Here is a 144,179-nt window from a genome sequence, read left to right as displayed (position 1 = left end):
CCTGCTCCCATTTTCCCCGGGTTTGCCAGCCCCGGCCCCCTTTCCCTGCTCCCCCAGGGCTAGCAGAGCTCTCTCTACCTTGTCGGTGATGCTGCGGGGCAGCTGCAGGTCCGGGCTGGGGGTGAGCTCACCGCCTGCCACATCCTCGCTGCTGGGGCCGGCCAGAGGGTGCGGCATGTCCTGCAGGGACTTGGGCCCAGAGGAAGGCAGGGATTTGGGGGTACCGATGCCTCCAGTCGACATGGCTGAGTGCAGCCGGCCCTGGAAATGCTGCCGCTGTTGCCTCCTCGGCTCCTGCACCCGCCGCCACCACCACCTCCCCCGCCCCCGTCGGGGGAGGGGGGGGAGCCGTCAGGGGTGGGAGAGAGCTGCAGGGAAGGGGGCTCTCCCGCTTCGGGTAAGAGGCCGCAGCTGGTATGGGAGGAGGAGCCCGCGGCTCCCCGCCCTCCCTCCCTTTCTCTCTCGGGGGTCTGGACTGTACAGAGCCGCAGTCCGGCTGCTGCTGCTGCAACTTCAGCTGTCCGTGGGGCTGCTGCTCCTGCGGCTGCAACTTCAGCTGTCGGTAGGGCCGCTGCGGCGGCTCCTGGCTGGGGCTGGTGGGGGTTGAGACTTCGGGTTCACGCGCCGTTCCTCGCTCTAGCACCAGCTCCTCCCCCTCATCCTTCTTTTCCTCCCTCTCCCTTGGCTTTAATAATGCCAAGTCCCCACCACCTGCCTCTCGTCTCCCTCCTAGCGCTTCCTGGGGCCACCCCTTAGACCGGAGGGAGGAGCATAAACTCGGCCTTCGCCTCCTCCTCCCGCTCCATTTCCCACTTGGAGCGGCGAGGAGGGGAAGACGCTTAAAGGGGGCTGGGAGGTGGGGGGTGGGGGTGGAGGAGGCGGGGCTGGACCTGCTGCTGCGGCTTCCCCGGGGCGGGATCCGGGGCTAAGGCTCCGCCTTCTTTCGCTTAGCAGTTCCCAAGCAGGAAGTGCCCCGGGCTCCAAAGGCTGCTGCTCCTCCCCCTCCGAAATTGGCTGGCTCCTTAGGGAATGGTGGAAATATGAAGCGTGAGGGACAGCCCCAAAACATTTTAATGGGAATTACTTTCTATAATTCTCAGTATGAGGGATCCAGTGTTTAACGGCGATTCAGTGGGTAGAATGGGGAGTATGTTTTCCTGAACACACCCTCGTACACAGATTCTCTGATAAGAATTTCAATTCTCATCAGGGAATGTAGACTGGGAGTGTTCTGCCCCTAATCTAACGGAAAGAGAACCAGACTAAGCATCAGGAAAAGTGGATTCATGTCCTGGCACGGCATCCATTAACTGTGAACTCAACCTCTCTGCTTCTATTTCCTCCTCTGTCAATGGGGTTACGAATACCTGCCTTACCTAGCTGATTAGACACCACCATCTACTTGGTGGCAGTAACTTCAATTGCATTTAAGGTCCTTAGCCCTAAATAAACCTCTGAAGGGTTAACATTCCAAACCCAAACCCGAAAGGAGATAAACAAATTAACAAACGATTCACCATATTGTTGAAAGGATCATATAAGACATGTCAAAACCTTTGAAAAAAAATTGACACATACTTAGACATGCATACTATACATGCATACACACGAAGGATCTGTGAGATCATCAAAATAGGGAATCAGATCATACAACCTTACCCATGACTGAATATATAAACTCTAGGAAATTGCATAAGGCATATGGAGGTCAAGTGACTTGCCTAGAATCTCAGAACTAACCTGTAAAAGTCAGTATTTGAAACCAGGTGTCCCTGTCTCCAAAGCCAGCATTCTATGCATTACATCACACTGCCTCTATTTATACAAACATATCTATAAGATATAAATGAAGAAATGACTGAAAGAATGAGTTTTTAGAAATTCCTAAGCACTGTGTTGAAATGACAATACAAAACTGAGACAGTCCCTGACCTCATGAAACTTTCTTTCTGGCAATGGAAGACAACACATAAAAGGGAATGGTGGCCGGGAAGGAATGGTTTGCTTTTGTAGTGATGGTGAAGAGGATATGATTTTTTAATGCAGTGGCAGCAACAAAGAGATGCTACTGTGCTTACAAGGTAGCTGGCTTCTTGCCAGGACTAGCCTTTGGGTTCATCTGCTTTTTTTCTAGAAGTAAACTAAAGTCAGAAGAGATTGGAGGTCCCACCAAGGCAATGACAGACTATGAAAAATCTGTCTTTTCTAGAGTCCAATGAGGTCTTGAGTCACTCCCTGGTGCTGTGAGTACCAGGTCCAGAGTCCCCCCTCCCCCCTCCTTGCTAGTTTTGCCTCTTCATCTTGTGAGTAGAGTTAGTAAATAATCTCAAACCACTGATTTCCTAGAATTCCTGTTTTGAAGCAGTTTCTGTACTTTTCAGGAGAGATTATAGGGATTAGGAGAATTCAGGGCTGCTTGGTAGATGTATTGTGCATTGTGTTCTAGTTATTGTGTCCTATTTATATGCTTATTGGTTCTATGCTGAGCTCAAACAACTACGCAGAATCTGAGCATGTTTGTCTGCATCTCTGAAGAGGCAATTCAATTATGCTAAAGTCACATGACTGTGAGTGTTCAAGAAGAAGTTGAGGTTTGTCTAGCAAATAGGGGCTCAGAGCTCATTTTTGGTCAGGTAAATATACAAAATCCACATACTACTATTTGGCACTGTCCTGTAGAGAGAAATGAAGATGAAAGATAAAAGCTCACTGACTCTCTGAGAACCATTGGGACCACAATGCTTTCTCAGCACTGCAACTGAGTGAGGCTCAACTGCCAGCCAGGTTGGGCATGGGACTCCCCAGACCTAAGAACCCGGCTGAACAACACTGAATGAGTGGCAATCAATACCAACTGTGGTTAAAACAGGCTTGTGAAACTAAATAATGAATTGGAAGCATCAATATACAGTAGGAAGAGCAGTGGGTTAAGAATCAGAGGACCTGGCTTAGAGTCCAGGTTTTGCTACTTGTATGACCTTGGGCAAGTCACTTAAGGTCAGCTTCCTCATTTATAAAATGAAAAGGTTGAACTAAATGACCTGAAATGTCATTCCAGCTCTAAACCTTTGATCTATGAGTCCAGAACTCTGGTACTTTGGACAAGTGCTTCTCAACATTATTGGCAGTAGAATTAAAGTTAAGTAATTCCAAGTTGTGTGAAATCTTTGAAGTCTGAAATTAAATGATATTTCCTTGTTTTTCCTTTCCACACTTTTACTCTACTTTTCCTGTGCCTAAATGACCAAAAAAAAAATCACAATGATCATAATTTAGGAAAAAGAATATTGAAATGGGAGTCAGAAAACTTGAGGTCAAATCCTAATTTCAGCACTTACCAGCTGTCTTATAAATGGTCTACAGACAACTCATTTAATCTTGCTAAATTCTGTCTGTAAAATGAACACGTACTATCTGCTGTTCTATTAGGAAAAACAATTACAAAACACTACATTAACATAAAACTATTGTAATTGTTATATAAAGCAAGAGATGGTATTATTATTGTTATAATATCAAATAAGACAGAAATTATATTGAACAAGGTAATTTGGTACTTGATAACTATAAACTAATCCAGAATTCTTCAAGGGTGCCTGTTTTTATCTACTAAAGTATGTGACAGCTCTTCCTAAATGCAGACAACTAGACTAGAAAGTTGAATGTTAAAGTATTTGGTTTTCATTGAAAAAAACTGCTGGTTGGTTTTCCTAAATTGTTTTTCCCCCTCTTTCTTAGTCTTTGTAATAAGGGATGATTCTCTCATAGCGTAACAGGGAAGGGATATATTAGGGAATATAGGTGATGTCACTTTAAAGCATATTTAAAAAGAAAAAAGTGGAAACAAAATATTGTAGAGATAGGCAAACCAAAGTATTACCTCATATTCCTAGATTGAATTCAACCATCTGACCCCAAAGTCTTAATGCACTTGTTCTTTATCCTCCAAACTCTCAATTGCTAGCCCCTCAATACCTTTCTAATTTCTCCAGTCTATCATCACCTTTGTTCTGGTTTTACTTAACTGTACATGAGACCCTTGCAAACACCCTAGAAAACTTTGTCCCTTTGATCTTCAATCATTGTTTGGGGTTTAATATCCTCATTTTTAGAGTTTGGACCTCTCTTATCTGTCTCTCATTATTTATGAGTATATGCTCTCTAAATGGGTGATTGTATGGTAAGTCTGCTAGCATACCAAGTGAGTGAAAAGATAGCCAAATTACAAACAACTCTATCTGAAGCATGTTTATTAAAGAATAGAGGTGCAACAGATTGGTGGGAAAAGCAAGTCTTAAAAAATATGACCTCCTAGTGGCCCCTCCTAGACACTTCCAAATGAGAGGCATATTCTTATCAGACTGTACAAATTAAGTTGCATTCAGTGACAGCACAGACAACTGCATCTTCAGAACAGCTTCTAAGAAGGTACAAGATAGCCCAATCCCTGCATCGCTATACATTTTTTGAGATATCTTCTTTTCTGCTTTTTAATCTAACTTTGAACTTTCTAGCATTTAAAGTAGTTGGGACACAAATTGTATCAGTTTCTTCTATTCCCAAATCTACACTTTAAGATGATTAAGCATTACGATTGGTAGAAGGGGTAAAGAAGGTAAAAATAACAAAGAAGGGAAAGTCTAGCTCAGCCTGTGGTATACAGATATAGTAAACAGATTAATCTAGTCAGGCTTCTGTTTTTCATATATTGGAATTATCGTGCATTTGTGAGGTTGGCCAAGTAGACATATAACAGGGAACCGGAAAGGACACCATTATAGCCATTTCTACTGGATTTCCTTGTGGGATAATACTATCTCTTCACCATTTTCACTTCTAGGAACCTGAGTATTCTGTAGAAAGTCAAAACTTCAATGACTGGTTTCACACATTCTAACCACCCCTAGTTGGAACCTTGATGCTACTTAGCTACTTTTATTCATACCTGAACTGGTCTACCTCCTTGCTTTCACTTATGCTCTTGAGAGAAGCAGAGAGAAAGAGAGATAGAGACAGAGAGAATGAGTTAATTATAACTCCCATAACCTAGAAATCCACTTCATTTCAGCTGCTCATAGGAATGGCCAGACTATTGATTTTGCCATCACTCGCAGGTAGTCTGCTTGCAAGGTCAAGAACTCAGAAATTCCTTTTCATAATCATAATATTCTATCAGTTTATCCCTTTCTATTTCTTCCTAGATCTATCCTCAGTGTCACCTCCAATCCCTCTACCCTTCAGTATATTCCTTGGTCATCACTTGAGTTTTGGCTACTTTCTCCTCTCTTCCCAATCTGTATGGTATTTCTGAATGCCTTGCTCCCTCGTTAATGAATGACTACTAATCCTGAATTGCTCTCACTATCAAAATCCTTCAATGCTATTCACATGCTGCTGAATGAAAATGGAGGAAATTATGAAATTATATTGACTGGGTCCACTACAAATTTAAATTCTCTGATTTCATCTGGGTCCTCACCACAGGAGTGAAGTGATACAATGGAAAGAGCACTGCATCTGGAGTCAGGAAGACCTGCATTCTAATCTAGCACCAAACATTTACTAGCTTGTGATCCTAGACAAGTCACTTAAGTGCTGCCTGCCTCAGTTTCCTCAACTATAAAATGAGGATTATAACAGCACCTACTTCATAGGATTGTTGTGAGGATCAAATGTGTACTTATCATATAGTAGACACTTGTCTATCCTTGTTTCTTTCCTCTTCCTATGCTACTCCAAAACTTTCTTTTCTTTTCAGGTCTTCCACAGCAATTCCTCCACTGACATTCTCAGCTGAAATCTCACTTTATACTTGTAAATCGTGTGTGTTCCCGTATAAGATATGTAAATCCACATGGGTTGTCTAAATGCAATTTGTGGGAGTCATTAATAGATATAATCTAAGGTCTGGACTGTCCTTAAGAAGAAGAAAAACAGCATAATAGCTGGGGTTTAAGAATAGCAGTTGAGAGAGAGAGAGAGAGAGAGAGATTGAGAAAGGAGAAACAAGCCCTTTAGAGCCCTGCCAGTCTGGGTGCCCCTCCTTTATTCTCCTAGGGCGAACCAGATTAGAATTATATCTATATCCCCCTAAATATTAGCAGTCTAGTCAGTCAATCAGTCGAGTTTAGGGACATGAAAAGTTCAAAACAAAAAAAAAGCTATTTCCCTTATCACTCTTAAGATTACCTCCAAACTTATACATGCAGGCTTATCTCCTTTCTCCTAAATGCTATTTACACAAAAGACCATCACAAACAGTGAATATCAAGTAAACCCATTTATCAGGCAAATAAAAAGCAGAAATCAGAGAAGTAATACAAATTAGAGTTTAGTGGAAAATACACAGAATGAATGAGGTGGGAAAAAGATGAGATCTCAGCTCCATCAAGAGAGAAGGCTCAATCTAACCCAAGGAGGAATTCCCCAAAGACTAAAGGGAAGCAAGTTGGAGATCAGAAACAAGTTGAAGAGCTGGCTTCTCCATGTTCCGTTCTCTAACATGCACCTTCCAAAGTCTGTCTGTCTGTCTCTCCACATATATGGAGCTGACCCCAAAGAGAGGCTGGCACCATGGACGATGTTTCTCTTCTCCCATATTTCTTGCAACAATTTCACCTCTCACACAGGCATCCAGGGTTGCATTAGCTTTCTCTCTACCGAGTGGATTAGCTTTCTCATAAGCAGCCTCAGAAGGCAAAATGCCCCAATCTTGTCTTAAAATTTAGGTTACTCTATTTTGAGAAAATTAAGACCATTCACAGTGAACTTTTTTTCCTCATCTATTCATCTCATACCATGTTTCCCCGATAATAAGACTGTCTTATTATTTTTTTTTGGAAAGAAAAAACACCAGAGGGCTTATTTTCAGGGGAGGGCTTATGTTGTCCTGCCTTAGCTCTCCTCCGTGGCACTGCTCTCAATGGCGCCAGCAAGCAAATCACTGGGGAAGAACAGATGACGCGCTCACTGCAGCAGCTCTGATTGGATGCAGCTCGGAGCGCGGCATGCGTTTCACAGGGGGGGGGGGAGGAATGGTGCATACAGAGGGTACCGTAATGTAGCATGTAGCGCAGGGGATCACCTTCACTACAGTAGCAATCTCAATAGGGCTTATTTTCGGGGGAGGGCTTATTTTAGAGGAATCTTACACAGTAAGGGAGGGCTTATTTTCGGGATAGATCTTATTATCGGGGAAACACGGTATTCTTTAACAGCATTCCCACTATCTTTACCTGTCTTCACTATCTTCATCTCCAGTTTCTAATAAATAACTAAACCTTCTCCTTACCAAGGCCAGACTCCTAAATGATCCCATCCAGAAGATACTGACCAATACTCCATTTCCAGTCTCTTTGCCTTTGTCCTTGTTGTCCCATGCCTAGAATCCTCTCCCCAATCACTTCTGCCTCTTAGAATTCCTGGTTTCTTTCAAGATTCAGCTCAAACTCCATCTTCTTTAGGAGGCCTTTCTTCATCCCTGCTGCTGACTACTTCTTTTCTTTCTAAAGTTACTTGTATCTATATGTATATTGTATGTGTGTATGGATGTGTGGTTATGTGTGTATATACATATGTATGTATACACACTCACCCATACACAAATGTATATGTGTGTATATATGTATATATACATACACACACACCATCTACCAAATTCAAATGTAATCTCCGAGGGCAGCAACTGACTTTTGTCTTTGTATCCCCAACATTTAGCATGGTTACTCAACATATTCAAAACCTTACATCATTACCTTTCCCCCCAAAACCTCCCGGTCTTCTAACTTACCTATAACTGTTGAGGTTAACATCATCCTTCCTTTCCCCCAGGCTCACAACTTAGGTGCCATCCTTAACTCCTATCTCTCACCCCTCCCCATCCCAACCCAATCTGTTGCCAAAGTTCGTTGATTTCATCTTTGCAACATTTTTCCAATATGCCTCCTTCTCTCCTCTGACATTGCCACCCCTCTAAACCTCATACTTTGATGACTATAATAGCCTGATGATGGGTCTGCCTGCCTCAGCTCTCTTCCCATTCCAATACAGTCTCCGTTCAATCACTAAAATGATTTTCCTAAAGCTCTATATGCGCCATACCCCCTACTCAATAAACTCCAGTGGCTCCCTATTGCATCTAGAATCAAATGCAAAATGCTCTTTGGCATTTAAAGACCTTTGTCACCTACCCATCTCCTACCTTTCCAGTCTTTTTATATCTTACTCCCTATCATGTACTCTTGGACCCAGTGACACTGGCTTCATGACTGTTCTACAAAGGTGACACTCTATCTCTCAGCTCTGGGTATTCTCTCTGGCTATCCTCATGCCTGGAATGCTCTCCCTCCCCACCCCTGCCTCCTGGCTTTCTTAGATTCTGTTAAGTCCCAACTAAAATCTCATCTTCAGGATGCCTTTCCCAGCCTCCTTCTAATGCCTTCCTTCTTTTAATAATGTCCTATTTGTCATGTATGTAGCTCATTTGTACATATTTGCTTGTTGCACCCTCCATCCCCCTTTATGTCGAGCTCCTTGAGGGCAGAACTATCTTTTGCCTATCTTTTTGCCTATCCCTGGAGCTTGGTACAGTGTCTGGTAGATGGTAGATGCTTAGTAAATGTTAATAATTGACTTCCTGACACATAGGAGTCATTGAATAAATGCTCGTTGCCTGACTGATTTAAGGTCATAAAACAAAATTCAGAAGTCAGTGCTCAGTGAAAAATGTAAGAAGCTGAAATTTCCTTCTTGGCAGAGTCCAGAGATGTCAATCTTCTGGTACTGACACAAAGCCCAATTGGGTGAAATTTCTCTTTGTTAATGCTTTTATCCAAGAGTTGGTTACAGCCCCTAAAGGGAGCATTGTTTATCTCTTTGGCTTGTGTCACCAGTACTGTGCTCATTTAGCCTTTGATTGTTGTTGTGTTTCACATTTCATTTTTAACAACAATGCCATTAAATCCACATTGAACTTTTATGAGAAGCCCAGTGAGCTGTATGCTTATTGTCCTTGTGATAATAAAGGCCTTTGTGAGGGAATACGGGGACATCATTTTGTTGTTGTTGTTGTTGTTTTTATAAACCTGATTGCATACCACTGACTCCTAGTTGTTCACAGAGGCTTGATTCCATGATAAAAAATGATAATGGAGAGAATAATGATCTTTAAAATGAAAGCTAGATCTGAGATACTATGAAATGTTCTTGAATATTATTCCTGTTTTATTGATGAGTAAAATATGAAGCCCATTTTATTTAAAATCTTGACATATCACAAGTATTTAGTCAAAGTGGCTCACTGTGTCGAATTCAAAAATGAAGAAAATTAGCTTGCAAATATATTGAGATGAAAGTCTGGGTATTTATTCACCCAAGAGCTGTGAAGTTGCCTCATATACTTAATGTTTTATCCCTGTATTTAATGTTGTTGGAAATTGTTTGTAATAATGTAATTAGTACAAAGCATATCATTATAATCCTAACAGTTTTTTTTAAACATCATTATGGTGAGGCACAAGCAAGTCAAAACAAGGCAAGTGACGCAGAGGTATTTTTGTTTATATCAGTTTTCATTTTGGTGTTCAGTAAAATGTGTGGTGTGGGCAGAAGACAATGACACTATGAATCTAAGTAAGGCCTATCGTGTTGAATTCTGGGCCCTTAGTTCCAAGGGGGTAAAAATGCCTTGGATGTATCTACCCACCTTGGTAGACAACAGCAAAGTGCCAACCACTGTCTTCCAGGTAGTCTGAGTTACAAGGAATCAGATCCCCTAACATCAAATGAAACATTGCCCCAGGCCTCACATGTTAAGCAGGTTTTTAAATGAATAGACCCTGTAATCCTCATAGGCAATGGCTTAAAAGTACTTGACATGGGAGTTCCTAGCCCCAGTAAAACAAAGTAGATTCACATTGAGACTCTCTATGGCAACATTCACACCCTCCCCCCCACCATGTGCTTAAGTCAACTCATACTTGTGTTATCAGGATTTATCTTCTTATAGTTTTTAATACAATAATAGCTTTTTTTTTTACACAATATCCCTCATATTAACTACCTCAAAACAACACTTCTGAACTAAATCAAAGACAAAGACAAAAGAAGTTTTCAGCTAAGATTTTTAATGATATGAAGAAATGCATGAAGAGTGTTCCAAACTAGGGATAATTTTGAGAAGACAGGATTACTACAGTAGCCAAATTGTGCTAAATAAATGAATACTCCCAAATTAAGTTCTAATTCTTATGCAATATATAATTATTGTGTAGAAACTATCTCCTAACATGCCAATGACAATTTTTTGCACGTAGTAGACAGTCAATAAATATGTGTAGCATAAATAGGAATGAGTGGTTTCTAAGATGCAACCTCAATCTTACTGTGCATGAGTTCTATAGAGATATTTTACTTAATAGCATAGAAAAAAAAGTTCAGAAGTACTTCAAAAGTGAAAATTATTCACTTGCAGGTCCAAGTGCAAAGCCTAGTTGAATAAAACTCCTCTGTTACTACCTTTTGTGAAAAGAGGGACAGGCAGATACAGACACAAACAGAGAAAATGTTAAGAGATAATAGTCATTCTATCACTTGGAATGTTTGGAAAAAATACATTTTAAAATCATGAAGCCTGTCTGTTAAATCAATGCCTAGAACTTCAATAGAGAATTGGTTGGTTTGTTTCCTGCATCATACAGTTATATATTTCTAATGACAAGTCTTCATGAATTTTTCCCTGGATCCTATAGTCAGAAGCAATCAGTATTTGCCCTTGTAAACTCTGCCCATTTCTCCAAACTATCAAAGCAATCACTGAGTTACCTTTTCCCTTTAAGTTACATTTCTAAATACTATGTTTATGTTCTTGCTCTGCAAAAGATGATTATGTATGTTGCTTAAAAGTTGCCTATAGGACAAATTTCTGTACAGTAAGTAATTTTTCTTTGACTTCAATATCTGTTTTATGCTTAACACTCTAAGGAGAAAAGAGAGCTGAATAAATTGGGCTGAAGTATGTATTTGTAATAAATATCTTCAAGGTTATATACATATGTATGTATGTATATATGATCCTTCCCAAAGGGTACCCCTCTCAGAGACCAAAAGAGGATCAGAAGTCAGAGAGCTAGCCAGAGCTAGGGAGTTTCCAGTTGTACTGTTTAGGGAGAGTTGATGGAATTACTCACTCTCTTGGGGAGGTGAGGGACTTTGACCTTGAAAACTAACAAAGAATGGCATCTCTGCAGGAGAAGCTGGGAGCCAGGGCAGAGGTCTAGCTGGTATCTTTATGCTGAACTTTTTTTGGTGGTAGGGAATAGGTGAAAGATGGGGTAGTGCTGGCTCCCTGACTGAAGCAAGAAGAATCCTAGAAGTAGGAAATAATGCTCCACAGAGACAAGGCAATCTGGAGGCTGTGTCAATCAGACATAAAACATTAAGCCACAAGTCTGTTGGTGAGGCTGGTTTGGATTCTTCTCTGCTCTCTTCTAGGAGAAGATATTCCTAGAACACTCAATCTGGTTCAGTTCAGTAAAAGGGAAAACCAACTGAAACCAAAAAAACTTTTTTCCCCCTTTCCCCAGGAAAGCAGTGTTTCTGGGTTGAAAGTACAGCATCCCTTCTGGGACTCTTTTGCCAACTCCAACTTATTTTGGCAGGTGTTCTGTAACTGTCATTCACAAACCTCCATCCAATGTGTTCCCCATTGATTTGAGATGGGGTCTGTCTCCCTATCTCAATCAGGCTGGATATACACCAGCCTCTTATGGGTTTATGCCAGTACTAATCAGCTCAGAAGAGTTTTTCTGATCCTTCCCTTAGCCTAGTGGCCCTCCACTCCGCAGGGCTCACCACATCAGTGCCAGATTTAACCTGCAAAAACAAATTGACTTTAACTCTACCACAGCTCGGAACTTCTGAATTCAAAGGATCCATCAGTTAGTCAGTCAACATTTATTAAACTTCTACTACATGCTGGGCAATGATCTAAATACTAGAACTACAAATACAACAAAAACAGTACCTGCCCTCAAGAAATTTACAATCTAATGAGGGAAGACCACACACACACAAGGAAGCTGAAAAAGGCACAGAGAGGGGCCCAGCTTGGGGTCATGATGAGGAAGTACAAAGGAGAACAGATATATATGACAAAAAAGGAAAATGATGGATGTTGGAGGGGATTTGGGAAAACTGGGACACTAATAAACTGTTGGTGGAGTTGTGAACTGATCCAACCATTCTGGACTGCAATTTGGAACTATGCCAAAAAGATTATAAAACTAAAAATACCACTACTACTAGGTCTATATCCCAAAGACATAAAAAAGGAGGGGAAGGGGAGGACCTATTTATACAGAAATATTTATAGCTGCTCTTTTTGTCGTGGCTAAGAATTGGAAATTGAAGGGATACCCATCAATTGAGGCATAACTAAACAAGCAATGGTATATGATTGTGATGGAATATTATTGTGCTATAAGAAATGACAAGTAGGATGATTTCAGAAAAACCTGGACTTACATGAACTTATACAAAGTGAAGTGAACAGAACCAGGAGAACATTGTACACAGTAACAGCAATATTGTGCAATGAAGAACTATGAATGACTTGGCTGTTCTCAGCAGTACAATGATCTAAGACAATCCCAGAGGACTAGTGATGAAGCATACTATCCCCCTCCAAAGAAAAAACTGATATTGTTTGAATATAGACTGAAGTATGCTATTTTTCACTTTCTTTCATTCATTCTTTTATTCTAGCCTTCTTGTACAAAATGTCTAATATGGAAATGTTTTATGTGATTGCTCATGTATAATCTATCTCTGTTTGTATACTATCTCAGGAAGAGGGGAGGGAAGAGAGAGAGGGAGAGATAGAATTTGGAACTCAAAACTTAAAAAAAAACCCAAATGTTAAAAAATTGTTTTAACATGTAATTGGGAAAAATAAAATATATTGAATAAAAAAAAACAAAAAATTCTATATAAATTCAGATTTAAATAATTGAAGAAATATTAATTGTTCATGGGTAGGCAAAGTCAATATAGTAAAAATGACAATTTTGCCTGACTGATAATTTATGCATTCAATGACATCCCAATTAAATTATAATTTTTATAATAATAAATTACAAACTATTTTACTGAAAATAGATTATTTAATTAATAATTAATAGAGAAAATAAATAACATTAAATGATTAATAGATAAACAATAATGATAAAAATAATATAATTCATTTGGAAAAACAAAAGGTCAAGAATTTCAAAGAAAGGGGTTCAACAGTACCAGACTTCAAACTATATTATAAGGCAGTAAACACCAAATTTCAGGGCAATTTTCCTTATTTTTTTTTTTCCTCTCAAGGGTGGAAGGCAGGGCAGTTAGGGTTAAGTGACTTGCCCAAGGTCACACAGCTAACACGTGTGTCAAGTATCTGAGGCCGGATTTGAACTCAGGTCCTCCTAACTCCAGAGTCAGTGTTCTATTCACTGTACCACCTAGCTACCTCAATAATTTCTTGTAATATTGTCTCAAGACTCTTTTTTTGGTCATAACTTTGAGGTAGTCCAATAATTCTTATATTGTCTTTCCTCAATCTATTCTCCAGATCAGCTGCTTTTCTAATAAGATATTTCACCATTCTCTTTTATTTTTTCATTATTTTGATTTTGTTTTATTATTTCTTGATGACTTATGATGTCATTACCCTCCCTTTTGCCCGATTCTAGTTTTCAAGGAGTTTTTTTCTTCCTTAAGTTTTTGGATCTCTTTTTCCAATCAGTTGGCTTTCTTATCATAATTTTCTTGATTTTCTTAGATTGCTTTTATTTTTTTCCCTCAACATCTCTTATCTGACTTTTGAAGTCCTTTTGAAGTTCTTCCAAGAGCTCTTCTTAGGCTTCTTGTGATCATTTGACTTTGAATTAGGAGTGTTTTTTTTAACTTCACTGTCTTCTGAATATGAACCCAGATCTTCTCTATACCCATAGTAGTTGTCTATGGTTGGATTCTTTCTCCTTTGCTTACTCATTTTTATTTATACATTGTTTTATTTTCTTATTATTGTAATCAGTTCTTGTCCTGGTGCTTAGGGAATGGTGCTCTAGGCCTCAGGTTCTTCTTACTGTTATTTTCTGAGCTCTGTCCAGGGGCCCAAGCTTGGTCACTCCATTCCACCCCTAAGCCACAGCTAGGACCTCCAGTACTCAAAAATGCTGTTGCTACCTGCCCTCTTTCCCATAGCAGCAAACTTCAGCTCACCCTCTGCCCTGGAACTGAACCCAGGGACTTTGTTCTCCTATGAGTGCCCACAGCCAGTGAAATCACCATGCCTCTGCTACCAGATAAATACCATTTATCTGGCAGGTGCTCACTCGATCTCGCTCACAGCTACAGCCCTGACCACATTTGGTCAACACAGCTGGGCCTGGTGACCTGGTGAACAATGGAAGGTCCTTCAGTCTTCACCCATTCTGCTATCAGACCTTTACACTGTTGGTGAAGTTAAATTTTCTTAGGTGGAGGCTTCCTCCTCTTCCAGCTGCTCTCTTGGCTTTCTATTTGTTGAGTCTGCCTGGAGGTATTTGTATTTCATTTGACTGACAGTACACCCCTAGAAGTCTGATCTTTCCTGAGGTCCTGTCAAATTGTCTTAGGAGGACAACCTGCTGGAGGCGGCTAAGTGGCACAGTGAGTAGAGCACTGGCCCTGTAGTCAGGAGGACCTGGGTTCGAATCTGGCTTCAGACACTTCACACACACACACACACACAAACTAGCTGTGTGACCTTGGGCAAGTCACTTAAACCCAAACTGCCCTCCCTTTCCCCCTCCAAAAAGCATAAACAAAACAAACAAAACAAAAAAAGGAGGACAAGCCACTTTTAATTATTTCTCCTGCTCAAAGTTCACTTTGAGGTGATGTTCTGTGTTTTTTTGTGGGAAATTTGGATAGCCTGGATTTTCTGACCTACTCTGTCATCTTTCCAGAATCCTACTTCATAACTTTAAAAAAAAACTAACATTTCATTTTTTCCCCTAATTACATATTAAAAAGATTTTTAACGTTCTTTTTTAAAAAAAAATTTGAGTTCCAAATTCTCTCTTTCTTTGTTTTCCCTTTACTCCATTGAGAAGGCAAGAAATTTGATATAGGTTACACATATGCAGTCATGCAGAATATACTTACACATTAGTCATGAACACATCAAACAAAGCCAAGAAAAATAAAGCTTAAAAAAGTATACTTCGATTTACATTCAGATTCCATCAGTTCTTTCTCTGGAGATACATAGAATTTTTCATCATTTTTCTTCACAATTGTCTTAGATTATTGTATTGCTGAAAATAACTGTCATTCACAGATGATCACCATATAATATTGCTGTTACTATGTACAATGTTCTCCTAGTTCTGCTCATTTCACTTTGCATTGGTTCATTTAAGTCTTTCCAGGTTTTTTCCAAGAGTATCCTGCTCATTATTTCTTATAATATTGTGTATTCCATGTGTATTGTGTATTCCACGTGTATTCCATCACAATCATATACAACAACTCATTCAGCCATTCTTCAATTGATTGGCATTCCCTCAATTTCTAATTCTTTCCTCTCACTAAAAGAATTACTATAAATATTTTTGTACATACAGGTCCTTTTCCTTTTTGTTTTTTTTCTTTAAGATACAGACTTAGCAGTGGTATTTCTAGGTCAAAAGATATGCAAGGTTTTATAGCCCTTTGGGCATAGTTCCAAATTGCTCTCTAGAATGGCTCTATCAGTTTACAACTCCACCAATAGTGCATTAGCATCTCAGTTTTCTCACATCCCCTCCAACATTTGTAATTTTCATTTTCTGTCATATTAGCCAATCTGATAGATATGAGGTGGTACCTCAAAGTTGTTTTAATTAGTATTTCTCAAATGAATAGTGACAGAGCATTTTTTCATGTGACTATAGTTTTGATTACTTTATCTAAAAACTTCCTGTTCATGTGCTTTGACAATTTATCAATTAGGAAATGGCTCTTATTTGTATAAATTTGACTCAATTCTCTATACATTTGAGAAATGAGGCCTTTATCAGAGTAGTTCATACCTTTGATTAACTGATTCTATAACTCAATCAAAGAGGCTTTCTTACCTGATAAAGTTATCAGGTCTTGTTAGTTACATCAAATGAGTTTTGAGGAGGGGATATAGGACACCCTTTTTTTCCCCCACTAAATTAAAGCAATGTCCCTCAAGGAGAGTATATTGTTAGGAAGGTTCTAACCATGCAGAGACAAAGGGAGGGAGTTCTCTAGGCTTGTGTTGTCTGGTCCCCAGGCTAAGGGCTGACACTCGGGTATGGCTTGCTCTTTGTCAGTGCCACCTGGTGGTTGGTCTCACACACCCAGGCACGCAGAGACAGAGAAACACAGAGACAGAAAGGGGGAGGGGGGGAGAGAGAGAACAAAGTCAAACAATAAATCAACTGACAAACATTTCTTATGTGCTTACTATGTGCCAGACATTCTGCTAAGTACTAGGGATCCCAGTTAAAAGTAATGGAGCCATAGACAAATTCAGAAGGGCATATAGAACAAAAATTTCTCAGTGCTTTATCTATTTATTTGTTCTTTTAAAAAATGAACAGCAATAATTAACAATTTCATATCATCTTACATATATTGCTTTATATCACCTTACATATATTTGATTTGATGATCATAACAATCCTAAGAAATAGATGTTATCATTGAGAAAAATGAGGTTGAAAGGGGTTAAATGATTAGCACTGGGTCACTTAATAAGTGCCTAGCTAATAAGAGTCTGAGTATTCAAACCTGGACCTTTCTGAACCCAATCTAACACTCTGTCCATTATGCCATGCCACTCTCTATTTGATTAAGAAGTAAACTGCTTGCTCAATTTCTTATTCTGATATTGAGTTAAGTAAATCTATTTCTTCCTTTGTTAATCTCAGTATTTATACATTTTTGTGAATGTCCATCTATTTCCTCTAAGTTACCAGTTTTGTTAGTATAACATTGGGAAAAGTAATTCTGATAGTTTCCTTTGTTTCCTTTTCCTTTGTATAGCCTTTTGGGGCTATAAAAATTTTCATTTAGGGGCGGCCAGGTAGCACAGAGAGTAAGAGCACCGGCTCTAGTGTTGAGAAGACCTGGAGATCGAATCCTGGGCTCAGACACTTAGCACCCACCCAGAAACACCTGGCCGTGCAACCTTGAGCAAGTTACTTAACCCCAATTGCTTAGGGGCGGCCAGGTTGCTTATAAAAAAAAATTTCATTTTGGGATACAATAGTTTTCAACATTTACTTTTATAAGATTGTGAGTTCCAAATTTCTTCCCCCTTCCCAAGACATCATGTAATCCAGTATAGGCCATACATTTACAATCATATTAAAAATATTTCCACATTAGTCATGTTGTGAGAGAAGAATCAGAACAAAAGGGGAAAACCATGAGAAAGAAAAAAAAATAGAGAAAATAGTATGCTTCTATTTCCATTCAGACTCCATAATTCTTTCTTTGGATGCAGATAGTATTTCCCATCACCAGTCTTTTGGAATTAAGTCTAACAAAGTCAGTCAATGCACAGTGTTGCTATCACTGTGTACAATATTCTCTTGGTTCTGGTAACTTCACTCAGCATCATTTTATGCAAATCTTTCTAGGTTTTTCTGAAGTCCACCTGCTCACCATTTCTTATGGAACAATAGTATTCCATTACATTCATATACCACAACTTGTTCAACCATTCCTCAATTGATGGGAATCTCCTCAATTTCTAACTCTTGGTCACTACAAAAAGAGTTGCTATAAATATTTTTGCACATGTGGTTCCTTTGCCCTGTTTTATGATCTCTTTGGGATACAGACCTAGTAGTGGTATTGCTGGATCAAAGGGTATGCTCATTTTTATAGCCCTTTGGGCATAGTTCCAAATTATTCTCCAAAATGGTTGGATAAGTTCACAACTCCACCAATAATGCATTAGTGTTCCAATTTTCCCATATCTTCTCCAACATTTATCATTTTCCTTTTTTTTTCATGTTAGCCAATCTGATAGGTGTGATTTGGAAGCTCAGAGTTGTTTTAATTTGCATTTCTCTAATCAATAGTGATTTAGAGCATTTTTTCATATGACTACGGATAGCTTTAATTTCTTCCTCTGAAAAATGACTGTTCATATCCTTTGACCATTTATCAATTGGGGAATGACTTGTATTCTTACAAATCTGACTCAGTTCTCTACATATTTTAGAAATGAGGCCTTTATCAGAGACACTAGTTATAAAAATTCTTTCCCAGTTTTCTGCTTCCCTCCTTAAATAGTGAGTTCTTATCCCATAAGTTAGAGTTTTGGGGTTTATTAAACCCCAAATTATAGATTACTATAGTCATTGATTATTGTGTCTTGTGTACCTAACCTTTCCCCTGATCTACCACTTAGCCAGTACCAAACAGTTTTGATGATTGCTGCTTTATAATACAATTTAAGATCTGGTATAGCCAGGCCACCTTCCCTTGCATTTCTTTTCATTAATTCCCTTGATATTCTGAACCTTCTGTTCTTCCAAATAAATTTTGTTATTATTGTTTCTAGCTCTATATAATGATTTTTTGTAGTCTGATTGGTATTTTGCTGAATAAGAAAACTAATCTAGGTAGAATTGTCATTTTTATTATAGTAGCTCACCCTACCCATGAACAACTGATGTTTTTCTAATTATTTAGATCTGACTTTATTTGTGTGAAAAGTGTTTTGTAATTGTGTTCATATAGTTCCTGGGTTTGTTTTGGCAGGTAGACTCTCAAATATTTCATATTGTCTACAGTAACTTTAAATGGAATTTCTATCTCTTGCTATTGGGCTTTGTTAATAATATATATAAATGCTGATGGTTTATATGGGTTTATTTTATATCTTGCAACTTTGCTAAATTTGTTTATTATTTTGAGTAGTTTTTAATTGATTCTCTAGGATTCTCCAAGTATACTATTATATCATCTGAAAAGAGTGATAGTTTTGTTTCTTCATTGCCTATTCTAATTCTTTTTATTTCTTTTCCTTCTCTTATAGCTAAAGGTAACATTTCTAATAAAATATTGAATAGCAGTGGTGATAATGAACATCCTTGTTTCTCCCCTAATCTTATTGGAAATGCTTCTAGATTATCTCCATTATATACAATGCTTGCTGATGGCTTTAGATAGATGCTACTTATCCTTTTAAGGAAAACTCCATTTATTCCTATACTCTCTAGTGATTTTAAGAGGAATAGGTGTTGTGTTTTGTCAAAATCTTTTTCTGCATCTATTGAGATAATCATATGATTTCTGTTAATTTTGTTACTGATATGGCCAATTATGCTGATCGTTTTCCTAGTATTGAACCAGCCCTGCATTCCTGGTATAAATCCCATCTGGTCATAGTGCATTGTCCTCATGATAAGTTGCTGTAATCTCTTTGAAAATATTTTATTTAAAATTTTTGCATCTATATTCATTAGGGAAACTGGTCTATAATTTTCTTTCTCTGTTTTGGCTCTTTTTGGTTTAGGTATCAGCACCATATTTGTATCATAAAAAGAATTTAGTAGAACTCCTTCTTTGCCTATTTTTCCAAATTGTTTATATAGTATTAGAACTAAGAGATCTTTAAATGTTTGGTAGAATTTCACTTGTAAATTCATCTGACCCTAAAGATTTTTTTCTTAGGGAGTTCATTGATGCCTTGTTCAATTTCTTTTTCTGAAATGGGGCTATTTAAGTATTTTATTTCCTCTTTTGTTAATCTAGGAAATTTATATTTTTATATATATTTGACCATTTCACCCATATTGTCAGTTTTATTGGCATATATTTGGGCAAAATAGCCCCTAATTATTGTTTTAATTTCCTCTTCATTTTTGGTGATTTCACTCTTTTCATTTTTGATACTAGTAATTTGGTTTTCTTCTTTTTCTTTTTAATCAAATTAACCAAAGGCTTATCCATTTTATTGTTGTGGATTTTTTTCCCATAAAACTAGCTCTTAGTTTTATTTATTACCTTAATAGTTTTCTTAGTTTCAATTTTATTAATTTCTCCTTTGATTTTTCAGAATTTCTAATTTGGTATTTAATTGGGGATTTTTAATTTGTTCTTTTTCTAACTTTTTTAGTTGCATGCCCAATTCATTGATCTCCTCTTTCTCTATTTTATTCTTGTAAGCAGTTAGAGATATAAAATTTCTCCTAAGAACTGCTTTGACTGCATCCCATAGGTTTTGGTATTTTGTCTCATTATTGTCATTCTCTTGATTGTTTCTTTTTAAAAATAATTAATTAATTAATTTTTAGTTTTCAACATTCATTTCCATAAGATTTTGAATTCCAAAATTTCTCCCTATCTCTCCCTCCCCCACCCCAAGATGGCATGCATTCTGATTGTCCCTTCCCCCAGTATGCCCTCCCTTCATGCCCCCCCCCATTCTCTTCCCCCTTATTTTCTTGTAGGGCAAGATAGAGTTCTCTACTTCATTGCCTGTATATCCCAGTTGCATGTAAAAACAATTTTTTACATTTGTTTTTAAAACTTTGAGTTACAAATTCTCTTCCTTCTTCCCTCCCCACCTACCCATTTTGAGAAGGCAAGCGATTCAGTATAGGTTATACATGTGTAGTTATGCAAAAATACTTCCATAATAGTTTTGTTGTGAAAGACTAATTATATTTCCCTTCATCCAATCCTCCCCCCCCACTTATTCTATTTTCTCATCACACCTTGCACAGTCCACACCAGACTGTGCTCTGCTTCCTGCCCAGTGCAATACACCTTTCCTGTAGGTCTTTCAGGCTGTTGGGCTAGAGATGTGTTTCACTCTTGGGTTCTGTGGCTCTATAATTTGTTTTGAGTAATTTTTTACAGGTATTTGGAGGGGTTTGGGGGCAAGCTCAAGTAAGTCCTTGCTTTTACTCTGCCATCTTGGCTCTGCCCCCCTCCCCCGATTGTTTCTATGATTTTTTGTTTGACCCACTCATTCTTTAGGATTAGATTATTTAGTTTCTAATTAATTTTTGGTCTATCTTTCCAGGGTCCTTTATTATATGTAATTTTTATTGCATCATGATCTGAAAAGGATGTATTTAATATTTCTGTCTTTCTGCATAGGATTGTGAGGTTTTTATGCCCTAGTACATGGTCAGTTTTTGTGTAGGTGCTATATACCACTGAGAAAAGGCATATTCTTTCTATCCCCATTCAATTTTCTCCTGAGGTCTATCATATCTAACTTTTCTAAAATTCTATTCACCTCCTTAATTTCTTTCATGTTTATTTTGTGGTTAGATTTATCTAGTTCTGGAGGGGGAAGTTTAGGTCCCCCACTAGTATAGTTTTGCTCTCTATTTATTCCTGCAACTCATTTAACTTCTCCTCTAAGAATTTGGTTGCTATACCACTTGGTGCATATATGTTTAGTATTGATATTACTTTATTGTCTATGGTACCTTTTAGCAGGATGTAGTTTCCTTCCTTATCTCCTTTAATTAGATCTATTTTTGCTTTTGCTTTGTCTGACATCAGGACTGCTACCCCTGCTTTTTTTTTCACTTCAGCTAAAGCATAATCTATTCCATTCCAGCCTTTTACCTTCACTCTGTGTTTATCTCTCTGTTTCAAATGTGTTTCTTATAAACAACGTATTGTAAGATTATGGTTTTTAATCCACACTGTCTGCTTCTGTTTTATGGGAGAGTTCATTACATTCACCGTTATGATAACTAACTGTGTCTTTCTCTCCATCCTATTTCCCCCCGTTTTTGCTTTTCTTTCTCCTGTCTCCCATTCCCTCCTCACCAGTATTTTGCTTCTGACAGCCACCTCTCTCAATATGATGTCCTTTCTATCAGTCCCCCTCCCTTTTCTTTCCCCTTTTCCCTCCTACTTCCTATGGGGTAAGATAGATTTCTATACCCAATTGAGTGTGTATGTTGTTCCCTCTTTGAACCAAATCCAATGAGAGTAAGGTTCAAATAATGCTTGCCTCCTTCCCTTCTTTCCCTCAACTCTTTGCACCTCTTCCTGTGATGTGATTTATCCTTTTCTGTCTCCTCTTTTCTATTCCTCCCAGTACAATCCTTTTTTCACCCCTTAATTTTTTTTTATCATCACATCAAAGTCAACTTATACCCATACCTTCTGTCTATGTACACCCCTTCAATGCCATAATAAAGATACAAGTCTCAAGAGTTAGAAGTATCATCTTCCTATGTAGGGATGTAAACAATTTAACCTTATTGAATAACATTTTTTCCCCTTTCCTCCTTACCTTTTTATGCTTTTCTTGAGTCTTGTATTTGAAGATTGAATTTTCTGCTTAGTTCTGTTTTTTTTTTTAATTAGGAATGATTGAAAGTCCCCCATTTAATTGAATATCCATCTTTTCCCCTGAAGGATTATAGTCAGTTTTGCTGGGTAGATGACTCATGGTTGAAATTCTAATTCCTTTGCCCTCTGTAATATCATATTCCAAGTCCTCCAATCTTTTAATATAGAAGCTGCTAAATCTTGTATTATCCTGACTATGTCTCCACCGCACTTAAATTGTTTCTTTCTGGCTGCTTGCAGTATTTTCTCCTTGACCTGGGAACTCAGGAATTTGACTATAATATTCCTGGCAGTTTTCATTTTGGGATCTCTTTCAGGAGGTGATTGGTAGATTCTTTCAATTTCTATTTTGCCTTCTGGTTCTAGAATATTGGGGCAGTTTTTTCTTGATGAATGTTTGAAAGATGATGTCTAGGCCCCACCTTGTTTATCATGGCATTGAGGTAGTCCAATAATTTTTAAATTATCTCTACTGGATCTATTTTCCAGGTCAGTGGTTTTTTCAATGAGGTATCTTACATTTTCTTCTATTTTTTCATTCTTTTGATTTTCTTTGAGTCATTTTTGATGTCTTATACAGTTAATAGCTTCCATTTGCCCAATTCTAATTTTTAAGAAATTATTTTCTCCATTTAGCTTTTGTACCTCCTTTTCCATTTAAACAATTTTATTTTTTTAAGGAATTGTTTTCTTCAGTCAATTTTGTCCCTCCTTTTCCAACCTGTTGCCTCTCTTTTGCATTCCTCTCATTTCTTTGCCCAGTCTTTTTTCTACCTCTCTTATTTGACTTTTAAAATCCTTCTTGAGGTCCTTTATGTAGATTTTTTGGGCTTGAGATCAATTCACATTCCCCTTTGGGATTTCAGATGTAAGTATATTGAGAATGTTATCTTCTCCTGAGTTTGTGTTTTGATTTTCCCTGACACCATAAAAGCTCTCTATGGTCAATGTTCATTTCTGCTTCTTGTTCATTTTGTTTGCCTATTTCCTGGCTTTTAAAGTTGAGTGCTCCTGCTGGAGAACAGGGGGCACTGTTCCAAACTTTTTGTGCTGGGGGCCAGGAACCTGATCACTAGTTTTGTACCCTGGGATCCCAGGTGCTGGCTGCTGGAGGCTGTAGATGTCTGGCAGCTTAACTGGTGCTCAGCTGGCCTCCTATTGGTGGTATCTGGCATGTGCTGAGCCTTGGTGGGGTTTTTCTGTGTTTCCTAAGGCTACGTTGAAGCACATGGAGGTCTGCTGCTGGAGGACACCTGCATGGGGCTACTTGGTGGTGGTTCTCAGAGTTAGAGCCTGCTGGTTCCCCTGGCTGTGCTAAGGCATGTGTGTGTGTGTGTGTGGGGGGGGGGTGTAACTCCACATGTGGTATTTGCCTGCTCCACTGCTCTGGGGCTCAGGATCTCCTACTGGTTTGCTGAGGTGGAGCCTGCTGACAGCTTCCTGGAATGCCTCCTGTCCTGGACTGAACTTCCCTTTTACCTGAGTGATACGGACCTTTTTTGCTGTTCCTCTAAGTCTCTCGGACCAAAAGACTGCTCCACTCTGTCTTTCCAGGGTCTGTTCTGGGGTACTATTTTATGGGTGTTCAGGGATGAAAATAGGAGAGACACAGCAATCTACTGGTTACTCTGCCATATTGGCTCCCAGAAGCCTCCTTCTTCCTCCTTTCTTCCACAATAGAATTACTTGTCCCTTCCATTTTTGTCTTTTCCTAAGACTATTAAAACAGAGTAAAACTACTGTTGTTTTTTTTTTTACCTCTGTCATTTTTACCTTTTTCTATGACCTTTAAAGATATTAGAATTCTGAGAGGACATTTATTTCTTATCCTCTATAAACAGGTAAATAATTCATCTCCACACATCCCTTTCAATAAAACAAATATGCTTGCCTTTCTATGTTTCTCTTGGCATTTGTATTTCCATTTTAAGATGTCTATTCAGTTCTAGTCTTTTCATCAAGAATACTTGGAAATGCTCCATTCCATTAAAGTTCTATTTCCCCTATAGGATAGTACTAAGTTTTGCAGAACACATTATCCTTGGTTGTGAACTTTTATTTCTTGCCTTTTAGAATGGCATATTCCAAGCTTTCTTCTTTATAATGACAGCTACAAAATAATGAGTAATCCTTATTGTGGTTCCTTGGTACTTGAACTTCTTTTTTGGATAATTGGAGCATTTTTTTTCTTTTCTAAAAGTAGCAGAAGCTTTGGACTTGGACTCTCACTTTCTTGGGAATTTTCATTTTGGAGTTTCTTTCCAGAGGCAACTGGTGGATTCTTTCTATTTTCATTTTGTCTTAGTCCTAAGAGTTCTATACAGTTTTTTATTTCCTTACATATAAGTCCTTTTCCTTTTTTTTTTAAATCTCTTTTGGGATACAGACCTAGTAGTGGTATTGCTAGGTCAAATGGAGGTCTGGTTTTATAGCCCTTTAGGCACAGTTCCAAGTTGCTCTACAAAATAGTTGAATCAGTTCACAACTCCATGAACAGTACGTTAATGTCTCATTTTCCTCAATCCCCTCCTACATTTGTCATTTACCTTTTCTTTCCTATGAGTCAATCTAATATGTGTGAGGTAGTACCTCAATATTGTTTTAATTTGCATTTCTCCAATCAATAGTGAATTAGAGTATTTTTCATATGGCTATAGATAGTTTTGATGACTTCTTCTGAAAACCTGTCATATCTTTGATCTTTTTTCAATTGGATTTTATTTTTTATAAATTTGACTTCATTCTCTATATGTATATTCACTCAATTACATATAGAAATATATCTTACCTAATGGGGAAATAGGAGGGTAAGGGGATAAGAGAAAGAGAAGGGATGATAAAAGGGAGGACAGATTAAGGGAGACAGTGATTAGATGCAAACTAGACTTTTTTAGAGTGACAGGAAAGAGAGAGAGAGAGAGAGAAAGGAAGAAACAGAAGACAATGGTATAGAGGGAAATAGACAGTAACTGTGAATGGGAATGGAATGAGTAGCAGGTAGCAGAAAGGGTTAGAAACCAGAATCCAACAATATGTTGTTTATAAGAGACACACTTGAAACAGAAAGATACAGAGTTAAAATAAAGAACTGGAGCAGATTTTAATATGCTTCAACTGAAGGGTAGCAATCATGATCTCAGACAAAGCAAAAGCAAAAATAAATCTAATTCAAAGAGATAATCAGGGAAACTACATTATGCCAAAAGGTACCATAGAAGAAATGTACAAAGTAATGAGGAGGCTGCTTTAAGAAAAACATGGCAAGAACTGTATGAACTGATGCAAAATGAAATGACAAGAACTGGGAGATCATTGTGTATAGTAGCAGCAATGGTGTAATGATGATTAACTGAAAGACTTAGCTACTCTGATCAATAAAATGACACAAGACAATTCCAAAGGACTCATGAAAAGAGAGAGAACTGATGAACTCCAAGTGCAAACTGAAGTATAATTTTCTCACTTTATTTTTCTTGCTTTTTAAAAATATGGCTAATATAGAAATATCTTTTGCATGATTTCACATGTATAATTTATATCATCATGCCTTTTCAGTGGGTGTGGAAGGGAGAGAGAGAATCTGGAACTCAAAATTTAAAAAGAAAAGAATGTTAAAAATAAATTAATTAAAAGGTAAAATGTGGAGCATGTACAATTTCAAATATTGGTTAAGTCAAGTATTTATGACCGTAACTGCATAGTTTATTGTGCATTATCACAATATTATGATCTTCTTGTATTTAGAAAGTAAATCCTTAATTGTGATGGTTCTGGGTTCCTAGAATGAAGTGTCACAACAGAGAAGTAACTTTCCATCTGTAACTCAAACAGTTGCATTTTTCGTGCTATGAACATCTGTGATTTTAAACTATCTGCATGTAATCAGACTAACTGCATAAGACAGTCCAATTTCAGTTGTCTTCTGTTGACTTGTTTTTTTTTATTCCCCCTAGTACCCAGCATTATAATGGAGGTTTAATAAATGCTTGTTGATTGATTGATTGCTTTATTTTGTGCTCCCCATTGAATCCAGCTTCTTTTATGTCCCCTGTTTTTCTTTATGTCCAATTTTATTTACAAAATAACTCTTATATTTCCATTTTAATGGGAAATTCAGTTTGTTGCCCTCCTACTTTGCCTGGTCTTCCCTTTCTACTTTCCTTGGCCAATGCCTGAACTCAAACATCTCTGATCCCACCAATGAACAGTTGGAACAATTCTTCTCTCCTCATTTATTGCAAGGGCATATATAAAACTTAGTCTAAATTCATTCAGTACCATTACCAGATGGTAGCTGTGTGGATTGTCCTTCGATCTTGAAGAGGACCTTAACATCAGGAAGATGATGCCATGGCTTGCAACTGAATTGGATTTGAGTGAGGGAGGGCTGTGAAGAGTCACCAGCCTCACTTTCTCTTCAAGAGTTATCTGGGTCCAGTGGCCAGATATACTGGATTAGTAGATCTGGATTGCGGTCTAGGGTGGAGGTCCTGGGGTGTGTGACCAGCTTGCCAGAGTGTGTGGAGGCTTCAGAGAGGGCACTCAACTAATACCTCTGGCAGCTGAGAAAACCCCAGTGTTTGGAACAAAGCTACCATGTCTGGTGGCAGAGTCCTATTGTGGCACAAAGCCCAGGGGTCAAGTGACTGAGTGGAAATATGACCAGGCAAAGGAAGCAAAACAAACAGAAGAATCCAACATTAGACTCCTATTTTGGGGACAAAAAGGATCAAAGCATGGAACAGGAGGAAGATAGTGAAGTCAGAACTCCTGCACCAAAACCTTCAAAGGAAAATATGAGCTGGTTACAGGCCATAGAGGACTTTAAGAAGCAGATAAGAGAAGTGGAGGAAAAATTGGGAAGAAAAATGAGAACACTGCAAGAAAATTACAAAATGAGAGTCAACAGCCTGACTGAGGAAAATCAAACCTTAAAAATAGACTAACTCAAATGGCAAAAGAGGCTCAAAAAGGCAATTAGGAGAAGAATGCCTTAAAAAGCCGAATTTGCCAGCTGGAAAAAGAATCTCAAAAGCTCACTGAGGAGAATAACTTCTTCAGAATTAGATTGGAGCAAATGGAAATTAGTGACTTTAGGAGAAATCAAGATACTATTAAACAGATCCAAACAAATGAAAAAAGAGAAGGCAATGTGAAATATCTCATTGGAAAAACCACTGACCTGAAAAATAGATCCAGGAGAGATATTTAAAATTATTGAACTACCTGAAAGCTATGATCAAAAAAAGAACCTAGAAATTATCCTCCAAGAAATTCTCAAGGAAAAGTGCCCTGATGTTTTAGAACCAGAGGGCAAAATAGAGCTTGAAAGAACCCACCGATCACCTCCTGAAAAAAATCCCAAAAAGAAAACTCCTAGGAATATTACAGCCAGGTTCTGGAATTCCCAGATCAAGGAGAGAATATTACAAGCAGCCAGGGAGAAACAATTTGAATATTGTGGAAACATAATCAGGAAAACCCAGGATCTGGCAGCTTCTACACTGAGGGATTGAAGGGCTTGGAATATGATATTCTAGAGGGCAAAGGAACTGGGATTAAAACAAAGAATCACCTATCCAACAAAACTGAGTATCCGGTTTCAGGGGAAAATATGGTCATTCAGTGGAATAGAGGACTTTCAAACATTCTTGCTGAAAAAAAACCAGACGAATAGAAAATTTGACATTCAGATACAAGAAGCAAGAGAAGCATGAGAAGCTAAACAGGGAAAAGAAATCATAAGGAACTTATCAAAGTTGAACTATTAACATTCCTACATGGAAAAACAATAATTGTAACTTATGAAACTTTTCTCAGTATGAATATAGTTGAGGAGAATATATACATATATATATATGTCTATACAGGAGGGTATACAGGTGTATGAATACATATGTGAATGTGTGTATATATGTTTACAGGTATACATAGATAGAGGGCACAGGACCAATTTAACAGGAAGGGATGGTACTTAGGTGAAATTTAGAGGTTAGAGAGGAATATAATGAGAGGAGATGGGGAGAGACAGAATGAGGTAAACTATCTCATATAGAAGAGGCAAGGGAAAATGGTTACAATGGAGGGGAAGAATAGGAAGGCAAAAGGGAATGGGTCAACCTTATTCTCATTGAATTTGGCTCAGGGAGGGATTGAAATACTAAATAGCGTATCTCACCCTACAGGAGAGTAGGGGGGAAGAGAGTGAGAGAGGGGATGATGGAAAGGAGGGCAGGCTGGGGGGAGGGAAGTTGGAAGCACCCAATTTTGAAAAGGGACTGGATCAAAGCAGAGAATAGAACAAGTGGGAGGTGGGATGGGGGGGGGGAATAAAGTCAGTCTTTTACAATATATCTACTATGTCAATGTTTTGCATTAGCTACACATGTACAACCTATGCTAAACTGCTTATCTTCCCAGTAAGGGTGGGTGACAAGGGAGGAAGGAAATGAATCTGGAATTCAAAGTTTTAAAATCAAATGTTTAAAAAAAATATTATTATTATTAATACTATTTTACATATAATTGGGAAATAAGATATACAGGCACTGGGGCATAGAGATCCACCATGCCCTACTGGAAAAGTTGAAGGGGGCATGGGAGAAGATATGGGAGAAAGCAATTTGGAGGAGGGGATATCCTGTGGGACTGCTATTTTGGGGTGATGGGTAGGGGAAAAATGGGGAGAAAATTTGTAACTCAAAATCTAGCGGAAATGAATGATGTAAATCAGAAGTTAATAAAGCATTTGAAAAATGAAAAAAAAAAAGAATGTAAGTCCCTCTGTCATCCTATTGGGAATGACTAAATAAATTTGACATAGGGATGTAATGAAATACTATTGTGCTATAAGAAATGACAAAATAGAGTTTCAGAGAAAACTGGAAGGACCTCTATGAGCTGATGCAGACTGAAGGTAGCAGAACTAGAAAAAATTTATACAACAATAATGTACCAAAAAACTTTTTTGGAAAGATTTTAGAACTCTAATAAATGCAAAGATAAAACTGAGCCCAGAAAACTAAAAATGAAACCTATTATTCACCTCAGGCAAGAGAAGTGATCAACTTAAAAATGCAAAGAGAAATACTGTATTGTTAATTTATCTTTTACTTAATGGGAAGATCTTTCCCATCCATTAATAGGCCCATGTGACCTGCTTAAGTCACATAGAAGCCTAAGTCACATGAGTTTGAGTCACATGAGCCTAGGTCATGAGGGTTGTGATGCCCTCTGACCCTGAAAAAGTATATATATATATATATATATATATATATATATATATATATATTCTGCGGTTAGCATTTTGCTTTGGGGCTCATGGGAAGAGTGTTCATGTGATATAGACAGATGAAACTTTGGATAGCTGTTAAGGAGCCCCCCCTACCTTTGAAAACCCAAATGTTGGAGCTTTTCTCTCTGGTAACTATGTACATATGTAATGGTCAGATAGTTGAATCTGTCCTTTGATCTGTGATGTATTATTTGGTCAGACAGTTAGAAGACCTGTCTGTTGGTCTTTATGCTATTATTTTTGTTTACATTTTCTCTGAAGTTCAGGGTACTGAGTTTTTCCACTGAACTAAGTAAATTATATATATATATATATATATATATATATATATTTAATTAAAGTAAGATTGTTGACCCCTTTTGAGTTGTTGTGGGGTTTTTTTTTTTTGCTTTTTTTGGAGGGGAGAAAGCAGGGCAATTGGGGTTAAGTGACTTGCCCAAGGTCACATGGATTGTTAAGTGTTGTGTCTGAGGCCAGATTTGAACTCAGGGCCTCCTGACTCCAGGGCTGGTGCTCTATTCACTACGCCACCTAGCAGACCTTTGAGTTGTTTTTCTTTATTTTTTATTTTTCAAATGCTTTATTAACTTCTGATTTACCTCTTTCGTTTCCGCCAGATTTTGAGTTACAAATTTTCTCCCCATTTACACTACCCTCCACCCCAAAATAGCAGTCCCACAGGATATCCCCTCCTCCAATCTGCTCTCTCCCATATTTTCTCCCATACCCCTTTTAACTTTTCCAGTGGATCTCTAAGCCCCAGTGCCTGTGTATCTTATTTCCCAATTACATGTAAAATAGTATTAATAATAGTGTATATATATGTATATATGTGTATATATATATATATATACACTAGGAAGATAAGCAGTTCAGTATAGGTTGTACATGTGTGGCTAATGCAAAACAGTAACATAGTAGATATATTTTAAAAGACTGACTATATTTCCCTCCCTCCTATCCCACCTCTCACTTGTTCTGTTCTCTACTTTGATCTCGTCCCTTTTCAAAAGTGGGTGCTTCCAACTTCCCTCCCCCTCAGCCTGTCCTCCCTTCCATAATACCCCCGCTCATTCCCTTCCCCCTACTCTCCTGGAGGGTGAGATACCCTATTTAGTGTGTATTTCATTCCCTCCCTGAGCCAAATTCAATGGGAATAAGGTCGACCCATTCCCTTTTGCCTTCCTATTCTTCCCCTCTATTGTAACCATTTTCCCTTGCCTCTTCTATATGAGATAGTTTACCCCATTCTGTCTGTCCCCCTCTTCTCTCATTATATTCCTCTCTAACCTCTAAATTTCACCTTTTAAATACCATCCCTTCCTGTTAAATTGGTCCTGTGCCCTCTATCTATGTATACCTGTAAACATACACACATTCACATATGTATTCCTGTGCCCATATACCCTCATATATAGACATATATATATACGTGTGTATATATATATGTGTATATATATATTTATATTCCCTTCAACTACTGAGAAAAGTTTCATAATATACAATTATTGTTTTTCCAGGAATGTTAATAGTTCAACTTTGATAAGTTCCTTATGATTTCTTTTCCCTGTTTAGCTTCTCATGCTTCTCTTGCTTCTTGTATCTGAATGTCAAATTTTCTATTCATCTCTGGTTTTTTCAACAAGAATGCTTGAAAGTCCTCTATTCCACTGAATGACCATATTTTTCCCTGAAACAGGATACTCGGTTTTGCTGGGTAGATGATTCTTTGTTTTAATCCCAGCTCCTTTGACCTCTGGAATATCATATTCCAAGCCCTTTGATCCCTCAGTGTAGAAGCTGCCAGATCCTGGGTTATCCTGATTGTGTTTCCACAATATTCAAATTGTTTCTCCCTGGCTGCTTGTAATATTCTCTCCTTGATCTTGGAATTCCAGAACCTGGCTATAATATTCCTAGGAGTTTTCTTTTGGGGATCTTTTTCAGGAGGTCTTCAGTGGATTCTTTCAAGCTCTATTTTGCCTCCTGGTTCTAAAACATCAGGGCAGTTTTCTTTGAAAACTTCCTGGGGGATGATTTCTAGGTTCTTCCTTTGATCATGGCTTTCAGGTAGTCCAATACTTTTTAAATTATGTCTCGTGGATCTATTTTCCAGGTCAGTGGTCTTTCCCATGAGATATTTCACATTGCCTTCTATTTTTTCATTTGTTTGTATCTGTTTAACAGCATCTTGATTTCTCATAAAGTCATTAGCTTCCATTTGCTCCAGTCTAATTCTGAAGCAACAATTCTCCTCAGTGAGCTTTTGATATTCTTTTTCCATGTGGCAAATTCAGCTTTTAAAGGCATTCTTCTCCTAATTGCCTTTTTGAGCCTCTTTTGCCATTTGAGTTAGTCTGTTTTTTAAGTTGTGATTTTCCTCAGTCAGGCTGTTGACTCTCATTTCATAATTTTCTTGCAGCATTCTTGTTTCTCTTTCCAATTTTTCCTCCACTTCTCTTATCTGCTTCTTAAGGCCCTCTATGGCCTGTAACCAGCTCGTATTTTCCTTTGAAGCTTTTGGTGCAGGAGTTCTGACTTCACTCTCTTCCTCCTGTTCCATGCTTTGCTCCTTTTTGTCCCCAAAATAGGAGTCTAATGTTGGAATCTTGTCTGCTTTGTTTCCTTTGCTTGGTCATGTCACCCCTCAGTCACTTGACCCCTGGGCTTTTTGCCACAGTAGGAGTCTGCCACCAGACAGGGGAGCTTTCGTCCCCAAAGCTGGGGTTTTCTGAGCTGCTGGAAATATTAGATGGGTGCCCTCCCTGAGGCATCCACATGCTCTGGCAAGCTGGCAATGAACCCCAGGTCCTCCACCCTAGACTGCAATCCAGATCCAAGCAGGTTAAAGCAAGAGCGATTACCCCTCAGACTGGTGCTTGGACCCCTATACTCTGCAGGCCAGGAGCTGAAGCTGCCATGTGGTGCTGGCTGGCTGTGGCAACTCAGCGGCTTCTCACCCCCAGGGCAAAAGCCAGGCACTCCCATTTATTGGGTACCAAAGTCCAGACTGCACTGACCTCTCACTTTGTCCTTCGCATCTGTGTGTTGATAATTCTGGAAATGGCCACAGCTGCTGCTGATCTGATGTCCCTCCATCCGGAGGCTAGTCAGGGCCATCCTATGGCCAAAGCCTCAGCGTGGGGCTGGGCTTGGCTCCCAGAGCACTGCGCTGGCCAATTCCTGCCCACCTGCCAGGCTCTCCTCAGCAGGAGGTTAGCTTCTCTGTGTCATTTTGTGGGTTCTGCAGCTCCAAAGTTTGTTTAGAGTCCCTGTTTTACATGGATTGGGGAAGGTGCAAGCAGAGCCACAGGGAGGTCCTGCTTCTACTCCGCCATCTTGACTCTGTGCCACCCCCTCCCCATCCCGCATTGTTTTTCCTTTAGAAAAGCAGATAAAAGAATCTGTGCTAGCAGCCCTCATGTATGCTGATGTTATTGGTCTTACACCCTGTAACAGTAATGTAATTTGAAGAGCCCCTTGTATTGGCAAGCACTTATCACCTTTTTTCAAGTGTGATTGTATCAAGTATTACAATCCAGAATTTGTGAATTCCATAGTGGGAGTAACTTCCTGTTGTAACAGGAAAGGGTAAAACAGGGAGGAGCTAATACCTTATATAAGGAAAAGCCCAAGCTGAGAGAGGCCAGAATTTCTCTCAGCAAGCATCTGAAGGTTGGGCTGCTACTGCTGGATGGAAGACTAAAATGAGAACTGAGACAGAACTTCTTGGAGTAAGCCACTGGAGGATGAGGAGAAGCCCAGGCTGGAGAAAGTGATTTTGATTTTGAAAACAGAACTTGTGGTGGTGAAGCTTCTTCTGAGAGCAAGCCAATCTCCTACTGAGAGTTTCCAAGAACCAGTCAGAGATAACAAAGACTTCTGAGCGCCAGCTGGAGCTGCCAGAAGATCCATGACTGTGGTGTCGGTACTTTTTCTGTTTTGGGTCTAAGTTGATTTCACAGGCAGAAAGTGAATTGAGATGATAGTGCTGACCATGTGTGTGAATATTGTTATAATTATGCTAAGCTTGATTTTGTAATGCCAAGCAAAGGCAACTTCCCAAGGTTCTAAATACTAGCATAGGTGCTCTCCATTTTATTCAGTGAAAAATTAAGAACAGAGAAAATCAAAATATAGCATCATTCAAAATACAGCACTCACCAAGTATAATTCAATAATCTCCAAGTACTACTCCACTCCTGGACATTATAATTCATTTAGTCAAACACAAAGCCCCTCTTCTCAAATGGAGATTAGTTTCCAATCATTTGTTCAATCACAGAGCACAAAAAATTCAAAAGTTCCCCACCCTTGGATCACAATTGAATCAACCCCAGAGTTACAACAAGCTTAAGCACAGCATTTAATACCCAAAGAGAGGTCTTTTCTTCATCTTGACCCAAGGCAAGTTCTCAGCAATCTTTGTTCCTGGGGATACAAAGCTTAGCAAGGCCACAAGATACATTGCCAGTGTCTTCATTCATTCATTCTCTGTCTGCAGAACAGTCCTAAGACCCCTCAAAACATTAGCAAAACCCTCTTCCAGGATTTTTGTAAACATACAACAAGAAAATCCTTCTTCAGGGCTTCTGAACCAACAGCAAGGTTACTGAACCTCTGCAACAACAGCACCATCCATCACCAGTGGACAGAATTCACTCTCTGTCTGCAGAACAGTCTCAGGAGCTCTGAACCAACAGCAAGATTCCAGAACCTCTGCAACAACAGGACTTTCTTTCACCAGTGAACAAATCTGGCAAAACAACATCAAAACAGACAAAGTACCAGTATAACAGCCATGCCTCCTCAGTCCTTGGCAGGTCTGGGTAGCAGCTCTCAAAAGTCCTGGGCAATTCAAACTGGCCCTCAGCAATCCTCTCAGTCTCTCTCTGCCTCCAAGATGCAGCTTCCAAAAAAAAAAAGTTCTTCTGCCTCTCTCTTTGCTTGTGTCTCTCTAAATTTATGTCACCAGCTCCTCCCAGTTCAGCCCTCTCTTTTCACATCAACAAGTCCATCCCACAAGTGGGATTCATAAGCTCTGGGTTTTAACACAGTCAATCTAAAAACCAAGCCAATACAGGGGGATCTTTAAATTCCATAACTATTACAGATGTGTGTAGATATTGTTGTGGCTCTGTTAAGTTTTCTCTTCCCAGGAACAGAAACTGTGAAGGACTTGAGGCGGACTGGACACAGTGAGTTTCAGTGTGGAACAGGAACTGCACGGAGAACTGTAGAAGGAACTGGGAGCTGTCTGCCTTTGAACTCAGGTGGCAGTTGGTTAGATATGGGCAGGAGCTGGGACCATGGAAGCTGAGAGCCTGCTTCAAGTCAAGATGAAAAGACCTCTCCTTGGGTATTTAATGCTGACTGATGAAATTGTAACTTACTTGTGACCTAGGGATGGATGGCCTTTGATTTTTGTACTTTGTGATTGAATTAAGGACTTTGTGATTGACTAAATGAATGAACTTTGCTTAAAACTATGTGACCACTTTGGTGAAATTATGTGGCCATTTTAGCGATAAGTTATGAAGTTCTAACATTCTGAATGCTGTACTTTGTTTTCTGTGAATGTTTTGCTCTGATTTGTTACTGAATAAATAGAGTTTACTATACTGTGTAATCAGAACCTTGAAAGCTGTTCACAGCAGCAGTCCTTTGGAAAGCTGCTTGTGCTTGGCTTTATACCCCTCCCCCTCCCCCCACAGCAACTTCAAGTGACATTGTTGTTACAAATACATATTTGGACATGGCCAGTGTGGGAATTTGTTTTGATGAACTATATATGTTTATGAGAATGGTTTTGTTTTTCTTTTCTTTTTTGTTTTTTGGTTCAATCCAGGAAAGTAGTGGGAGATACACTATAAATTCATGTAAAAACAAATACATTTATTTTTTAAACTGTAAGTTCTTTGTATTATGTTTTTGTATTCCCAATGCTCAGTGTCTAGCAGTGTCTAGCAAATAGCAGGAGCTTAATAAATGGTTACTGATTGATTTGGTTTTTTTTTTTTTTTGCTTTTTTTGGAGGGCAATTTGGGTTAAGCAACTTGCCCAAGGTCACACGGCTAGTAAGTGTGTCAAGCGTCTGAATCCAGATTTGAACTCAGGTCCTCCTGACTCCAGGGCTGGTGCTCTATTCGCTGAGCCACCTAGTCGCCCCATGGTTACTGATGGATTGCCACTGGACTAGGCCCTGGGAATGGATATAAAGACAGAAATTAAATAGTTTTTCCCTCAAGGAATTTGCACTATCAGAAGATATGCTCATATAAAATTAAAAAAAATTAATTTATGTATATTTAGTTTTCAACATTTCATTTACATAAGTTTAAAATTTTCTCCTGCTCCTTCCCTTCTCCCCTCCCCAAGACAGCATGCAACAATCTGATATAGGCTCTACACATACATTCTTATTAAACATATTTTCACATTAGTCATGTTGTATAGAAGAATAGAATGAATGGGAGGAATCATGAGAAAGAAAAAACAAAACAAAAAAAGAGAGCAAAGAGTATGCTTCAATCTGCATTCAGACTCCATATTTCTTTCTCTGTATGTGGATGGCATTTTTCATCATGAGTCCTTTGAAATTGTTTTAGGTCCTTGCATTGTTGAGAAGAGCTAAGTCTACCATAGTCAGTCCTCATGCAATGTGGCTGTCACTGTGTTCAATGTTCTCCTGGTTCTGCTCACTTCACTCAGAATAAGTTCATATAAAAGCCTTTCCAGGTTTTTCTGAAGTTAGCCTGCTGCTCATCATTTCTTATAGCACAATGGTATTCCATTACATTCATATACCACAACTTGTTCAGCCATTCCCCAATTGATGGGCATCCCCTCAATTTCCAGTTCTTGGTCACCACAAAAAGAGCTGCTATAAATATTTTTGTACATGTGGGTCCTCTTCCCATTTTTATGATCTCTTTGGGATAAAGCCCTAGAAGTGGTATTTCTGGGTAAAAGGGTATGCACATTTTTATAGCCCTTTGGACATAGTTCCAAATTGCTCTCCAGAATGGTTGGATCAGTTCACAACTCCACCAACTATGCATTAGTGTTCCAATTTTCCCACATCTTCTCCAGAATTCATAATTTTCCTGTTTTGTCATGTTAGCCAATTTGACAGCCGTGATGTGGTACCTAAGAGCTCTTTTGATTTGCTTATAGTATCAGCTTTTACATCTAAATTTTGTATCCATTTGGACTTTATTTTTGTATAAGGTGTAAGATGTTGGTCTATGCCCAGTTTCTGCCATATTCTTTTTGGTTTTCCCAGCAGTTTTTGTCAAATTGTGAGTTCTTATTCCAGAAGCTGGTGTCTTTGGGTTTATTAAACAGTAGATTACTGTAGACATTGATTACTGTGTCCTTGTGGTTTATTTCACTGATTCACCACTCTATTATTCACCACTCAAACCAAGTAGTTTTGATGATTGCTTCTTTATAATACACTTTTAGATCTGCTAGGCCACCTTCCCTAGCATTTCTTTTCATTAATATATAAGTATTAAAAAATAAAGATAAGGGTTTTTTTGGGGGGAGGGAAGTTACTAGCAACTGAAATGGGAAGGGGTAGTCAGGAAAAGCCTCTAAGCAGATGATGTTTGAGGTTTGATTCCCCCCCCCCTTTTTAATCCCCCCTCCCCCCCCCCCCCCCATTAATATGTGCTTAACACTAGCTATGTGACCCTGGGAAAGTCACTTATCTGCCTCAGTTTCCTCATTTGTAAAATGGAAATAATAATAGCATCTATCTCCCTGAGTTGTGAGAATAAAATGAAATAATCTATGTAAGGTGCTCTGCAAACCTTAAAGCACTATATATATCCTAGCTATTATTTTTATTATTATTTTAACTTCCCCCCTCCAAAAACAAAACAAAAAACCAAACCAAAATTTTTGTAACAAATATGCACAGTCAAGCAAAACGAATTACTACATTGGTCATGTAAAAAAAAAGGGTTCTTTTTAAAAATATTTTTACTGATGTTTTGTTTTTCTATTATAAACATTTACCAATTATTCTCACTTTGTGAAAGGATTCTTGTAATGAAGTAAAATATTTAGGTAAAACCAGTAATACAGACATGTATTTCATATTTGTAGTACCCCTTACCCATATGTAAATATTGAAATCTCTTTTCTCTTACTCCTACCCTCACTCACTTGAAAACATAAATTCAAACAAATATGCAGAGTCAAGTAAAATGAATTCTCTCAATGCCTGTATACAAAAATGTCTTATACACTCTAAAACCATTACCTCTCTGTAATGTTTCATCAATGCACGTTTCATCCTTGGTATTCAGCATGAATGGTCACTGTGTTGAGTTCCTACAGTTTTCAAAGCTAGAAATCAAGAGGAGGAAGTCCCTCAGTTGAGGAACAGCTGAGTAAGATGTAATATGATTTTCATGGAATACTGTTGTGCTGTAAGAAATAAGGAAAAAGGGATTTCAAAAGGACATGAACTGATTCAGTGAATTGAGCAGAACCAGGACAATTTATACTATACCATCAATATCATAAAAATGAACAATTTTGACCACTTTTACAAAGTGATGGAAGAAAGAAATAAGCAGAACTAGGAGAACAATTTATACAACAGCAATGAACATTGTAAAAACCAAAAACATGTCTCATTCTGTACATTGCTCTTGGGACGAAATCTGGAGCTAACAAGAGACTGATTTTAAGAGGGGTAGGTGAGGATGGTCTGCACCCCAGGCTAATTCAGGTATGATTTGCTGGGACACTTAATCCACAGGTCAAGCAGCTCCTGGCAGACTATCTCAAATGAGAAAAAGGCAAACACAAATCCCCCAAGAGCAAGCAAGATCTGTCACAATTGCTGTGCTGATAGCTACTATTTGTATGGTGCTTTAAGGTTTGCAAAACAGTTTACACAAATAATCTCTTCTTATCCTCACAAGCTTTCTCCATCTTGCAGATGGGAAACAGACGAAGAGGTTAAGCCACTTGCTCAAGGTCACACTGCTGTGTTTGAGGCAGGATTTTTATTTAGGTCTGGGCTTGGAGTTAAGACTTGAGTTTAAATTGACCTCATTCACCTTATTAGCTGTGTGAGCCCGGCAAGTCGCTTCAACTCTGTTTGCCTCAGTTTCCTTGTCTGTAAAATGGAGATAATAATAGCATCCAACTCCAAGGGTTAAATAATACTTGTAAAGCACTTAGCAGGGTGCCTAGCACAGTGTTATATTAATATAGTAAATATGGCACTATGTTTATTATATATTATTACTGAATATTAATTTATGTGCATTTTTAAATTAACATAGTAAACACTATGTATAATGCTATATAAGCGTCAGCTGTTATTATCATTCCAGATTTCTGGCCCCGCGCGCTATCTACTGCGTTCCCCAGCTGCTACTTCTGGCACTTCTCTACAAAAGAGGCCCACAGAGCCGGCTGCAGCCTCCGTCCTAGCTTCCTCCTCTGAGGTATCCCAGACCGGACCATCCCAGTCTTAGTTCTAGAATTCTCGGACGCGAAAGAGTTCACTAAGTCTACCAAAGTCTACAAAAACAAAATGTAGGGAAGGCCTGCCTGCTGTTAACTGAGGCCACAAGAGCGCAAGCTGCATTTAAAATTCCGCGTGCGTGCGTACGTGCGTGCGTGATGACGTGATACGTGCCCTTACTCGTTTCCGTGCGGCCCGGCGTCCCCCTCTCGTTCGGGAAGGAAGGGGCGAGGGAGGGGACAGTTCTCGTTTAGAGTGGGAACGGTTTCCGTCCGGAGCCGGAAGAGCAGAGGTAGTGGCGGGGCTGAGGGACAGTAGGTGAGGAACGGCGTTGAGGGTCTGGTCTGCCCGGCGGATGCAGAGCCCGAGACCCTCCGACATCTGCCTCCCAAAGGGCAGGTGCTCCGAGGCCCCGCAGCGCGCCGCTTTGTAAGTAGGAAATTATCACCGTTTGCGCCAACTTTGGGTTGGTGTCATTTGTCACAAACTTTTGGGGGGAAAAAAGCAGCTCCTGGTAGGGGTTGGTGGGGGAGGGGAAAATAGGTAAGGCAGTAAAGGGGACCCGAAGAAGTAATGAAAAACCGGAAACAGCTTCATTCATTGTCATTCATTTTCGTTTCTCTAGTTATAGTGCGGAACACGTTATTTGTGTAACGTTCCTACCCGTGCCCCTGGTGAGGAGCGAGAAGAGGCTGGCAGCCTGGACGGGCTCTGTCCCTGTCCGAAGGGTACGAGAGGAGAAGAAAGTACGGCCCCCTATAGTGTCAGCTCTTTGAGGGCAGACACTCTGACTTCTTGTCTTTGTGACCCGGCCGTCCAGCACTGTGCCTGGCACGTCTTTAGTGCCTGATAAGTGCTTGTCGAATTGAATTGAATTTTCTCCCACCTTGCACAAATGCTGATAGAATATAGAAAAGAGAGTAGTCTTAAGGGTGACTAGGTGGACCCCGGGAGGAAGCACCACGGACAGTTAATCCTCTCCAATTTATGAATGAATTTTGATTGATGACTGATTTATAGTTTATGGTTTAGGGTACAAAATAGTTTTCACACTTACCAAGGTGAAGGGTATAAGTAAATGACAGGTGATGAGACTTTAAGCTTCTTAAATGAGTAATTGTGGATTGGGAGTGCAAAATTGTACAACACTGTGTTGCTAGCTGATGTTCAAGGGGAGAAAACGCCACAGGATAAGAGACTTATAGCTGCTTAAATGGGTAATTGTTGATGTAGAGTACAGCACAGTAAACTTACTAGCTGATGTTCAAGGTAAAGAACGTAATTAAATGCCAAATGATGAGACTTATAATTAAAATTATTCATGACCTCTTAGTTCTCAAATCCTATATAGCCTTTTCTTCAGTCCCCATTCTTGACCCCTCTACAGCGGTTTGACTCTATTGATCACTCTTTTCTCTCTTTAAGGGTTTTTGGGACACTACTCTCTTCTGGTTTTCTGTCCTGCTTATCTGATCCCTCCTTCTCTGTCTCCTTTGCTGGATCCTCCTTCAGATCCTGCCTTCTAATTGCAGGTGTCCCTCAAGGTTCTGTCCTGGGTCCTCTTTTTTTCCTCTCCTACTTCATTTGGTGATCTCATCAGCTTCTATAGATTTAATTACCATCTTTATGCTGATGGTTCTCAAATCTACCTTTCTTCAGTCTCTCTGCTGACCTCCAGTCTTGTATCCACAAGTGCCTTTCTGACATTTAGAACTGGAAGTCCAGTAGACATCTTAAACTTAACATGTTTGAAACCAGACCCATTATTTTTTTCACTAAATTTTCCTCCACTCTTAAAATTTTTTATTACTATAGAGGACAATACCAGACTCACAACCTAGAAGTCATCCTGGATTCCTCACTATATCACATTCCTCCTATCCAAGCTGTTGCCAAGACATGTTGATTTCACCTTGGCAATATCTCCCAAATTCAACTTTCTCTTCTCTGCCTCTGCTGCCATCTTGGTGCAGGCCTTTACCACCTCATGCTGTGATTACCACAATAGCCTGCTGGTGGCTCTGCCTGCCTTAAGTCTCTCCACACTCCAACCACTTGGTCACTAAAATGATTTTCCTAAAATAACATGTCTGAAAACGTCACCCTCCTACTCTGTAAACTTCAATGGCTTCCTTATTGCCCCCAGGTGCAAACCCAAAATGCTCTATTTGCCTTTAAAAACCCTTCTAACCTAGCCCTCTCCTTCTTCTTGCACCTTACTCAGTCCTCTTGGATCCAGTGACACTGGACTCCTCACTGTTCCACAAGCAAATTTCTCACCTCCAGGCATTCCCTCTGGCTCCTGAATACCTGAAATGCTCTCCCTCCTTCACTCTTTTTTTTTTTCCATTTTATTTATTTATTTTTTTGTTTTTTTTTTAAATTAATTTGTTTGTTTCCTTTTAGTTTACAGGATTCAATTCCACAATTCCTTGAGTTTCACATTTTGTCCCCCTCCCCTCCCCTCCATGGCGGCTTATAGTCAAGTATAGGATCTGTAAATACTTTCACATTATACATTAGTCAAGTTATAAGGATGGATTGTACCAGCTGGAATGAAAAATGGTAAAGAGGACATAAAACCAAATAAGAGAAGGAAAAAGATCAGGTATTTTGCTTCCACCTGGATATAAACTCAGTTCTTTCTAGTTCTTTCTCTGGATGCACATATTTCTCTTCATCATGAGTCTTTTGGGATTGACTTATATCACTGCATTGCTGAGAAGAGTCCAGTCTATCAAAGTTGGTCATCACACATGTGTCTGTAATTGTGTACAAATTTCTCCTGTTCTATTCTTCTCACTCAGCATCAGTTCTTTTAAGCCTTTCCAGGTAAATATGAAGACCATCTGCTCCTCGTTTCTTATAGCACAATAGTATTCCATAACATGCATATACCACAACTTGTTCAGCCATTTCCCCAATTGATGGGCACCCCCTTAATTTCCAATTCTTTGCTACCACAAAAAGAGCTGCTATAAACATTTTTGTACATATGGGTCTTTCTCCCATTTCTATGATCTCTTTGGGATATAACCCTAGGAGTGGTATTGCTGGATCAAACCTCCTTCACTCTTAACTGCTGATTTCCCTTGCTTCCTTTATATCCCAACTAAAATCCCATGTCCTACTGGAAGCCTTCCCCAATCCCCCTTAATTTAATTAGAGTAATTGTCAATTTAGAATATATAGTAGTACAATACTTACTAGCTGATCTTCAAGGTGAAAGGATATAAGTAAATGCCAAATGATAAAACACTTATAGCTGCTTAGATGAGCAATTATTTTACTTTGTAAAGTCAGTGAAAAATTTGGGTGAATGAATGTAAGCTTTGTCAGACAGGATGTCAAGGAGATGTGTCTAAAAAAACCGGAACCCAAAACACTAGCTCACATAACTGCTATTGTTGGAAGAGGTTAAAATATCAGTGGTCATTTAAATGTAGACAAAGAAAGGGAAGCAGACATGATGCCTTTGGTTGCTGAAGTGTGACTTATTATATATTTGTTTGCAGGTCATTCTAAACCAAACTGCCTTAATTGCTATTGAAGATAATTAAACAGCAAATAGGAGCATGGCAACAAATCCTCCTGGACAAGGTAATTCATATTTGAATCTGTATCTATGTGTATATATATATATGAGTAAGGGGAAAGGAACTTAGAATTACCTCTGTAGTCCAAGATGAAAAAAGGCATGGTGAAGCAAAACTTTACATTTAAAACTGATTTTATATTATACCAGGCCCCTTATATATTGTGGCATTTTATTCAGCATTGTCAATTCCCACTTTCACCTATGGGCTAAAAATGTTAACTTTATAAATATTAAGTCCATAGCAGAGATAGGATTTGAACCCAGGTCCTCTGTTTGCAAACCCAGCACTCTTTCCATTGTTAAAAGAAGATATTTGTTATTAGGCAGCATCCAGATCCTTAGTATTATTACATAATCTTTAAACTCCCACACGTGCATGGTCCTGGTTTATTGTTTTTGGTTTTGCTTTTTTTTTTTTTATCTTTCTTTGAATCCCTAGTACTTGGCACAGTGCCTAGAACATAGTAGGCACTTGATAAATGCTTATTGGGTAACTATTGACCGATTGAATCAAGTAGACATGTTACCTGCTTTCAAGAAAATATATTCTAAAATGGAAATAATCTAAGTGAAAAGAATTCCTAGAAATAAATTACTACTTGCAATTTTGATGGCTAATCTTTCCTCCTCCCTTTCTCCTCCTTCCCCATTTATTATTTTAAAAGGAAAGTAGATATCTGGATTTGAAGGGTAAGGGGGAAATAAATATAGGTTTATGATTGTAATAATTTCTCAGTGCATTTTTTATTTTTAGAATTTAGGCTTTAATCTGAAAAACAAAACAAAATTTTCTGCCATTTTAAATTTTAGTTTGCAATTTCATGAATTAGTTGAACCACTCACTTAAATTATTGATTGCCACTTCATATATTGTTCATGTCCCTATTGTAACCCTTTAGCTTTTAATTTAATAAGTATTCTTTATAATTTGTTTCCTTTGTCATCATGCAATTTGGGGATATTTCAACTTCCTGAACCGATACTTTAATGTTAGGGTACAAATTCTCGATTTTTGTGTTTTGATAGACAAAGGAACCCCAGTGAAATAATACAGGGAGATTGGGAAAGGAGGGTGAGAGGATAGGGATTAATTTATCCTTGAATTTGTTCACCTTTTATTCCCAAACCTTCTCCTCTTTGCTTCTCCTAGACTAGATATCCGGTCCAAGAGCCAGCTACAAGATAATGGGCATAGAGGAGAGAAAAGGAGCAGGTATAAGGTAAAACTTTCTCTCCTGCTCCTTTTCCTTCTGGAACCTTTGGGCCTGGTAATAGTGATATTTGGGACCAAAAATATGGACATCATTATTCTGTTAATATGAAAGTCAGGATTTATTTGGTGTAGGCTGAAGCTTTGTTTCCTTTTTGATATCTTGTAAATTTTGACATGTAGTTATAGAATCATCTATTTGCATTTCAGTTTTAAATAGAGTGAAGGTTTGGGGAAGGTAGGAAGCTGATTTCTTACAGTGGGTTCTATTCTGTTTTTTTAAAATCATTTGGTGTTTTTTGTTTTATAAATGTGTGTATCTACTTTGCAATGAATTCTTATGAATACAACAGATTTACTTGAAAAAAAAAATGACTAGATTATAAAATCAATAATTCAGATTTTAGGCCTGCCATATCGCAGTGTTGACTCATATTGAGTTTTTGTTTCAGTTCATTAAAACCCCTAAATATTTTTCAGATAATTACTGTTCAGTCACGTCTTCCCCATCTAATAACTTATGAAGATGATTTTTTTTTTTAACACAGGGCAGGACTTTTCTTTTATCCCTATTCAGCTCTACCTTACTGGATTTGGCCCATCATTTTAGCCTTTTGAGATCTTTTGGGATCCTGATTCTCTTGCCCAGTGTATCTGCTGTATGTTTCAGTATCATGCCATCTGCAAATTTGATAAACATGCCACATATGCCTTCATCCATGGCATCCATGGATATAGTTATTGAACAGAGCAAGACAATGGCTAGGGCTACCTTTCTCCAGATTTACATCAATACATTAATCACTATTATTTGTTTTGGGTTATAAAGAACTGTGGTGAAAATTAGGAATTATGAGGAGGGTGTAGAGAAGGGGGTGGAAAGGTTGTTGATTGAAGGGGATGGTTGGAAAACTCATGACAAGATGTGGCAGTTTTCATTCTGCGATCTTGGTGTCTTGTAGATTATGAATGACGATTTAGCTCATGACCACCCCCAGGAAGAAGTCATTCAGTACCAACCAAACTGTTCTCAGAAGGTAATTAAGAAAAATCATGTTGTAATATTGTTTGGAGAAATTATAGGCAGAGCCTGGATAAAGTAGGTGAAATTTGGTCAACTTACTTTTTGTAGAATGTCATGGGTTATCAACAGAGTGGTTAGAAATGTAGTTTGTTGTTAGCTCTGTAATGAACCTAATGTTTAGGTGAAACATTCTGAAGCATTAGTTGGGTAATATTTTAATTTACATTTTAAAAATTACTTTGGTTATCAGTACATTTACTAAATGCTACACTGGGAAGTAGCAGTTGTAGTCCTGACACACTGTTAGAATGTTATGTTTTAGTTTGGCATAGGACAGGGGAAATTATTGCCTACTTTCTTTTCAACGAGGATGACAGTTGCATTAGGAAGAGCTACTAAACCTACAGAAATTTTAGGATGATTTAGTTTTTGCCAATACTTATCTCTGATATCAATTTTTATCACGTGATTGCAAAAGTTTCTTTTGCTTCTCTCTCAACTTCCTCTTGAAATCAACATTGGATTATCTGTGGTGTGGAACATTCAGTGGGAAATATTTAATCCCAGTTTATTTATGCAAGGTTCCCTACTATTCTGCAATATATACAGCACCAACACAGCCTGGTTTCTGGCAGCTCCTCCTTACCCTGAGTTCCTGTGATATCAGGGTATGAAAATTAATTTTAAAATAAGCCAAAATGAAGCTTAGTTACGAAAGTAAAATCTACTGATACAAAAAACAAAACAAAACAAAACATGCACTGCATTTCAAATTCAAATAAAAAGAATTTTTGTATGTTTATACTTTTTCCTCCCTTATTAGAAATAATTGAGAATTTACTACTTATAATTTCAATTTATTCTCAGTATAGTTTTTTTAAATATTCATCCACAAGTCAAAAATATGATCTTGCTAAATCTGTAGTCTAATTTGTAATGATAATACGTCTTATTACTATAACAGAGTTTAATATAGCACTTGGTTTCCAAGAAAAGTGGTAGAGAGGTTGAAGGGGAGTCAGGCTCCTCACATTCATTGTATTCTCATTCCACTCCAGAACTGTCATTCTACAAATCTCTTAAGAGTTGAATTATTTTCTGAGCTATTCCCACTAATTTTATAATTTGATTTTTCTTAGATGTAATAATTGCTATTTGTTTCTATTGCCATTTCAGGTATCTTATTTGATTGTTAATATTTTTTGCTTATTTTCTTTCCATAAGAAATTCACCAATTTTGCCATAAGTGGCTTTATTTCTATCAAATTCTTTCATTTCTGATCATGATTTTCTTTCCAGTGTTATGGTGTCATTTAGGTCTCTAAGAATATTTTATGGTATTTTCTCCACCTAATTGTTTCTCTCACTTTTTCAGATGCTTCATGGCATTTAAAAAAATTTTTTTACCAATAATCTTTTTAGTTCTGCACATTTTATATTTAGGCCAATTTTGGTTTCATGGTTTTTTTTAACTTTTTTTTGGTGGAGACTAGGTCATGATGCAGAAACCTTAGGATTATCTATATCCTTAATAATTTAGAAAAAAAATCTGAGCAATATAATCTAGAAATTTAAGAAAAATGCCCAGTTATCAAAAACAAGAGGTAATATGCAAATAGAATTCGCAGGTGCCTGAGAAGGGAAAATTTTAAATTCTAAACCTTCTGCATACATTCTTGTTAAACATGGATGAGGAAAGAATGCTACAAGAAGAAAGACAGAGATGGAATTTCAAAGAACATTAATCTGGATCACAACAGATTTTACTAGGGACGACTAAGGTCACCTAAAGAAACCAGAATATGACACATATGTATATATTTATACACTTAAAAATATGAATTATGAACCCAGAATTAGTCTATCTAGCAAAGGCAAGTATGCTGTTTCAAGGGAAAGAGCTACATATGCGTAAATCATGTAAATTTTGAAGGATGACAGAAAGATGGTATCTTTCAAGAGCCCCTTGAAAATAAGGTGGATTTTAAGTTTGAAAGATACATACTTAAAACTTAAGTACAGATAATCTAGTTGGGAATTATTGTTTGTGTTTGTCCTTTGTTTTCGGAGAGGACTGGGGAAATGGTGACATAAAGTTGGAAATTATATTCAAGAATCTTCAGACTAATTTTTTGACTTAATGTTTTAGATAATTTCACACATAAAAGTTAGAAAAGTAAGGAAGGGGGAGTGGGTAGGTGGCACAGTGAATAGAGCATGGGCCCTGGAATCAGGAGGACCTGAGTTCAAATCCAGCCTCAGACATTTACCACTTGCTAGCTGTGTGACCTTGGGCAAGTCAATCCCAATTGCCCTCCAAAAAGCAAAAAAACAAAAAAGTAAGGAAGGGAGAAAAGACACAAATGGCAAACCAGACTACAAAATTACAAAACAAAGGTCCTAAATTTTGAAAATAAATTTACATAGTTACTAGTATAAGGCCCAGATATTTTGTTTAGAGTTAATTTTATTCAATTTGAGTTAATAATGTTAGCAGTATGAATAAGAGAGATTGTATTTTCTTTAATTTGAATAATTCTTTAATAAAGAATGATAGAGTAAAAAATAATTTTTAACAGTTTTCATGCTAAAATTGTAAATGAACTAAAATCTCAAAGAAAAAAGAGTTATGTAAAAAAATTTTTAAAAATACCATGACAACTACAATAAACATACTTGTTCTAGAAATTCATAGCTCCATGTTGAAAGGTTGATCTAACATTTAATACTATTGCTATTTTGTGAAAAATAGGAGTGGTATTAATGATAATGGACAAAGTTAAATTGAAACCAGAAAACATTAAGGAGATGAACGTGGACATCATATAATTCTAAAAGGTTTCATTCAGAATGAGAGCTTATCAATCTTAAATATATTTGTCCCTAATTGGTAGTGAAAGATAAGGCTCACAATACTACAAAAAGGAATAGATTGGGGCGGCTAGGCCCTGAGTTCAAATCTGGCCTCAGACACTTAACACAAAAACTAGCCATGTGACCTTGGGCAAGTCACTTAAACCCAATTGCCCTACCTTCCCCCCTCCAAAAAGAAAAAAAAAGGAATAGATAATATCTCCCAATATTATATTACTAATTTTTAACACACTTATCTAATATTTGATAAATCTAACAAGAAAATTAAAAATTAGAGTTGATAAAGGTTAAGCAACTTAGATCTAATAGGTATATAGAGAGAATATAGTGGGAAGAGCAATGATTATACATTCCTTCTCAAATATATATTTTATTATATATACTAAGTCACAGAAGAATAGGTAAATTTAATAAAACACATATTACATTTAAAAGTAATAATACAGGAAAGCAAAAATGAGTAATAATGTGAATAAAATGTGTAGGTCCTTGTGAGAACTAAAATAATACCTTGGTGAAAAAGGAAATGATAAAAAATTATGTCAGTAATAATGATAATATTGCGTATTAAAATCTTTGAGATTCAAACAAAGCTATACTAAGGGGCCAGTCTGTAACATTGAAGTCCCATATTACTAAGAAAAAACCTTTGTTAGTTGTCTGCACTTAAATTTGGAAGAGGAGCAAAATAGTACTTCAGTAAAAAAATAAAAAATAAATAGCCAAAATAAGAACAGAGATTCCTGAAGTTAAAAATTTATAAACATTTTAATGGTAAAGAAAACCAAAATTTTTTAAAAAGAAAAACAAAATTCACAAAACTTATCAAGAATAATCAGAAAAAGAATAGATAATGCAAATTACCAAACTTAGAAATGAGAAAGGGGAGAAAAAAATAAATCAAGAAAATGATCAGAAACATGCAAATTTAGTTATGCTTACAAATTTCAGAGTTTAAAAGGAGTGGAAGACTATAAAAATACAAAATACCAGAATTAACACAACAAGAAGTAGATTCCTAAATGGAACAATTCAGAAGGAGAAATTTAACAAGCTATTAAAAGTGCCAGCCTGCAAAAAGGTACCAGAACCAGGCAGATTCACAAGTGAATTCTACCAGATTTTAAGAGATCACATAATTCTTATGTAGTAGAATGTTTCAAAACAGAGGATGATAAGTTTCCTAATTGCTTCTATAAGACAGAATAGTTTTGCTAACTAAAACTGAGAAAGAGAAAGCTGAAAGAGAGAATTATGGGGCACTCTCAATAAAACTTGAATATTGTTGAGGATAGCAGTAGAGTTAGTAGCTTGTAGACTCGTTCAGGAGGGTCAGAGTCTCATGCTCATTTCATAACCAGTCTTGTGACAGTCACATACCAGAACTACATAATTTAAATTTTAGAAGATTGAGAGTTAGATGATCTCAGTAGACCTTAGTCTAACCCCTACACAAGAAGAATCCTTACCATAACATGCCCAACAACTGGTTGTCCAGTCTCTGCTTGAAGATCTTAGTCTAAGGAAGGGGAACCCATCACCTTTCAAAGCAGCCCATTCTACTTTTGGGCAGCTCAAGTTGTTGGGAAGTTTTTCCTGATGTCAATCTTAAATTGACCCCTGCAGCTTCCCCTCATTCATTGCTCCTGGTTCTGTCCCCTGGGGCAGAACAGAACAAGTCTAATCCATTCTCCTTGTAGCTGTCATGTCCCCTGAATTATCTCTTCTCCATACTACACATGTTCAGTTCTTTCAACTGCTCATATGAGGGGAAGGCCTAAAGGGAAGGAACAAGTACTTATTAAATACCTACTATGTGCCAGGCATTGTGCTAAGTACTTTACCAATGTCATCTCATTTAACCATCACAAACAACCTTGTGAAGAAGCTGCTATTATTATGTCCATTTTACATTTAAGGAAACTGAGACAGACAGGTTAAGTGACTTGCCCAGGGTCACACTGGTAAGTGTCTGAAGCAGATTTGAATTCAGGTCTTCCTGACTCCACGGCTCCATCTACTATGTCCTAGGTGACATGGACTCAAGTGCCTTTCACCAACCTGGTAACCCCTTTCTGTATGCTCTCCAGTTTATATTAGTGTCCTTAAGACATGGTGCCCCAAACTGAACACAATACTCTAGATGAGGGCTGATGAGAACTTAGTATTTCCACTTCCTAGAAGCTGTGCCTCTTTTAATCTTGCCCAAAACTAAATTAGCATTTTTGTCTGATACATCCTACTGTTAACTGGTATTGAGCTTACAATCCACTAAGACTGTCAGGTCTTTATCAGAACAACTACTATTTAACCACACCTCTTACAGAGTTGATTTTTTTTGTACCAGGTGTAAGAATTTTAATTTATTGCTTGAATTTCATCTGATTGTATTCAGCCCAGTGCTCTAGCCCTTTTAGATCCTGATTCTGTTATTCACTGTGTGAACTTTCCCTCCCAACTTTTGTAACCATTTGTAAATTTGATAAGCATTTTATCTAAGCTTTTCTCCAAGTCATTGATAAAATTCTAAATAGCACAGATCCCTGAGGTACTTCTTGGAAAGCTCCTTTCATATTGATTTTGGACTTCTCACAACTACTTTTTGAGTCCAACTATCCAAGCAGTTTTGAATCCATATAATTGTCTTATTACCTAATCCATATTCTGTCATCTCTTCCACAAGAATAATATGAGGTACTTTATCAAAAAGCTTTGCTAAGATCTAGGCAAACTCTATGTACAGCATTTCCTTCATCTGCTAGTTTAGATTTAACTTTCCTGTAAAGAGGAAATGGAAATTGGTTTGACCTGACCTTTTCTTGATGAAGCTATGTTACATTTTTTTTTAACCACTTCTTTTTCTAAATATTTATCAACCATCTTTTTACTGATCTATCCTAGAATTTTCTCAGGAATAGAGCAGTCAAATTTACCAGGCTATAATATGCAGATTTGATTTTATTTCCTTTTTTGAAAATCATGTACATATTTGTCCTTCATTTTTAAGGTACCGCTTCTGTTTTCTGTAATCTTGGAAACACTTGGATAGTCACTAAGCAGTCATGCCTGCTAGTTCTTTTAGGACCGGAGGATGTAGTTCATGTGGTCTAAATGACCTGAATTCATTAAGGGCAGTTAAGTGCTCTTACTAACTCCTAACTTTTCTTGGTTATCAGCTTTGACATTCATTTCAGTACTGATATTTCTAGCGTAAAGTCATTCTCCTTTGCAGAAAATAAAAGAACAAAGTAAGAATTGAACAGCTCTTTCTATTATTCTCTGTTGCCAGGAAACATCATCCTATCCACTCTAAGCAAAGGTCCTCTGCCAATAAAAATGCCTTGACTTCCCAATCTCATTTAAAGATTTTGTGTAATACAAACCAAAATACCAAGATCCTACTTTTTTTTTCATTTTTCAAATGCTTTATTAACTTCTGATTTATATCATTCATTTCCACCAGATTTTGAGTTACAAATTTTCTCCCCATTTTTCCCCTACCCACCACCCCAAAATAGCAGTCCCACAGGATATTCCCTCCTCCGATCTGCTCTCTCCCATATTTTATCCCATATCCCTTTTGACTTTTCTAGTAGGACATGATCGATCTCTATGCCCCAGTGCCTTTGTATCTTATTTCCCAATTACATGTAAAATAATATTAATAATAGTATATATATATTTAAACATTTGATTTTAAAACTGAATTCCAGATTCATTCCCTTCCTCCCTTGTCACCCACCCTTACTGGGAAGATAAGCAGTTCAGTATAGGTTGTACATGTGTAGCTAATGCAAAACATTGACATAGTAGATATATTGTAAAAGACTGACTTTATTTCCCCCCCCTCCTATCCCACCTCCCAGTTGTTCTATTCTCTACTTTGATCCCATCCCTTTTCAAAAGTGGGTGCTTCCAACTTCCTTCCGCCCCCCCCCAGCCTGCCTTCCCTCTCATCCAGTTCTCCCCTACTCTCCTGTAGGGTGATACCCTATTTAGTGTGTATTTTATTCCCTCCCCAAGCCAGATTCAATGGGAATAAGGTTGACCCATTCCCTTTTGCCTTCCTATTCTTCCCCTCCATTGTAACCATTTTCCCTTGCCTCTTCTATATGAGATAATTTACCCCATTCTGTCTCTTCCCATCTCTGCTCATTATATCCCTCTCTCACCTCTTAATTTCGCCTTTTAAGTATCATTCCTTCCTGTTAAATTGGTCCTGTGTCCTCTATCTATGTATAACTGTAAACATATATACACACATTCACATATGTATTCCTATGCCCATATACCCTCATATATATATATTTCTATTCCCTTCAACTATTTTCATACTGAGAAAAGTTTCATAAGTTACAATTATTGTTTTTCCATGTAGGAATGTTAATAGTTCAACTTTGATAAGTGGCTTATGATTTCTTTTCCCTGTTTACCTTCTCATGCTTCTCTTGCTTCTTGTATCTGAATGTCACATTTTCTATTCAACTCTGGTTTTTTCATCAAGGATGCTTGAAAGTCCTCTATTCCACTGAATGACCATATTTTCCCCTGAAACATGATACTCAGTTTTGTTGGGTAGGTGATTCTTGGTTTTAATTCCAGCTCCTTTGACCTCTGGAATATCATATTCCAAGCCCTTTGATCCCTCAGTGTAGAAGCTTCCAGATCCTGGGTTATCCTGATTGTGTTTCCACAATATTCAAATTGTTTCTTCCTGGCTGCTTGTAATATTCTCCCCTTGATCTGGGAATCCTGGAACCTGGCTATAATATTCCTAGGAGTTTTCTTTTTGGGATCTTTTTCAGGAGGTATTCAGTGGATTCTTTCAAGCTCTATTTTGCCTTCTGGTTCTAAAATATCAGGGCAGTTTTCTTTGAGAACTTCCAGGAGGATGATTTCTAGGTTCTTACTTTGATCATGGCTTTCAGGTAGTCCAACAATTTTTAAATTATGTCCCCTGGATCTTTTTCCAAGTCAGTGGTTTTTTTTCATGAGATATTTCACATTGCCTTCTATTCTTTCATTTGTTTGTATCTGTTTAACAGCATCTTGATTTCTCATAAAGTCATTAGCTTCCATTTGCTCCAATCTAATTCTGAAGCAATGATTCTCCTCATTGCCTTTTTGAGCCTCTTTTGCCATTTGAGTTTGTCTGTTTTTTAAGGTGTTATTTTCCTCAGTCAGGCTGTTGACTCATTTCATAATTTTCTTGCAGCGTTCTTGTTTCTCTTCCCAATTTTTCCTCCACTTCTCTTATCTGCTTCTTAAGGTCCTCTATGGCCTGTAACCAGCTCATATTTTCCTTTGAAGCTTTTGGTGCAGGAGTTCTGACTTCACTGTCTGTAATGTAATGTCAAGGAAAGGCAGCTTCCCAAGGTTCAGAATACCAGCATAGGTGCTCTCCATTTTATTCAGTGACCAACCAGGAACAGAGAAGGTCAAAACATGACATCATTCAAAATACAGCATTTACTAAGTGTGATTAAATAATCTCCAAGTACTACCCCACCCCAGGACCTTCCATTCATTCAATCAATTACAAAGTCCCTGTTCTAAATACTACTCCACCCCTAGGCTGTACCTTCATTTAGTCCACCACTAAGCCCCTCTTCTCAAATGGAGATTAGTTTCCAATCTAAGTAAAGTACATTCATTTGTTCAACCACAGAACACAAAAAGGTCAAAAGTTCCCCACCCCTGGATCACAATTGAATCTACCCCAGAGTTACAATCAAGTTTAAGCACAGCACTTAATACCCAAATGGAGGTCTTTTCATCTTGACTTGAGGCAAGTTCTCAGCAATCTTAGTTCCTGGGGAGACAAGGCTTAGCAAGGCCACAAGATACATTGCCAGTCTCTTCATTAATTCATCCTCTGTCTGCAGAACAGTCCTAGAACCCCTGAAAACATTAGCAAAACCCTCTCCCAGGATTTCTGTAAACATACAACAAGAAAATCCTTCTTCAGGGCTCCTGAACCAACAGAAAGGTTCCCAGACCCCTGCAGCAACAGCACTGTCCTTAACCAGTGGACAGTATTCACTCTCTGTCTGCAGGACAGTCTCTGAACCAACAGAAAGGTTCCCAGACCCCTGCAACAAAAGGACTGTCTTTCACCAGTGGACAAATCTGGCAAAACAACATCAAAACAGACAGACAAAGTACCAGCAAAACAGCCATGTCTCCTCAGTCCTTGGCAGCTCCCGGGGCAGGTCTCAAAAGTCCAGGGCAATTCAAAGTAGCCCTCAGCAATCCTCTCAGTTTCTCTCTGCCTCCACGAGGGTGCTGCTTCCAAAAAGTTCTTCTGCCTTTCTCTTGTCTCTCCAAATCTATGTCACCAGCTCTGTAGCAGCAAGCACCCCAAGCGTCCTCAAGGTGGCTGCCCATACAGGTTCTTGGATCTGAATTGTTAAAGGAAAGCAACTCAAAATGGGTTAACAAGCTTACTTTAATCAGCCATAGATGTATTGTTTACCTTGTTCAGGGGAAAAGAGGTCAGCACCCGGAACTTCAAAGTACACAGACAGAAACAGATCAAGTAGACAGATTTCAAACTGTCCAACCATTACATCCATACCCAGTCAACATCTGGGTTTCCACATCTGGGTTTTTCGAAGCCGGGGGGGCTGGACAACGGCTTCCCAGAATACAGATCAAATCACAGAACACTTCGCAAAGTGAGCCCCCAAAACAAAGCTACACATCAGGGCTTATATAGCCTTCTCCTGGCTCAGAGAATGTAACAACCTTATTGACTCACTGGCCAATCAAGAAGTATCTACTGAAAAACAAGCCTCCCACCCCAGGCTTCAGGTGCACTTTAGCCTAGGGGCAGGGAAGATCTTCCAAATTTGTATTCCCATTATAAGCTCCTCCCAGTTCAGGACTTTCTTTTCACATCAACAAGTCCATCCCACAGGTGGGATTAACAAACTCTGGGTTTTAACACAATCAATAACAAAACCAAGCCAATACAGGGGGAACTTTATATTCCATTACTATCACAGTGATCAGTAAATGTTTGTTGATTGATTTTCCTTCCATGCTTCCTAGAGGCCATGGTTGCCCTCCCCCACCATGCTGAGATGTAGGGCTCCCTGGCAGACATTTGCATTGCAAAGTGACTCTAGGGTTCTTTGTGAAATCTACCCCAATAGTTTGACAATTGGAAATTGATTTAGGAAAACCATAATCTTAGGAGTGGTTATAGAGGGGTGGGGTAGTTGGTGGAAGGCCCTGTCCTAGACACTTCTGGATTCTTATCCCCAATGACCTATATTACCTGTCTAGTATGCTGCAATGGGGTAGGCCTACTTTGGTTATGTTGTTGGACTGGATGACTTCTAATGTTTCATCTCCATCTTAAAATTCTATGATGATGGTGGAAGATGATGAAGATGATTCTTGGACTCCTCCCAGGATGGAGCACAATTTATCTTCTTTTCCTCTTCCCTTGGCAGAACTAAATCAGAATTCTCTCATCTTAACAACTATCTGTCTCTGAACATTGTCCTACTTCTTATCTCCCTCTTCATCATATTTCACCTCAAGGGCAAGCTCAACCTAGACTCACCTGTAGACAGCTTTTATCATCATAAGCTCACACTACTATTGATTGTCTCTTGCTTTCACAACAATATTCTACTACCATCCCTGTTATCCCTCTCATCCTTATTAACCTAATACATATGTAGCCAGGGTCCAGTTTCCTAACCATGCCTGTTCTACCAGTTACAGACATCAAGAGTATATCCTGTTCTCTTATCACCTGGTGGTTAATGAACAATTATGGACATGAAAGCCTTCTTTGGGCACACAGCAGGACCTCCTTCAGACTTTACCAATACACATGGCTAGTTTTTGTGTTAAATGTCTGAGGTCAGATTTGAACTCAGGTCCTCCTGACTCCAGGGCTGGTGCTCTATTCACTGCGCCACCTAGCCACCCCGTTTTCATATTGTTTTCCTGGTTCTACTTACTTCTTTTTTTTTTTTTTTTGGCTTGAGAATAATAATTATTGCAGTGAAAATGACCAAATGACCATGTTGTGCAGTACACCAGTGTTTCTTGACAAGTCAGAAAATAAGAATTATTGCAACAAAAATGCCCAAGGTACCATTTTTCCTGATCTTAGAATAGTTTCCTGAAATGTAGATTTCAATTCTTTCTGAACAAAAGTCATATTTAATTAAATCCTTTAAAAATTGTCTTTTTGAATTCATTCTTTCCTTTGTCCACTCCCACTGACATTACACTGGTTTAATCCTTTATTGCCTCTTGTTTGTTCTGTTCAAATAACCTCTTAATTTGACTCCCTCCCTTCAGTGTCTTCTACATCCATTTCATCCTGCATGCTTCTGCTTTTTAAACTTTAGCTTATATTTTTCTTCCTGTGGAGTAAAGCCTAAATTCTGTACCCTGGCAATTAAACTCCTCAACAGTTTGCCTTTAACCCATCTTTTCTACCTTTATCACTCTTTCACTCAGTCAGCTATATCTCTTCTGCATGCTTTCTTCTCTTGTCTGTTATTGCAGCCACCTGAATGCAAGCCCTCATCACCTTACACCTTGTCTCAAGTCTCTCTCCAGTCTGTCCTCTACTCAGTCATCCTCTCCTCTGATCCTCTTCAAGTGAAACTCTAACCATGTCATTTCCCTATTCAAGAAATTCAAGGATCAAAGATAAAATCCTCTAGCTTTAAAAACCCTTGTGACTTGGTCACTTCTTACCTTTCTAGCCTTCTTAGATCGTATGCCCCTTCCCCCATGAACTATTTGATTCAGTGACACTGGCCTCCATGTCATTCCTCAAACTTGACACTCCATATCCTTTCAGTGGTTACCCCTCAAGAACACTCCATCATATCTGCTTCCTCCCTTCTCTAGCTTTCTTCAAGTCTCAGCTCAAATCCCAGCTTCTCCAAGAAGCTTTTTCCTGTCCTCCTTAACTTTAGTGCCTTCCCTTTGACACTACCCCAATATATCCTTTTGTATCTTGTTTGTGCAGAGTGTTGGCATATTGTTTCGCTTTTTAGACGGTGAAATCTTGAGAGCAGGGACTTTTTTGCCTTTTTTTTGTATTCCCAGCTCTTAGCACAGGGTCTGGCATATAGCAGATACTTAACAAATTTTAGTTGACTTTCTGTGGGTATTGTGAGGTTGGGAGGTAATGGATGTAAAACATTTGGCACATCTTCAAGTACTATGGAAATGCTTATTGTGATTATGATTTTTTCTGAGGCAATCAGGATTAAGTGACTTGCCTAGGGTCACACAGCTAGTGTCTGAGGCTGGATTGGAAATCAAGTTCTTCTGACTCCAGGGCCAGTGTTCTTCTATACATTGCACCACCCAGCTGCCCCTTGATTATTTTTATATCATTAGCCTTAGGGTGGGGCTAAGTTTGGATTTAGTCATAGGGCCACACTTGAGGACCTAGAGGGCCACTTGTGGCCTTGGGACTACAGTATCCCCACCTCTGGAAGAAGTTGATCAATAAACTACACAGAAATATGGGAGCCTGTTGATCAGAAACTTGGAGGCTTAGAGTGCTCCCCAAATTTTAGCCTATGACCTGTATAACTTAAATTATTAACATAGAAATTTCTTGGCTAGGTCTTGCCAGTTCTGAGCTAATTACTTGGCTTCTTAGATCACCACATTTCGTTATAACCAGACCTAAAGAGTAGTAATTAATAGAATGATGTTTATCTGGAGGGAGTTATCTAATAGGTTGTCTCAAGGAGCTGGTCTTGACATTGTTCTAGTCAGTCCATTATTACTGACATGAGTGAAGTCATAGTTGCTATCCTGATCAAGGATTTTTAAAAAATAAACATTTTATTGCTCTTCTTTTCATTTATATCATTTATATTTTCCAGTATAGCCTTCTGTTTCCAAGAGAGCTGTCCTTTGTAATAAAAAAAGAGGAAAAAAGTTCCTTGCTGATCAAATTTACAAAGACATTAAATAAGAATAGATAATCCTTTTATTTGGTAACAGAATCAAGATCCAAAAAAAGAGTTTGACAGGCTAGAGTGATGATCCAAATTTAATAAAATAAAATCGAATAAAATAAATGTAAGGTCCTGTGGGTGGAATCAGAAAATGAGCTGTACAAATACAGAATTGGGTGAGGGGGACCATATGTGTCTAGACCACAGGTGAAAAAGACTTGATATTTAGATAGACTGCCATGCAAGCTAGATAAGAATCAGAGTTTTGATGGACTGCACGGCAAGCTACATAAGAGGTATCCTTAGATGAACTATACAGCAAAATATATACTCCAAAAATTCTCACCTTTTTATAAAGGCAGATAGACAAATACTTGTGAACTATGTTTTTTGAGAGAATGACTAGTTGCCAGGGTGGGGGTGGAGTAAGGGAGTCTGGAAAGACTGTAGTACATAGCACTTTAGCATTAATAGGAATCAGGGATCTCAAGAGATGGAGATGAAAACGAAGAAAGTATTCTGGGCATGGAGGACAGCCTGTTCAAAGGTACAGAGGTGAGATACAGAATGTTTTGAATGGAGGGCCCTTAAGTAGGCCATTTGGGTTAGAACATTGATTGCCTGAGGGGGCATAATGTGAAATGTGTCTGGAAAGAGATTGGGGCCAGATTGTGAAGGGTCTTAAATTCCAAACAGAGCAGTTTGTATTTTAATTTAGCAGTAACAGGAACTCACTGAAGCTTTTTGAGTGGGAGAATGATATTAACAATATCATTTATATATCATTTTAAAGTTTGCAAAGTGATAAAATAATATTATCTTACAATCTTCCCAACAACCCCAGAAGGAAGATGATATTAATATTCTCATTTTTACAGATGAGGAAACTGAGTCAAACAAAGGTTAAGTGACTTGCCTAGGGCACTCAACTATTAAGAGTTAGATGTAAGGGGTGGCTAGGTGGTACAGTGAATAGACCTGGAGTCAGGAGGACCAGAGTTTAAGTCAGGCCTCAGACACTTAACACAAAACTTGCCTTGTTACTTTGGGCAAGTCACTTAACCCCAATTGTCCTACCTTCCCTCCTCCAAAAAGCCAAAAAAAAAAAAAGAGGTAGAATTTGAACTCAGGTCTTCTTGACTCCACATCCAATCTTCTATCTCCTGTACTACCTAGTTATGATATCTGTATAGCAACAATGAAGTGGGCTTAGAATTGAATATGAGGAAGAAATTAGGGTGGATCTCATTTGGGAAACTGTACAGCCCTCTTAGATTTCAGGCAGCTCACATTGCTGCACTGTTACGCAAATGGAAATGGAAAATTGTACAGTAGGTATAAATACATTAAAGCATATTACCAACAGTATGTTGCACATGAGAAATGACATAAAAAAAATCACCAAAAATAAGCATGTAGATAGATAGACAGACTCTGGTGATTTTTTATGCCACTTGTAGCCTGTACTTTTGAGATAAAAATTCCATGATTTGCAGCCATATATGTAGACTCAACCAGGTACCAAAGAGATGGACTTTTGCGGCAATGTGAGCTGCTTGGATCAGTATGAGGGCTGCAAAGTTTCCCAAATGAGGTCTAGCATAATCTCTTCCTCATATTCAAATCGGAACCCAGTTCATTGTTCCTATACAGATACCTGTCCAAAGTATTTATACTGATAGGTGAATTTAGTAGCTGTCTGTACTATTACATATTTAATCTAGGTGGTTTCTGTCCTTTTTTTGATCTTCTTGCTATGACTGTTTTGTTTCAGTGAAATTCTTCTAAGAAATGGTGATTGTCAATGTCTTTATGGTTTTCACTTTCCCTTTTTTTTCAGTTGACAGCTTGTAATTGCATTCAGGGCCTCACTGTAGGGAGCTGACATCCTCCCAGTCTCTCAGACTTGCAACCTAGGAGTTATCCAGGACTCTTTACTATTTCTCACCCCCCACATCTAGCCTGTTGGCAAGGTCTGTCGATTTCACCTATGTAGCATCTCCCCAATATACCCCCTTTTCTTCTCTGACTCTGCTACTGTCTTGGTTCAGGCCCTCATTACCTCACTTCTTGCTTACTGTAATAGCCTGCTGATGGCTCTGCCTGTCTCAAGTTTATCCCTACTCCAATCCATTCTCCATTCAGTCACTAAAGTGATTTTCCTAAAATGTAAGTCTGATCATGCCCACCCCCTTTTTACTTCCCCCCACCAATAAACTTCAGGGCCTTCCTGTTGCCTACAGGTGCAAATATAAAATGTTCTGTTGGCTTGTAAAGTCAAACCTAGCCCCCTCCTATCTTTCCAGTCTTCTTTTTCTGTATTCCCTAACATGTCCTCTTGGATCCAGTAACACTGTCCTCCTGGCTGTTCCACCAATAAGACTCTCTATGTCTTCTCTCTGGGCATTTTTTCTGGCTGTCCTCCCTTCCTGGAATGCTCTCCTTCCTCAGTTCCATCTGCTGACCTCCCTAACTTTCTATAAGTCACTAACTAAAATCCCACACTTCTTGTTTTTTGTTTTTGTTTTTTGGAGGGGAGAGGGCAGGGCAATTGGGGTTAAGTGACTTGCCCAAGGTCACATGGCTAGTAAGTGTGTCAAGTGTCTGAGTCTGGATTTGAACTCAGGTCCTCCTGACTCCAGGGCTGGTGTTCTATTCACTGTGCTACCTAGCTGTCCCCTAAAATCCCACACTTCTACAGGAAAACTTCCCTTACTTTTAAAATATCCCTTTTAAAATGAATTCCTATTCTGTATATAGCTTGCTTTGTATATATTTTCTTTTCATGTTGTCCCCCCCCATTAGACTGTAAGCTCCTTGAGGGTAGGGACTATCTTTTGCCTCCTTTTGTGTCTCTCAGTGCTTAGCATAGTGCCTGGCACCTAGGAGGTGCTTAATAAATGTTTATTGATTGATTATATCCTTTCTTCTAATTCATTATTAGTTTCGGACCTTTTCCCAACCAGTTGATGATTTGACTTTGTATAGACAACTTATCACTTAATATAGTGTTCTGTAATCATCATGTAGAGCACCTTCCCTCTTTCTTCTTGAAGAAAGTATTCATGATTTATGCACCTGAGGCCTCTTTCATTTCTTTATTCCAGACTGTTTTCTGACATAATTATTGCCTTCTTTTCCTAGGCTTAATGTTGTATTGAATTCACAGTAAGGTATATTTTGACTTAGATCAGATACATTTGTCAAGCTCTTCATCATCTACAACAAGTGTTACTGTACACTCTTACATATCTTTATAATGGTCTCCTTCATCTTGCTTCTTGTGAGTAGTGCTAGGCATAATGACCAAGTATCCCTCTCTTCTTTAGATAGGAAAAAAACAATTCTGTCAACTCCTTTACTGTTCTCTCTGAGGAGAACCTATGAGCCATCTTTCTCTTTCACTGCAACTTTTTTTGATTTTTAGAATGTGAACATAAATGTTGCTCGTAGCCTTCAGGCATTTGTCATGGGATCTTTGTCTAACAACTACTAAAAGAACTAATATTAAATTAATGTCTAAAAATGTGACTCGGCATATTCTCTACCCTTTTCTGCCTGACTGTGACTAGTATTGTGGAATCTGAAGGAAGATAAACAAGTCTTATGTTTTACCTTTTCCTTTGTTTTGTGGGTTGCAGTGACCAACACTCTATTTGATGATTGGCAGGGCAGATCCAAAGGTAACAAACATAATTAGTTTCTGTATTAGTACTCAGAACTTTTCCACTGTGAGTAGAACCTTGAATTCTATTTGTATAGTCTTGAAAAGCCCAGAGTCAAGAAGCAATATGGTGGTGTGGATAGAGAACCACTTTGGAGTCAGGAAAACCTGAATGACCCTGAATCACTTCCCTTCTCAGTGCCCCAGGGAATTAAGACTAGAGTTACAGAGTAGAGTAGATGCTCATTTATACTGGGAGAGGAAGTTTCCTCACTGAGAATTTCTTTATACTGATGAAATTAAAGTTCAGGTTTAAAAAAAAAAGCACCCAAAACCTGAGTCACCTACATGTCATGCCAAGATATCCAAGTAGGACTTTATGGAGAATGTCACATCTAATTTCCATTAAAATGCAGATTTTTCATTTATTATTCAGTTTTTTACTATTAAAACATTAGTGTCTTACAGATGGTAGTCTGTTTTTTTTTTACAAGATTATGAATAAGAGAATTTGAAGGATAAATACCTATTTAGACAGTGCCAGAATAGTTTTTTTTTTTTAGCAATTGGCGTTAAGTAACTTGCTCAAGGTTACACGGCCAGTTATTTTGTGTGGGTGTTAAGTATCTGAGGCCGGAACCGATCCCGGAGTCCCTGACTCCGGGGTTGATGCTCTTACTCGCTGCGCCACCTAGCCGCCCCTATTGTTGGTTTAAAAAAAAAATCGCAGTCATTTATTGTATCACTAAGAAATCTTTCTTTTAAGTAACTAATATTAGGATAGATTTAATATCAGCTCAAGTTTTAAAGTTTTATTGTAGTTCATTGAACTAGTGATGTCAGTATTTGATACAAAGAAATTGTGAGAGTTTAAAGATAACTATGAATGTAAGCTTTAATGTAGATTTATATAATGAGCAAATAGACATATTTTAAAAAAATAAGCATTTTGTGTGCATTGTTTTATCTTAATGGCTTCAAGTAACATCTTATGAAAGCTAACTTTAAACAGGTCACTTGCATGTCAAAGAATACTTGTTTTGTGTGAGAAATCTATTAAGCTACATCCATCTTCAGCACCCCTTTATTGCTGAGAGTGAAAGAAGGCATGATTCATTTTGACAGTGTAACAGTTTTTAATTAATATAATCACTTCAAAGATGAGGTCTTTAGAATATCTAGTTAGTATACATGTGAGCAGCAGTATGACATAGTAAAAAATGAAGATTTTATATCTAGAAGGCAGATTGGTAAAATTATCTTTTTAAAATTTTATTTAATTTTGCTTTTTCTTGGAGGGGGTAGGCAGGGCAATTGGGGTTAAGTGACTTGCCCAAGGTCACATGGCTAGTAAGTGTTAAGTGTCTGAGGTCAGATTTGAACTCAGGTTCTCCAGACTCCAGGGCTGGTGCTCTATACACTGAACCACCTAGCCACCATGGTAAAATTATCCATGAGGATTTTTGTTCTGACTCTGCCATTGATAGTGATGACATTTAACCTTAGTCTCTTTCTTCAGCTATAAAATGAAATGATAATCCTTGTTGTTATTACTACCTGCCTTAACTTTTTATGAAGATCAAAAGAAATATATTATGTGAAGCATTTTATAACTTTAGTGTGCTATATTAATATAAACTATTATTTTTAAATTAAATATTAAAACAGTAGTCATAGCCGAGCAGGAAGGTGATGGTTTCTCTTAGATTTAAAATGGAATTTTGTAAAAATAATCTTATGTCTTTAGAAAGTAATGTTTTTATGTCATGATTAAATTTCCTATCCACTATGTATCTTTAAATATCTGAAGTTTGAAACAACACTTAGTAGCCCAAGCTACTACATAGCTTGATGACTTCTGTTTTCTGTTCCTTCAAAAATTATGATTTCTTAGATTCATATTTAGACATTAACACCTGAAGAAGAGTGCAATGACTAAATTTTAATCTATCTTGAGGGTAAGAGTTTAGCATAAAGTAAGCTCCATTTATCTTGAGTACTTAGTAAATAATTGTTAAATGAATGTGATAATTTGAAGCATATTGTAAGACATCTAGTTGATGACATGAAAGTGCTGTTTTGAAATTTATACAATAAAATATTTTATACGGTTAAATATTTTAGTAGCTTACTAACTGGTCAACCTTCCTTGAGTCTCTCTTTTCCTCAATTCATTTTTTCACATGCCTGCCAAATCTATAGGCCTGATTTATGCCGCTCTCTTGTTTAGTAACTTTCAGTGGATTTCTAAAATCCTATTTTAGAGCACTCCCCCCTCATTTTATATCTTAATAAACTGAGGCCCTGAGAAATTAAGTGATTTGTCTAAGGCCACACAGATAAGTAAATAACAGTTGGAGTTTGAAGCCAGGTCTTCTGATAATCAAATCCAATAACCTTGGATTTTAGCAGTAGTTGCCAGACTTTTTTGATTATACATTTTTGAGTTGTCACCCCTTCCCTAATATTTATACATTTACTTATTGCTGGTGCTAATTGGCATTGGTAGAAGTTCCTCACTAAGAGCTTGCTGTAATGAAGAAATTACAGATCCACTTAAAAAATTATCTACATGTCACACTGTTCTAATAATTATGTACATTATAAAACAAACACAAGAAGTAGACATTGGTAAAAAAGGATGAAAGATGGTGAGATAACCTTTGACCCTAGGGCCAATAGGGAGCCAGTGGTGTTTGAATAGGAGAATGATAGGTTCAGAACTGAGCTTTAGGAAAAAGCACTTTGGCAGCTGTATGAAAGATGTTTTGATGACGGGAGAGGTGAGTCAGAAAGACCAAAAAGAAGTCTGAAGTTGGGAAGATAGAAAACAGCAGAATTTGGCTACTTGGGTATGGATTTGTGGGATAATAAAGAGAGAAGAGTTGAAGTTATGAACCTTGGGACTGGAAGGATGGTTTTACATTTGACAATAAAAGAGAAATTTAGAAAAGTTTTTGGTGAAAAATAATATAATAAGATCAGTAATGAAGCTCACAATCTATGTCTGCTTATCCTATGCAACACATTGTTCCACCCTAAATAGCTACTTACTATCTAACAAAAATTGCTGTGAAAATTAGTTAGCAATCTGTCAGAAATTAGATTTAGACCAACACCTTTACTTTATACTAATATAAGCTCAAAATGAATACATGACCTAGATATAAAAGGCCACGTCATAAACATATTAGAACATCACCTTACAGATCCATTTCACTGTCAGACTTTTTCTTTTTTCCTTTTTTTTTCAGACTCTTGTATTTGACCCTTTTTCTGTACATATATAGCCACCAGTGTCAGGACCTCATCATCTCTCACCTAATCTTAATTCATTAGCTTTCTATTTGATCAACTGCAATTCATCCTCCACACATTTATAGTGGTCCTCCTAAAGTTCAGGTCTGACCATGTCACTTTCCTACTCAGTAAACTCTACAGGCTCCCTTTTGACTCTTGGATCAAATATTATTTCATTTCAATCTCCTTTTAAAAGTTTATATTTTTTTGAACTTTATGCTGTACATAATTATTGGAACAGTAGTGTATTGTATATTTTTAAATACACATATATTGGGGGTGTTTGTGCCAAAAATTTTTCAATGATAAGGGTGCATGACCAATTACGTTTGGAGACCATTGGTCTATGAAAACTTCTTAGCCACGCATTTAAGGCCTCCCACAACTTGCATTACACATTTTGACAAGCTAGACTCTTCATTTATCCATCTCACAATTTCCTGTCCTACTTCTATGCATTGATGCAGGTTGTTCCCTCCTGGCCTGATATGTTAAAATTGCCCACCAGGGCATATTTCTTCTTTGAAAACTTCCTCAGTTGTCAAGCAAAAAATTATTTTTCTCCATTCAAATTTTCTTATAATGTTTTGGGTCTCTATTTTTTCCTTGTTTTGTTCTCTTGTATCATATTTGAATACAATGTACATAGTACTTATTTATGTACATTTCTAATTTCACTATTCCACCCACTAGGTTTTTAAGCTCCCTGAGGAAAGGAAGTATTGTCTTTAACTCTAGAACTTTTCATAATTTTTCATATATTCACATTCACATGTATTTAAATGCTTCCAAATTAAACTTTATTTTCTCCCATAGGATAAATTCATATTTTACATGATTTTAATTTATATCCTTCCTGTAAGAAGTTAGGATGTTAGCAAATAAATTGTAGAATTTTAGACCTAGAAGGGATATTGGAGTCCTTTAATCCAGTTCCTCTCTTTAAAAAACAAACAAAAAAACAAAAGTAGTAGCTGGTGCCTTTAAAAAATAAGATACCTAAAAAAGAAGAAGTTTATTGTTAAGTTATGAATATATGTACATATATAAAAATTTATGAATATATTTAAACATGTCTGTACAAGACACACAGGATAAAGCTGTGCCTTATTTATTAATAATAGAATTGCCTAGATATATTGACTTTTATCTGATTTTAATGAAATGGCATAGCTAAGTGAGGAATCTAATACTCAGGGCACTGGTGTGTTAACATTCCCTAGGTAAGTAAATGGAGACTATAGTCTCCATACTGTAAATATTTCTTAAAAGTGAACCTAAAATTTACTATATTTTCTTAATAATGTTAGAATGTTGAGAATTTGCATCTCTTCATTGGTAGTGAATGAGCCATGTATTTTGGAAAAGACCAATGGGAAATTTGCTTAGCTTGGCTATGCATATTTATTGGTAGAATTTCTCTTCCTTGCTTCCTCTCTCCCTTCCTTATCCCTTCTTGTACTCCTAATTTACTCCCTTTTTTTGGTTGTTTAATTGAGTTGGAGGGAAATGGGAACAAGAGAAAATAATTGTTAATAAAGAAAATAATAAATTGCTCTTCTTTATATACATTAAAAGAGTGAAGAGCTGTTGCAAAGCTCTTCAGTTTGAGCCACCTTTGCATCATCTATGACAGGACTTCTTAAACTTTTTCCACTTTTGACAGCTTCAGTGCTTCTTAAACTGTGGGTCACGACCCCATATCACAACCTACACAATTTGGAGACCCCTTTGAATTTGTTACAGAATTTTAAAAGTCTTATGTTTCTAAAATAATTTCAATCAAAATTTAAACACCAACAAGCCAACTAAATTTTCTGGTTAGTTACTATTTTGAAGACTATTGATGCAGAATTAACTTAGAAGTTCATGTTGCATTGTGCTTTAAAAATGAAATAAAAAGCAAGCTTAATATCAAAATGATTGCTTGTGACTTTTTCAGGCATTAATATTGACTTGGTTAGAAGCACAGATGGTAGTTAATTTATTTTTGTTTTACCACTCTTATTAGTATATTAAGGTTTACTATGGTTTTTAGTTTTAGTTTGAGACATCTCATTTTTATCTTTTGGACTTATAAGCACCAGTGAAAAGTAGTCATAAATTAGATGGTGTAGTTGTAATGTTTCAAAAATTGGCAAGTTCTGGGAATGTTGGAAGTTCTTGGACAGAAATGCTATACTCATTTCTATTTTCTTAAATATTGCCTAATGTTATCTTTAAAACTTTATTGTGTATCATTGCTCACCTAGGCTACACACCTATAATTCGAAAAAATATAGCAGCAGCAAGATCTAAATCTATGTGTAGTTGAAACTTTTTATCAGGTTTTGATCCTCAATTATTTATGATGATTCATGTTGATTGTCTTTAAATCCTTAATATATAAAGGGGCTTAGAAGTAAATGAGCAACCTAACATTCATGTAAAACCCTGAAATATTTGTGTAAAATTGACTTCTAACTACAAATAATAGAAGCACCACTGAAATATATTTTCATTCTAATTTCAGAGACTCATAGAACATTCTTAGAAACCACTAAGGAAGGGATTATGAGGGCAGCTAGCAACTCCAATTTATAAAATTACAATACAAAGAGGAGGTAATTTGATTATACTCCTAATGACTTCATTGCAGGTCCTGCTCAACAGACATGAATATGATTAGAGCAGAGAAGAAGGAAGGAAATGAAAGGAACTATTCCATAGTTTAAATTAGTTATGAAAAAAAAATAGTTTTATTTTATTTTATTTTAATTTATTTATTAGTTTTATTTTTATTTTATTTGTGATTTCATGTATGAAAATTCAACTCTTAAGTGATGCCCAACATTTCCTAATCTGTTGTCATACATAAGCATTACTTTACTTCCAAACTACCTCCATAATCTTCTGTCCATACTGGCAGTGGACCCCAGAGGTTCAGATGAGGCCATTAATTTACCAATCAGGCCATCATGCTTGTTCTGATACATGTTATCTATTTATAAATGAATTAGAAATATTTCTTTAGAAAATTCACAGCAAATATTTGTTAAGTACCTACCTATACATGTGAGGTATCAGTGACACATAGAAAAAAATGAAATATCCTCTTTCCCTTATGTTTTACATTGAATTGAATTTTTTTTTAAGTTAAAATAATCAAGTGAGAATAGTATTGTTCATGACATTTTCTGTGTGCAAAAGAGTTACTTCTGTTAGATCCTAAATTACTTGAGAATAGGGACTGGATAATTTTTTTCATTGTATTCCTGGTTCTTTGTACAGTATATTGCACATAAAAGGAACTTAATAAATTATTTTTTAAAAACTTAATTTGGGGACAGCTAGGTAGTACAGTGAATAGAGCACCAACCCTGGAGTCAGGAGGACTTGAGTTCAAATGTGACCTCAGACACTTAACACAAAACTGGCCATGTGACCTTGGACAAGTCACTTAACCCCAATTGCCCTACCTTCCCCCCTCCAAAAAGCAAAAAGTAAAATCTAAAAAAAAAAATAATAATTTGTTACTTATTTTAAACTTGTTTAAAAAAAAAGTTGAGTTCAGAATTCTTTCCCTCTTGCTACTCCTCCCCAACCCATTGAGAAGGCAAGCAATGTGATATCAGTTATACGTGTGGAATCATGCAGAACATTTCCGTGTTAGCCACGCTGCAAAAAGAAACAACAATAACAACAAAAAGAAAACGAAACCCCAAACCACCCGAAAAACAAGAACAAAAAAACCAAGAAAAAATAAAGCTAAAAAAGTATGCTTCTATCCGCACTCAGACTTCATGGTTCTTGTTCTGGAGGTGGATAGCATCTTTCATTGTAAGGTCTATGGAATTATTTTGGATCATTGTACGACTCATAGTGCCTAAGTCTTTCACATTTGATCATCGTTACAATATTGCTGTTACTATGTACATTATTCTCCTGATTCTGCTCACTTCACTTTGCATCAGTTCATGTAAGTTTTCTCAGGTTTTTCTGATTGCATCTTACTCATCATTTCTTGCAGCATAATTGTATTCCATCACAATCATATACCACAACTTGTCTAGCCATTCACCAGTTGGTGAATCCCTTCCATTTCCAATTCTTTGCCACTACAAAAAAAAAACTGTTGTAAATATTTTGGTATATATAGGTCCTTTTACTTTTTCTTTAATCTCTTTAGGATATAGATAGTGGTATTGCTGGGTCAGAGGGTATGCATAGTTTTACATCCTTTCGAGCTTAGTTCCAAATTGCTTTCCAGAATGGTTGGATCAGTTTACAGCTCTACTAGCAGTGCATTAGTATCCCAGTTTTTCCACATCCCTTCTAGCATTTGTCATTTTCCTTTTCCATCATGTTAGCCAAACTGTTTGGTGGTACCTCCAAGTTTCTTTAATTTGCGTTTCAGTGGTGATTTAGAGCATTTTTTTCATATGACTCTAGATAGCTTTGATTTTTTTTTCTATTGAAAACTTCCTGTTCATTTTAATGACCATTTATCAATTGAAGATGGCTCTTATTTTTATAAAATTTACTCAGTTTCTTATATATTTGAATTTGCTGTAGAAATTTTCCCCAAATTTCATGCTTTTTCCCCCTAATCTTTTTTTTTCTTTTTTTTGGAGGGGTGGAAGGTAGGGCAATTGGGGTTAAGTGACTTGCCCAAGGTCACACAGCTAGTTTTTGTGTTGTGTCTGAGGCCGGATTAGAACTTAGGCTCTTCTGACTCCAGGGCCAGTGCTCTGTTCACTGTGCCACCTAGCTGCCCACTCTTCCCCCTAATCTTGGCTGTATTGGTTTTGTCTATAGAAAAATTTTGTAATGTACTGAAATCAAAACTATCCATTTCACTTCTTTTGATCTTCTCTATCTCTTGTCTGGTATAAATTTTTCCCTTATCCATAAATATGACAGATAAAATTATCTATGCTCCCCTAATTTGCTTCTGTTATATCCAAATCAAGTATCCATTTTGATCTTATATTAGTATATGGGGTGAAATATTGGTCTGTACTTAGTTTCTGCCAAGCTATTTTCCATTTTCCCCACCAATTTTTATCAGAGAGTGAGTTCTTATCACAAAAGCTTAGATCTTTGGGTTTATCAAACACTAGATTACTGTGATCATTTAATACTATGTATTGTGTACCTAATCTATTCCAGTGATTCACCACAATGAATTATCTGGAACTGAATTGTTATTTTTAGGCAGCATTAATGAAATGGAACAGTAAGTAGAAGGAAACAAAAGGAGCAAACAACTCATACACACACATATAAGGAACATAGCTTTATTGGTAGTTGGAAAGTGTACCACTTGCATGTACTTGCACTATCACACAACAGAAAGAGACAGAGACAGAGAAGAGAGAGGCTCAAAGAGTATTGTGATGTTGAGACCAAAGAGTAAGGGGATCTTAGATGCCTTCTGTCACTAGTGGCTAGAGCACTGTGCTTAAATTCAGTAAGGTCTCCATTCAGACTCTAACCGATACTAGCCATGTGACCCTGAATACATCACTTAACCTTTCATAGCCTCAATTTCCTCATCTATAAAATAGAGATGACAATAGCACCTATCACACCTATCAAGCTTCCTTGAGTACCTTTTCTAACATTAGTGGTATTTTCAGTTATACCCCTGCCCCCTTATTGGTCATTAAGTTGGAATACTCTTTGATCCTCATTACCTTTTCTCTTCCATCTTTATTCAATCTTTATTAAATAATCTTTATTCAATACCATCTTTATTCAATAATCTCTACCTTTGAGACTCATACATTCCATATTTCCAATAATCCATAATCCCAAACAAGATTCTGGTGGTAGTTGTCAGCCAGTCCCCAGGGTATTCCTCCTTCCTTACTCATTGAGTTCAGTACCTGGTTCATAGTCTTTCTCTTCTCCACAATTCCTTCCTTCATATGGGGGGACTGCAGATTTCCTATTTATAATTCCACGAGCACCCCAGCCTCCCAGTTCTTCAGCTTACTCATTTCCCATAATCTACTCTCTCACCCTACCTCATTTATACACAAAGATGGTCATACCCTTGATCTTGCCATCATTCACAAATGCTCCACTTCCATGTTCATGAACTCTGAAATTAATTTGTCTGTTGCCATTCCACCTTTCCTAATGCCTTGCAACTCCCAAACCTGTTCTTCATCCTCACTGTGATCTCCAATCTCTCCACCTTCATTCTTTCCCAGGCCATCCTCCCCATACAAGATATACTGACCTTCCTTCCCCTTCTGGACCTCTTGGTAAACTGGTTCAACTCTACACCATCCTCTTTCAAATCTCTTTCCCCTTTGCCCTTTCAAAGATCTTGCCCTGCCAGGCCTCAGCCTTGGATTATTTCAGAGCTGCTACATCATTCTGGAGAAAATCACAAAACTGTGCTGACTAGGTCTACTACAAAGTTATGTTATATAAAATCAATTGGACCATCACTGTGTAAGGCAGCCCTTTTACCCTTCCTTAATCAACTCACTTCCCCATTTACTACATTGGCTTTTCAAAATCTTTTCATCTTTGCTCAAATTTCCCATGATTCTCCTTTCTCTCACCCTGTCAGCTGAGAACCCTGCCTCATATTTCACTGAAAAAGTTGAGGCCATTTGCTTATTAGTTCCCTCCTCTCTTCTTTCTCATCTCATATCACTAAGATGCATTATATTTTTTTTTCTCTTTATTCCTGGTTCACCTAAAGGAGGTGACCTTTCTCTTTGCCAAGGCAAACCTCTTTACATGTGCAAGTGATCCCATTCCATCCCATCTTCTCCAGCAAATTGCCCCTGCTATTATCCTCACTTTTCCATTTTATCTTTAGTCTTTTCATGTCTGCTGGCTGTTTCTCTACTTCCTACAAACATACCTATGTTTTCCTTCCTCAAAAAACTTGCTTCATCAGTCCATCCTTGCTGTCTAATTTTCTATCTCTCTTTTCCCTTTTTTGGTTATACTCCTTGAGAATGCTGTTCTACAACTGATCCCTCCTCTTCCTTTCCACTCACCTCCTTCTTAACTCTTTGTAGTCTTGCTTCCAACTTCATCATTTAATTGAAATTAACCTCTCCAAAATTACCAAAACCAGTGGCCTATTCTCAATCCTTAGCCTTCTTGACCCCTCTTCAGTCTTTGACATTGTCAGTTACTCTCTTGTCCTTAATACTTTCTTCTTTCTGGGTTGTCATGACACTGCTGACCTAGTTCTTTCTTCTATCTTTCTGACCTTCCTTATTAGTCTTCTTTAGTAGATGTCACACTTGCTAACCATGGATGTCCCAATGTCCCATGGGCCTCTGTCCTAGGCTGTCTTCTCCTCTCCCCTTGTACTACTTTATTTGGTGGTCTCATCAGATCCCATGGATTTAATCATCATTTTTGTACAGATGGTCTTAAGATTTATTTGTCTAGTCCTAACCCCTCTCCTGAACTCCAGTCTAGCATCTCCATCTGCCAGTTGAATAATTCTCATTGGATGTTCAATAAACATCTTAAATTCAGCATATCCAAAATTAAGCTCATTATCTTTCCTTCCAAACCCTCTCTGCCTTTCTAACTTTCTTATTGTTGTCAAGAATACCACTATCCTCCTAGTCACCACTCCTCATGTACCCACATCCAATTAGTTTGCCAAATTCTATTGTTTCTACCTTTGTAACGTCTCTCACGCTCCTTTTCTCCTCTGTCACTGCCGCTACCCTGGTGCAGGTCCTCATCACCTCACACCTACTGCAGTAGCATAATGGTTGGTCTCTCTGCCTCCAGTCTCTTCTCCAGTCCACCCTCTACTCAGCTGTCAAAATGATCTTCCTAAAATGAAAGTCTAATCTTGTCACTCTCTTCCTTCAACTCTAGTGGTTTCCTATTGCTTCTAGGATTAAATAAATAAAATTTTCTGTTTGGCTTTTACAATGCTCCATGCACTGACACCTTCCTACTTCTCTAGTCTTTTTTTTTTTTAAACTTTAAAGATTAGGTTTATTTGGAGAAAACAAAACAAACCAAAACCCCTGAAAAAAACCCACCACCAAATCCCACAGCCCAAAGGATGGGGATTTTACATCATAAGACATCTCCCAGGTAGTAAGTCTAAAGATTACAAATCATTTTCATAGAAGATATCTTTGTACAAATTTTGCATATCTTCAGGTGCTGGATGCAGATCAATCCTTGTACTTGGTCTAACAGAGGGAGCAAAAAGAGAAGTGGAGAGAACAACTGCTTGGATACAACTATTCGGAAGGAGAGTAGAAATGAAGAGGGCAAACTATTTTATCAACACCTATGGCAGATGGCTTGTAATTGCTTAAATCTGGATATGCCTTCTAAATGTCCACTTCCTAGCCAATGGCCAATCCATGCCAATTACTTGTATTTAGTAATTTATTCAGTTTTCCTACCTTTTATTTCCACCTTATAAAATGATTCAATATACCCACTTCTGTAGCCGCACAAATAAATACCAGCTCACATTACATTCCCCCCCGCAACCCCAAATACTCTGTGATAAAGTGACACTGGCTTCCTTGCTGTTCCTTGCTTTAGATGCTCCATATCCCAACTCCAGGGATTTTCGCTGGCTGTGCCCTTTACCTGGAACTCTCTCCTTCCTCATCTCTGCCTCCTAGCTTCCTTGGCTTACTTCTAGTCCCAACTAAAATCCTACCTCCTACAAGAAGCCTTACCTTATTCCCCTAAATGCTAATGCCTTTCCTCTGTTGATTATTTCCAGCTTATCTTGTGTGTAGCTTGTGTGTACATAATTGTTTGCGTGTTGTCTTCCCCTTCCTTGAGGGCAGAGACTCTTGAGCTTTTCTTTGTATTCCTAGCACTTAGTACAGCGCCTGGCACATCGTAGGTACTTAATAAATGCTAACTGAGTGACTGAAGGTTGTTTCAGGTATCAAAGGAGATTTTACATGTGTATGTATGTGTATGTGTATATACGTATCTCACTTCATAAAGCACAGTGTGCCCTAAAATATGAGCGATTGTTATTTGACCCTATCCTGGGAAAGATTACCTTAAATTTATTATGGTGGGGATTGGTGGTCATCTTTTAAATAAAGCCCATGGAAGGGACCTTAGAGTTCATCAAATTCTCCCTCCCTCCCCACTCCCCATTTTACAAATGAGAAAACAGATTAAGAAACTGAGGCTGAGAGATGTTAAATGACTTGCCTAGGGTTGTGTAACTATTTTTTTTTTTAAGCAATCGGGGTTAAGTAACTTGCTCAAGGTTACACAGCCAGGTGTTTCTGGGTGGATGCTAAGTGTCTGAGCCCGGATTTGATCCCCAGGTCATCCTGACACTGGAGTCGGTGCTCTTACTCACTGTGCTACCTGGCCGCCCCGGGTTGTTATAACTATTAAGTGTCTGAAGCAGGATTTGAACTTAGGTCTTCTTGATTCCAAGCCTAACTCTATCCATTATTATTTTTAAAAGATAGACTCGTTGAAATTATGCCTTGACCTAGAGATCCCACTGCTGAACAGATATGCCCTCAAAGAAGTCAAAGATAGATAAGAAAGTGTCAATATACACCAAATTATTTGAAACATCCCTTTTCTGCAATAGCAGTGAAGTGGAAGCAGAGTAGATACTCAGTGATTTAGAATGGCTACGCAATTTGTGGTTTTTAGTGAGATATTTACTGTAAGAAACAATGAATATGAAGATTACAGGAAGACATATGTTGATGCAGTAATTGACAACAAAAACCAAAACTGAATATTAGATGATAATGAACAAACTTGACCCTGAAGAAGAAACATGACAATGCACCTTCATCTCTTCTTTATATTGGGATTCCACTGTATATGTGAAACACTGAACATATTGTCAGCATTGATTTAGGTGTCAGATTTGGTGAAATGCTTTTTTCTCTTTGTTATTTTTATTTTTGTTGTAAGGAATGACTGGCTCTTTGGATGAAGGAAAGGAGAATGGGGAGAAAATATATTGTGAAAAATAGTTACTTGGAGTTTGAGGTATGGGTGTCCCTCTACCACCCCCACATCCGCACCATTAATCTGTAGATTTGATCAATCATTGCTGTGTTACTTTTATTCAGAAGTTATGGATAATTTTCTTGTATTATTTGTTGCAATATGACTTTCAGTTTTTGTTTCTTTTTTTTAATTTGTTATGCTCTTCTGAGACACCTGTGATCCTTATCTGTCTGCATCCTATCTTCAAGGTCAGTTCTGGCTTGTATAGAATTCATGTATACTTTTAATATTGTTCCCTTTTGTTTCTTTTTGCCTAATTTTTTTCCACTTATGTATTTTTTCTTTTGTTCTAAATCTGTCATCTCCTCTTTTAGAGCCTTTCCTTCTTTGGAGAGAATGTCCATTGTGTCTTCTAAGCTCTGTATTTGTTTTTCTTTTTTGAGTGTTCTTTTTTAAAAAAAAGTTTATTATTTATTTAGTTCAGCATCTTTAAAAAAAATGAGTTCTGAATTCTCTCCTTCCCTAGAGTCTCTTCCTCACCCACTAAGAAGGCAAGCAATATGGTATCAATTACATGTGAAATCATGTAATTCCATAGTAGCCTTGTTAAAAAAAAATAAAAGAAAAAAGTGAAAAAATTATACTTTAAACTGAACTCAGAGTTCATCAGTTCTCTCCCTGGAGGTGGATAGCATTTTCATCTTAAATCCTTCAGAGTTGTCTTGGATCATTGTGTTGATCAGAGTAGCTAAGTCTTTCACAGTTTATCATTGTTACAATATTGCTGTTATTCTCCTGGTTTTCCTCACTTTACTTTGCATCAATTTATATAAGTTTTCTTGGTTTTTCTGATTGCATCCTATAGCATAATAGTATTCCATCACAATCATATACCATGGCTTGTTCAGCCATTCCCCAGTTGATGGGCATTCCCTAAATTTCCAGTTCTTTGTTACCACAAAAAGAGCTGCTGTAAATATTTTTAAGCATATAAAAGTCCTTTCCCTTTTTCTTTAATCTCTTTAGGAAACAGACCTAGTAGTGGTATTGCTGGATCAAAGGGTATATACACAGTTTTATGTCCTTCTGAGCATAGTTCTCAATTGCCCTCCAGAATGGTTAGACCACTTCACAACTCTGTAGCAGTGCATTAGTATCCCAATTTTTCCACATCTCTTTTAGCATTTGTCATTTCCTTTTTTATCATGTTATCCAATCTGATTGATTGATGGTACCTCCAGGTTGTTTTAATTTGTAATCAGTGGTGATTTAGAGCATTTTTTCATATGATTCTAGGTAGCTTTGATTTCTTCTTATGAAAACTGCCTGTTCATATCCTTTGGTCATTTATCAGTTGGCTCTTACTTTTATAAATTTTACTCAGTTCCTTATGTCTTTGAAAAAGGAGGCCTTTATCAGAGAAATTCGATGTAAAAAGATTTCTCTCCAATTTCCTACATTATTTCTAATCTTGGCTGCATTGGTTTTGTTTGTACAGAATTTTTTAAATTTAATGTAATCAAAATTATCCATTTTACTTCTTTTGATCTCATTTGGTCATAAATTCTTCCCTTAGCCATAGATTTGATAGACAAAATTGTCTGTGCTACTCTAAGTTGCTTCTTTTATGTCCAAATCATGTACCCATTTTGACCTTATATTTTTATATGGTGTGAAAAATGTTGATCTGTACTTAGTTTCTGCCAAGCTACTTTCCAGTTTTCCCAGAAATTTTTGTCAAATGGTGAGTTCTTGCCTCCAGATCATTATGGTTATTTACTACTTTGTGTTGTGTAACTAATATATTCCACTGATCTACCACTTTAATTCTTCGTCAGTACCAGATTATTTTCATGATTACTGCTGGAACTGCTAGGCTACTTTCCTTCACATTTTTTTCATTTATTTCCTTGATATTGTTGTTTTTCTTTGTTCAGTTCTGTGTTTCAAGCTCTAGTTTCTGACCTACTGGCATGCTATTATCTTCTTTTAATAGTTTTACTTCTCTTTTAAAGCCATTCTGGAGTTTCTTACTGCCATTTCTTGATCTCTGGGGAGTCTGCAGAATTCTGAAATCAATCAAGGAATTTTGGTTCATTTTTTCTTTATAGAAAAATAAAATTTACTTGTTCTAAAGGTCCGGCCATTGTGATTTCATGGTGTTTTGTGGGGGGTCATCTTGAAAGAATTCAGATTTAGACTATCCCCAATCCAAGCAAAGGTATTTATTGAGTGATACCTCTCAGAATCGGGCCTAGTTCCAAAAAAGAACTGGCAACTTCAGTAAGACATGACAGACAATTTTATAGTATAATGATGATTACACAACAGAAATTATGAGCATTAAAAAGGCAGGAGGGGTTTGTCAGGGGATTAGATAATAGGGGAGGGGTCCCAGCCTCAGTGGAACTATGCATGCAGTTACCCACAATGAATACAGAAAAACCCATTGGGGGGGGCAGTATGTATGGTAATGATATAATATGCCTCTCTATGTCTTAAGTTCACATAAAGGTGTAGGTGCCTACTTAGGGAAAGTTCCTTCTATTATTTTGGGGTCCACATCCTGCTCGGCATCCTGGTGATGCTGCTTTCTGATTGCCTGGCTATTGTGGTCCTGTCTGAGATTAGATGGATGTGGCTGTGGTTGAGTGCATGGACACACTTGCTTTTTCTGTGAGAAATATGAGGAATAGGTCTGGGGGCAGTGGCTAGCTAGAGGCAGTGGCTAGGGTTCTGTAACATGGACATGCCTGCTGTTCTAGTGCGGCATGAGTTCATGGACACACATGTTGTTCTTGTGAGGCAGTGAGACAAATATGTGGGAATCAGGATATTGGGTCAGCAGGGGGTAGGATGGGAGAAAGCTGTGGCTAGGTAGGGAAAAGTGGCTATATTGAGTCTGGGGGTAGTGGCTAGCTCGGGATAATGGACCTGCTGTTCACTGAGGCCTGTGACTGAGTCTGGGGGCAGTGGTGTGGTTAAAGCCAGATTGTGTAGTTAAATCAGGATATGTCTACTGTTCAGTGAGGCCCACAAGGAAGGTAGACTATTGAGACTGGGGGTAGCTTTATGAGGATTCCACCATCATAGCCTCTCTTGAGTTTTTTACTCATTGTTCCTTCTGCCATTATGAGGTTCTCTATTGGTTTATTTACCTGTGACCTAGGTTTTTATTTAGGCATCCTCCTTGGATTTTTTGTTTTTTCAGGCTCTTTCTTGTATTCCCAAGTCACTTGACTTAGTTTTAGTAGTGACTCTGCTTTGCATTGCTGCACATATGCCTCAGGTGCATTATATGGGAGCCTGGACATATCCCTGTCCAGAATATACTTTGGCAGGGGAAATACTTTCCGCAGCTGTGTTTATAGTCCCCTCTCCCTTGGATGGAAGCGACTTTCCCTTTAGATAGGGGCTTTGGGTTTCTCATATTTTCCACTTCCCCTTTCTGCTTTCCTTCCTTCCAGTGGGTGGGTGGAATCAGTGTCTGCAGCTCATTGTGGGGTGATCTTAGTCCCCACTCTGCAGGAGAGGGCTAACCATAGCTATAATTTGAAGTAAAAAATCTACAAAGTTGCTTATGCTTATGCTCACTGTGCCTGTGTGCCGAGTAAGTTGGGGACTGGAGTTGGGGATATTGAGTTCTTTGTTACTTCTCTGACCTTCTGTCTTGTGAATTTAACTTTAGTTACTTTATATCTGCTATGTAATCCTCCACTCCTCCACTCCATCTCCCCTTTTTTTATATTTTGGGTTAGAAACATTTGTGGAAAACAGTATCCACCATCTTATTGGTCATGTGACTAAACATCTCCCTTTCTGTGGTTAGTTTGCATGATTGTAGATTTGAATTCAGTATTCTAATAAAAGTGTTTCTGTGTAACAGAAAGAGGGTTCCTTTACTGGATGTCAGCACCTTTTCAATGCTGATTTTCAAATAGTAGTAATACCTTTATTTGATTATTGATAGATAATAGCATTTGAGAAAAAAGGTAATCAAATAGGCAAGCTGAGTTACTTCACTTTTCTGGGCCTCAGATGCCTCATCTATAAAGCCTTATGGATGGCTCTAACTCTATAATCCTATGTCTTTGATGTAAATCAGTATCCGTTTCAACATAGACTGATTGCCCCAAATACACTGAGCAACTAACAGCATTCAGTTTACTTCCTGGAGGTGAGTCAGAATCCACTTAGTTTTAGAGATTTGTGAAATTGGCATTTCTTTTATTGTTATAGAGATAAAATAAGGAATCAAGGAAGAACAAAATTTAGACTTAGTCAAAGATTTTGAAAAGAGGAGTGTATTTTACCAATTACCAGAGAGTCATGAATCATAGAATTTAAAATTTAAAATTTTTTCATTTTAAAAATAATGAACTCAGTGGGACAGCTAAATGGCACAGTGAAGGGAGCACCAGCTCTGTAGTCAGGAGGACCTGAGTTCAAATTCGGCCTCAGACACTTAACACAAAAACTAGCTGTGTGACCTTGGGCAAGTTACTTGTCCCCAATTGCCCTCCAAAAAGCAAAAAAAAAAAAAATTAACGAACTCAAATACCAAATAAAATAAGCATTTTCATATTTGTTGTGGAATAGGAAGGGATTGTACATGAAACTACAAGGTTGTCACATAGAGCTTGCTTTTCTTTTTAAGCGTAGAATAACTTCAGCATAAACTTTCAAAGCTGTCCTGCTTGTCTGTGATTCCTTCTGACCTCTCTTTTGTTCTCCAGTCTGGGAGAGGGGTGTTATCACCACTCTTCCATCCTTCCCATCTTCTGCCTCCCAGTTGGAAAAGAAAAAAAGAAAAGAAAACCCTTGTAACAAATACGTACAATAGAACAAAGCAAATTTCCACATTGACAATGTCTAAAACTATATGTCTCATTCTGCTTCTTTGAATCCATAAGCTCTCTGTCAGGAAGTAGGTAGAATGTTTCATTAGGAGTCTTCTGGAACATGGCTGGTTGATGAAAGTTGATGAAAGTCTTTCAGAGTTGTCACTATAATGTTATTTTGTTCTCTATACATATTGTTCTCCATTTTCTGCTTACTTCACTTTCACTTCATACATTTCTTATGGCACAATAATATTGTTAATGCATTTCAGTCATGTCCAACTCGACCTCATTTGGGGTTTTCTTGGCAACGACATTGGAGTGGTTTGCTATTTCCTTCTCCAACTCATTTTATAGATAGGGAAACTGGGGCAAACATGGTTAAGTGACTTGCCCAGGGTCACACAGCAAGTAAGTGTCTAAGGCCAAATTTGAACTCAGGAAGATGTCTTCCTGACTCCAAGACTGGCATTGTATCCATTGTGCCACCCAACTGCCATCACAATAATATTACATTATATTAATAAACTATAATTTGTTTAGCCATTACCTATTTGATGGATTCCTCTTAGTTTCCTGTTCTTTGTCACTACAAAAAAAGGTGTCATAAATACTTTTATACATATGGGTCCTTTTTTTCTTTCTTTCTTTTATCCCTTTGGGGTGGGGAGCAGATCTAGTAGTGTTACATAAAATCAAAGATACAAAAGGCATGACTCTACCTTGGTGATTAAAACTTTTAGAAAAAGAATTTAAGTTGAAGAGGAAAGTTTATGTAGGAGAATAAAGGAGAGCAGAGCACTATAGAATGTCTGTTTTGTAACCGAAATTGATAAAATTCTCTTAATTTTTCTTAATAGCACCTTAAAGAAAGAAAACATAATACCTGTCTAGGGAAAGCAAGTTTAATATAAGCAGAGACACGCACAGTAATGAATTCATCACAGTGTCATAAAGAATAGAAGTTTTAATTTCAAAGTTATAGGTGGCCTTGGGTCATAAAATAAGATTGAAATTTTTCTTGTTTCTTATTTCCCTTAGGTTTTCAGAATAAGAACCGAGTAGCAATCCTGGCAGAACTAGACAAGGAGAAAAGGAAATTACTTATGCAAAACCAATCTTCAACAAATCATCCTGGAGCCAGGTACTATATATATTAATTGGATGCCAGTGTATCTCAAAGTCTGAAGCTGTGATCTACAGTAGGTTATTGGGATTCTTCACAAAATTGAAACAATTCTTGTTTTAAGAAAAAAGATGCTGTGGTTAGCACACACATTTTTTTTTTAACTTTTTTTTTTTTTTGCAAGGGGGAAGGTAGGGCATTTGGGGTTAAGTGACTTGCCCACAGTCACACAGCTAGTAATTTTTTAAATAAAAGTGTCTGAGGCCAGATTTGAGCTCAGGTCCTCCTGACTCCAGGGCCTGTACTCTATTTACTGCGCCACCTAGCTGCCTCTAGCACACATATTTTTAAAGAAGAAATCACACAGATATTTTTTATAGTGCCAAAACCACTGGTCGGTTTTATGAAAAAGTCATCATCGGTTATTTGCCTTTCTCTAATCAGAATATCAGTTGATTTAATCATTTGGATGACAATTTGGCATCTTTTAAACACATTCCAGGAGTACAGTATTATCTGGGTTTTTAACCTAGACAGTTACATGATGGGAATTTTTTCCTCCAGAAGAATTTGAAGAAAAACTTATCACATTATTTGCCATTTTATCAGTTTTCTTTTCAGAAGTGAAAAGGGCTTGCGGGAATTCAGTTGTAGTCACTATAATAGAGATGTTTTTTTTAGGTTGCTGAGAGATGGGTTTTGCTAAGTCATCAACTTTTATTCCTAATAGATCACCATCTTCACTACCTAAATTCATTGTTGTATTATAAATGCAACTTAATACATGCACAAATAAAAATGTGGTTTTATTCCATCTGAATATTATTATGTCTGAACTATTCATGAACTGCTTTTTAAAAATAATTCAGTAGAGTTAGTGATAGATTGAAAGCCTAAAATTTCATGTGACTCTGATTGCATGACTATAATAACATTAGCTGGGTAAACTGGAAAAAAAAACTCCTTTCTCTGGAAAGGTCTTTTGTATACCCACAAAGAACATACCATATATAGTGAAAAATGTGGCTTGTAAATAATAACTAGTTCTATGCCTTGAAAGTAGCCAAGTAATGGTTTTTTTTTTTTCAGCATTGCCCTCTCCAGGCCCCCCCTTAATAAGGATTTCCGTGATCATGCTGAACAGCAGCACATTGCTGCGCAGCAGAAGGCTGCTTTACAGGTGAGCAGATGTTGCTAAAAGTGGGGAGGGAAGGGGGGCATTCTTCCTCTTCTTTTTTTTAAATTAATTTGTTTTTAGTTTTCAACATTCACTTACATAAGTTTTAAATTTTCTCCACCTGCCCTCTCCCCATGAAGGCATGCAATCTGATATAGACTCTACATATACATTCTTATTAAACATATTTTCACATTAGTCATGTTGTATAGAAGAATTAGAATGAATGGGAGGAACCATGAGAAAGAAGAAAACAAAACAAAACAAAAAAGAGAGCAAATAGTATGCTCTGGTCTGCATTCAGACTCCGTCTTTCCTTCCCTGGATATTGATGGCATTTTCCATCATGAGTCTTGGAATTGTTTTAGGTCCTTGCATTGCTGAGAAGAGCTAAGTCTATCAAAGTCAATCATCACACAATGTGGCTGTTACTGTGTGTGATGTTCTCCTGGTTCTGTTCACTTCATTCAGCATCAGTTTATATAAGTCTTTCTAGGTTTTTCTGAAGTCAGCCTGCTCATCATTTCTTATGGAACATGAGTATTCCATTACATTCATATACCAAAACTTGTTTGGCCATTCCCCAATTGATGGGCATCCCCTCAATTTCCAGTTCTTGGTCACCACAAAAATTGCTACTATAAATATTTTTTGTACATGTGGATCCTTTTCACATTTTTATGATCTCTTTGGAATACAGCCCTAGAAGTGGTATTGCTGGGGCAAAGGGTATGCACATGGGGGCATTCTTCTGAATACACATTAGGCTTAGGTGGGATACTCAGAGAAAGATGTCAGCTTATTTAAGTCCTTTATATTTTGTAAATGTTACATATGGACTGAAGGTACTGTTTTTGCTTGCTTTTCACCTTGCCTTTCCTCAGTTTTTTTTTTTTTGTGGCATATTAGCTGATAGATTTCTTTTTCTTTTCTTTTTTTTTTTTTAAAGCAATTGGGGTTAAATAACTTGCTCAAGGTTACACAGCCAGTTATTTTTTGTATGGGTGTTAAGTGTCCGAGGCCAGAGCCAAACCCAAGTCTCCCGACTCTGGGGCTGGCACTCTTACTCACTGCGCCACCTGGCTACCCCTAGATTTATTTTTCTATCTGGAATCTAACATCATTATAAATGTTGCATGCATTGCCAATAAATCTGACACCATAAGTGAAACAGATGAATATTTACAAAAATAATTTCCCAGATTAACAAAAGAGGAAATAAAATATTTAAATAAGCTCATTTCAGGAAAAGAAATCAAACAAGCCATCAATGAACATTTTATATTAGAGTACTAGTTCTGGAATTAGGCAAATCCTTTAGTCCTTGTTTAGTCACTGTCTATCCCTGTGACCTTTAATAAGTCATTTAGCTTAACAAAAATAGGAAAGTTTGGTAAAGGAGGATGAGATGAGGGCCTGGAGAGGAATGATAATGAGTTTTATTGTGGACACGTTGAATTTGAGATGTCTCTAGGACATTCAGTTTGAAATAAGAGAATGAGGCTGGACATTTAAATCCTGGAATCATGTGCATAGAAATGATCATCAAACCAGTGGGAACTGGTGAGATCAATCATCAAGACAGTATAGTGACAGAGGAGAAGGGCCCGAGAAAGGACCTTGGAATATACCCATAATTTAGTGATATAGATGAAGAATTAGTAAAGGAGATTTAGCAGAAATGGCCAGATAGATATGAGGAGAACAAGGAGAGAATACCACAAAAACCTGGAGAGGAGATAATTATCTTGGAGGAGATTGAGCAACAATGTTGAATGCCTCAGAAAGGTCAAGAAGGAGGAAAAGATATCAGATTTGGCAAATTGCTAACTCTGTATAGAGTAGTTTCAGTTGAATGATGGGGCTGGAAGCTAGATTACAAAGGATTAAGAAGTGAATAAGAGGAGAGGTAATTGAGGCATAAAAGTAGAGAGCTTTTTCTTAGAAGTTAGAGAAAAGGGGGAGAGGGCATGGTAGGGTCTAGTGAATGCTTTTTGGAGGGCAAATGGGGTTAAACGACTTGCCTAAGGTCACATGGCTAGTTTGTGTGTGTGTGTGTTAAGTGTCTGAGGCCGCATTTGAACTCAGGTCCTCCTGACTCCAGGGCCAGTGCTCTATTCACTGTGCCACCTAGCCACCCCTAGTGAATGCTTTTCTAAAATTATTTGATCATAGTTGAAGGAAGTAGGGAAGTAACCAGTAGATTAGGAGAGGTTGAAGACTGAGGGAGAGTTTGAAGACAGACCTCTCTGCTTCTCTGATTTCAGAATCATCACTTTTCTGCTCATTTGTTCCTTTCTACTACTAGGTTATCTCAGAAAATTTGCTGTGCAAATCTAGAATCTTTTTATATGAACTCAGGATCTTTCATTTTCCTGCCCCACCAAGAGGTGGTACTACAAGATCTTGTTTAAAAATTGTCCCCATTTTGAGAACAAAGCATTCATATGACTCCTTTGGTGATTGGGATTACAGAGATAAATAGATGAATACTTAGTTCAGCTGATTAATGTTATGACTAGATTGTGATAGTTCTTTTTAAGTTTTATTGGCAAAATAAATAGCACAAAAACTGCTTTTAAAATATCCTTTCATTTTAGAAAGGATGAAGGTTTTTTTTCTCATCTTAAAAATGTTATTGATGGCTTTCGTTTTTTACACCTTTGTCACTTCCTGATACACCCACCCTTGCCTTCTCTCCATGCCCATTGTTAAAACCTTCTGGGTAACAAAGAAAAAAGTTAAACAAAATAAAGAACAGTGACTGTGACTATATATGATGTTCTGTACCCATAATCTGCCATGTCTCTACTGAGAAGAGGGGAAGGTGTTTCATCATCACCAATTCTTTATCACCAAGATTGGTTATTACATTTAATTTGAGATATCTGTCTTTTTACTACTGTTGTACAGTTTTTAGTATGATCTAAATATTAAATCTCTATAAATGTTACCATATTTAAGAAACTATTGTGACAAGAATTTTTTGTTGTTTTTGTTTATATTATTGTGGTTATTGTGTATATAGTTCTTCTGGTTAGGCTTTCCTCACTTTTATTAGTCCTTCATTATGTTATGTCATATTAGTCTTTCCAAGTTTTTTTCCCCTGAATTCCTTATATAGGACAAGTCATTTTAATTGATTGTTAATCTTCCCTTTCTTTTTTCCAGCATGCTCATGCACATTCTTCAGGATACTTCATAACTCAGGACTCTGCATTTGGAAATCTCATTCTTCCTGTTTTACCTCGGCTTGACCCAGAATGAAAGAAATATTTGTATTGGGGAAAATAACCTGCCAAAGTTACTGTCATTCTGATTCACTCTGTGCTAAGAAATGACTCACATTTTTTGGTGAGATTTTGTATTTCATGCCTTGTTACAAGAAAGGCACTTTACATCTATGCAGGTGAAATGTGCATAAATGGTGCATGTGATACTCAGTTTATAACCATTCTGTAATGCACTTCATTTATTTATACCAACATGCCTGACTGCTTTAAATCTTTTTTTTTTAACTCTTAAGTAGGATAAAGTATACAATGACACCACACTAGAATATAGGAAAACCATGTAAGGTACTTAACTTTAAGGAAATGTCATTTTTCATTCTAAACAAATAGGATTGGCCATAGAAAGCATCCATTCTTCTTGGTGTTTTAATAGACTGTTATTGTTGTAACCCCTGAATTCATGTTCTTGAACATATTGGTTTGGAAAATGATTCTGAAATCTTTTATGTGACCTCATCTCTGGTTTTCCTTGTCTCACTTTAATCCTAGAAGAGAGAAATTAGTCTAAATTACAAACTAGTATTATACATTTTTTTAGTATTTCATAAACATGAAATTTATGTAAATGCTGTTAATACATGACATTAAAAGCAACTGTGACAATAACATTGTTGATACTCTTTTTTTCCCCAGAATTTATTTATTTATTTTTAGTTTTCAACATTCATTTCCATAAGATTTTGAGTTCCAAATTTTCTCCCCATCTCTTCCCTACCCCTCACCCCAGGATGGCAAGCATACTGATTACTCCTTCCCCCAAACTGCCCTCTCATATCCTACCCATCCGTTCCCTTCCCCCTTACTTTCTTGTAGGGCACAATGGATTTCTGTACCCCATTGCCTGTATATCTTATTTCCCAGTTGCATATAACAACAATTTTTTAACATTTGTTTTTAAAACTTTGAGTTCCAGATTATCTCCTTTCTTCTCTCCTCACCCACCCTCACTGGGAAGACAAGCAATTCAACATAGTCTATACATGAGCAGCCATGCAAAAACATTTCCATAGTAGTCATATTGTGAAAGAATAACTATATTTCCCTCCATCCTATCCCACCCCCCATTTATTCTTATTTTCTCCTTTGACACTGTCTCTTTTCAAAAGTGTTTGTTTCTGACTACCACTTCTCTCAATCTGCCCACCCTTCTATCATCCCCCTCCCCTCTTATTCCCTTCCCTTCTACTTTTCCTGTAGGGTAAGATACCCAGTTGAGTGGGTATATTATTCTCTCTTTAAGCCAAATCCAGTGATAGTAAGCTTGACTCATTCCCTTTCACCTTCCTGCTCTTCCTCTCCATTGTAACAGCTTTCTCTTGCCTCTTTTATGTGAGATAATTTACCCTATTCTATCTCTCCCTTTCTCTTCCCAATATATTACTCTCTCACCTCTTAATTTTATTTTAGATATCATCCCTTCATATTCAACTCATCCTGTGCCCTCTGTCTATGTATACATGTACACATACATATATAGATATACACACATAACACTCACCTATACATACATATATGTGTGTTTGTATATATATGTATATATATATACATACATATATATATATTCCCTTCAACTATTCTCATACTGAGAAAAGTCTCATGAGTTACAAATATTGTCTTTCCATGTAGGAATGTAAACAGTTCAATTTTAATAAGTTCCTTATGATTTCTTTTTCCTGTTTATTTTTTCATTCTTGTATTTGAAAGTCAAATTTTCTGGTCAGCTCTGGTCTTTTCATCAGGAATGCTTGAAAGTGCTGGGAGAGGAAAGACAGGCCCCAAGATGGAGGAAGACAACTGTGGCAGCACCGTGACAGTGTTCAGGTCAGTTGGTTGTGGGTTGGACAAGATGAGCCAAGGCCCAGCTGCCACCACAGTGGAACCCTCCAGGGGCCTAACCCCACCTGAAGATCCTGCCGCTGTCCCTTCCACCAGCAGTCGGGTTGGAGGTACCGTGAAGGTCTATCTGCCCTGCCAGCAGTGCACAGTGGTAACCACGAGGGATGGCGTGACCGTCTCTGACTCATTGGATAAGGCACTGAAGATGCAGGGCCTGAACTAGACTGCTGCGCTGTTTACCACCTTGTGCAGGGTTTCTACCACAGTGTGCAGGACTTGACTGGTGGCCCTGGTGCTCATGAGCCCCAGCCTGGCAGCCAGGCCCTATGTGAGCCCCACACTCCAAAGAGCCCAAGTACACAAACACAGGCCTCCCATGGAGAGGCTTTTGCTTTTCCTGGGCCTGGAGGCCCACCCCTGCAGCGGATCTGCACCACATCCACACCCAGTGTGCACATGATCAGCACCACAATGCCTGTGGACAGCAGACTCATACAGCAGGCAGCTCAGGCCTTTGCTGCTGAAGGAATAGGGGGGGAGAGGACCCAGTCTTGGCCCCAGCCTTGTGTCCCCCACTGGAAGGAAATCCTCACACCCCAAGTTTTCATCAGAGCCCTTGGAATGCAAACCCTCAGCTTCAGCTGATGAGAAGAAAGTGAAGTCCCTGGGCTACCAAGACTTGGGCTACTATTGGGAGGTAGCCCCAGGGGAGGTGCAGCTGCTGAAGAGGATTGGGACAGGCTCATTTGGGACTGTGTTCCATGGCTGATGGCATAGGGACATTGCTGTGAAGGTGTTAAAAGTGGCACAGCCCACAGCTGAGCAAGCTCAGGCCTTCAAGAATGAGATGCAGGTCCTTAGGAAGACTTGCCATGTGAACATCCTCTTGCTCATGGGATTCATGACGAGGCCTGACTTCACCATCATCACCCAGTGGTGTGATGGTTCCAGCCTCTACCACCATCTGCACATGGCTGACACCCACTTTGACATGGTCCAGCTAATTGATGTGGCCCTCCAGACGGCTCAGAACATGGATTACCTCCGTGCCAAGAACATCATTCACCGAGATCTCAAATCCAATAATACCTTTCTGCACAAGGGGCTGACTGTGAAAATTGGAGACTTTGGGCTGGCCACAATGAAGACCCGATGGAGTGGAGCTCAGCAGGTGGAACAGCTCTCTGGCTCTGTGCTCTGGATGGGCTCGGAGGTGATCCAAATGCAGGACAAGAATCCATGTAGCTTCCAGTCAGACATCTACACCTATGGGGTGGTTCTGTGTGAGCTCGTGAGTGGCAGCCTTCCCTACAGCCACATCAACAACCAAGATCAGATCATCTTCATGGTAGGACGAGGCTATCTGTCACCAGACCTCAACAAGGACTCCAACAACAGTCCCAAAGCTATGAATAGACTGCTGGCAGACAGTTTCTGCTTCTAGTGGGAGGAACGGCCCTTGTTCCCAGAGATCCTAGTCACCATTGAGCAGCTCCAGCAAGTGCTGCCTAATATTGAGCGCAGTGCCTCGGAGCCCTTGCTGCACTGGGTCCAGACTGAGGAGTTACCTTCTTCCTTGCTGGGAGCTCTTCATGTCTTTGGGCCCTAAAGGCTCTGGCCAGTCCTGGTCTAGTGAGCCAGGGGCCCCAGGGTGCGTTTCCCTGTGCCCCACACCTAGTAGCAATGACTCCAGTTTCCCCAGAACTAGGCAGCCTGGGGTGGGGGAGGACGGGGTTCAAAGGCCAGTGGCGAGGAAGGGAGCCCACCCACCCCCATTCCTGCACCTGTTTCCCCTCCCCCCACAAGAAGCACAGGAGGCTGCCCAGTTCTCCCTTTGATCACTTAAAAAAAAAAAAAGAATGCTTGAAAGTCCTCTATTTCATTGACTATCCATATTTTCCCCTGAAGTATTTTACTCACTTTTGCTAGGTAGGTGATTCTTGGTTTTAATCCTAGCACCTTTGCCCTTTGGAATATCATATTACAAGCCCTTTGATCCCTTAATGTAGAAGCTGCTAGATTGTGTGTCATCCTTATTGTGTTTCCACAATACTCAAATTGTTTCTTCCTGACACCTTGTAATATTTTCTTCTTGACCTGGGAACTCTGGAATTTTCTATAATATTCCTAGGAGTTTTCTTTTTGGGATCTTTTTCAAGAGGCAATGGGTGAATTCTTTCAATTTCTGTTTTGCCCTCTGGTTCTAGAATATCAGGGTAGTTTTCCTTGATAATTTCTTGAAAGATGATGTCTAGGGACAGCTAGGTGGTGCAGTGAATAGAACACCAGCTCTGGATTCAGGAGGACCTGAGTTCAAATCCAGCATTAGACGCTTGACACACTTAGTAGCTGTGTGACTTTGGGCACGTCACTTAACCCCAGTTGCCCTCCAAAAAAATAAGAAAGATGGTGTCTAGGCTCATTTTTTGATCAGGGCTTTCAAGTAGTCCAATCATTTTAAAATTATCTCTCCTGGATCTGCTTTCCAGGTCAATGGTTTTTCCAATGAGATATTTTACATTGCCTTCTGTTATTTCATTCTTTTGGATCTGTTTTATAATATCTTGATTTATCATAAAGTCATTAGCTTCTATTTGCCCCAATCTAATTCTGAAGGAATTATTTTCTTCAGTGAGCTTTTGAACTTCCTTTTCCGTCTGGCCAATTTGGCCTTTTATGGCATTCTTCTCCTCATTGGTTTTTTGGACCTCTTTCGCCATTTGAATTAGTCTACTTTTTAAGGTGTTATTCAGTATTTTTTTGGGTCTCCTTTAGGAAGCTGTTGACTCGTTTTTCATGATTTTCTTGCATCACTTTCATTTCTCTTCCCAATTTTTCCTCTACTTCTCTTGCTTGATTTTCAAAATCCTTCTTGAGTTCCTCTATGGCCTATGACCAGTTCATATTTTTCTTGGAGGCTTTTAATGCAGGAGTTTTGACTTTGTTGTCTTCTGGTTCTATGTTTTGATCTTTTGCACCAAAGAACAATTCTATAGTCTGATTTCTCTTCCTCTGTTTACTCATCTTGCTAGCAAAATACTTGACTTTTGAGCTCTTTGCCGTGGTAGAGCTGTTTCCAGAGTGGAGAGTTCTGTGTCCCAAATTTCTGAGGTTTTGCACAGCTGTTGTCAGAGCTTCTTCTAGGCACCTGCCTCAGAACTGTGAGGAGGACTGCTTCTTCACAGCCTCAACAAGTTCTGCCATGCCAGCACTCCTCCTCTCCCCAGGACCACCAAGACTGTGACCCAGATCCAAGCAGGGCACAACAAGAGAATCCTGCCTTAGTGCCAGCAAAGAGATTCCTGCAATTGCCCTCTGGTCAGTCAGCTTGGTTCTCCCACTCTCTGTGGGCCTGGAGCTCAGAAAGTAACTGCCGTGGCAGCAGCTGCAGCCACCACCTCCACTGCCTGGGGGCAGGGGCCAGACCATGCTCTTCTCTCACCCAGTTCCAACAGCTTCCCCACTGACCTTTTACTTCCTTCCACCACAGCTGCCAGTTATTCACTCCATTGAGGTCTGCTCTGGCTGATCTGTGCTTCTGGTATGTGTGTGTGGCCCATGAAGGACTGCTCTCTGCTCCCAGCCTGGTGAGGTAGACCCTTGCTGTCAGTTTGCCAGTCTCCTCCACTGGAAATGTATTTCATTCTGTCATTTTGTGGGTTCTGTAGCTCTAAAATTTGTTTAGAGTCATTTTTTATAGGTATTTGAGGTAAATGGGGATTGTCGCAGCAAGCACTCCAAGCATCCCCAGGGTTTGCTGCCAACACAGGTTCTTGGATCTGCTTTGTTAAAGGAAAGCAACTCAAAATGGGTTAATAAGCTTACTTTAATCAGTCAAACATATATCATTTACCTCGTTGAGGGGAAAAAGGTCAGCACCCCAAACTTCAAAGTATACAGGCAGAATTATCAAGACAGAAACAGATCAAGTAGACAGCTTTCCAAACTGTCCAACCATTACATCCATACCAAATCAACATCTGGGTTTCAACCTCTGGGTTTTTCAAAGCCAGGGGGCTCTGGACAACGGCTTCCCAAAATCCATATCAAATCACAGAACACTTCTCAAAGTGAGCCCCAAAACAAAGCTACAAATCAGGGCTTATATAGCCTCCTGGCTCAGAGAATGTAACAACCTTATTGACTCACTGGCCAATCAAGAAGTATCTACTGAAAAACAAGCCTCCCACCCCAGGCTCCAGGTGCACTTTTAGCCTAGGGGCAGGGAAGATCTTAAAAATTTACATTCCCATTACAGGGATGAGCTCAAGTAAGTTCCTGCTTTCACTTTTGGTGATAATCTTGAGAGTTGTATATTATATACGCTATTTACTAATGCTGTTGTCATAGGACCTAAAAGTAAAGTTCCAGTTCTAGCTTAAAACTTAATATGCCAATTTTGCCTCTTTATTTTTCTTACTTAAAGGTAAAGATGAAAATTAGGATTAGATCTTTCTACATAATTTTGTAGAATATTTTGAGCAAGATTTTCCTGGTAGACTCTAGATACTTTAAGAATTTTAAGAATTCAGACATCCACCATAAATCCCATATTTTATAATGAATTGGGGCATTCAGAGAAGTTCAGTGACTTATCTAACATAACAAACTTAATACAACTTCCTAGCCAATTTCTCCACTAACGTAGTGGCCATTTGTACAATAGAAAATGTGCCATTAAGAAGTTGAGCTAGCAGGGCGGTCAGGTAGCACAGCGAGTAAGAGCACTGGCTCTCCAGTGTCAAGGTTGACCTGGAGATCAAATCCCGGGCTCAAACACTTAGCACCCACCCAGAAACACCTGGCCTTGTTACCTTGAGCAAGTTACTTAACCTCAATTGCTTAGGGGTGGCCAGGTGGCTCAGTGAGTAAGAGCACTGGCTCCAGTATTGGGAAGACCTGGAGATCGAATCCCGGGCTCAGACACTCAGCATCACACCCAGAAAAAACTGGCCGTGTAACCTTGAGCAAGTTACTTAACCCCAATTGCTTAAAAAAAAAAAAAAAGTTGAGCTATCTCTTTAAGGCTATCTCTGAATTTGCTGTAGCAATACCTGAAGCAGTTCTTGAGTACCTTCTTTAGGTAATTTTCCAGTCTTGAAAGTCCAAGCAACATATATCACTAGATCATGTAAGAGAAATAATCTGTGACGATGGAAGACAGAAAATTTAAATGATGAGCCTGGGGTTCAAATTTATGCCATTAATCTTAGTCAAGGGCTCTAACCAGCTACAAACATACCTGTTTTAGGTATAGGTAAGGAAATAGTGGTGAGCTGTCCAACTTAGCTTTTCATTTGACTCCATCAATTTGTATACTTAACATTCCAACTAATTTAAAATTAATTTAAAGGAAAACATGTTATTTTATTTCAGGAAGATCATTAGGTATGGAAGGAGATGACCAAATTTGGATCCTACCTGTGGACCACTCTCATTGTTGAGTTTTGTTCCCTTCATTCTCACTAACATTCTTCTCAGCAAAGGCTCATGTTTTTAGAGTTAGAAAGAAGTCATCTGGTCTAACCTTTTCATTTTATAGAAGAAGAAACTAAGGGCCATAGGGCTTAAATGATTTGTCCATTGTCATACAAACTGTAAAGAGCAGAAGTGCAGTTCTGGGTTCTCTGACCCAGTTACCTCACCCTTTTCTTCTTACCCCAGGCAACCTCCCACTGAAACAAGTTCAAAGGCAATCTCAGTTGCTGATGATGTACATTAGTTTTTTTTTCTGAGTGTTTTATTATTATTATTATTTTGATCTTTATTAATTTGTTTACTTTTAGTTTACAAGATTCAGTTCGACAATTTCTTCAGTTTCAAATTTTCTCTCCCCCCATGGCGGCATACAATCAAGTATAATATCTGCAAATACTTTCACATTGGACATTAGTCAGGTTACAAAGAGGGATTGTATCAGATGGAATGAACAATAGGAAAGAGGAAACAAAGCCAAACAAGAAAAAGAAAAAGAGCAGGTAGTTTGCTTCAACCTGGATTCAAACTCAGTTCTCTCCCTGGATGTAGATATCTCTCTCCATCATGAGACTTTTGGGGTTGACTTATAACTCTGAGTTGCTGAGAAGTGTCCAGTCTATCAAAGTTGGTTGTCACACATACGTTGTGTCTGTAATTATGTACAAATTTCTCCTGGCTCTACTCTTCTCACTCAGCATCAGTTCGTATAAGCCTCTCCAGGTAGATATGAAATCCATCTGCTCCTCATTTCTTATAGCACAATAGTATTCCATTACATGCATATACCACAACTTGTTCAGCCATTCCCCAAATGATGGGCACCCCCTTAATTTCCAATTCTTTGCCACCACAAAAAGAGCTGCTATAAATATTTTTGTACATATGGGTCTCCCTCCCACTTCTATGATCTCTTTGGGCTACAACCCTAGAAGTGGTATTGCTGGGTCAAAGGGTATGAAATTATTTATAGCCCTTTGGACATAATTCTAGATTGCTCTCCAGAATGATTGGATCAGTTCACAACTCCATCAGCAATGCATTAGTGTTCCAATTTTTCTACATCCTCTCCAGCATTTGTCATTTTTCTGTTTTGTCATCTTAGCCACTCTGACTAGTGAGATGTAGTACATCAGAGTTGTTTTGATTTGCATTTCTCTAATCAATAGTGATTTAGAGCATTTTTTTCATATGCTTGTAGATATCTTTAATTTCTTCTTCTGAGAACTGCCTGTTCATATCCTTTGACCATTTCTCAACTGGGGAATGACTTGTATTCTTATAAATTTGACTCAGTTCTCTGTATATTTTAGAAATGAATCCTTTATCAAAGACATAGGTTGTAAAAATTCTTTCCCAATTTTCCACTTCTCTCCTAATCCTGGTTACATTGGCTTTGTTTGTACAGAAGCTTTTCAATTTAATGTAATCAAAATTATACATTTTGCATTTTATCTCTAATTCTTGTTTGGTCATAAAGTCTTCCCCTCTCCACAAATCTGACAGGTAAACAATTCTTGCTTTCTCAGACTGCTTACAGTATCAGCCTTTATACCTAGATCATGTACCCATTTAGACTTGATTTTGGTATGTGGTGTTAGATAGTGATCTATGCCCAGTTTCTGCCATACTGTATTGCAGTTTTTGTCAAATAGTGAGTTCTTATCCCAAAAGCTGGGGTCTTTGGGTTTGTCAAACAGTAGATTACTATAGTCATTGACTCCTGAGTCTCCTGTACCCAATCTATTCCATTGATCCACTACTCTATTCCTCAGCCAGTACCAAGTAGTTCTGAGGACTGCTGCTTTATAGTACAGATTAAAATCTGATATAGCTAGTCCACCATCCCTAGCATTTCTTTTCATTAATTCCCTTGATATTCTGGACCTTTTGTTCTTCCAGATGAATTTTGTTACCATTTTTTCTAGCTCTATAAAGTAGTTTTTTGGTAAGTTGATTGGTATGGCACTAAATATATAATTTGATTTAGGTAAAATTGTCATTTTTATTATATTAGCTCGACCTAGCCACAAGCAATTGATGTCTTTCCAATTAGTTAGATCTGACTTTATTTGTGTGAAAAATGTTTTCCAGTTGTGTTCATATAGGTCCTGGGTTTTTTTTTGGCAGGTAGATCCCCAAATATAATGTCTACAGTAACTTCAAATGGGATTTCTCTTTCTATCTCTTGCTGTTGAATTTCATTAGAAATATATAGGAATGCTGAGGATTTATGTGGGTTTATTTTATATCCTGCAGCTTTGCCAAATTTATTTGTCTCAAGTGGTTTTTTACTTGATTCTCTAGGATTCTCTAAGTATATCATCATATCATCTGTAAAGAGTGATAACTTGGTCTCTCCTTTGCCTAATTTGATTCCTTTGATTTCTTTTTCTTCTCTAATTGCTACTGCTAACATTTCTAGTGCCAGTTTGAATAAGAGGGGTGATGGTGGACATTCTTGTTTCACCTCTGATCTTATTGGAAATGCTTTTAGCTTATCCCCATTACATATAATACTTGCTGATGGCTTTAAAAAGATGCTACCTATTATTTTAAGGAAGGCTCCATTTATTCCTGTACTTTCTAGTGTTTTTAATAAACACCTGTCAAAAGGCTTTTCTGCATCTATTGAGATAATCATTGGTTTTGCTAGTTTTATTGTTGATATGATCAATTATACTGATGGTTTTCCTAATATTAAACCATCCTTGCATTTCTGGAATAAATCCTACCTGATCAAAGTGTATTATTCTTGTGATAAGTTGCCGTAGTCTTTTTGCTAATATTTTATTTAAAAATTTTGCATCTATATTCATGAGGAAAATTGGTCTATAATTTTCTCTCTCTGTTTTATCTCTTCCTGATTTAGGTATCAGTACCATATTTGTGTCATAAAAATAATTTGGTAAGACAACTTCTTCACTAATTTTCCCAAATAGTTTGTAGAGTATTGGAATCAATTGTTCTTTAAATGTTTGATAGAATTCCCTAGTAAATCGATCTGGCCCTGGAGATTTTTTTCCTAGGGAGTTGTTGATTTGTTCGATTTCTTTTTCTGAGATGGGGTTATTTAAGTAATTTACTTCCTCTTTAGTTAATCTGGGCAACTTATAGTTTTTGAATATTCATCCATTTCACTAAGATTGTCAAATTTATGTGCATACAATTGGGCAAAATAATTGCTAATTATTGTTTTAATTTTCTCTTCATTGTTGGTAGATTCATCCTTTTCGTTTTTGATACTCATAATTTGGTTTTCTTCTTTCTTTCTTTTTATATTGACTAAAAGTCTATCAATTTTATTGTTTTTTTCATAAAATCAGCTCTTAATTTTATTTATTAATTTAATAGTTTTCTTAATTTCAATTTTATTAATCTCTCCTTTGATTTTCAATATTTCTAATTTAATATTTAATTGGGGATTTTCAATTTGTTCTTTTTCTAGCTTTTTCAATTGCATGCCCAATTCATTGACCTCCCTTTTCTCTAATTTATTCATGTGTGCACTCAGGGATATAAAACTTCCCCTAAGAACTGCCTCTGCTGCATCCCACAAATTTTGGTATGTTGTCTCATTATTGTCATTCTCTTGAATGAAGTTACTGATTGTTTTTATGATTTCTTGTTTGACCCACTCATTCTTTAGGATAAAATTGTTTAGTTTCCAATTAGTTTTTAGTCTGTCTTTCCATGGCCCTTTATTGCATATGATTTTTATTGCATCATGATCTGAGAATGATTCATTTCTGCCTTGCTGCACTAAATTGTGAGGTTTTTATGTCCTAGTACATGGTCGATTTTTGTGTACGTGCCATGTACCATGAAGAAGAAGGTATATTCCTTTTTTATCCTCATTCAGTTTTCTCCTGAGATCTATCATACCTATCCTCTCTAAAATTCTATTCACCTCCTTAACTTCTTTCTTGTTTATTTTGAGGTTGGGTTTATCAAGTTCAGAGAGGGGGAGATTAAGGTCCCCCACTAGTATAGTTTTGCTATCTATTTCTTCCTCTAATTCCCTTACCTTTTCCTCTAGGAATTTGAATGCTATACTACTTGGTGCACATATGTTAAGTAATGATATTGCTTCATTCTCGAAGGTGCCTTTTAGCAGGATATAGTTTCCTTCCTTATCTCTTTTAATTAGATCAATTTTTGCTTTTGCTTTATCTGAGATACGTATGGCTACACCTGCTTTTTTTACTTTAGCTGAGGCATGATATATTTTGTTCCAGCCTTTTATCTTTACCCTGTGTGTATCCCCGTTTCAGATGTGTTTCTTGTAAACAGCATATTGTAGGATTATGGTTTTTAATCCATTCTGCTATCCACCTCCATTTTATGGGAGAGTTCATCCCATTCACATTCACAGTTATGATTACTATCTGTCTCTTTCCCTCCATCCTATTCCCTCCCCTGTTTATGCTTATATTTTTTCTCCCCTTCTCCCTTTCCCTCCTTAGTAGTTTTTCTTTTGACCACCGCCTCCCTCAATATTCCCTTATCAGCACCCCTCCCTTTTCCTCCCCTTCCCCCTTACTTCTTCCCTCCCTTATAACCATCCCCCTTTCATAGTCCTTTCCCCCCTCCTACTGCCTGTAGGATATTTTTATACTTAATATGGTATGTTATTTCTTCTTTGCACCAAGAGTGACAGGAACAAATCTCATGCAAAACTCCTCTCCCTCCCCTCTTTCCCTCTATTAAGATATGTTTTGTGTCTCTCCTCTATAGAGTCCTATGCTTAACTGGTTGTGTTATTCCCTCCTTGCACCAGAACCAATGAGGGAAAAGCTCATATAATACTTATCTCCCCCCCTTCTTTCCCTCTGCTATATTGTTTTTATATGTTTATATATATATATATGTTTTTTGTGTGGCCTAATTTACCCTTTTCCACTTCATTCATTCCTCTACTTCCATTGCAGTCCCTTTGTAGCCCTTAATAAAGTTTTTTTAATCATCATTTTGTGTAATTTATACTCATACCTTCTACTTGTCTATAAACAGTTTGCTCTTATTAAATAACAGGGTGTGTGTGTGGGGGGTGGGGGGGTCCTTGGTTACCTTCTATGTCTCTCTTGCATCTCATAATTGGAGGTTGAATTTTCCATTGAGCTCTGTCTGGCTTTTTCATCAGGAAGGTCTGGAAATCCATTATATTGTTGAATGACATCTCCTTGCCTGGAAGAATATGTTCAGTTTCACTGGTTAGGTGATCCGTGGTTGTAACCTGAGCTCTTTTGCCTTGCAAAAAATTGTATTCCACTGCCTCTGATCTTTCAGTGTGGAGGCTGCCAAGTCCTGTGCGATCCTCACTGTGGTTCCTCGATATCTGAATTGTTTCTTTCTGGCCGCTTGAAGTATTTTCTCTTTTACCTGGTAGTTCTGGAATTTGGCCACAACATTTCGAGGACTTTTCAGTTTGGGATGTCTTTCAGGAGGTGTCCAGTGGATTCTCTCGATATCTATTTTACCCTCAGGTTCTAATATCTCAGGGAAGTTTTCCTTAATGAGCTCTTGGAGGATGTTGTCCAGGCTCATTTTTTCACCATGATTTTCTGGTAGGCCTATGATTCTCAGTTTATCTCTATCTGTTTTCCAGGTCCGTTATTTTTCTATTGAGATATTTTACCACTTTTTCTAATTTTTCATTCTTGACATTTTGTTTGACTAATTCTTTGTTCCTCATAGAGTTATTTGCTTGAATTTGGTTGATTCTAGTTTTTAGAAAATTATTTTCCTTGGTTAGTTTTTGGAGCTCCTTTTCTATATCACACATTTTTTAAGGAGCTGTTTTCTTCATTGTAATGTTTTTCTAATTTTGCTATTTTGATTTTAAAAGAATTATTCATTTTGTCTTCTATCTCTCTCATTTGGTTTTCAAAGTTCCTTTTGACCTCCTCTAGGAAAGCTTTCTGTGCTTGAGATCAGTTCCCTGTTGGTGCTTCAGCTGTGGGTATGGAGTCAACATTGTCTCCCTCTGAATTTGGTTCCTTCCTCTCACAATAGTAGGACTCCAGAGTCTTTGTCTTTATAGTCTGCTTTCTAGACATTTTGAGGCAGGGCCCTAGCCACACCCTTCCTCTAGGGTTCCCATGCCTTTACTGTTAAGGGTTTTGACCTGAGGCAATAATTACTATGTTTTCAGGATCAGAGGGGGAAATTGGAGCAGCCGGGGTTCACTCTGCCATCCTGGTCCCTGGAGGTCTAGATAGGGGCTGTTTAGATTTCTGGGCTATGGATTGGTAGTCCCAGGAGTATTTGCTGCCCCTGCCCAGGGCCCTGCATTTTATTCTTACCCTGCTCCATCTAGTCCCATCCCTGCAGTGATAGGCCTGGTAATGGCCCTTGTGGTTGGTGGGATGACTTGCCGCCACATAGATCAGGTGTCACCATCGTCCTGGCCTGCCTCTGCGCCGCCATGGGGTTAGGCTCCTGGCCTTGATGCACATTAGTTTTATTAAAAAAAGAAATTCTGGTTTTCATCATTACCCTATACTGATATATTGGTGGGGTAACTCAGAACCAGACCACAGGTCCTACCCCAGTGTACATACACCAAGACACCATTTTGGAGGAGAAGCTCATGGGAAGATTCCATAGTACCAAGGACTCCTAGTCTTTGCCCTCATTTTCCTTTTCACCTGTTAGACCACACCTGAAATACCTACTTAACTGCAACCATATTCTGTTCTCATATGAACATACTTATTATGGCCCCTGCCCTTTTCCTTTTAAAAACACAGCACTTCACTCCTTCAAAACCACACATGTCAATATCCTCACTACTACCTGGTTTCCCTAAATAGCTCCCACAGAAGTACAGTCAAAATGCTCCTACTTACAACTGTACCCTCAATGATGGGATATGAAGAGGAAACTTTCCACATAAAGGGCAAGGTGACATGATACCATAGAAAAAATACTGCCTTTTAAGTTATGAGACCTCAATCTGACATAGTTGACCCTAGGACAAACCCTTTTGTCTGGACCTCAGTTTTCTCATATGTAAATAAGAGGACTGGATAAGATTAGTTTTCTGAACTTGAAGTCAGTAAACTTGTTTTTAAAATATTTTGTTTACTATATTAAAATATAATTAGTTTTCAGAGGGTGGGACATAGTGGATGATGAGTGTTTATTAAGTGCCTGCTGTATGCAAGGCACTGTGTTCAGTGCTTTACAAATACTTTCTCATTTGATCTTCACAACAGCCCTTTGTAATTTTATAATTCCTTTGCAATCCTATATATTTAATTCTATGCTTTTGAAAAACATTATTCTTAGAAGGGGTCAGTAACCTTCACCAGATTGCCAAAAGAGTCCATGACACACACTTATTAAAAGTTAAGCACTCCCATATTTAACCTTAATGTACTTTCCTGCTCTAACTCACATGAAGCTTGGTAACAGATGCATTTGTCACCTCCCAGAACCAAGCTCCAACTTCTTTATTGTTAGCTTAAACTTTTTTTTCTCTCTTTTTTTATTCTTTAGTTTACATCATGCATTTCCACAAGATTTTGAGTTACAAATTTTCTCCCCAGTTTTCCCTACCCACCACCCCAAAACAGTGTTCCCACTGAATATCTCCTCCCCCAATCTGTTCTCTCCCATATCTTCCCCCACTCCCCCTTCAACTTTCCAGTAGGGGGGATCTCTATGCCCCAGTGCCTATATATCTCATTTCCTAGTTACATGTAAAATAATAATAATAATATGTGTATATATTTTCAAACATTTGATTTTAAAATTTTGGATTCCAGATTCTTTCCCTTCCTCCCTTGTCACCCACCTTCACTGGAAAGATAAGCAATTCAATATAGGTTGTACATGAGTAGCTACGCAAAACATTTCCATGTGGATATATTGTGAAAGACTGACTATATTTCCCTCTATCCTATCCCACCCCCCACTTGTTCTATTCTCTACTTTGATCCTTTTCCTTTTCAAAAATGGGTGCTTGTAACTTCCCTTCCCCCCAGGCTGCCCTCCCTTCCATTATGCCCCCTCTCTCCCCCTTCCCCTCTGCTCTCCTATAGAGTGAGATACCATATTTAGTGTGTATGTCATTCCCTCCCTAAGCCAAATTCAATGAGAATAAGATTGACTTTTGCCTTCCTGTTCTTCCCTCCATTGTAACCATTTTCCCTTGCCTCTTCTATATGAGATAATTTACCCCATTCTGTCTCTCCCCATCTCCTCTCATTATATTCCTCTCTCACCTCTTAATTCCACGTTTTAAGTATTAACCCTTCCTATTCAATTGGTCCTGTGTTCTCTGTCTATGTATACCTGTAGCCATATATACACACACTCACATGTATGTATTCATATGCCCACATACCCTCCTATATAGACATATATGTATACATAATACATACATATACATACACACACACACACACACACATATATATATACATACACACACATACATTTCTATTCCCTTCAACTATTCTCATACTGAGGAAAGTTTCATAAGTTACAATTATAATTTTTCCATGTAGGAATATAAGTAGTTCAATTTGATAAATGGCTTATGATTTCTTTTCCCTGTTTACCTTCTCAAGCTTCTCTTGCTTCTTGTATCTGAATGTCAAATTTTCTATTCAACTCTGGTTTTTTCATCAAGAATGCTTGAAAGTACTCTATTCCACTGAATTTTCCCTTGGAACATGATACTCAGTTTTGCTGGGTAGGTGATTCTTGGTTTTAATCCCAGCTCCTTTGACGTCCAGAATATCATATTACAAGCCCTTCGATCCCTCAGTGAAGAAGCTGCCAGGTCCTGAGTTATCCTGATTGTGTTTCCACAATATTCAAATTGTTTCTTCCTGGCTGCTTGTAATATTCTCTCATTGATCTGAGAATTCCAGAAACTGGCTATAATATTCCTAGGAGTTTTCTTTTTGGGATCTTCTTCAAGAGGTGATCAGTGGATTCTTTCAACCTCTATTTTGCCCTCTGGTTCTAAAACATCAGGGCAATTTTCCTTGAGAATTTCTTGAAGGATGATTTCTAGGTTCTTTTTCTGATCGTGGCTTTCAGGTAGTCCAATAATTTTAAAATTATGTCTCCTGGATCTATTCTGGAAATCAGTGGTTTTTCCAGGAGATATTTCACATTGTCTTCTATTTTTTCATTTGTTTGGATCTGTTTAATAGTATCTTGATTTCTCCTAAAGTCATTAGCTTCCATTTGCTCCAATCTAATTCTGAAGGAATGATTCTCTTCAGTGAGCTTTTGAGATTCTTTTTCCAGCTGGCAAATTTAAGGCATTCTTCTCCTCATTGCCTTTTTGAGCCTCTTTTGTCATTTGAGTTAGTCTATTTTTTAAGGTGTTATTTTCTTCAGTAAGGTTGTTGACTCTCATTTCATAATTTCTTGCATCATTCTCATGTCTTTTCCCAATTTTTCCTCCATTTCTCTTATTTGCTTTCCAAATCCTTCTTATGGTCCACTATGGCCTGTAACCAGGTAGTATTTTTCTTGGAAGCTTTTGGTGCAGGAGTTTTGACTTCACTGTCTTCCTCCTGTTCCATGCTTTGATCTTTTTTGTCTCCAAAATAGGAGTCTAATGTTGTATTCCTCTGTTTGCTTTGCTTCCCTCATTTGCTAATTTTGCCACTCAGTTCCTTGGCTTTTGGGCTTTTTGCCACAGTAGGACTCTGCTACCAGACAGGGGAGCTTCATTCCAAATGCTGGAGTTTTCTCAGCTGCCAAAGGTATTAGTTGGGTGCCCTCTCTGAAGCCCCCACACAGTCTGGCAAGCTAGTCATGCACCCCAGGACCTCCACCCTAGACCACAATCCACATCCAAGCAGGTTAAAGCAAGTGATTACCCCACAGACCAGTCGCTTTGTCGCCTACAATCTGCATGCCAGGAGCTGAAACTGCTGACCAGCCACTGCACCTCAGCTGCTTCACCCCCCACAAGGGGGCAAAAACCAATGCACTCCTGAACTACTGGATCCCAAAGTCCACACTGCACTGACCTCTCACTTTGTCCTTAGTGTCTATGGGTTGATAATTCTGGAAACTGCCACAGCTGCTGGTGATCTGAAGTACCTCCAGCTGGTGGCTGGTCAGGCCCGTCCTGGGGCTAAAACCTCTGGCTCCTGTGGGTCTGGGGTAGGTTCCCACAGCTCTGCATTGGCTGCTCCCTGCTGGCCCACCAGGCTGTCCTCAGCAGGAGGTTAGTTTCTCTGTGTCATTTTGTGGGTTCTGTAGCTCCAAAGTTTGTTCAGAGTCCCCTTTTAGGTGAATTGGGGGAGGTGGAAGCCGGAGACCTGCAGAGTTCCTATTTCTATTTCGCCATCTTGACTCTGCCCCAGGTTATGAAATATTTCAAGACAAGGAGGCTCTGAGCACTAAGCTGGGAGGTAAATGAAGGCTGGCTGACCTTCATTCAGTTTTAAAATATATAAGCCTAATAATGTTGCAACAAAATTTATAAATGAAAAGCTCACAGTCTTGTATGACTAACTAAAAAATATCAGTAGCAAGAAATCTCAACATTTCATTATCAGAATAAGTCCTACAAAAAGATGGTGACCACCTGTTGCCTGTAGGAGAAAATACAAACTCCTTTGGGTGGCATTTAAAGTTCTACATAAGCTACACTAGACAGCATAGTTAATAGAGTCCTGAGCTTAGAGTCAAGAAAACCTGAGTTCTTTTTTTTTTTTTTAAGCAATCGGGGTTAAGTAACTTGCTCAAGGTTACACGGCCAGTTATTTCTGGGTGTGGTGCTGAGTGTCTCTGAGCCCGGGATTCGATCTCCAGGTTGTCCCAACACTGGAGCCAGTGCTCTTACTCGCTGAGCCACCTGGCCGCCCCTCAAAAACCTGAGTTCTAATCCTACCTCAGATACTAGCTGTGTATCTGGTTAAGTAATTTCACCTTCTTCAGCCTCAGTTCCTCTTCTGCAAAATGGAGCTAACACTAGCATCTGTTTCACAGGATTGTTAATGAGGATCAAATACATATAAAGTGCTTTACAAATCTTAAAGTACCATATATATGTTCTATTATTAGTGACAATTATTACAGACTACTTACCCTTTGGGGCAGCTAGGTGGCACAGTGGATAGAATTCCGGGTCTAAAGTCAGGAACACACATCTTCATTAATTCAAATATGGCCTCAAACACTATGTAACTCCAAGCAAGTCACTTAACTCTACCTGCCTCAGTTTCCTCATCTGTAAAATGAGCTGGAGGAGGAAATGGCAAACCACTCCAGTATCTCTGCCAAGAAGACTTCAAATGGGGTCAACAAAGTATCAGACACGACTGAAACAACTTACCAACAATAACTTAACCTTCAAACATCCTATGTTCTAGCCCCATGGTTCGTAAACTATGGTCTGAGTTTCAATGAAGCCCTTTTAGGTGATCTGAGATAAAAAAATTTGTGCATAATAATCTTAAAATATCATTTGCCTTTTTTACTCTCTGATTCTTTCACAAGTACGTAGAGGTTGCATGACTTCTTAAAGATTTAGCTGTAAACATGAAGACTTGATACTTCATCTGTAGAATTGTAACTTTGCCCTACAAATGGATGAGACTTGCTGGGTTTGAGTGTACTCATCCAGTACTACCACCAATTAGTCATCAAAGATCTTTTATGTGAATACTTGGCAACAAACACAAATGGTATTGAGATATGCTAACTTTCTTTTGCATCTCATGGTTTATTCTGGAATAACTGTGTTGACCTTTACACTGATGGTGCAAAAAAAAGGTGGGGGGGCAGGTCAAGCTGCTAGCATCTTAGCATGAATCAGGGCAGTGGCAGCAAACTGAACCAGTAGTCACTATATTCTTCACCACCATTGCAATAGAAAAAATTAATTCCAGTTTCACTTAAGAATATCCTTGATAAGGCAATAAAAGTTAATATATATAAAATAAAATAAAAATTAAATTTCAACCTTGATGTATTAAATTTTTTTTTTATTATTTAGTGTGGCAAAATGGGAAGTATATATAAAGTGCCACCTAAGCTGCTGAGACTTTATGCCTGGGATTAGGAAACCGATATGATGCTATGATATGAATGTTCTAACCTTAGTGGGATTGTAGAATTGCCTAAATGGAATATAGAATGCTAGCATTTCTGAGTGTGCCTTCATGGGTGCCCAACCCTAGCTGTTATTCACCCCACTTTAATGAAAGAATCCATTCTCCAATGGACAAATGGTCAAAGGGCATAAACATACATTTCTCAAAAGAATTGGATAGTCCCAAATCATTAATAGTAAGAGAAAAGCAAATCAAAACAATTCTGAGATTTCTCCTGGCATCAAGCCAATTGGTAAAGATGACAAAAGATGGGACTAGTCAATGTCAGAGGTAATGTGGAAAGATTAGTACAGTAACTCCTGGTTTGTGGAGCTGTGAAGTGACCCGATCTAGAACATAATTTGGAAGGTAGTTTTAGATGCTATGAAAGTAATTAAAATGTCCATACCTTTGACCCAGACATCCTATTACTAGGCATATACCACAATGAAGTAAAATAAAAGGAAAGAAATGTCCCATACAAATCAAACTATTAATTGCAGAACTTTTTGTGGGAACAAAGAACTGGAAAGACACTTATTAATTGGGAAATGTCTAAACAAATGGTGGTATGTGTACATTATGGAATATTACAGTGAAACAATTATTATGAAGAATTCAGAAAAGCATGGGAAGACTTATAAGCACTGTAACAGCAGAGTAATCTATACAAACAATGACTATAGCCATGTAAATAGAAAGAACAATAACAAAATCCCTTTGAAATAGAAAGTTGTGTAATTATGATGACCTGAAGGAAAGATGAGAAAATTCACTCTCTCACTCCATCACAGAGGCAAGTGTGGAACGTTGCACATCCTGTTAGACTTGTTTGGTGTGTTAAGATAAACTTTTTTTTTTTTATCACAAGGGATGGCTCACTGGGTAGGGGAGGCAGGGAGAATGTATTAGGAAAATGAAGGCAATGTAAAAAAGTTATTTGCCAAAAGTAAGAATTAAAAAAAAAAGCTAACAAAACTAATATAAGTAAACAATAAAATGTAAACACCCACGAATAGAGGGAAGGATACCAGAAAAAAACAAAAAGAAAATTATAATAAGGATAGTGAATAATACAAAATCAGCTCAACTCACCTTGAGATGTTTTTTAAGTCCACATGATGGAGGGCAGTGTGTTACTAGAACTTCTAGCAAGAAATTCTGATTCTGGATTCAGAGGACTGCGTTCTACATCCACCTTTAATGATTACTATCTCTGTGACCTTACTCAAATCACTTAACCTCCTTAGGCCTCAGTTTCTTCAACTGTAACATAAGAGGGTTGGACTAGTTGGCCTCTGAGGTCCCTTCTAGCCTTGAAGAGCTAACCAACCTGCTTAGTTTGGAGAATGATGGTAGCAATTTCTCCTGCAATTTCTGTTTAATTTCATTGAAATAGTCTGATAAACCAGGAGTTGACTCTTTCTGATATATTGTTATCTCTTTGTTGTGCATTTTTAAAAATGTTATTTCAGCAATATGGGCTCTTAGACCTAAAACATAAGGGACTCCTTGTGTAAGTGCTGTTAACTTGTTTTGCCACTAGATAGCACCCGTGCCTTGACAGTAAGACCAAATAACTCACATTCTACAAAGTGCTTTCCTCACAATGAGCTATGCAGATCCTCACATCATTTTACCTGAGAGAAATAGGAGGCTTAAAGTAATTAGTTACGTAAGTTACTCAGGGTCATTTACTATTAAGAGTCAGATCTAAGGACCACATAGGTTCATAGATTTAGAGCTGCTGAAAGGACCTTAGAGGCTGTCTAGGCAGGTGACCCTTTCATTTTATAGATAGAGAAACTACAGGTACAGGGAGGTTAGAAGACTTGTCCCAGGTCATACAGGTAAGCGTCAAAGGCATCATCATCATCATCATTTATATATAGCACTTACTATGTGCCAAGCACTGTGCTAAATGCTTTAGAAATATTATTTGGTCCTTGCAATGACCCTAGGAGGCAAGTGCCATTATTATCTCCATTTAGCAAAAACTGAGGCAAACAAAGGTTAAGTAACTTGCCCAGAGTCAGAAAGCTGGTAAGTGTCTGAGACTGGATTTGAACTTAGTTTTCTGACCTCAGTTCCCTGTGCCATGTTGCTTTCTAAGATCTTCCGAATTGAAGACTAATGCTCTTCCCACCACACATCCTACTTCTCTCACTTTATCTGCACAGCCCAGCTTCCTTTGTCAAACGTACATGGGGAAGAGGAGGGAAACAAACACCTACTTGTGTTTAGAGCACCTACTATGTACCATATTAAGCACCTACTATGTGCCAGACTCTGTGCTAAGCACTTTAGAAATAGTTTCTCATTTGAGATAAGATTTGGTGGGACAACCAAGCTAGCTTTTTACAAATCTTCCCTTCCTTTTTCTCCCCTTCTCCCTTCCTTTCTGTTCCTTTCCCCCTTTTCTCTCCCCTCTCATTTCCCCTCTCCTTTCCTTTCTTGTCATTCTAAAATATAAATCCAATTGAACTAAATTCAACAATTATTGAGTACCTGTGTGCAAGGCATTGTCCTAGGTGCACCTAATACAATGCAAAAACAGTGAATCCCACCCTCAATGAGTTTTTATTCTACCAAAACAAACAATATCAATCAAGAAATATTGAAATACTGACAATTCTAAGAATGAGATCATACATAAAATATCCAGCTTGCAATTTGGCGAGAAAAATACATTTCAACTTTAATAAAATAATAAAACTTTGTTTTGTGTGTTCCACCTGCTGATTTTTTTGGTGTATATTTTTAAATTTTGTTGCTCTTATGTTTTAGTATAGGCATATTTGATGCCTCAGTTGCTGGGGTTTTGCTTTCTTCACTGTTGCTACATATTTCTAGCTATATTTCTTTATATTCTTCTTCATTTCCTATGTTTCATTATACCACAAAGTATTTTGTTATTCACCTAATCATTGGAAAAGTGGGTTGATTCCAGTTTTTTTCTATTATAAAAGCTACTGTTGAATATGTGTGAATCTATAGGGCTTCTTCCCTCCTTAATATCATCCTTCAGGTATAGTCCTATTGGTAGGACCATTAGGACAAAGGACAAAGCTTTCATTGTACATTACCATGTTGCTTTTCAAAAAATTTCACCTATTTATAGCTCTATCAGCAGTATAATAGTGTGCCTCTTTCTTCACAGCACTGCCAACATTTTTCAAATACTTGAAGGTAGTTGTGATGACAACAAGTTTTCTCTTCTCTAAACCAAAAAGTTCCACTTCCCTCAATGGATGACCATGTGACATGGTTTCAAGTCTTCACAATCCTGTCTGTCTTCTTTTGATTGGGATATAGTTTGTCAGTATCCTTCCTAAAATGTATGTTCCTATGCTTTGTACTTTGTGTTTTAGGCACCAGCCTGCCAGAGACAATTTTTATTAATGTAGATTAAACTAATTACAAATATTTATTTTGATTGAAAGAGATCCAAAGACTGAATTATTCCATGCCTTTGAAAAATCTCTCTTATGTTAATAAGCCATTTTGGAGTTACAATTTATAATATTCTCAAATAATAGATAAAATTGAATAGTCAAGATTGAACCAGGGCTCAGAGTTTAGGAAACAGTCTCAAAAAATAATAACTTAAATTGTCAGCACAATCTAGAGATTCCTTTTCCTAAAACTATTCAATTCTTCTTGACTGTTCTAAATCAGGGATTCTTAACCTTTTTTAATGTTATGGATCCCATTGGCCATCTGGCGAATGGACCCCCAAATCAGAAGAATGTTTTTTAAATGCATAAAATAAAATACATAGAAATTGCAGAGGAAATTAAGTTTAAATACAGTTATCTATCTATCTATCTGTCTGTCTATCTGTCTATCTATTGGAGAGGGAAGGTGAGGCAATTCAGGTTAAGTGACTTGCCCAAGGTCACACAGTGAGTTGTGTCAAGTGTCTGAGGCCGGATTTGAACTCAGGTCCTCCTGACTCCAGGGTGGCTGCTCTATTCCCTGTGCCACCTAGCTTCGCCTATAAAAATATTTTTCAAAAAAAGTTCACAGACTTTCACAGACTTGACACAGAGGTCAAGAACTTCTGCTCTGACATTTCTCATTTTCATGTGGTCAAAGGTGAACTCAAGAAATACTTCCATCAATTGAAATAAAGAACTTCTTCCTTTTCTTAGTCTGACCTTTAACCTAATTACTCGAGGGAGGAGTTCTTCCTAGGCTGATTAAGAAAAAGGGACTTGGGGTGAGCGTAGAGGGATTGGAAATTCATTAAACTTTTTATTAAAATGATTTAAAAAAACTTTGGTGCACAACATTGTTTTTGAAGTGATAATTTTTGGAAAGACTGATAATCATTCAGATGAGTCTAAAGACTTCAGATTAGGATGCTTAGAAAAATGTTTTATTAAGATTTCTCAAGAGGGTGCAGGGAGACGTTAGTATGCTTCCATAATTGTATCCAGAACTGAGTACTATAATCCAGCTGTGGTCTGATCAGTGAAAGGTACAAGAAGATGATGACCTTCCTCATTCTGGACACCATTCATTCAGGTTAGGATCACGTTAGATTATTTTGGCTGCCATGACATACTCTTGACTCATATTGTATTTGTAGTCCATTTATACCCCCAAATCTTTTCCATACAACACCACACCTCCCACATTCTGTACTTATGTAGTTGATTTTTTTTTTTTGGATCCAAGCTCAAAACTCCAAAGCCACTTTCGAAATATCCCTATTAAATTACATTAATAAAAATGTCAACTAGCAAAGAGTTAAAGAGTACCCTGGAAAAAGTACACTCCACTATAAAGCTGCTGAAAGTGTTTACATCAATGAATACTCTTTAGGTCCATTCATTCAACCAATTTGTATTTCAAAGTAAGTATATTCTCATTGGTAGAGGGAGCTTCCTCACTGAGAGTTCCCTAAGCCAATGAAAATATAGGTCCACTTAAAAGCAACAATAACAACAACAATGTAGACTATTTGATGAAAGTACATCAGCAATGCAAGGAACAGACAGGCACCAGCATCCAAAAAAAAAAAAAGGTATGTGGGGAGAAGAATATCCCTTCTGTAGAATTTACTTCCCTGTCTTTAGAGATGAGCCCTACTCAGCATCATGGCCAATAAACCAATATCTAATTTGTGCAAATCATTGATCATACAAATATGAAAAAAAATTTCCACTAAAAGGCATGTCTTATGAGGAATGACCAAAAGAATTGTAGATGCTTAGCATTATATAAAAGATTTAGGGGGAACATGTCATTGTGTTCAGTTATCTGGAGGACTGTTCAGATTCTTTTTTTTTTTAAGCAATTGGGGTTAAGTAACTTGCTCAAGGTTACATGGCCAGTTATTTCTGGGTGTGGTACTGAGTATCTGAGCCCAGATTTGATCCAGGTCATCCCGACACTGGAGCCGGTGCTCTTACTCGCTGAGCCACCTGGCCGACCCTATCCTACATTTTCTAAATGGGTTCATCCACTCCTCCTACTTGTCCTTTTTCTCCAAGTGGACCTGTACCTGGCTTAATTTCTCTCCTTTGGTCCACCTTTTATTTCATTCCTTAGCATTTTTATGTTTTGCTTAAAATTTTCTCAACTCTTCAAAGAGAAGCTCTTCTTAGCCTTCTGTATTTCCGAGGCAGAGGAAATACAAACATACCATAAGTGAAAGGAGCCTTCCCTTTTCTCCATATACATTTTCATTGCATCCTCTCAATCTCTCTTTTTCCTTGATTCCTCAGCATTGAAATATTATGATTCTCTTCTTTGCTGCTTAAACCACCAGTGACAGATGCCAAGGGCATTAAACAAAATGTATTTCAGCAATAAACAAGATCTCTTGTATTTCTCATGGGATTCCAAAGAAATAAGGATGAGAAACAAAATTTCCTTCTGGGAACATTTACAATAAGCTCAGCTGTGGAAATGTTTCAAGACATCTTCATGGAAGCAATTCAACACATTCCTAATACACTTAACTACAGTAATGATGTTTTAGTCTTTGGCAAAATCCAAAAGTATAGTAACTCTCTTAGGACATTAGATAAGATAAATCTTATTGATGACAAATATGGCTTTTGAAAGTCAATACTGTACTTTTTGTCCTTTAGGAGAATGTCAGAGGATCAGAGGATGTAGGCTTAGCCTCTCCTAAAAGCAGAAAGATTATGGAAATGCTTCTTTCCTAGTATTTGCTCTTCTGTTGGCACTCATGTATACAGCCCTAACCTTTCTAATTATGAGGATCTTTTTTGAAATAATTTTTAAAAATGAATTTCTATGAAATAGTAGTTACATCTGTTGGTTGAGAAAATATATTACCAAAAACCAAAACCCTGCTATGAATTTGGTATTTTAGATACTATAGTATTTAATGATATTTGTATTTGATCATGCAGAGGAAACAGCCTTGCATGTGGAGTCAAAGGATCTGGTTTTGAATTCTAACTTTTCCCTTTCCTGCTGCTATGACACTGAGGAGTGGAGCATTTAACCTCTCAAGCCCTCTGCTTCCTCATCTGTAAAATGAGGAGGCATTGCGAAAGGAAAGGGAAGAGAAGGGAAGGAAGGAAAGAGAAGAAAGGAAATAAAAGGAAGGAAAGAAGGAAGGAAAGAGAAGAAAGGAAGAAAGGAAAGAGCTGTGACTCCTCTGTAGTCATAAGAACTTGGGATCAAATCCCCCCTCTAATGATTATAAGATGTGTGGTCTAAGCCAAGTTATTTACTCTCTCTGGGTCTTGGTTCCTTTATGTTTAAAATGAGAGGGTTATATTTGATAGTCCTTTCCAACTCTAAATCTATTATCTTAATTTTCCGAACACAATTGTATATATATATATATATATACATATATATATATATATATATGTTTAAAAAAACAATTAAGGGCATAGTAAATAAAGAGATGTCTTGGAGACAGAAAGACCTGAATTAAAGTCCTGCCTCTGACAAAATGAGTTGTGGGACCCTGGACCAATAATCACTTAACTTCTCAGTGTTTAGGCAATTCTTTTTCAGAGAAGGTGCTAACCTGTATCGATGGAGGAAGTTACTCACCAGCAGCTCCCTATGCCAAGGAAATCATAACTTCAGTCTCCGTCCCTATCCTAATATACATATGGGCAAAATCTATTATTTAAAAAAATTAGATTTCCTGTATAACTTAATTTTCTAGTAGAGTAATTTACCATTTTCCAGAATAGTTGGTTATTTTTTTTAAAAATTAATTTATTTATTTTTAGTTTCCAACATTCATTTCCACAAGATTTTGAATTCCAAATTTTCTCCCCATCTCTCCCCTACCCCCACACCAAGATGGTAAGTATACTGATTATCCCTTCCCTCAATCTCCCCTCTCTTATACTCTCCCCATTCCTCTCCTTCCCCCCTTGCCCATTACTTTCTTGTAGGGCAAGATGGATTTCTATACCCCATTGCCTGTATATCTTATTTCCCAGTTACATGCAACAATAATTTTTTAACATTGGTTTTTAAAACTTTGAGTTCCAGATTCTCTCTTCATTCCTCCTCACCCACCCCCACTGGGAAGGCAAGCAATTCAATATAGGTTATACATGGGTAGTTATGCAAGACATTTCCATAGTAGTCATATTGTGAAAGACTAACTATATATCCCTCTATCCTACCTGCCCCCTATTTATTTTGTTTTCTCCTTTGACCCTGCCCCTTTTCAAAAGTGTTTGCATTTGATTAACTCTTTCCACAATCTACCCTCTCTTCTATCATCCCCCCTCTTATCTCATTCCCCCTCACTTTCCTGTGGGGTAAGATTTCCAATTGAGTGTATATGCTATTCCCTTCTCAAGGCAAACCCAGTGAGAGTAAGGTTAACTCATTTCCTTTCACTTCCCTGCTCTTCCCCTCCATTGTAATAGCTTTCTCTTGCCTCTTTTATGTGAGAGAATGTACCCTATTCTATCTCTTCCTTTCTCCTTCTCCCAATATGTTCCTCTCTCATCTCTTAATTTTATTTTTTAGATATCATCTCTTCATATTCAACTCATGCTGTGCCCTCTGTCTATGCAGACACATATATAAATATACACCCACCTACACATACATATATATGATATATATGTATATGTACATATATATTCCCTTCAACTATCTTAATACTGAGAAAAGTCTCACGAGTTACAAACATCGTCTTTCCATATAGGAATGTAAACAGTTCAACTTTAATAAGTGCCTTATGATTTCTCTTTCCTGTTTACCTTTTCATGCTTCTCTTGCTTCTTGTATTTGAAAGTCAAATTTTCTGTTCAGCTCTGGTCTTTTTATCAAGAATGCTTGAAAGTCCTCTATTTCATTGAATAATCATATTTTCCCCTGAAGTATTATGCTCACTTTTTTTTTTTTTAAAGCAATCAGGGTTAAGTAACTTGCTCAAGGTTACACGGCCAGTTATTTCTGGGTGTGGTGCTAAGTATCTGAGCCCGGATTCGATCCACAGGTCATCCTGACACTGGGGCCGGTGCTCATACTCGGTGAGCCACCTGGCCGCCCCTATTATACTCACTTTTGCCGGGTAAGTGATCCTTGGTTTTAATCCTAGTTCCTTTGTCCTCCAGAATATCATATTACAAGCCTTTTGATCCCTTAATGTAGAACCTGCTAGATCTTGTGTTATACTGATTGTGTTTCCACAATATTAAAATTGTTTCTTCCTGACTGCTTGTAATATTTTCTGCTTGAGCCTGGGAGCTCTGGAATTTGGCTATAATATTCCTAGGAGTTTTCTTTTGGGGATCTATTTTAAGAGGTGATGGGTGAATTCTTTCAATTTCTATTTTGTCCCCTGGTTCTAGAATATCAGGGCAGTTTTCCTTGATAATTTCTTGAAAGATGATGTCTAGCCTCTTTTTTTGGTAGTCCAATGATTTTTAAATGATCTCTCCTGAATCTATTTTCCAGGTCAGTGGTTTTTTCCAATGAGATATTTTACATTGCCTTCTATTTTTTTCATTCTTTTGGATCTGTTTTATAATATCTTGATTTCTTATAAAGTCATTAGCTTCCATCTGCTCCAATCTAATTCTGAAGGAATTATTTTCTTCAGTGAGTTTTTGAGCTTCCTTTTCTATCTGGCAAATTTGGCTTTTTAAGGCATTCTTCTCCTCATTGGATTTTTGGGCCTCTTTTGCCATTTGAGTTAGTCTATTTTTTTAGGTGTTATTTTCTTCAATATTTTTTTGTATTTCTTTTAGCAAGTTGTTGACTTGTTTTTCATGATTTTCTTGCATCACTCATGTCTCTTCCCAATTTTTCCTCTGCTTCTCTTACTTGATTTTCAAAATGCTTCTTGAGCTCTTCCATGGCCTGTGACCAATTTATATTTTCTTGGAGGCTTTTGATGCAGAAGTTTCAGCTTTGTTGTCTTCTTTTGGTTCTATGTTTTTATCTTTTTCACCAAAAAACAATTCTATAGTCTGATTTCTCTTCCTCTGTTTGCTCATCTTGCTGGACAAGTACTTGGTTTTTGAGCTCTTTCCCATGGTAGAGCTCTGTTCCCAGAGTGGAGAGTTCTGTGTCCCAAATTTCTGGGGCTTTGGGCACCTCTTGTCAGAGTTACTTCTAGACACCTGCCTCAGAACTGTGAGCAGGATTCCCTTTCTACAGTTGCCAGAAGCTCTGCCATTCCAGTGTTCCTCCTCACCCCAGGACTGTCCCCCAGGACTGGGACCCATATCCAAGCAGGGCACATCAAGAGAATCCTGCCTTAGTGCCAGCAAAGAGATTCCTGCAATTGCCCTCTGGTCAATAAACTTGGTCCCCCCACCATCTGTGGACCTGGAGCCCTGGAAGCAGCTGTTGCCCTTGCTGCTATTGCAGCCTCTGCCACCATCTCTGCTGCCCCAGGAGCAGGGGCCAGACCATGCTCTTCTCTCACCCAGGTCCAACAGAGTTTCCCCACTGACCTTTTACTTTCTCTTTGGCATTTATGGGTTGAGAAGTCTGGAAACTGTCATAGCTGCCAGTGATTCTGTCCCCTGAGGAATACCCTGGATGGTCTGTGTTGCTGTTCTGTGCCAGCATGGCCCATGTGAAACTGTGCTCCACTCCCAGCCCCGTGTGATAGATCCTTCCTGTCAGCCTGCCAGGTTGTCCTTAGCTGGAGACATATTTCACTCTGTCATTTTGTGGGTTCTGTAGCTCTAATATTTGTTTAGAGTAATTTTTTACAGGTATGGAGGTAATTGGGGATGTAAATTCCTGATTTTACTCTGCCATCTTGGCTCCACCCAGCAAAATATATTATTTATTTTGTCTGCAAAAGTTATGTGTGCTTATTTATCATACTGAGCTATACTTCACATTTTGTTGGAACTAAATAGAGAAAAAAATGGCAATACTTCATGTGTATATGAATTTGCAGAATTTTTGCAATAGCCATGTGGTCTTCCAGGGACCCATTGCTAACACATTGGAAACCACTGCTCTACTACACTTGTTATATATTGCCTTGTAATTTCTTCTAATATAATGTCTGGCCTTACAATATAATGAATAAGGTCCTTAATAAGACAGGAATTATATCTTTGAATCCTTCCTTCTATCCTTCTTTCCTTGTTTTCTTCTCTCTTTCCTTTCTTCCTTTCCTTCCTTTCTCCCTCCTTCCCTCTTTCCTTCCCTCCTTCCCTCTCTTCCTTCCTCCTTTGCTTCCTTTCCTTTCCCTTCCTTCCCTCCCTCCCTCCTTCCTTCCTTCTTCCTTTGTTTGCTTCCTTCCCTTCCTTCTCTTCCTTTCCTTTTTAATATATAAATACACTGAAATAAAATAAATCAGCACACTATCCACGCTTGAAGATTCATGCTTCATTCCATACTTACAGTCCACCACCACTCTGCTAAGGAACAAGCAGAATACTTTTCCATCAGTCTTCTGAAGTCATGATTAGGCATTTCATTGATCTGAGTTCTGAAGTTTTTCAGTGTGGCCCCAAATTAATTTTCCTTCATGGGAAAGACCAGTTTAAAATTTGACATGAGTTTCTCCATAGGTCTAGCAATGTGGCAATTCCTAATGTGTTATTATTGCAGCAAGCCTGTTTAAAAGTCACAAAAAGAGGCTCCATGACTACTGTTAGAGTTCTTAAGGTACTGTACATAATTTGAGCTTCCAAGCCTAGATGATTTGCACATAGCTGTGTATCCAGAAGGGAGCTCTTAATTGGTGGAGAGAATGCTGACCTGATGCTTTATCTTTTGGGCTTAAGTTATATATAGAAGAGAATCCTGATCAGATGTGAATGAGTCTAGATGCTTCTTGAAGTCCTTCCCAACCTTGTGGTTGGGTGGTTCTTTTCCAACACTAGTAGGAAGCAATACTTTATGGTCTGAAAGTGTCCCAGCAGTTTCCAGAGAAGCCAGATTTGTTTTCTAAGATGGCAGCTTTGCCTCTGGGAAAACCCAGCTCATTAAATGGCAAGGCTCAGTTTAGAAACTAGATTTCTTACCTTGTAGTGTTGAGCTCAGTGTGCAGCATTACATTGACTATCTTCTGCTCTTGCCTGGTGAGAACAAAAAATAATCAAACTTAGTGTTTTCACTGCTGGCCGGATGCCCAAGAGGGTTTGAAATGATAGGCTTGTTAATGAGAAATGAATGGCTGGAACATTCTGATGTTATCTTAACAGAACTACTTCTGTCAGTTCCGTGGCATTTGGAGCAATATTCTGAGATCTCAAGTCTCCTGGGAGAATCCCAGTCGTGGTACCATCTGTACCACTAGGGAAATTTCCAAAAGTGTGGTTTGGGGAAAGGATCCAAGTAATAGGCTGCTTGTCGACATTCCTTCAGACTAACACTTCCAAAAGAGCAGATTTCCACCCATGTTGTCAAACCTTCTTCAGTCCCAAATGGCTCAAGATAACTCCTATTCAAGTTTTGATAAAAGTCCCATTTTTCTTTTTTCTTTCTCTTTTTTTGGAAAAAGGAAACATCCCCCAGTTTTGAGGAAGACCCATGTTTAGTTTCCAGCATACATGGCCTGATATAGCTTTGGATGTCAAGTAGTTGTATCAGTGGTTGTTTGTTGTCCTCTGTTCCCGAAGAAGATCAACATAATAGCACTATGTTGTGGTCAAGGTGCACTGTCTGACTATGGCTAATCAAACCAGTAGGAACTTGCTAGGCTCTACCACAGGGTGGGCACAAATAGTCCATATAAGTAGTTGTGTGAGTAACATAGAAAGAACACTGAATTTGGTGTCAGCAGAACTAGGTTCAAATCCTGACTATACTTACTATTTACCATCACTGTGGTCTTGGGCAAGGCACTTTTTGTTTTGGAGGGGGGACGGCAGGGCAATTGTGGTTAAGTGACTTGCCCAAGGTCACACAGCTAGAAGCATCAAGTGTCTGAGGCTGTATTTGAACTCAGGTCCTCCCAACTTCAGGACTGGTGCTCTATTCACTGCGCCACCTACCTGCCCCTAGGGCAAGGCATTTTTAATGTTAATAATAATAGCTTGCAGTTACATATATATATATATATATAATAGCTTACAGTTATATACAGTTACACCTACCATGTGATGGGCACTATGCTAAGCACTTTACAGATATTATCTCCTTTGATCTTCAATCCAACACTGGGCATTTGGGGTTGTTATTTCCATTTTACAGATGAAGAAATTAAGGGAGACAGTAGTCCAGTGACTTGTCCAGGGTCACACAATTAGTAAGTATCCAATGCTGAATTTGGTCTCTCTGACTCCAGACCCAGAGCTCTATCCACTATGACACCCAGATACCCCCACTTTTCCTCTCTAGATCTCAGTTTTCTCATCTGTAAAATGAGTTAGACTAGATAACCTCTAAGATTGATCCATTTGGTGCCTAACATTCTAGTTTCTAGGGCAAGGTATCTGTTCACTGGCTGACCTACTAAATAGGTTTGCCTAGCCCTGGGAATACAGTTATAAGTTTTCTGAATTAGGGGAAGGCACCATTCATAGCTACCAACATTTTTACTTCATCCATTATGGCAATGCATCATAGTACCTGACCACCCTTCTGTCCCCCACCCCAACCACTGATGCCTACGATCAGAAAACCTCTAAACCCTGTTGTGGTAGAATGTCAGCATTTGATGAGATAGGTCATCTAGTCCATGCAGGAATGTCTTCTAATTCCCTCACCTCTTAGAATCCCAGGTTTCCACCAAAATTCAGCTCAAGTGTCACCCCCTACATGAAGCCTTCCCTGATTCCCCAGTTTGCAGTGCCTCCTCTCTAAATGTAATGTGAATAGAATAGGAAACTCTTCCCCGCCCATTAATGGGCCTATGTGACCACATGGTCAATCACGGATGTCTCGCTGCTTTGAACTCTGGCCCAGTTGTGATACGTCCTGAATAACATAGATTCCATTGGAGGAGGACTTGCCTAGGGAGGAGCTTGCTTAGGGGAGGCTTGCTTGCAGGAAGGCTTTCACACCTTTTGGGACTAAGCTAGTTAGTCACTGAGTCAGGAGGGTTGTGGTGCCTTCTGGCTCTGAGCCTATTAGCCAAAAGTGTATATATCCTCTAAGGTGAGATTTGCTATGGGGGTTTACTTATGAGAAGGATCTTTTGATTCCTGGATGGAATTCTGAGTAGCCTTTTGGTAGCCACCTGCTCCCCCTCCCCCCCCATACTCAGATGCTGGTGCTCTCCCGAACTGGTGGTGTATGTAAGTGACTGCATTACTTTGTTCAGACAGTAGGAACCCTGTCTGTTGAACCTCTGTGCTAATTTCTCTGCATTTTCTCCATGTTCAGGGTGCTGACCTTTCCCCTGAACTAGTGATGTAATTAAAGTAAGATTGTTGACCCCTTTCAAAGTTGTCTTTCCTTTAGTAAAGCAGATCAGAGAACCTGTGCTAGCAGGCCATCCCGGGTGTGCTAGGGTGCTTGCTAATCCACCAAATTACCTTGCATTGATTTTGTATATCCCATCAAACCTCTGAAACTTTCTTGGATATGTGACCCTGGGCAAGTCACTTAACTGCCTCAGTTTCCTCATCTGTAAAATGGGCATAATAGTAACACCTACCTCCTAGGTTCATTCTGTGGCTCAAATGAGAAAATGTTTGTGAAGTACTTTGTAAATCTTAAAGGATTATATGACCTCTAGCTATCGTTGCTCTTATTATTCTATGCTTTTACACGCACACGTTATGACACAGATGTAAGCAAGATGTAAGCACGACACTCTTGTAAGCAAGGCCTATTTTATTCGTGTCTTTGTATACCCCCATGACCTGGCATAGAACCTGGTACATCGGTAGGTGTTTAGCAAATGTCTGTTGATTCTTGATTGTCATACTAAGAATGACTTATTTTTACACAGTATTTAGTACCACCGATTGAGGTTTGGAAAGGACCTCAACTACATCTAGGCCAGCGGTGCTTGACTTGTGGTCCATGAACTTGGTTTTATTTTTTAGAAAAGATTTTTATAACTGTATTTCAATATTGCTGATTTTTTATGTACTTTAGTTTATATATTTCAAAATATTATTCTGAGCAGGGGTCTATAGGTTTCATCAGAGTGTCAGAGGGGTCTCATAATACAAAAAGGGTGAATCATAATCTAAATTAATCATTTCATTTCACAGATGAGGAAACAGTCCGGAGAGATGAATAAACTTAAACCTAAGGTCACTAAGATAGTAATGAATGACATACCCTCTCTTCTAAAGAGAGGCAGCTCTGCATGGGGAGTAGAGTGCAGGACTACTTGAGTCAAGAAGACCTCAGTTCAAGGTCAGACTCGTTTGACTATAGACAAGTCACTTAACTGATCTGCCTCAGTTTCCTCTATGGTAAAATTGAGACACTAACAGCACCTATCTCCCAGGGTTATTGTGAGGACCAAATGAGATCATTGCAAGGTACTTAGCACAATGCCTGGCATATGGTTGATGGTTGTTCAGTCATTTTAGTTGTGTCTTACTCTTGGTGACCCCATTTGGGGTTTTCTTGGCAGAGATACTGGAGTGGTTTGCCATTTCCTTCTCCAGATTATTTTACAGATGAGACTGAAGCAAAAAGGGTTAAGTGACTTGCCCAGGGTCACTCAACTAGTATGTATCTCAGGTCATATTTGAACTCATGAAAATGAATCTTCCTGATCCCAAGCCCAGTGCTCTGCTCACTGTACCACCTCACTACCCATGGCACATAGGAGGCACTTCCAACTCCTTCCTTAGCCATTCATTCTAGAAGAGGTCTAGAAGAAATAATATGGGAACTGGGTTTTCTAAGACCTGTTCTCCAGTCCCCTCGGTATAAGACAATGTTAGTGAGAGTGATTTCCCAGCAGCTGGCAACATGGAAAGAGAAGGAGAGGCAATGCCTACAAATTTGAAGCATTGTTTAATTACACTGTGCTCCCCATCCAGAAAACCTCTCTGGATGAGCAGGCAAACCCAGTTTCAAGACAAACGTTTGAATGTGCGTAGGTGGGTTCATTTGGAAATGTTTCTCCAACTGAAATACTAGCTTATGCATTTGTCTGGCTCTTACTGCCCTAGAGATGAAGTAGTAACAGGAGATGGTACTATGTGGCCCAGCCCCTGACAATGCCTGCGGCAGCAGAAGTGATTCTCACCAACGTTGATTCACATTGGCCAGTGAATTAAGGACTCTGCAGGATATTAGAAGCACTATCCTTCAGCATCCCTTTGTAAATCATAACTTGAGAATCCAAGTGTTTCGCCCTCTAACATTACCTCCTACCTATTCAGTAGGTATCTTGTATATACCTATTTAGGTATGTGTGGTTTTTCCTGATTTGATGAGAATACAAATTCCTGGGGAGCCGGGACTGTTTTTGCCTTTTTTATATGCCCATTATTTAGCACAGTGTATAGCACATAAATGCTTAATAAATGTTTTCTGATGGATTGGAATACTAGGAATGGAAGAGAAAGATGATGGAAAGAATTTAAAGAGATTTGAAAGATGAAAGTCTTCTATCATGTGGCTTCCCTCTGCTCCCCCTGGTTATAGAACAGGAAGGGGGGGAAAAGTGACAAAGTAGCTAAGAATCAAACAATCAATCAAGTATTTATTAGGTGATGGGGCAGCTAGGTGGCACAGTGGATTGGGTACCAGGCCTGGAGTCAGAAGGACCTGAGTTCAAATCCTGCCTCAGATACTTACTAGTTGTGTGACCCTGGGCAAGTCACTAAACCTTATTAGCCTCAGTTTCTTCATCTGTAAAAATGAACTGGAGAAGGAAATGGCTAAACACTCCAGTATCTCAGCCAAGAGAACCACCAAATGGGGTCACAAAGAGTTAGACATTACTATTAAAAAAAATCTTATTAAGTGCCACGGGATGGGAAAGTGCCAGGGGCTGGGAATAAAAGTACATAGACTGAAAATAATACCTACTCATAAGGAGCTTAGATTCTAACAGGGAAAAAACAAAACAAGTACATATAAAATACATACAGCATAAATATAAAGTGAATAAATACAAATATGTGTATATATATACATAAACATTTATGTGTGTCTACAAATACAAGGTAGGTTGGAAGGGAGGATGCACTTGGGGTATAGAGAAAGGCTTAATACTTAAGACGGAGCTTGAGATACATTTTAAAGAAAAAAGGGACTGTTTGAAGCAGAACCCCAGGCTGCTGAGAACGAAGATGAGGAGATAGCATCATGTGTGAGGAACAGAGGAAAAGTCAATTTGTCTGGACCACAGAGTGTGAGAAGAGGAATGATGTCCAATGAGTCTGGAAAGATAGATGGGGTCAAGTCATATATGACTTTAAAAGCTTCATAGAAGTTTATATTTAATCCTAGAGGTAATAAATGGGAAGTCACCGGAATTGGTTGAATAGGGGACTTACATGGTCAGATCTGTGCTTACAGAAAACAACTTTGGCAGCTTTGCTAATTCAGGATTTGCAATTTGAATTTGAAAATATAAAAGCATGCCCATCTTTCCCAATGGCATGTCATGGGTAGTAGATACATTTGTTCCCTATTTTTCTGTACCTGTCTGCTTTGTGAGCCCAAGACAAAGAAGTACCTTGCTTTTGTAATGATTCTGTTAAGAATTTCATGCATTTTTGGCCATTCACAAACATTAAGTTGACTGTTGGGAGACTTCACATGAAAATATTTGACTGATGAAAGAAAGAAGTCTTTTCTGGGATATTGGTGGGAGAGATCAAGTAAGGCTTCATGGTAGAGGTGAAGTCTGAACTATTTGAAACATAGATAAGGTTGGACAAAGATGTCAATAGGCTGAAATAGGGACTTGGAGAAAAGTTCCATCAGCTCTTTTGTGAATTCAAAAAAGTAAATAATACATGTATATAGTATGCACAAACATATGTATATATTTACATATGCATATATATAGCTTCATAAAACATATGCTGTATAGCCAGATAAGTCAGTCTCTGCCAAGAGTGTGATATTGATAGCTCTTCTTATACAAATGCCTGTTTATGTCTGTCTCCCCACAAGCCCGACAGAAAAAAAGGGAACATGAAAAAAGAAAAAAAAAACAGTCCAACCATGAACACAGAAAATAATGATGCCTTACATATGGATAATACTCACACATGTTATGCCATTTGTTTCATACAGCAAGCTTCTAAGGAATCATTACAAGGAATACACTAATTTTAAAAATGAGAAAGCCAAATTTCAGAGAGATTAAGTGATTTGCCCAATGTCACCCAGCTTGTCAGTGATAGAACTATTGACTTTGGGCTGTTACTTGGGGTTCTTTCCACCCCAATTTTGTTCCCTTGTGCTCTCTCCTGTTATAGACTTCTTGGTGTATTGATATGAAGAGTTAAATAGTAACTACCTCTTATAGACTTTTCTTTTTTTAATTTTTAGTTCCAAATTCCCTCCCTCACTCCTGCCCCTTCCCCACCCATCAAGAAGGCAATCAACATGATATCAACTCTACATGTGAAATTAGGGCAGCTAGGTGGCACAGTGAATAAAACACTGGCCCTGGAGTCAGCAGGACCTGAGTTCAAATCCGACCTCAGACATTTAACACAAAAAAGTAACTAGCCGTGTGACCTTGGGCAAGTCACTTAACCCCAACTGCCCAAACTTGCCCCCTCCAAAAAAAAGAAAAAAATGATACATGTGAAGTCATGCAAAACATATTTTCATAATAGCCATGTTGGAGGAAAAAAAAGAAACAAGAAAAAACAAGAAAAAATTTTAAAAAGTGAAAATGTATGCTTCAACCTGCACTTGGAAACTTTCCTAATGAATGCAAAGGAGTAAATAGATAGATAGATATTGTTTCCTTTTCTGTCTGATAGGCACGAAAACTTCAGAAAAAAACAAAGTAAATAATTATGGGAAGCATTACAAAGTGCATCTATTGTCCCATAGAAAATGTCATGGACAGTGAGAACCTTCACTGCTTCTCCCCTGGTTGAAGAAGAACAATATTGTCATTGCCAATTAACAGTAGTTCATTAATCTTGCATATTTATAAGTTATATATGAGTCCTCAATGATGCATTTAATTCCTTGATCCTTTGATGTTTAAAACTACCTAAAGGCTTAGAAATCAGAAGGAAATCAAAGCTTCAAGATTTTCCAATTTGCATATTCTGTAGTATGTAAATTCAATGCCACATTTCACTTTCTTTCACCTTGTCAGACTGGAATGTGTTTAAGGGAGCATGCAATTAGGCATTGTTTTAATATAAGGAAGAAGGCAGAAAGGGCAGTCTATTACTCTGATAGGTAACTTGTCACTTCATATGTGATCACACTAAGAAATGTCTTTTCTTCTGCAATATATAGCTTACATAGGACTGTATTAATCTGTTGTTTTAAAGACTGGGAAAATATGTGTGATATCAGTTCACAAGGATTCTTAACCTTTTTGTATGTGTCATGGATGCCTTTGGAAGTTTGGTGAAACCAATGGACCCCTTTTCTGAAAGTTTCCTGCCTATATTAGTTGTTAGAGGAAATCCTAAATCAGTTCTAAGTTCATTGGTGAGTTCCCTTTGCATTCAGTCCCATTTTCTGTCCTCATTTCTGTCCCTCATGCCTTCAGAATTTCATTCTTGGAGTATCCCCATCCCTCCTAAACTGATTTTCCCAATAGAATTGTAATTCATGTTAATCCACCTATATTTCCTTTGAACACCCTAAAATCAGTCTTCACAAAATCTAGGGTGTATGTTAGACTCTGCTCAATCACAAAATCTAGGCAGGATTGTGATTTTGTCCCAAATCAGTGAAAATCTGATCCAGTATTGAAATTTCCCCTGCCAATTCCCTTATATTTTGAAATATGGAATTATCATTAGGGTAAATTAAAAAATTATTAGCTGCTTATTTTTGGCACAGATTTCCAGCATACATGTGGATAATTGGAGCCTTTTAACTATATCTTACTTCTGTGCCAGGCTTATGGTTTCTACCTCAGTTTCCTCGATTGCAAAATGAGAGTGTTAGATCTGATGGCCTCTAAGGGGCCTTCTAGCTCTAAATCTATTATATTTCCCAGACACTACATCCATTTCCTCATTCTGTCTGGGTGGTCTGTTATAGATTATGATGGCAAAAATAAATCTATTTCTCCTTCCACTGATCTTTACTCAGGTACTCTCATATTGTTTCCCGGCTTCCTAGATTTCCTCACAAGAGCATATCTTATATATGATGCCCTTTCTTATCCTGTTACTTTGAATAAAGTAAACCAAGCCATAGTCTAGTCATAGGGTTCATTCTACCAAACTGCAATATCATCAATGAGATTGAATTTGCCTCCTTTGTTCCTTTTGAATTCATGAGTTTTACTGATGACTTTTTTTCTTGCATTTTGTCTCCTGTGAAATTCTGGGCATTCCAAATAACATATATACCTTCTTCATTGTAGCTACTGGGTATCTAGGTTAGTGGATATACATAGGCAGTTTCCTCCATCCTTCATCCTTTTTGGTTTAAAGCTCTTTGATTAGATTTTTTAAGACACCACAGAAAAATGTATTTTTGCCATTCTATCCCTGCCCTTCATACTTGACCCTGTATTCCATCCTTGACTAGGAGTCTGTTATCTCTATATTTTAAGCTATGTTCTAGAAATCCATTCTCATATATCACTTTTAGCTGGTTGATTATGCCCCAAATCCATTTTCCTTTTCTATATCTTTGGCTTTCATTGAGTAGCTCTGAAGAAAAGGCATCCTGTGTATCATTTTATTGCCCAAAACTTCATAATCTTTGATGATGCTTTCCTAGTTCCTTTTGGAAGTATAATTTGTGCCTTGACTGTGGGTAAAGAGCTTATGCATTCACATGAGATTGGTTGGTTGTTGTCTTTCATTCTTGAAAAGAACTAAAATTACATCACTATGCTAAAGTCAAGTTTCAGTGTGTCTGACTGTGGCTGATCAGACCAATATGGGCTTGGAATGTTTCTACCACAGATTGGGTACAAATAGTTCACGTGAACATTTGGGGTAGATACTCTAAATTTGTTTATCTTGCATTTCTTTTGAGATGTCTCAATTCTACTTTGCTCATAGAGCACAGCACCTTTTCTGATGAGGGCATGCCTTGCTGAGCGGTCCTGTGCCAGAGTCTCCCATGTCACACAATCAATTCCAAAGTTCTTGAGACAGATCTTAAAAGTATCCTTGTATCTCTTCTTCTGACCACCATGTGAACATTTTCCCTCTCTGAGTTTGCCATAAAATATTGTTTTTGGCAACTATACATTTTGCATTCTAACAACATGGCCAGCCCACTGTAGTTGCACTCTCTGCAGTACAGTTTGAACACTTGGCAGTTTAGTTTGAGAAAGGACCTCAGTGTCTGTTACCTTATCCTGCCAGGTGATCTTCAGAATCTTCCTAAGACAATTCAGATGGAAGCAATTCAGTTTCCTGCCATGGTGCTGATAGACTGTCCAGATTTCACAGGAATACAACAATGAGGTCAGCACAACAGCTCTGTAGACCTTCAGTTTGTCAGTCAATCTAATACTCTTTTCTTCCACACTTTCCTTCTGAGTCTCTCAAACACTGAATTAGCTCTGTCAATGCGTGTGTTAACAATCCTTATCAATGTGTACATCCCTGGAAAGTACACTACCAAGGTAAGTAAACTTATCCACAGCATGCAAAACTTCTCTACTTACTTTAACTGATGGTTCCACACATGGATGATGTGGTGCTGGCTGATGGAACACATGTTTTCTTGGTGTTGTTAGTGCAAAATTAGCACAAGCAGTAGAGAATTGATCCACAGTTTGTTGCATCTCAGCTTCAGAGGCTGCACTGAGTGCACAATCATCTGCAAACAGAAAATCATGTACCAACACATTGGTCTTGACTTGTAGCCTTTTCAAGTTGATGCCATTTTTGTCCTCATTGAAGGTGTTTGACAACATGGCTGAAAACATCATTCTAAAAAGCATGGGAGCAAGCACACAGCCTTGTTTCACTCCACTGGTGACTTGGAAGGCATGAGAGAATTGTCCATTATCCAGAACTTGGGCAAGCAGGCCACCACGAAATTGACATACAATGCTGATGAACTTCTCTGGGCAACCAAATTTGGACAGAATTTTCCATAAGCCCTCATGATTAACAGTACCAAAGGCCTTGGTCAGATCTACAAACATTGTGTACAGACCTCTGTTCTGCTCCTGGCATTTCCCCTGGAGTTATTTGGCAACAAACACTATATTGACCATTCCTCAGCCCTTTCTGAAGTCACACTGGCTCTCAGGTAGGTGACCATTTTCCAGGTGAAGGATCAGACTATTAAGGAGGACTCTGGCAAGAGACTTGCCAGCGTTTCTATATACCAAATCTCTGAAAGCTGCCCATTATTTTTCTATACCACTGTTGCCAACTGTATGTTGGCTCAACTTTCCTTCCAAGTTAGCAACAAACTGTGTCCTCTCAGATATGAGCTCTAATCTGTTAACATTAATTCTTCTGGTAGTCATTCTGCCTTGGAGCTGCTGCTTTTGTTGCATGCAAATATTTAGTTTACAGAGGATAAGTCAATGATCAGTCCAGCACTCTGTGCCACACATTGCCTTCATCACAATCACATCTTATCTGTTTCTTCTCCTTACAATCACAGTCTATTAAATGCCGATATTTCCTGCAAAGGTACATCCACAGAGTTTTATTGTGTTTAGGTAAACAGAAGACAGTGTTGGTATGAAAAGGTCATGAAATGCACAAGTCTTCAGTAGTAAGTGACCTTTGTTGTTGCTGTTTCCAGCTCCATTCCTCCCTAGGGCTCCCTGTCAAGTCTGGTAGCCTGAGACTCCTCTATCATTAAAGTCGCCCAGAATTATAAGCTTGTCCTCTTTCAGTACATTGATGATAAGGGTCTCCAGGTCTTCATAAGACTTTCCTTTGACCTCATCAGAGTTCATCATGGTGAGAACATAGGCACTGATGATGGGGGTGTGACATTTTTCTGCAAGTGACAATTGCACTGTCATGAACCTTTTGTCCTCTCCTTTTTTTTTCATTTTTCAAATGCTTTTTTAACTTCTGATTTACATCATTAATTTCCACCAGATTTTGAGTTACAAATTTTCTCTGCATTTTTCCCCTACCCACCACCCCAAAATAGCAATCCCACAGGATATCCCCTCCTCCAATCTACTCTCTCCCATATCTTCTCCCACACCCCCTTCAACTTTTCCAGTAGGGCATGGTGGATCTTTATGCCCCAGTGCCTGTATATCTTATTTCCCAATTATATGTAAAATAGTATTAAAATAGTACGTATATAGTTTTAAACATTTGATTTTAAAACTTTGAATTCCAGATTCATTCCCCTCCTCCCTTGTCACCTACCCTTACTGGGAAGATAAGCAGTTCCATATAGGTTGTACATGTGTAGCTAATGCAAAACATTACCATAGTAGATATATTGTAAAAGACTGACTATATTTCCCTCCCTCCTATCCCACCTCCCACTTGTTCTATTCTCTACTTTGATCCTGTCCCTTTTCAAAAGTGAGTGCTTCCAATTTCCCTCCCCCCCCAGCCTTCCCTCCCTTCCATCATCCCCCCTCTCATCCCCTTCCCCCCTACCCTCCTGTATGGTGAGATATACTATTTAGTGTGTATTTCATTCCCTCCCGAGCCAAATTCAATGAGAATAAGGTTGACCCATGCCCTTTTGCCTCCCTATTCTTCCCCTCCATGGTAACCATTTTCCCTTGCCTCTTCTATATGAGATATTTACCTCATTCTGTCTCTCTCCATCTCCTCTCATTATAGTCCTCTCTCACCTCTTAATTTCGCCTTTTAAGTATCACCCCTTCCTATTAAGATGGTCCTGTGCCGTATATCTATGTGTACCTGTAAACATATATACACACATTCACATATGTATTCATACACCCATATACCCTCCAATATAGACATATATATCTATTCCCTTCAACTATTTTCATACTGAGAAAAGTTTCATCAGTTACAATTATCTTTTTTCCATGCAGAAATGTTAATAGTTCAACTTTGATGAGTGGCTTATGATTTCTTTTCCCTGTTTACCTTCTCAAGCTTCTCTTGCTTCTTGTATCTGAATGTCAAATTTTCTATTCAACTCTGGTTTTTTCATCAAGATTTCTTGAAAGTCCTCTATTCCACTGAATGACCATATTTTCCCCTGAAACATGATACTCAGTTTTGCTGGGTAGGTGATTCTTGGTTTTAATCCCAGCTCCTCTGCCCTCTAGAATGCCATATTCCAGGCCCTTCGATCCCTCAGTGTAGAAGCTGCCAGATCCTTTGTTATCCTGATTGTTGTGTTTCCACAATATTCAAATTGTTTCTTCCTGGCTGCTTGTAATATTCTCTCCTTGATCTGGGAATGCCAGAACCTGGCTATAATATTCCTAAGAATTTTCTTTTTGGGATCTTTTTCAGGAGGTGATTGGTAGATTCTTTCAACCTCTATTTTGCCTTCTGGTTCTAAAACATCAGGGCAATTTTCCTTGAGAATTTCTTGGAGGATGATTTCTAGGTTCTTTTTCTGATCATGGCTTTAAGGTAGTCCAAAAATTTTTAAATTATCTCTCCTGGATCTATTTTCCAGGTCAGTGGTTTTTCCCATGAGATATTTCACTTTGTCTTCTATTCTTTTTTTTTTTTTAGTGAAATAAAGATTTTTTATTCCCATGCAAGTTCAAAGCCCCCCCAAAATCAATCCACAGATCCATTAGGAATCCAGAGACCCCAGGTGATAAAGACATGGGCTATTTTATGTTTTAAGGTAAGCATACATTTCAGCTCAAAATCTTTATGTCAGCATCAATATTTGTCTTCTATTCTTTCATTTGTTTTAATTTGTTTAACATCATCTTGATTTCTCATAAAGTCACTAGCTTCCCTTTGCTCCATTCTAAATCTAAGGGAATGATTCTCCTCATTGAGCTTTTGAGATTCTTTTTTCCACCTGACAAGGTAACAAAATTGAAATCTAAATAGGAAATGTGACAGGGCAAGTCATAGAAGTCAGTAGTAAATCTGGTACCAGAATCCAGATTTTTAGATTCTAAATCCTCTGCTTTTTTTTTTTTTACCATACTTCCTATACAAAAGGCTTTGGGACAGATGATCTTATAAGTTCCTTTTCATTTCTCTTATTGTATAATTTTGAATCATATGATGATTTTTGTTTTTTATTATTTATATATTTGTTTGTTTACTTATTTGGAGAGGGGAAGTCAAGGCAATTAGGGTTAAGTGACTTGCCCAAGGTCACACAGCTAAGTTAAGTCACACAGTTAAGTATCAAGTGTCTGAGGACAGATTTGAATCTAGGTCCTCCTGACTCCAGGGCTGGTGCTCTATTCACTGTGCCACCTAGCTGCCCCCATATGATGAATTTTGAGATGAAAAAGCTTCCCACATAAATTGGATTTAAGTGAGGCAGATTTGCATGAAGTTGTCATCCTCACTCTCTCCTCCAGAGTCATCACAATCCCATGGCAGGCAGAACCAAGACAACTGGTGATGGCTCAAGATGCAGTGGATGACCTTGGCGCCTCTGATGTCTAACCAAGCTCTAAGCACTCCATAGCACCTGCTTCAGCTGCCTTCATGGTCGTTGGAACAGATTGTTCTCATCTGCCCATTCCACCAGTGGAAGTCTTCACAGGCTTGGGTTAGATGCCCCCCTAACTCACCAATGGGTCTGAGAGTGTTGAGCATTTGTTGCTTCGGTTACCCTCAACCTGGTTTAGCCCTTCTGCTGAAGGTTCACTAAGGTGTGGCCGCTGCATATGCTACATCTTCTTGGATCCACAGGTGACAGGTGGAGCAGTTGGACACCAAAGGGTGGAGAACAGGCCTGACAATAGCTTGGCAGCCATCACACCAAAGGTCTTCCCTGAACGCACCCTACACCCTCATGAGATTAAGGACTGAACAGGAGAAGTGTTCAGAGGGGAAGATTTGTAGTGAGTACAGTTTTGGGATTGGTTTGAGAAAGTTGTTGAGTACAATTGTGCCCAGACAGGTGAAAACTTTTAAGTACTGTATAAAAGTCCGTTATTAATATTACGGTTAATAGCATCACACTCCTAACCCCAAGTATATGTTAGGATGCCCATGCCGGAGCTTCATAATGAGCTGTGTAGTTTACTAAGGGCTCCCTGCCTGTGTAGTAACTTACTCCTGCTTTCACCAAAAGAATGAAAAAAATAGAAGACAATGTGAAATATCTCATTGGAAAAGCCACTGACATATATACATAATTGCTAGTTATCTTATTAGATCTGCTGTGCATAGCAACAAACACTCAACACATTTTTCATATGTATATGTGTATATATACACACATCTATATGTATATTTATATGTAAATGTTAGTAATGATTTTTACTTTATGATAATGTTGATTTACCTCATTTGATCTTTATAACTCTGTAAGGTAGGTGCTATGGATAGTATAATCCCCCTTTTTCAGATGAGGAAACAGATTTAGAAAGTTTAAGTGATTTGCCTAGAGTCGATAATCTGCAAACACTGATTAAGTGCTGACTTTGTGCCAAGCACTCTGCTAGGCACTGGGAGTTCTTGTCCCTTATTCTTGAAGAGGACCAAAGTGACATCACTATGTTGGGGGGTCAAGGTGCGGTGTGGCTGATCAGACCAGTATGAGCTTGGAAGGCTCTTCCACAGGCACAAATAGTCCATATGATCATTTAGAGTAGAGACGTCTCTAAATATGTACATCTCATGTTTCTTTTCCACTGGAAGGCTCTCAAGAAACTCACATTTGGATGAGGGAGACAATGTGCGAATAGCTAATTATATACAAGGAATACTGTGGGTACAAAAGATAATGTCGGAAGAAAGGCCTCCTACAGAAGACAAGTGAGACCAGGCAATAGGAATAGTCAATGTAAATGCACCAAGTCAGAAGATGGAGGGTTGTCCATGAGTTACACGAGTGGGGAGGGGAGTAAAATATAAGAGAGGAAAAGCAAGAAGCAGGGGCGGCTAGGTGGCACAGTGAATAGAGCACCAGCCCTGGAGTCAGGAGGACCTGAGTTCAAATCCAGCCTCAGACACTTGACACACTTACTAGCCATGTGACTTTGGGGCAAGTCACTTAAGCCCAACTGCCCTCCAAAAAGCAAAAAAAAAAAAAAAGTAAGAAGTGGCCAGGGTGTGAGGGCCTTAACTTTCAAACGAGGAATTTTATGTCTGATCCTGGAGGTGATAGAGAGCTGCTGGCATTTATTGTTTTTTGTTGTTGTTCAGTCATTTCAGTTGTGTCTGACTCTTCATGACCCCATTTGGGGTTTTCTTGGCAAATATTCTAGATTGGTTTGTCATTTCCTTCTCTTGGTTATGTTACAGATGAGGAAACTGAGGCCAACAGGGTTAAATGACTTGCTCAGGGTCACACAGCTAGTAAATGTCTGAGGCTGGATTTGAACTCATGAAAATGAGTCTTCCTGATTCAATGCCTGGTGCTCAACCTAACTACCCCTTACATAACAGTACAGTGAAAGCAACATGAAAATATTTAAGACCAGATTCTCCAGGATACTGCATCAGAACTGTGGGAATCTAAGCTTCTTCAGGTTTCTTCTGTGAAATAAAAGTACCTAGGAAAGCACTGAATGAATCTAGGACACTGGGAGATGTTATATCCTTCATTTCTCAGGTAAGGAATATCTAACCAATTTTTCTACATAATAATGTACAGCCTATATTATTCCCATCCTTTGAAACCTATCTGGAGGACTTCTGTAAAATACCTTTGACACTAAGTGTAAGGAAACCTTTCCTTAGTATTGTGCAAATTTGCTTAGAAACAGTGTATAATATTGGTCTTCTGTTAAAGGTTAACCTTGAGAACCAAAGGCCTATCACAATAGGCCTTTGTGATCATTTACCTACCAAGACCCAGAGATGGTTAGTGTCTTGACAGCTAGTTAGGGGCAGAGCCTGGAATAGGCTTGGTATCTCATGACTTTTAGTTCATTACCCTTTCCACTATAGATACTAATTCTCAAGCAGTTACTGCTTCTTCACATCTGTGCATATCCTAACCCCATATAAGAAGAACACAGCTTGGTAACTTTAACAGGGAAATAAGGACTAGGTGTACCCAATTCAGTACTAGTGAATCCCTTCCACCACTGGAATTCCCTGGTAGCATTAGGCATTAAGTGAAGCAAAGGTATGTTTTGTACAGTTTTGCATTTGTGAATTTAATATATGATGGCAGTAATTTGGACTCTTGGTCACAAGAAAAAGAAATAAGCTCTAAGCAAACTGGCTAGAACTAAAACAGAATTCAGACAATTGTCTGTACCTCTGGTAGAAGTTGTTCATGGATACAGAATCTATGAAGTTGAGTCATGCCATAATACTGTGCCCATTCAGTGTGATGGGGTGGAAAGAACATTGGACTTTGGAGTTAGAGAACCTGGGCTCTGACCTATTTTGCTCCTTACTCTCTGGGTAATTTTGGATGAAGCATTCAGCTCTCTATGGCTCAGTTTCCTCATTTGTACATGAGGGTGTTGGACTAGAATCAGAGGTCCCCAAAGTGGCCAATACTTTGGGGGTCCTGGAATAATCCACAGGGGTGAGGTGGGGCAGTAGCAGCCTCAGATGCAAATGGAGGGCATTGGATAAAAATAAGGGGGTGGAAGCATAAGGAAAGAAAAGAAGATAAGAAAATTTTGAAAAATCATTCATACATGTTTCATCTGTTGTGTAACAGAATTAAAGTCATAGTGATTACATAATTTCCAAACAAACACACAAAATGCCAGTTATATCTGATCAGTGTTCAAGCATGCTGACAGGTCTTAATAAGCAGGTGTTGGCAGGCTAGTGTTTTGCACATTGCTGGAAGTCCAGCATGCATTGGCAGTAATACGTGTGTGTAATGACTTGTTTACAATATGAATATGATATGGTTACATGACGCTACATTGCATCATCAAAATTTCATTGCAGGAAAAGTCACAAATTTACAGTAAATTATTAAATTTAAGAATGTGTCATTTAAAAATTTATTTGATATTTTTGAAATTATTTTTAAAAAACCATTAAAGGGTTAAAGAAAGATTTCTAGGGGGTGTTGAGTAATTTTTTTTAAAGGGTGTAGTAAGTCAAATACATTTGGGAATCTCTGGATGAGATGATCTCTAAGATTACTTTCAACTCTAAAGAATATCCTCTAATCCAATAGTTCTCAAACTTTTTTGTCTCAGGACACTTGTAATAATTATTGAGGATTCACCAAAAATCTTTTTTTTTAAATGTGAGTTATATACAGAGGTATGCCATTAAATATTTAACCACAGAGTTGCTCAGAAAAAAAAGAAAATTGTAAACAGGACACACTTTTAAGTTTAATTTGCATTATTAACATTTTCTCCAATATTTTCTTATGTCTAGACAATCAACAAAACAATAAATCAAACCTTGCCAATTTCCAGGGTGCAAATGCTTATACTGAAAATTGAAAAATTGACTCTCACAAGCTGGTCAGATTTGACTCCAGCAAACCCCTGGTTATATTTATCAATATTTACCATATTATAAATTAAGATGTCTTAGCATTATTTTGAAAATATTTTTGACCTTGAAGATCCCCAGAAAGGGAGCCTTAGGCCACTCTTAAGAACTGCTGCAAATCCAAACCTATTCTTAAACGATGCTGGGTTTCACGTTATTGTTAAGGCTTAGGAAGAAGATGTGTGGAATCACAGACCATCGCCCCTACTCTGGTTTCACTTTCATTCCTTCACCATTTTGATCCTCCCCGTAACCATCTCAACTCTATTCTCTACTCTCAAATCCCTTGTTCCCTTATGCCTTCATGAGAGGAAGTTCTTGAACTGAGCTAACGGGGTCCACTACAAATTTGTGTTATCTAGTGTGTGTTGAGCTCTTGTTGCCACCAAGCAGTTTAGGAGGAGTCCTCCTCCCTAGTTAATTCTTTGTTCCCTTCCCCATTTTGTTTGTACCCAATCTCCTCTCTTCTCTTTAGTGCTTAGCATAGAGCCCGGCATGTAGCACTTAATAAATTCTCTCAGTTGCGAACAATTTACCACTTTCTTGACTGAGAAAATAGAGACAATTCACCCTCTTCTCACCTTCTCTGCCTCACATCATTCCTTGACATCATTCCCCCATTCTCTCCTCTCTTTCCGTCTCTAATAATAAGGTGGCCCTTTTCCTCGTCAAGGTCATCCCTTCTATGTGTGCTGTTGATCCAATCTTTCAATATCTTCTGTCTTTTCCAGTAAATTACCTCCTCAGTCGTTCCCTCCCTCTCCTCTAAATCTTCAGCTTCTATCTATTGCTTCCTTCTTGAGGCCTATAAACACACTCAAATCTTCCTAGTCCTTAAAAAAAACCTACACCAGATCATACCATTCCCTCAAGTTATCATCCTACATTTTTTCTCCCTTTCTCAGTCAAACTCCTAGAAAAGCTAAATACAAGCATTGTCTCCATTTCTCTTCTTGCTCTTCAACCCCTTGCAATCTGGCTTCCAACCTCAATATTCCACTGAAATGGTTACCAATACCAATTATCTCTTAATAAATCCTTATAGATTGACTTATTGATTTAACCCAGAACACACCCCAGGGGTGGCTGTGGCTGAGAAGGTCAGTTAAATATCATCAGGCAGCAAAATGGAAATAAAGTGTAAAACCTTGTCCTAATCTCACCCCAAAACATAGCAGTTCTACACTTGTATGACCCTCTGGTTGCCACATCTGAAAAAGGAGATAATGAAGCTGGAGAACAATTTTAAAAATGACTTAGAGGGTGCCAAATAAAGGGAAACTGAAAAGATTAGGGCTCTTCAGTTTGCCCAGGAAATTCCACTGGCTTTCTGTCACCTTCAAGATGAAACATGAGCTCCTCTGTTCAGCATTTAAGACCCCTCCTAATCTAGCCCCAACCTATCTTCACAGGGTTGTTGGGAGGTTCAAATGAGATTTCATATATGTACACACATACATAAATATGATTGTTGTTAAAGCACAATAGAAATGTTAACTATTATTATCATATATTTGTTGTTGTTGTTCAGTCATTCTCAGTTGTGTCCAACTCTTTGTGGTTTTCTTGGCAGAGATATTGGAATAGTTTGCCATTTCCTTCGCCAGCTAATTTTACAGATGAGGAAACTGAGGCAAAGAGGATTAAGTGACTTGCCCAAGATCACACAGCTATCAGTATCTGAGGCCAGATTTGAACTCAGGAAAATGACTCTTTCTGATTCTAAGCCCAGTGCTCTACCCACTGCACTACCTAGCTGCCCATTTATGTTGTTAAATAGTATATATGGTTTTAACAAGTATGTAAGGATCATATGGATTGAATGCCTATATGATGTTTTTTTTGCATGGATATATGTAATCAATCAATAAATATTTATTAAGCTTTTACTTTGTACCAGGCACTGTGCTAGGTTTTGAGAATACAAAGACAAAAGTGAGACAGTACCTACTCTCAAGGAGCTTGCATTCTGCTGTAAGGATTCAATTAAAAGCATGAAGATTGAATTGACAGAGAGCATGATCTTTACAGTGAATACTGGAATTTTGAAGTATAGATTTCCAAAAGAATTACAAGTTAGGGCCATATCTTTTCCTTGAGAACTGTGAAATTGTAATGGAAAATATTATTCTAATCCAAATATATATTTTACATCCAGAACTATTTAGGAATACAGCTGAGATATAAAGTGGGGTCAACATATTAACTATATAGCATTGTAGGGGCAGTTAGCATTTCTAAAACCAGACTGCACAGGGCCACTCTCTATTTTACCAAGCTATAATAAAAACTGGCACTAAAATGGATGCAATATATTAAAATTCAAGGATAAGCAAGCTTTCTGAAATGGGGTGCTGAGTCTTTCAACACTACCTTACATGGGAGGTCACATCAGTCCTCTTCCTGAGGGAATGGGAGGGAGAGCAGCTCCCAAGGTATGCACAACAGGAATTGAACCAACTGGCTTGTTTCTAGATGTAAAGTCAAGGGCATGCCATCTCTCCAGCCCTGGGAACCTTGGGCTTCTGGCAGTCCAAGCATCCAATCTATTAATCCACAAGTATTTTCAGAAGTAAAGAAAAATAGTTTGCAGTTCCATGAAGTTATTCTGGCTATGATCTCTCTTACTGCTAAAATATTATAAATATTTTATTGCAAATACAACTGTCTTTGTTATCATTGATCCTATTGCTAACAAATTATATAGTCAGTAACTTTAATGTTTATTTAATCCTATAAGATTAGGAATTTAAAAATTAAAAAATTTAGAGATACGAACAACTACTTATGGGAAAAAGGAGATTTCTCCAGTTTACTAATTAAATAATATTTGATAAACTGGGGTGGAGACTCTAAGCTTAATTGACTAATGAGAAAAAGGTTTCAATTTTACTAAGTAATGAGAAAATATATCCACATAGAATTTGGGTGAATTCTAGGGTCATGGGATTAAATATGGGAATAAACTGAGAAGTGACCTAGAAGGGAGCATGGGCAATCCCAGACCCCTAAACTCTATTACATATGGAGGCATCATCCCAGTGAACCTGTTACATAAGTGTTGGCTTGACCTTGTTGCCCTAGAATTTTGTTGTTATGGAGTAATTTCAGTCATGCCCAGCTCTCTGTGACCCAATTTGGGATTTTCTTGGCAAAGATACTGGAATAGTTTGCTATTTTCTTCTCTATCTCATTTTACAGAGGAGGAACTGAGGCAAGCAGGGTTAAGTGACTTGCCCAGGGTCACACAGCTAGTAAATGTCTGAGACCAGATTTAAACAGGTCCTCTCTGCTCTAAGGGTTGGCACTCTATCCATTGTGCCATCTAACTGCCTGTCTTGTCCTAGATTACTCCTCATTATTATTTGATCCATTGGCCTAGTGAACTCAGATGTTACATCTACAAAACTCAGTTTTCCTTCTTCTCTTTCTGCTTACTACTGGTTACTTACCTGGCAGGGGATTTCCTCCTTGCTTCTTACACTCTGGCTGAATTCCCTTCATAAGCATTCTAAGATCATAGAAAATCGAATTTAGAGTCTTAAAGATATTCTAGTCCAACCTCTTCTTGTCCCTGCCTGCTACTCTCTCGCTCTCCCAATTCAAGTCCTCTCCCCTGCCTATAGGCCTAATATTGGGCCTTACCTCCTCATGCCTGCCAGGACTGGAATCCTGAAGCCAGAAGCCACTTAGTGTCACTGGCACCTGGACAAAAATTCTCTTTACAACACATCAAATGAGTAATTAGATAGTGTATGAATGTGCCATATTTCTAGTTCTCAGGTAGTTTCCCAATTGCATCTTTTCTCTCCTCCCAATTCCTGGATACATTTAATGAGTAGCAGTTGAGCTGGTACCTCTGGAACTGTGATTTGCACCTCCTGGCAACTGTGACCCCTCCATTTTTGTACCTTAATATTTGGTAGCCATTGTAGGTAGATCTAGAATTCCTTCCTCTGCGACTCCTACTTTCATAGATATGATACTTCCTTTGATATCTGAAGGATTTGTGATTTCATCACATCTATGGATATACATTGCTTCTCCATTCCTTGGTAGATGACCTTCTCAAGGTGCTATAGCTGAAAAAATCCATCAGCTGGTGGCTGGCCTTCTGGCACTGAGCAGCTTCAAACTTCACTAGGTTAGACCTTGGATGTGAGTGCCCTACCATGTTAGTAGTCAAATTCTTTCCTACTTTTCTAGTCTTCTTAGCCTTACTCCCCAACACATTTTCTTCAATCCAATGACACTGGCCTCCTTTCTTTTCTTTACATGAGATACTTCTATCAACTCCAGGCTTTTTTCACTGGCTGTCCCCCCTGCCTGGAATTTTCTTCCCCCTCATCTTCATCTTTTTGCTTCCATGTCTTCCTTCAAATCCCATATTAAATTCTACCTTTGACAAGAAGTCTTTCCCAATTCTATTTAATGCTAGTGACTTCCCTCTGTTAATTATCTCCCGTTTACCTTGTATGTATCTTGTTTGTACATCATTGTTTATGTGTTGTTTCTTCCATGAGACTGGAGCAGGATAAATCCCCCCCATACTTTCTTTTGGTCTTTCTTTGTATCCTTGGCATTTATCAGTATTTAATCAGACAATTAATAAATGCTTCTTGATTTTCTACCTACTAAAGTCTGCCAGAACCAGCAAACTATTGGTACAGCCTGTAAAACCTCCAGGTCACCTTCACAACTTGAAGGGAAGAAAAGGGAATAAGCATTTATATATAGCACTTACTGTGTGCTAGGCACTGTGCTACATGCTTTGCAAACAGCTCATTTAAATTTGAATTTCAAAGTGAAAGTATGCTAATAAAATAATCTCTTTCAAATCGGTTTAGGGTCTTTTTTTCCCTTATGGTTTTGCCCACTTGGATAATTAGGCTTTCTTTTTTATGGTTTGTATATGAAATGTAGACATTCTGGAGGGGCAAAGGCTTGGCACAGCCATACAGGTCATCCAACTCTCTACTCTAGAAATGCTTTATGAAAGAGGTAGAATAGAAAGATAATTTAAAAAGAAAACTGTGGAGCACCGGCCCTGGAGCCAGGAGGAATCTAAGTTCACTTGGGCAAGTCACTTACACCCAATTGCCTTGCCTTCCCCCTCCAAAAAAAAAAAAAAAGAAAAATGGGATAGGAAACCACTTCAAAAATATCCCTTATACAACTAAGTACAGGGAGGAGATCTGACTTAGCAGTTGGTCTTGAGAAAGAGCCCTGGGGGTTTTAGGTGACCATTGCTGTTGCTCAGCTGTGTCTGACTCTTTGTGACCTCATTTGGAGTTTTCTTGGCAAAGATATTAGATGCCATTCCTTCCCATATTCATTTTGCAGATGAGGAAACTGAGGCAAACAGGGTGAAGTGACTTGCCCAGGTTTACACAGCTAGTGCCTCAGACCAGATTTGAACTCAGGAAGATGGGTGTTCCTAACTGTAGGCCTTGCACTCTATCCACTGAGTGGATCTAGCTGCCCAAAACAGTCATGCCTTCTTGGCTTCCATGAACTGGAGGGAGGCGAGATGCTGTAATGGAAAGAACATCTGACAGGCAATCAAGACACCTGGGTCCTACCTCCAGGTTTACCAATGACTAATGGTATGTATGAGCTCATTGAGCAAACGACTTTCTTTCCTTGAAGGAAGAGAAAATACTCCGAATCCTTTGACTATTACTTAATATCTTTCTCCTTACCTCATAAGTAACAGGCAATAGGGAGGAAGTCTCTTCAAACTTCAGACAGTGTCCCAATGGTGCAATATCCCTAAATGTTCCAGTTGCTAGGCAAGTGTCTAGCACAACTAGGAATTTCTTAGATCCTTGATTGATTTATTTGGATTCCAGTGCAACCTGAAAAAGAGACGATTCACAGAGGAGACTTGATAGCTACCTGTAAGTATCCTAAGGACTTCCATGTGGAAAAGACATTAGACTTACAACCTCAGGGGAAAGAACGTGGAAAAATGGGTAGAAGATGCAGGGAAACATGTTTTTGCCTCAGTCTGGAAGAACTGCTGAAGTCAACATCATCTTTATCATCTCAACAAAGTGCTGAGCTCCTAGTCATTAGAAATGTTTGGGCAAAGGTTGGATAACCCTCAGTTGAGAATGTTACATTGATTGGAGATTGGAGTCAATAACTTTGAAATTCTCTTCGACTTCTATATTCCATAGTTCTATCATGGTGAGAAGGAGGTATAAGGCATGGATGTAATGGACCTTTGTTGTCTTTCACTTCCTTGGGGAATATGTGCAGTAAAGGGATTGTTGGGTCAAATAGTGTATGTAACTTGGTCACTTTTAAAGCACAATTCCAAAGATATACTTCAGAGCTCCATAAACAATGCATCAGACACCAAAATAAGAAAGGGCAGAATTATGAGTGAGGTTGATGGATAGGTTTGTTTGACAGGAAAATTACTGAAATGTCTTACCATTTTGAAATTCTGATTATACTCTCTCTGGAGGCTTTTTGAGGAACTTTTGTCTATTATTTTTAGCTGATAGGTAATGGTTGGTTTCTGTTTAGTCATTTTGGGAGGTTGTCCATTATTTCTAAAAGCCAAGAATAGGAGAGTAATGACATATTAGCTAAAATTACATGAACCTGCCTTAGTGAATTCAAGAGTATTATGCTCTGAAAACAATTGTTATGCTGAAAGCATGTAGGGAAAAGGACTGACTTTAAACATCCTCAGGTTTTCCTGACATTTCAAAATACAATAAAAATATGTTGCAGCTCTGCATAAATATCAGTTTCAGGAAGTATCAGAAGATTACAGTACATTCAAGAAATGCAGAACACACATAATAGCTAAACCAGTATTTCGTTGGACTTTTTAAATGAAGTTGACACTAGAAATTCATGAAAAACTTTTAATTTTTGTTTTAAAAAATCTGGATAAAGTAGTCAAGTTTTGTGTACAAAAATCCCAAAGAACGCTTTGCAAATTGTTTATAGACTATACAGAAAATAGATTTCCAAATGCTTGCAAGTTCAATCACACGTGTGCAGGTGTATACACACACACACAAACACACATACTCAAAACTGTTACTAAAAGGTTGGGATTGTACAGTAAAATAATTAAATTGTCAGAATATTTCAAATGACAGATTTCCAGTGTACTAAATAAACGATAGATATACATATAGATATGCCATTTTCTACATTTAAAAAAAGTATTACATACAGAAATAATATATGCATTAGGACATTTGACATTCTTATGCAGTACGTTGCCAATATTCTGGAAAATAAAGCCATATGTAAAGTATGTATTCAGTGTTAAACAACATTTTCTCCATATTTACCTAACAGACTTTTCTTAAAAAGTCAAAACAAAATAAGTGAGAAAAAGTTTGGAAAGGGTCGTATTTGCAAATTACCAACTAGAGGAACTCTCTTGGAAAAATAGTTTTGCTATGCACAGTGCTTGGTTGTTTCCCTCCCCCCTTATCAAGTACATATATCAGCAAATCACTCATGGTATCAGCAAACTAATCAACAATTTGCTCATGCGTTAGTACCTGGCATGCTTGTAGGAGGAATATATGTCTCCACAAGGTCAAATACACATTCTCTTTCCCCTGACCTTGTTATAAAATGTCTCCTCCATTTGTGCCCTTTCCCCATTCTCCTTTCCAGATGTGACTCGGGCACAAATCAGTAGTCACTATTTTTTACTGAACTTTGCAGTTCAGTAATGTAACTAACTAAATGGTGCATCGCAAGGGTCATGATTAACTTGGCATTGTGCAGTTAAGTTGTAAGACAGCACCTTGATTCTTCTCCTTTTTGATGTAACCTTAATTCCAAGGTAACTTAAAATAGATTATTAAAAAATTTGAAAACTGTTGATATTTTGAGATGTAAAATATTTTTAATAACTAGAAAATATGATTTTTTGGGGGAGTACCATTCTTCTGAAATAAAAACATGGACAATTAAACCAAACACTGACATGATTGATTTTATCTTATTTATTGCTTAATTTAAAGCAATCGTACTGGTTTCACTGGAAACTGAAACTAGGGTTGACATCTACAGCATGGAGAAAGTTTTCATAGTGTGAAAGAACAAAGTAGTTAAGTAAGTAATTCCCAGTGTTCTTGGGAAAAGACCATTCTTGTTCATTTCATGTATATTCAATGCCATAAATAAACAGCTCTAATCTCTAATACAGGCAGAAGTTTCTGAAAGTCAGTTAGCAACATGATCTCTTTACTCCTCAGACTGACAGTGCTTCTGGCCAAAGTTCAGGGCAATGGATATATTCTTGTCACCATTTTCTGGGGATGTACAAATCTTTTAATCCATTGTAGTTCTCTATTCATATTTAGCCAGTAGACACTTTCCGCATAGCCCTGCCCGCAGACTATGCATTGTTAATGGTATCACTTAATATTTCCACTTGAAGGAATTCCTGTTCTGATGGGTGAAACTGACAGATAAACTTGGGACAATTATTAGTTCCACTGTCAAAAAAATCCCACCTTTCCCACCTCCTCCCACCCCCATCCCAGGGTCATTAGCACTTACCACTTTAGAGAGAAGTGAACAATGACCAATTAATGAGCTTCTGAAACCAAGAATCTCTTTGACAGAGAAGGAAAATAATGTCTTACTCTGATAAAATATGTTCCATTTCAGGGATTCTTGCCATTCTAAATTTCTATTGTGCCATAACATTCTCTGAAGATCTTTTCTCCTCTTCAATATAGTAATTTAATTAACTATTAGATCAATAGAATTGATAATTTTATATAGCTTAAAGCAACATCACCATTAGGAATACATTGCTTCAATCCAAAATTTCTTTTTAATAAGACTAAGTCCCCAGTTGGTGTTTTGTTTTTGTTTTCCTACAAAGAGAGTTTCAATTTCTCTGATATATACCTGTGTGTGGGCACGTCACCTTCTGGGTGACCTGGAGAAAATAATTTAGGATCTTTGGGCCTCAGTTTCTTCATCTGTAAAATGAGGGGATTGGACTAAATGATCTCTACAATCCCTTCCAGTTCTAAATCTATGACTCTAAAAAAGGTCATTGGATAAGGTGATTTGTAAGGCCCTTTTCAGCTCTATGCTTTGATGAATCTGGGAAAATGAAATGAAAAAGTGAACTGAAATAAAAAAAAAAACACAAACCCAAAAACTTATGGAAAAAAATTAAGGAAAATTAGCTATTAACAAGCTTTGTATTTTTTCTCTCTCTCTCTCTCCTCTTTCCCTCCTTCTCTCTCTTCTTTCTCCCTTCTTCTCTCACTCTCCTCTCTTTCTCTCCCTCCCTCTCTCTCTCCTCTCACCTTCCCCTCTCCTTTCTCTTCTCTATCTCTCTATCCCCTTCTCTCTTTTGCTCACTTTCTCTCTCTCTTTCTTCTCCCTTTCCTCTTTCCTCTCTTTTCCTTTCTCTCAGTCTCTGTTTCTGTCTCTCTGTCTCTGTCTGTCTCCGTTTCTCTCTGTTTCTCACACACACATACACAGCTTCCTAGAGATGGCATTTGAGAGCTGAAACTGAAAATCCAAACATGGAATTTTGGCACAGAGTATTTAAACAATGATTTCCCACAGCCAGTTAAAGGGATACATTCAAATTGCTGTAGCTAGAAGTCAGTTGATTTTAATAATGGAAAATCCTTAAAGCAGAAAGAAATTGGCAAGAATTTCTCCCCTTTGAGGGAAGCAAGGGGCAGTATGTTGTAGAGCCAGTTTTAGTCAGGAAATTCTGGCCTTAGATTCCACCTCCAACCTATTCTGGCTGTGATCCTTGGCCAGACACTTTGCCAGACACTAGCCCCAGGCAATTCTCTTATGTTACAATGAAGACAGCTGATCTGCATTGGTAAGGGAACTTTCCTCAGTTGGAGTTCCTTATACCAATTAAATCAAGGTCTGACCCCTCAAAACGGAAGGGGGGTGAAAAAGTATCGTAGCATTATCTACTGAAGAGATAGAACAAGTCTTCAGTGTTAAGTAATGATCATATTCATCTAGGGTTACACAGGTATGCCTGGTCTCATATTATTTGGTTTCTTGGAAATATTGTAAGACAAAACAATATTACAAGGTATAAAGTGAGTCAAACTGTTCTGCAGGAGCAATATTTAGAGGCAACTAGGTGGTGTAGTAGATAGACATATTTTATGTCTGACCTCAGCCATTTATTAGTTGTGTGACCCTGGGCCTCTCAGCTTCAAGTTTCTCATCTGTAAAATGGGGATTATAACAGCACCTCCCAGGGTTAGGGTGAGGGTCAAATGAGATAATATTTGTAAAGCACTTTGTAAACCTTAAAGCACCATATGAATGCTAGCTATTATTATCATTATTTATATGTACCCAGTTAGCAAAATAGCAAATGGCAAGCAGAATTACTTTTAGGGGAACGAATGCCACTAGAGTTCAGATAATTGTCAATTATTTAGCTTATTTTTCAGGTGACTGGTTGAATTAAATTATAGTGGGGTTTGGTTATAATATGTTAATGATATTTTCTTAAAAGTGTTACCTATGATGATATTACATTTGTTATGTCTATAAAAGAAACA

General features: G+C 38.2%; 1 protein-coding gene, 1 long non-coding RNA gene and 1 pseudogene across 5 annotated transcripts; 2 read left to right on the top strand and 1 right to left on the bottom strand.

Annotated features, from left to right (window-relative positions):
- Positions 1-35,493: 35,493 nt before the first annotated feature.
- On the bottom strand, positions 35,494-39,214 carry LOC138158963 (uncharacterized). Its single transcript, XR_011167773.1, has 3 exons — positions 38,758-39,214; positions 37,950-38,116; positions 35,494-35,879 (listed from the first exon to the last, which is right to left on the bottom strand). It is a non-coding gene; the product is annotated as an uncharacterized lncRNA (long non-coding RNA).
- A 199-nt stretch (positions 39,215-39,413) lies between these two features.
- INIP (INTS3 and NABP interacting protein) lies at positions 39,414-85,790 on the top strand. Of its 4 annotated transcripts, XM_069085335.1 has the most exons (7): positions 39,421-39,599; positions 42,686-42,770; positions 43,919-43,988; positions 44,941-45,015; positions 80,630-80,732; positions 81,804-81,894; positions 85,063-85,790. In XM_069085335.1, exons 5-7 carry the CDS (start codon positions 80,695-80,697, stop codon positions 85,156-85,158), a joined length of 225 nt encoding a protein of 74 aa, XP_068941436.1. In that variant the 5' UTR covers positions 39,421-39,599; positions 42,686-42,770; positions 43,919-43,988; positions 44,941-45,015; positions 80,630-80,694; the 3' UTR covers positions 85,159-85,790. The 4 variants fall into 4 exon arrangements, with proteins under 4 accessions (XP_068941434.1, XP_068941437.1, XP_068941436.1 ...); XM_069085336.1 differs by lacking the exon at positions 44,941-45,015 and having other exon boundaries at positions 39,419-39,599; XM_069085334.1 differs by lacking the exon at positions 43,919-43,988.
- A 1,133-nt stretch (positions 85,791-86,923) lies between these two features.
- Positions 86,924-88,733, top strand: LOC138158961 (serine/threonine-protein kinase A-Raf pseudogene; annotated as a pseudogene).
- The last annotated feature ends 55,446 nt before the right edge of the window (positions 88,734-144,179 follow it).

Source organism: Petaurus breviceps, unplaced genomic scaffold (assembly GCF_028583685.1).
Source record: "Petaurus breviceps papuanus isolate PSGF00001 unplaced genomic scaffold, PetGlider_PUasm1.0 175, whole genome shotgun sequence".
Classification (NCBI taxonomy): Eukaryota; Metazoa; Chordata; class Mammalia; order Diprotodontia; family Petauridae; genus Petaurus; species Petaurus breviceps.
Note: the sequence above shows the minus strand (reverse complement) of the source record. Positions and strands in the feature narration are given on the sequence as shown.

What these genes read in the sequence shown, in the direction of transcription:
- INIP (XM_069085333.1), top strand. Translation starts at nt 42,746, where the DNA reads ATGGCAACAAATCCTCCTGGACAAG. An exon ending in AACAAATCCTCCTGGACAAG is followed by an intron (nt 42,771 to 80,629) that starts GTAATTCATATT and finishes TATTTCCCTTAG; the next exon opens with GTTTTCAGAATAAGAACCGA. An exon ending in AGCAGAAGGCTGCTTTACAG is followed by an intron (nt 81,895 to 85,062) that starts GTGAGCAGATGT and finishes TCTTTTTTCCAG; the next exon opens with CATGCTCATGCACATTCTTC.